Genomic DNA, 127,873 nt, shown 5'->3' on the forward strand with positions numbered 1-127,873 from the left:
GAGCTTCATCTTCTTTAGAAGACAGTTGTTGTTCAGTTGCTCAGTCATGTCCAACTCTTTGTGACCCCACAGACTGTAGCACACCAGGCTTCCCTGTCCTTCACTCTCTTCCAGAGTTTGCTCAAACTCACGTCTATTGAATCAGTGATGCCACCCAACCATCTCATTTTCTATCACCCCTCTCTCCTCCTACCCTCAATCTTTCCCAACATCAGTGTCTTTTCCAGTGAGTCGGCTGTTTGCATCAGGTATCCAAAGTATTGGAGCTTCAGCTTCAGCATCAGTCCTTCCAATGAATATCCAGGGTTGATTTTCTTTTGGATTGACTGGTTTGATCTCCTTGCTGTCCAAGGGACTCTCAAGAGTCTTTTCCAGTACCACGGTTCAAAAGCATCAGTTCTTCAGTACTCAGCCTTCTTTATGGTCCACCTCTCACATCCATACATGACTACTGGAAAAACCATAGCTTTGACTATATAGACCTTTGTTAGCAAAGTGATGTCTCTGCTTAATACACTGTCTAGATTTGTTGTAGCTTTTCTTCCAAGGAGCAAGCATCTTTTAATTTCATGGCTGCAGTCACTGTCCACAGTAATACTGGAGCCCAAGAAAATATAATCTGCCACTGTTTCCATTGTTTCCCCATCTATTTGCCATGAAGTGATAGGACTGGATGCCATGATATCAGTTTTTTTGAATGTTGAGTTTTAAGCCAGCTTTTCACTCTCCTCTTTCACCTTCATCAAGAGCTCTTAGTTCCTCTTCACTTTCTGCCATTAGGGTGGTGTCATCTGCATATCTGAGGTTGTTGATATTTCTCCTGGCAAGCTTGATTTCAGCTTGTGATTCATCCAGCCCAGCATTTCACATGATGTACTCTGCATATAAATTAAATAAGCAGGGTGACAATATACAGCCTTGACATACTCCTTTCCCAGTTGTGAACTAGTCTGTTATTCTACGTACGATTCTAGCTGTTGCTTCTTGACCTACCTACAGGTTTCTCAGGAGGCAGAGGGGAGTTTAACTAACACATTTTTCTACATAAAATCTTTTTCCCTTGTGAATGACTGTGAGAACTCCACAGGGAGCACAGTTTGAGGCCTGGCTGAGGATGAGTGAGCAGCTGAGTGGTCACTCTTGCCACTGGACCTTCCCAAAACCACCTGGGCCTTCCTTTCCAGACTGCTTTGAGATCCTTCTTCAGACCCTAGCAGGAGCTGTTGCACCTAGAAGTGGGCTGCACAGACCTCATCAGACCATAGGAAAAAGTGACCCAGACTAAAGCAAGAAAGTGGAATAGTAGATCTTTACAGGAAAAGATGCCCGGGCTTCAGTTGCCTGAGTGCAGTTTCTATAAACTTAAACATGTAAAGTCGCAGGACATTCTGAACGGGTGTTGGCTGCATTCCCACATGCCTTGAGAAAAGGAAATAGCGACATCTCTCCTTTCTTCTTCAAGCCTTGCCCACCCATTTCCACCTGGGAAAGCCAGGATTGCCGTGCCAGTCTGACTTAGGTAACTGAATACGGCTGTTTGCATGGGGGTGGGCCGGAAAACTACTGGCAGAAGAGTCCAGCTGAATCTTAATATCTGATTGTACTCACCTGTTGCCCTGGGGAAAAAAAATAAGTATCACTCTTAACAGAGGATAGAAAAACATGTCTAATGGACTGGAGCAGCCCCAGATACATGTCTCATTTCTGCACCCTTCAGAAGGGCTCACCTTGTATTTAAGCCTGTAACGTAGAGTCACTTGGAGGTTATGATGAGAGTGGGAGCCAGTGGCTGGTAGGGAGTGCCTGAATTTCTGATTCACCAGCAGGGGGCAGCGATGAGCAAGAGTTTGTAGGCTAACTTGGACTTTACTGGAAACTGAAAACACTGAGGAGGGAAACACTTTGAAGAATTGAACGTCTTGCTGTTCAGATTGGTGGGGATACAAAGCCTTGATACATTGAACTGTCTCGGTGTGAGAGCATTTTACCTGCAGAATCCCCCAAGTTGGCTGTTGTCAGATATTTGTACGGATATTTACACTGATTAAGACATACATCTGATCAATCGAACTTTCCAAAGATGACCACAGCAATATCACCCGTCCTTCCGTGATGGAACCCTACCACTCCCCTATCAGGAGGTGGAATTTATATACCTTTTTGATTCTAAGTTATTCAATATTTGTTTCAACCAATAGAATCCAGGGAAACTGATATTGCATCAGTTCTAGACATAGCTTCTAACTGGCCTAGTAGCTTCTGCCTTCTGCCTCTGGAATGCTCTCTCTTGGATCCCTTTCAGAGCTGAGCTATTGACTATATTTTCTTATTTTCCATATTCTTAATGCTTTGACATTCGCGGCCTGGATCCTAGAAATAATGTCAGGATTAGTTCATTCCTAGACCCTCCCTTATGAGTGTGATTTGATACAAAAGCCAACAAATCTGGGCTTCCCTGGTGGCTCAGACAGTGAAGTGTCTTCCTGCAATCCGGGAAATATGGATTCAACCCCTGAGTCGGGAAGATCCCCTGGAAAAGGAAATGGCAACCCATTCCGGTACTCTTGCCTGGAAAATCCCATGGACAGAGGAGCCTGGTAGGCTACAGTCCATGGGGTCACAAAGAGTTGGCCACAACTGAGTGCTTCTCTTTCTTTCTTTCTTTCCAACAAATCTAGAGCCCACACTTCCTTTATCATATTCTTGCACACTAAGCCAATATCCTCACTGCCCTAAATCATTCCAGGGCCACGTGCCAGACAATTTAGCACCACCCCATAGCCAGAAGAGAAGGCAATGGCACCCCACTCCAGTACTCTTGCCTGGCAAATCCCATGGACGGAGGAGCCTGGTGGGCTGCTGTCCATGGGGTCGCGAAGAGTCAGACACGACTGAGTGACTTCACTTTCACGTTTCACTTTCATGCATTGGATAAGGAAATGGCAACCCACTCCAGTGTTCTTACCTGGAGAATCTCAGGGGCGGCGGAGCCTGGTGGGCTGCCATCTATGGGGTCACACAGAGTCGGACACGACTGAAGCGACGCAGCAGCAGCAGCAGCAGCCATAGCCAGAGCCTACTGAGATAATATTTGAACCATCTAATCCTAAACTTACTCACTGTGCCTACCATGTCTTGCCCATACCTTCCCATGAAAACCCTAATAAAGACTCTGATCCTGCTCTCTTCTCCCCGATTTTTACCTCCTGACCAACCCCAGTGTTTCCTCATGTGGCCCTGCATGGCACACATGCCTCCTGTTTCTAGAGATCTGTGCTTGTAAACGTCTTCCTCTGTGACAGTCATTTCCATGCCTGCACGTCTCACCATACCTGATGAAAACAAACCCTGGGTACACCTTTCACTTATTCATTTATGTCTGTGCTGAGTCTTCATTGCTGCCCTCCGGCTTTTCTCTAGTTGCAGCAAGGGCTGCTCTCTAGCTGTGGTGTGCAGGCTTCTCATTTCAGAGGCTTCTCTTGTCGCAGAGCGCAGGCCCTAGGGTGTGCAGGCTTCCGCAGCTGCAGCACACGGCTCAGTAGTTGCGGCACACGGGCTTAGTTGCTCTGCAGCACGTGGAATCTTCTAAGACCAGGGATTGAACCCAGGTCCCCTGCATTGGCAGGCGGATTCCTAACCACTGGACCACGAGGGGAGTCCCCACCTTTTAACAAAGATTTGTTTATTTATTTGGCTGCATTGGGTCTTAGTTGCGGCACACAGGACATTCCGTTGTGATACACTAATTCTTTAGCTGTGACGCACAGGCTCGGTAGTTCTAGCTCTGGCTTAGTTGCTCTGTGGCATGTGGAATCTTAGTTCCCCTACCAGGGATCATACCTGAATCCCCTGCATTGTAAGGTGGATTCTTAACCATTGATCCACCAGGGAAGTCCCCTGGGTACACTTTAGAACAGCCACCATGCTATGAGATGTCCAGGCCACACAGAGAGGCCACAGGGAGATGTGATAATCAGTAGCCCTACTTGAGCTCCCTAACAACATTTTGCATCAGCTGCCAACCACATGAGTAAACCCTCCTGAACATTCCACACAAAAAACCACACAGCTCCAATGAACATCTGACTACAACTGCATGAGACATGTCCACTGAGCCCCACTGAGCTAAGCCAAATCAACCCATAGAGTAATAAATTAGTAGTAAATCACTCTGTTCAGGGGAGTGGGGTGTCTTGATACACAGCAGTAGATGCCCAGAACGTGCCTGATGTTCTTTCACTGAAGGAGTAGTTCCCATTGCATTAAGTTCCCATGAATGGTTCTGTGGCCCCTTGCAACTCAAAGCTTGAGGACCATCTGGAAGCTTGTTACAAACACAAAATTTCAGCCCCATCTCAAATTTTCCCCAGCCGGAGTTTGCATTTTAACAAGTACTGCTGATGAGTTGAGTGCGCATTAAAGCTTAAGAAGTACTGCTGAAAGACTTCCCTGGTGGTCCAGTGGTTGAGAATCTGCCTTTCCATGCAGAGAACAAGGGTCCTATCCCAGGCCAGGGAACTAAGATCCCACATACTGTGGGGCAACAAAGCCCGTATACCACAACCAAGACCCAGCACAGCCATAAGCAAATAAGTAAATAAAGCACTGCTAAAAAAAACATTAGCTATACTCTGCCCACCTCCTCTTGGATCCTTAATTGCCCTTGGATTAATGGAGTTACTCTGTCTGTATATGCAGATAGCCCAAAGAGTCTGGGAGTTGATGTCCTGTAGGGTTGCCCATCCAATGACCAGCTAGCAGTATGAAAGCCCAGCTCTGTTGCCTGAAGGTAGAACAAAACTATAAGATGTCATTTTCTCCAGAGCCAGCAGGATCAGTCTAGGACTGGGACTTTGCCTGAGATTTCACTCTTGCCTCACCTCTTCCCCTTCCCTGTGCTCTTGCCCGGCTCCTTCTCCAGCTCTCCTGGGAGCTCTTCCTTAATGCATGTCTTGCATGTGACCCGTCAGCTCAGGGTCTGCAACAGGCTCGTCACATGAGAACATTCTGACCAACCAGAACATGGCAGCGCCCTGTCCTAGACACACAGGTGGTGGTTACTGGCTAACACATTAGAACAGACAGGACTGGGTGGGATAAAAGCGCTGGGGAGGAGAAGACGACAACAAGTAGACACTGGGTTGCCAAAAGTTCCTTCAGGTTTTCCTGGACTCTCTCATGGAAACACCCAAACAAACTTTTTGACCAACCCAATACAACTTTTTTGAAGAGTTTTGCTATCATAGGGAACTAAACAATGATAGAGGAATTGGAGAGAAATGAAAGTTGTGTTAATTATATTGCCGTATAACCCATAACTTCAAAACATAGCAAGTTAACAAACATTTATGATCTCACACCGTTTCTGAGGAATTTCTCAAAGTGGTCCTGGCCAGTCAAGACTGCAGCCCCAATGGAAGGCTTGGTGAGGGCTGGAAGACCTGAATCTCAACTCATTTATGTGGCTTCAGTTCCTCTCCACTTGGGCCTCTCCGTAGGTTGCTCATTACAGAGCTTCCCCAGTAGTGCATAAAGAGACAGTATTTGCAAGTATGTAGGCAGGAATTGGAAAGGACATACCAGTAACAGTTGGTAAAAAAGAAAAAAACACCTTACCTCTTGGGAATGGGATTGAGGACTGAAGAGCACAGGACTGTGGGGATGATGAACATAGACTTCCATTTTGTATATTTCCGAATTCCTTCTGTAATTTTAAAACATTAAAGGAGAAAGTTTAGATGGACGGTCAGTAGTTGGTAACTAATAAAACTAAGTCCACTGCAAAAATTATCTATGAGAAGCTTAAATGACAAACAGAAAATTTGAGTTGGGTCATAAAACAATATGTGGGTGATAAACACATGTGACTGATTTTAGAGGCTTGTATCTGTCCCATGTAGAATTTCTGGGAGCAGGTTTTGAGTTCTTGACTCCAGGCCTGATGGAAGTTCCTACCTCCACTGAGAAAACCCAGAGTATCCTGAAAATGAAAGTGAAAGTCATTCAGTCGTGTCCTACTCTTTGCGACCCAATGGACTATACAGTCCATGGAACTCTCCAGGCCAGAATACTGGAGTGGGTGGCCGTTTCCTTCTCCAGAGGATCTTACTGACCCAGGAATCAAACCGGGGTCTTCTGCATTACAGGTGGACTCTTTACGGTCTGATCTTCATAAATACCTCATATCCAAACATCTCCTGCTACCTATGGCATGGGTTACCATTTGCCCTGGATGTAGGGCCCTGACTACTCTGCTGCTGCTAAGTCGCTTCAGTCATGTCCGACTCTGTGCGACCCCATAGACAGCAGCCCACCAGGCTCCCCCATCCCTGGGATTCTCTAGGCAAGAATACTGGAGTGGGTTGCCATTTCTTTCTCCAATGCATGAAAGTGAAAAGTCAAAGTGAAGTCGCTCAGTCGTGTCCGACTCTTAGCGACCCCATGGACTGCAGCCTACCAGGCTCCTCCATCCATGGGATTTTCCAGGCAAGAGTACTGGAGTGGGGTGCCAGTAGCAGGCACAATACCTGAAACAATCCAGTCTCGAATTTTGGGCTCAGCCCCTAAGAGTAAAGACGGGTAAATAGCCTAGTCTCTGCTCCAGAAATGCTCCTGCCCTCTGGCCCTGTCAGAGCAGAGAAGTAGCCACATTCCCTGAGTTCAAGGGGCTAAAAAAGCCATCTTGAGCCTGACCCTCATCCCAACAATGTGGGGAGAGGCCTAGGAGAGGTCCTGGTTGTGTCAAAGGCAACACCACACTCTCAGCGTGGTCCTTGACTTGGAAGCCCCTCTCCAGGCTTAACACTCAAGGCCCTTCCTCATACACCGATGTAGGGTGACTCGGGGAGAAGTAGGAGCTATGCAGGCTCATGGAAATGATGGGGCCTTGGATATTTGCACCTATGTCAGGACAATGACAGAACAGATGACTGGGAGGCCTGAAATGAGAGCTGCATAACCTAGGGGAAAGCTCACTCAGAGACTGAAAAAGACAGCAAGGTAGGATTCAAGCAAGAGTGGCTCCTACCCGGAGTCCCTTGACTTTCTGAGTAATGTGGTCCATGGACCAGCGCCTGTCCACAGTCTGTTACTGATTCTTGATGGGTACACACAGAAACCAAGAGTAATTTCATGTCTGTTGAATCTGTAAAAATTCAGCCTTGTATTTTGTATGAATTTTTTTTTATTTCATTTTTCTAGTGATTTATTTTTATTGGATTTTTTACAAAAGAATTGGTCTGGATTGGATTGGAAAATTAAAAAGCAATCCTGTACCACAGAAAGTTTGCAAAGCCCTGTTTTAGAAGTTCCCACACATCACAAATAATACACTAAAAATAAATGGATTAAGGAGCACTTGGAATCTGGTGCTCAACGGGGGCAGAGCACAGCCTGCAGGTAACACAGTTCGGGCCCCAGGAAACACCACTTTCCTCTGCCCTAGACACAAAGAGCAGCCATGTCTGAATGTCACAGAGGTTTCAGGGCTGTGCTTCTGCAACATCGGAGACAGACACTACTTCAGAATAAGAGGAAGATTTGAGTGGCAGAAGCACTTAAGTAAGAAAAAAAAAAAGACAAATTAATTAACTTGTCAAATCCTTTTTCTCAGATAGCATGAATGTAGCAGTTTCTTGCAGGATGGAGCACCGTTTCCCAGGAGGGCCATGCGTCCATTTTCATGCTTCATTCTGTGCTCCAGTTTGTGGTCCAGTGGGTACTCATGAATCAGTGTGGTTTACAGTTTCACATGGCGGCTGAGGAACATTTTGCACTAATCGCACTTTATTTTACCTTTAAAACAGTATATATGTTAAGTATAGATACAGGACACTAATTCTTCCTATCACTGCATGAACCTAGATATTCCTTTAAGAGACAGTAAAATTTACAGTGTAAGAGGTAAAATTTTATATTGTGAAATTAAAAGATTTTATGACATTTTCTGCAATAATATAGTTTATCTTAACTTTGTTAAAATATTTAAACAGATTTGTACATGTTTCACTTGCAAATTTAAATATGGTTTTTAGGGTACTCCTGTGGCTAAGATTCCACATTCTCAATGCAGGGGACCCAGGTTCCATCCCTGGTCAGGGAACTAGGTCCCACATGTTGCAGCTAAGACCCAGAGCAACCAAAGAAATAAATTTTAAAAAAATAAGTAAATGTGGTTTTTAAGATTCTGATGACAATCTCACTTATTATTGAAACTTTCTCCAAATTGAAATGAATTTTTAAATTTATCTAAGAATTTCATTGATTCAAAAAAGATAGTCTAATTTGTCATCATTTTCAATAGAGCATAAATTGTGCAAAAATCTTGCACAATGGTGATTAAGTAATTTTGCAAAAAAGGAAGAAAGTAAAATAAAGTTAATGAAAAGTTTGTTGTTGTTTATTTGATAAGTCCTGATGGACTTTTTGAGACCCCATGAACTGTAGCCCACCAGGCTCCTCTGTCCATGGGATTTCCCAGGCAAGAATAGCGAAATGGATTGCCATTTCCTTCTCCAAATCTTCCCAACCCAGGGATCAAACCAGTGTCTCCTGCATTGGCAGGCAGATTCTTTACTGCTGAGCCACACAATAATTTATGATTTATGTAGATCTTGATTTTATTACTTATCTAAACATCACCAGCCAGTCATATCCCTATTTGGACACAGAATATCCAAATATGTGCAAAAATAAATTCTGTAATCTTCACTGGCTTGCCAACTTTCATTTACATAAAAACCCTAGTGTTATACTGTAACTAATTTTTCTGTCTTATGAAGGTATATTTTTCAAGATAGGAGGATAAAATATTTTTATCTAATAGTTGATTGGCTTGGCTTATAATTTTAAATATTTACCCATGTATCACGTGGGTCTCCATTTAGTATAGAGACCTGCTTAGAGTTGTCTTCCTGAGCTAAGCCACGGCTGCCCAGCAATCAAATGGAGGTTAGTGAGCTTGGTTCACACTTTAATTCCCTTAAGGGAGAGAGCATCAGGTGAATGGAGATGTGACTTGAATGCAAACATCTGAAGGGAAACATAGCTTTTAGATAACAATTATTTGCAATTGGTCCCTTGTCTCATTTATTCTTCAGGTAGTAGAGATTGTTACCTGACTTTGACTTTAAAAAGCCACTGTAGGCGTGACTGACATTGGATATCCATAAGAACCACCTCTGTGATCCTCCTTTGTGGGTGTCCCTTCTTTGATCCTGCAGAGACAGGATCTGAACCCTGCTGAGATAGGATGCCACTGTCCTAGATGGTCACTGGTCCAAGCCCTGCTCTGGAATCCAAGCTGCTGGTTAAGGACGAGAGGAAATGGGCTTTCGATCATCCCCAACTGTCCACCCTCCCCCACACTGGAGGTGAAGACCTCCTATGGACTGAAAGATCACAGTTTACCCTGAGGCCTCTGGACTGTGAACCCTGAGGGAAAGCACTATCATTTATACCACTTCTCTGCTGAAAGGCATTTGCTTCAGGGGGCAGGTGTATGTGTTTGTCCGCACACACAGGCACCATGCATGCACCTCTCCGATCAATGCTGCAATAAACACCCTTGTACATGGGCCCTTAGGTGGAGACTTTCATTTCTCTGGAATAGATTCCCTGGAGTGGGACTGCTAGGTCAAAGGGCATATGTATTTTTAATTTCAATGGATTTTTCCTGATTGATTTCCAAGAAGGTTGTAATAATTTACATCTTCACCAGCAATGATTAAGTGCACACTTTTCCCCCATATGCAATAGATATAGAAGCTCTTTTTAATTTTGCCAGCCCAAAGGGTACAAATTGGTAATCTTATTACTACTTTTACATTCCCCAGAATTGTAATGAATTTAAGCATTTTTCCATATAGTTGAATAATTTTCTTCTCTGACTTGCATTTGCATCATTTCATTTATTTCTCCATTGGGTTGTCTTATCAACGGGTAAGAGTGCTTTACACATTACAGCTTTGACTATCACCTGCATTACAAATATTTTTTCCAAATCGAATGCTTATTCTTGACATTGCTTGTGGTATCTTTCACCATAAAAACGATTTTTTAAATATCTATATGCAAAAATAGCTATCTTTTTTATCCCCTAGATTTCCAACCTTAGTTGGGAAGGTCTTCTAACCCTAAGTTTATACGAGGCCTCCTTGCCAAAAATTTTATTGAAGTATAACATACATATGAAATAGCACACATATTTTTGTGGATCCATAAAATCTCACAAGTAAAAACATTCATGGAACGAAGGACCCAGCTCAAGGAACAGAACATTCCCAGCAGCCTAGAAGCTCTTTCATGTCTCCTTCCAGTCATCACCCTCCCTAAAGGTTAACCTCTACCTTGACTTCTAAAATCATAGGTTAGAGTCAAAATTTGCTTAAATGAATCATCCATATGTATTCTTTTGTGTCTAGTTTCTTTAAGTCACCACTGTTTTTATAAGATTCATTCATGTAGCCCACTCGTTCTTGTTCCTATGCAGTATTCATAATACTGAATACTGAATATATATATGAATATTATGTATATTCATATATATATAAATATGCCACACTGTATTTATCTGTCTTACTTTTGAGTTGCTTCCAGCTTGCAGCCTTTACAAACAGTGCTGCTATGAATGTTCTTATGTTTGCATTTCTGTTGGATATTTACCCAAGAATGTAATTTCAGGAGAACAGGATATGTGTACATCCAGCCTTTGTAGGTATTGCCAGTTTTCCGAAGTAGTCGTACCAATCACCCCGCAGCAGTAATGTGAGAGATGTCTTAGTTGTTCTATATCCTCCCCGGAACTTGGCATCATCCGACTTTTTCATGAGGCAGGTGCACGCTAGTGTTGTTCTGTGGTTTGTCTTGCCAGACTCCCAGTATTTTCTCTTTTACATTTTAAGCCCTTAATTCAGCTGGAGTTTTATTTCTGTATATGATAAGATAGAAGTCCACTCTGACTCTGTTTCAGACACATAGCCAGATGTGCTAGACTAAATAATATATATTTTTGCCCTGCTGTTTTGAGGTGTAAGTAGACATCTGCCAGGTGGAGTGAGGTTGGGGAGAGCACTCCACGCTGACGGGCCTGCAGGAGCAGAGGCATGAAGTGGCATGATTTGGCTAAAATTAAAAGTGTGAATAGTGGGACTTCCCGAGTGGTCCAGTGGCTAAGATTATTCCTTCATAGGGGATGCAGTTTCGATCCCTGGTCAGGAAACTAAGATTGCACCTGTTGAAGGGTGTGGCCAAAAAAATTTTTTTTAATAAATTAAAGTGTGAGCAGCAAGAGGCACAGAGGGGGAGACAGAACAGACTCTTGCAGTTCTTGCCAGAGACCACAGGCACAAGGCTGCTGCTGAATGGGTGCACAAAAGGAGGAAGGATCCCCTCCGTTTCTAATATTTGAGGACCTTTGAGATCCTCATTTTGAAAAATGTGATTATCAAAATGTCACTTTCAAGGGAGTGCTCACTGAAGTATTTATTATGATCCACGACATCTATTATTTCATTTAATCCTCACAATGACTTCACAATAGGGGTGCCATTAATCTCAACTTACAGATAAGGGCTCCCCTGCAGGAGGAAATGGCTACCCACTCCAGCATTCTTGCCTGGAAAATCCCATGGACAAAGGAGCCTGGCGGGCTACAGTCCATGGAGTTACAAAGAGTCTGACATGATTTAGCGACTGAACATGCACAGACACGCACGCATAGATGAGGGCTGGGGGCTCAGAGAAGTCAAGTGGCCTACCCTCAGTCACACAGCTAGCAAGAGCTGAGGCTGGAACCCAGGTCTATCTCCTTCCTGAGTTCCTATCTCTTCCATATACACTGTTGGCACTGTCCATGGACAGTGACTTGAACTTCCAGCTGCTTTCCAAATAATGGAGCATATGATGAAGCAGAGATTTAGAGTCACTCCTTCAAGCCCCTGCAAACAGCCCCTGTTGGTGGCTATTTCCTCTTCCCCAGTCACACCGACAGGTTGATTTCTTGGGAAACCGAGTTGCTGTTCCAGACAGCAATGGCCACTTCAACTGAAAGGCAAGCAAACTCAGACTGAGGTGGCTGCTCCGGGCTCCTGGGGAAGTTTATGAGTCCACAGAGAGACAGGAGCATATCCCAGGAGAACAGAGTGTGGTGATGGAGACAGAGAACACGAAGTTGCCTCTGTCCTCCGCCCTTTTCCCATTTCCAGTTCTAGGTAACAGAAGGCCCAGCTGTTCTTTTTTTTTTTTTTTCCCAACTGGGAGAGTTCTCTACTCCCTGCAATAACTGCCCCCCACCTCTGTAACCTGCATGACCTCTGTTCTCCACTGCCGGGGAAACGTGGACAGTCACTGACAGGAACACGTTTGTGCTCAGACACGTATCAGACACGGACACGTGCAGGTGACACGCAAACTCCACGCTGACACAGCAAGGCCCAACCCCCACTTACACAGAAACTGCCTCCTGGAATAGGAGATCCCAGAGAATCAATCTAGCTCAAGGGTTTTCAAATTATGCCAGGTGAATTATTCTGCAGAAAGAAGTCACACAAATAATGAAGCAATTTCCCACCAAAGGGAAGATGTTTAACTGCTAGAGATAACTGTAGAAAAGTGCACTGAAATTATGAGGTGTCATTTTCCTCTATCAGATTGCGAAGATTTAAAAGTTTGATAATATCCAGTGTTGGTGGGGGTGTAAAGATAGGTTATTTGGGAGAAAAAAAAAAAGATTACAATTTCTGGGACAGGTTACTTGGCAATATATGTCAAAACGTTAAATGTAGCTAACCTTAAACCCAGTGATTCCACTCAAAATTTACCTTCAGTTCAGTTCAGTTCAGTCGCTCAGTCATGTCTGACTCTTTGCGACCCCATGAATTGCAGCACCCCAGGCCTCCCTGTCCATCACCAACTCCCAGAGTTCACTCAAACTCACGTCCATTGAGTCGGTAATGCCATCCAGCCATCTCATCCTCTGTCATCCCCTTCTCCTCCTGCCCCCAATCTCTCCTGGCATCAGGGTCTTTTCCAGTGAGTCAACTCTTCACATGAGGTGGCCAAAGTACTGGAGTTTCAGCTTTAGCATCAGTCCTTCCAATGAACACCCAGGACTGATCTCCTTTAGAATGGACTTGTTGGATCTCCTTGCAGTCCAAGGGACTCTCAAGAGTCTTCTCCAATACCACAGTTCAAAAGTATCAATTCTTTGGCACTCAACTTTCTTCACAGTCCAACTCTCACATCCATACATGACTACTGGAAAAACCATAGCCTTGACTAGACAGACCTTTGTTAGCAAAGTAATGTCTCTGCTTTTGAATATGCCATCTAGGTTGGTCATAACGTTCCTTCCAAGGAGTAAGCATCTTTTAATTTCATGGCTGCAATCAACATCTGCAGTGGTTTTGGAGCCCCCCAAAATAAAGTCTGACACTGTTTCCACTATTTCCCCATCTATTTCCCTTGAAGTGATGGGACCAGATACCATGATCTTCGTTTTCTGCATGTTGAGCTTTCAGCCAACTTTTTCACTCTCCTCTTTTACTTTCATCAAGAGGCTTTTTAGTTCCTCTTCACTTTCTCCCATAAGGGTGGTGTCATCTGCATATCTGAGGTTATTGATATTTCTCCTGGCAATCTTGATTCCAGCTTGTGCTTCTTCCAGCCCAACGTTTCTCATGATGTACTCTGCATATAAGTTAAATTAGGAGGGTGACAATATACAGCCTTGACGTACTCCTTTTCCTATTTGGAACCAGTCTGTTGTTCCATATGTAGATAAATATCACCGTACATAAATACTTATTAAGGAGGTTCATTATACTATTTGTTTACAAACCAGAAAATTAGAAACACCTAACAAAATCTGTTAATAAAAAACTGGTCAAATAAGGGTATCGAACTACTATATATAAAATAAATAACTAATAAGAACCTACTGTAGAGCACGGGGACCTCCACTCAATACTCTGTAATCACCTCTATGAGAAAAGAATCTTTAAAAAGTGGATTTATGTATAACTGAATCACTTTGCTGTACACCTGAAACTAACAAAACATTGTATATCAACTATACTCCAATAAAAATTAATTTTAAAAACGTTAAGGGTACACAAAACATGGAATACTACTCATGCTAAGTCGCTTCAGTCATGTCCAACTCTTTGTGACCCCATGGATTGCAGCCCGCCAGGCTTCTCTGTCCATGGAAATCTCCAGGCAAAAGTATTGAAGTGGGTTGCCATTTCCTTCTCAATATACCTCTTAATCTCCTACTATTACCTGGCCCCTCACACCTTCCCTCTCCCTACTGGTAACCATTAGTTAGTTCTCTTTATCTGAGTTTGTTTCTTTTTTGTTATATTTACTATGTTGTTTTATTTTTTAGATTCCACATAGAAGTGATAACATACAGTTTTATCTTTCACTGACTCATTTCACTAAGCATAATACCCTCCATATTCATCCATGTTGTTATAAATGGCAAAATTCATTTTTTAACTTTTTATTTTGTATTGGGGTATAACCAATTAACAATATTGTGATAGTCAAGGGGACAGCGAAGGGACTCAGCCACACATATATATGTATCCATTCTCCCCCAAACTCCCCTCCCATCCAGGCTGACACATAATACTGAGCAGAGTTCCCTATGCTATACAGTAGGACCTTGTTGGTTATCCATTTTAAATATAACATTGTGTACATGTCAATCCCAGACTCCCTATCTCTTCTCCTCATCCATCCCCTCTGACAACCATAAGTTCATTCTGTCTTTCTACTATGTAAATAAGTTCATTTGTATCATTTCTTTCTAAATTCTGCATATAAGCAATATCATATGGTATTTCCCCTTCTCTGTCTGACTTACTTTACTCAGTATGACAATCTCTAGGTTTATCCATGTTCCTGCAAATGGCATTATTTCATTCTTTTTTATGGCTGAGTAATATTCCATTGCATATATATTCCATTGGCTAAACCACATCTTTTTCATCCATTCATCTGCTTATGGACACTTGGGTTGTGTCCTTGTCTTGGCTCTTGTAAATAGTGCTGTGTGAACATCAGGGTACATGTATCTTTTCGGTTTATTGTTTCATTTTCTTTGGATATATCTCCAGAAGTGGACTTGCTGGATCATTGCAGTTCTATTTTCAGATTTTTGAGAAACTTCCCTAATGCTTTCCCACAATGTATTTTTTTAATTGAGAAAAAAAAGTAAAGTACAGAAGAACAAATTCTTTTTATCCCATTTGTATTTTTAAAAACATGTTTGTGCATGCACAGAAGGTACCCACAGGGTATATAGGAAACTGTTACAGTAGATAAGTCTGAAATTGAAAGGGGAGAGGGAGGGAGGGGAAGAGAAGGGAGGCTGATTTTTTTACCTAATAACCTTTTGTACTATTTGACATTTTTACAATGAACATGTACTAACTGTATAATAAATTATTTTAACTGAAACATTTAAAAATATATTAGGGTTTCCTGTAGGATTTCACCTAGAAAAGAGTTCCACAAAAATTCTGAAGAAACTTTGTGCCACCCAACCCTACTGTACAGTCAGGAAAAATCGTGAAAGTCTTTTGAAATGGGAGGAAAAGTACCCTATCGAATACTGAGCTAGTGTAACCTTCCAGGTTATCTGACTCTAAACTGTCATTGTCTTTGAGTCCATAAGTTATAGAAAACTGAAAGTTATACAAATGATTCTTGTCCACAGCAGCAAATGAATTTTCTCAGGTGGAGATACCATTGATTTCTCCCTACTGTGGAAAAACCAATTTTGGATCAATTAACAAATTCATTTCATTATTCTTGAGTGCCAGTATATATAACTGGTCTTTGTATTGTCACCTGAAGAGATGTTTAACACATCACTGGTTTCCTCATTAATTAATTAAAATCTCACACGTGTTCATGTTGTATATTTATGAGTTATGATTTTTCCTTCTAAACAACGATCTTTTAAGAAAGTGGAGAAAATGAGGAGGAGTTTTGCCCAAGGTTAGGTGCCTGTGGTTGCAAATATAGAACCAACCTCCAACCCTCAAGGGCTTCCCAAGTGGAGCAGTGGTAAAGAATCTGCCTGCTAAAGCAGGAGGTACAAGAGATAGCAATTTGATGCCTGGGTTGGGAAGATCCCCTGGAGGAGAAGATGGCAACCCACTCCAGTATTCTTGCCTGAAGAATCCCATGGACGGAGGAGCTTGGCAGCCCCCAGTCCATGGGGTCTCAAATTTGTCCATTTTACCTATACCATCAAGTAACCAGGATTGAAATGATGTCCGCACTGACATATATTTAACTCCGTATAGAATATCATTCATTTAGAAAATGCTTTCTCCCAAATATCCACACAATCACATATGCACAAACACTCTGTTGACATGTAAAAACTCCCACACAGAATCAAGACCCACCCATCTCTCACACACACACACACACACACACACACACACACACACACACACACACACACACACACACACACACACACCTGGGCCGGGTTCCATTCTGCCAAGCAGCTGAAGGGCTAGGACTGGAGCGTGATCCCTTCCCACAGACCCTTGACTGTGCCACGCAGAGAGAAAGAGGCTGTTCCCTCACTTATAATCATGAGCCAGAGGCAATGTGATGCTTAGGTGTTGCGATAAGGGCTCGAGTTCAAGGAGGCAGCCAAAGCCCCATCCTTAGACAGCCCAGCCTGGGAAGTGGGTCTCATCGGGACAGGACCAGGCTCCATCCGGGCGCCAAGCCCCCGAGATCTGGGGGAGTCAAGGAAGGCTGCCCTAAGGCGGTGGCCTCCGCGTTGAGGTTTGAAAACCCTGGAGCCAAGTCTTCAAGCCCAGGAGCAACTGCACGGCAGCTGCGGGACTGAGCAGGGGATGAAAAAAGCCCACGCTCCAAGCGCAGACAGACTGGGCTGAAGGCGTTTCTGTTTGTTGTGCGGAAAGCCATTGCGGGGCCTAGTCCCTGAGCCGCAAGGCTCGGGAGCCCCTCCCGGTGGCTCGCGCGGTCCCCACCCGGCGAGTTTGAGGCTCTTGCGGCGGGCTTGCGGCGGGCTTGCGGCGCCCCCTGGGGGCTCCGAGCGGCTCTCCCCCCTGGCCCGGGCCAGCCCGGAGACGTCGGCACGAGTTGAGGGGCGCTCCTAGGCTGCCCGCCAGACTGTCCGGTCCTCGGTCCCCTCCAGGCGCCAGGAGAGCTCCTGCAGGCGCGGCTCGGTTCTGATGCATCTCTGAAGGTGACCTCCACGCATCTCCATTCCCGAGAGATCCCATCCTCATTCCGCAGATGAGGAAGCCCGGATTCTAAGACACATCCACAGGCTCCAAGAGGAGTCTCTGGGACCCTGAGGCCCATCCTCTCTCGTCTTTTTCCGCCTAGGGACCCCATCCTTTGCCCTAGAGAGCCTAGATGTGACCTCAGACATGGTTTGAGTCCCTTTCTACCTGCCCTCTCTTCGCGGTTTCTTGCAGCCAGAGAGGTCACCTGAAGCATCCTTCTTGAGATGGGCTGGCAAGGCTGCAGTATGAACAACAGTGTGTGTGGAGTGGGGTTATTCTTAGCTACTGCAGAAGGAAGGTAGAGCAACTTTAATGGAGGCAAATCTGAGAACATCGTTGAAAGCGTCCTCGGAGGTAGGTGTGACTCTATCCTAAAGAGACATTTAAGAAACTGCAGATTCTGCCGTGAGAATGTTCCTCCTTCATGGTTTGTAATAGCAAAAACTTGCGAACGGTGCAACTTTCTACCAGTAGATTAGACAGCTAGTAGCCTATGCATTGGAGGAGGCAATGGCACCCCACTCCAGCACTCTTGCCTGGAGAATCCCAGGGACGGCGGAGCCTGGTGGGCTGCCGTCTATGGGGTCACACAGAGTCGGACACGACTGAAGCGACTTAGCAGCAGCAGCAGCAGCTTATGCAGCCATGAAAAGTCATATTGGATTAAAAAAATTGGTGATATCACAGTGTTCATTATATTGTTAAGGAATAAATCATTACAAAACAAAATATGTAATAAAATTCCACTTTTGTGAAGATGTATGTATCTGTGTGCACACATTATATTAAAAAGTCTGCAAAGGGCTTCCCTGGTGGCTCAGTGGTAAAGAATCCACCTGCCAAGGCAGGAGACATGGGTTGAATCCCTGGTGCGGGAAGATCCCACATGCCTCAGAGCGACTAAGCCCATGGGCCATAGCTATTGAGCCCGTGCTCTAGAGCCTGGGAGCCACAGCAAGAGAAGTCACTGCAGGGAGAAACCTGCCCACTGCAACGAAGCAGCCCCCAATCACTGCAACTGGAGAAAGCCTGAGTGCAACAACAAAGACCCAGCACAGCCAAAAATAAAGACATAGAAGTATTTTTTTTAAGTCTGCAAAGATATACAGCAAAAAACTGAACATTGATCAATGGGATTAAGGGTGATTTTTAAAGTACTCATTCTTTTCTATATTTTCTAAACGATATATACTGAATATGTATTGTTTTATAGTTTCTTTTGTAAGCAGAAAAAGTCCAGTATTCACTTACTGGAGAAAGAGCAGCCAAAAAACTTGGATAAAGGAAGTAGGAAAGAGGATTATGGGAGCCTTTCCTATGCTCATGCCAGAATAGCCACAGGAATCATGGTCACCAAGAGCAGCTCCTTCTGAAGAATGTGATAGTGATGATACATTTTCCGAAGTGTTGATTATAACACAGTTTGCAGCATGACTCAGTTTAGAGGATCATGCATTTGGCCACAGATCAGAAGCTCTGGAAGAAAAACTGCTACTGGATACCCATTCGAGTTGTACTGGATAAAGTAACTGGCCAGTGCACCAAATTCCAGAAGGTTGATGAATATGCAGTAAGTAATGTGGTTTCTTTCTTGTACCAGCTCCATGCAAATTGACCGGAGTATATAGAACAATGTTTGAGATCCAATGAAGAAGCAGAGGATTTATCTGCACCAACCTGGGCTTGTCATTCTTGGCTGTGCGTGATCAGCATGTGAAGCCGTCCTGTTGATGGACTCAGCTGTGATTGGGAGCAGGGATGACAAAGTAGGCTGTCAGAGAGGAGCAAGTCATCCAGATTCTCCCAGACAAGAAGACAACACTGAAACTACGTTGGGCTTTTTCCTTCTGAAATTTGGCAAAGTGGAATTTGCTGAAAAGTAAGCAGTTCAGTCTGTTTTTAATTTCACTTCTCAAGAAAGCCAGCTAACTTTCATCATGACTTATGAAGCTTGTATCTTTTTTGAAATTAACTTTTTCATAAACCTTAATTGAAGATATGCAGAATTTTTACATGTGAAAATAATTTTGCCAATGTATTACCCAGTATTTTTCCACTGTATCACCCAGTTTTTATTTGAAAAGTTATTCTCTATTGTTCTAAACAGTTCAGTTCAGTTCAGTTGCTCAGTCATGTCCGACTCTTTGCGACCCCATGAATTGCAGCACGCCAGGCCTCCCTGTCCATCACCAACTCCCGGAGTTCACTCAAACTCACGTCCATCGAGTCGGTGATGCCATCCAGCCATCTCATCCTCTGTCGTCCCCTTCTCCTCCTGCCCCCAATCCCTCCCAGCATCTGAGTACATAGTGCCAAAAACTGAAAAAAAAAAAAAAAATTATAGTTTCAGCATCAGGAACGGATTGTTTAAAGAAATCAGTTTGCAATAGGTTGTAATGAATTATAATGGCCCTTTAAAGATTTAGATGACCTTTTAAAGAATGGTTTAGAAGTAAATTGCTGGAAATATTAATTCATTAACAAAAAGAAAAACATAAACATGAGGGGGGATGAATTGCCTGCCCTTTTTGGGAGGTAGGGAAATAACATCCACAATGGGACCTGCAGGCCCTGCCACTGCTACTGAGGCCAGTGACCCCAAAAATTGACCACTTGGGATGTTCGCTACCCATGGCCTGGCACTAGGGTCTAAGTCTGTGGTATTAAGAAGAGCTATTGGGCTTCCCTGGTGGCTTAGTGGTAAAGAATCTGCCTGCCAATGTAGAAGATGCGAGTTTGATCCCTGATAAGGGAAGATTCCCCATGCCAAGAAGTAGCTAAGCCCATGCACCACAACTACTGAGCCTGTGCGCTACAGCCCACACACACCACAACTACTGAAGTCCACAAGCCACAGAGCCCATGTTCCACAGCAAGAGAAGCCACTGCAACGAGAAGCCTGCACACCACAACTAGAGAGTAGCCCCAGATCACTGCAACTGGAGAAAAGCTTGTGCAGCAAAGAAGAGCTGGCACAGCCAAAAATAAAAATAAAGTTATAAAAAGGAAAAAAAAAAAGAGCTACTGTTAAGGAGATAGATGCAGTCACCTTCATTCTGCCCTGCTTCCTGTTTCAGAATTTTTTTAAGAAGAGAAGGTAGTGTGTCTTTAGAAATCAGAGATTCAAATCTCAGCACCCAATGTCCACCCCACCACCACCAACTGTGGTTTGGGGCAAGTCACATAATCTGTCTCAGTTTCTCATCTGTGACATGGAGAGAACAATATTCATATTGTGCAGTTGCTGAAAGATCTGTTTTTATTCAACAAGTATTTATTGAATGCCAGGCACTATTCTAGTCACTGACTAGGACAGACAAGGTCCCTGTTTTCACAGAATTCATATTCTAATTGGATGAGATCACAATAAACAAACGAGAGAATCAGATATGAATAAGTTCTAGACATAAAGCAGAGGGAAAGGTGAGAGTCCTCCAGGCTCATGATGTTACACTGGCTGCTCAGGGAAGCTCTGTGTGAGCAGATTGTATTTGAGCAGAGAGATGAATGAAAGACTGCACCTACAGTGCAGGAGACGCAAGAGACCCAGGTTCAATCCCTGGGTCGGGAAGTTCCCCTGGAGAAGGAAGTAGCCACCCACTCCAATATTCTTGCCTGGAAAATCCCACAGAGAAGCCTGGTGGGTTACAGTCTGTGGGGTCACAAAGAGCTGGACACGGCTGAGTGACCGAGCATGCACACACACATGGATGGCAGGAAGCAACCAGGCAGGCAGAGATCCAAGGGAGAATCTGGGTGAAGGGTCCAGAGGACTCTCTGAACGATTTTCTTGTGGCTTCCCATGAATCTATAACTATTTCAAAGTAGAAAAGTTCTTTTAAAAGCAGTTAACTTATTTTTTTAAATATTCATTTATGTATTTGACTGGGTCTTAGTTGCAGCATTCAGGATCTTCCATCTTCATTGCAGCATGCGAGATCTTTAATTGTGGCATGTAAACTTTCGTTTGCAGCATGTGGGATCCAGTTTCCTGCCCAGGTATGGAACCCCCTGCATTGGGAGAGTGAAGTCTTAGCCACTGGACCACCAGGGAAGTCCCCAAAGCAATTGACTATTGATACACACTACAGTCTGCATGCTAAGTCGCTTCAGTCGTGTCTGACTGTGCAACCCTGTGGACTGTAGCCTATCAGGTTCCTCTGTCCATGGGATTCTCTAGGCAAGAATGCTGGAGTGGGTGGCCATGCCCTCCTCCAGAGGATCCTCCCGACCCAGGGATCCAACCTGCATCTCTTAGGTCTCCTACAGTGGCAGGCAGGTTCTTTACCACTAGCCCCACCCACTATTGATACACACTAGCACATACTGTATGGTTTTATTTATATAAAATTCTGGAAAGTATAAACTGACCAATAGCAACAGAAAGTATGTCATCAGTTGCCTGGGTACAGAGTAGGAAGCAGGGATGTCTGGGCAGGAAGGGATGAGAGGGTGGACATGAGGAATCCTTCAGGGTGATGGATATGCTTATTATCTGAGTTGTAATGATGGTTTGGGATGTGTATACAGGGTAAACTTATTAAATTGTATACTCTATTGTGAAGTTTATTGTATGCTAATTTTATCTCAATGAAGGTACTACAAATCTTAAGCACCTAGAAGTAAATCATGCTAAAAATATGCAAAGCTTCTACACATAAAAGTTTACATTATGCAAAACATTTAAGTAGGTCTAAATAAATAAATGGACATATTGTAGTCTTAGGAAATACAACTCAATACTGAAAAGATGTCAATCCTCCCCAAATGAAACTGATGAAAATCTTAACTGTTTTCTTGGTTTTGTTTTGTTGTTGTTGTTGTTGACAAGTCAATTTGAAAATGTATTCAGGAATTAAAAGAAGGCCAAGGATAGCCAAGCTGCTCTTGCAAACTAAGGTTAAAAAATTTACATTCTCATATCAAAATAGTGAGGTGCTGGTATGAGGATAAATGAATAGACCAATGGAGCAGAATAAAGGGCCTCAAAACAGATCCACGTATATGCAGATAATTGATACTGGACAAAAGTGGGAATGCAGAGTTGTTGAGAAATGACCAATAAAAGGCACTGTGCCAATTGGGTATCTATAAAAATTCCCGCCACAAAATACGCAAATCAATTTCAAAGTGGATTTAACATATAAACATGAAACATAAAAACTTACACCTCTGAAAAGGAGAATAGGTGAATATTTATTTTCATGACCTTAAGTAAGGAAATATTTTGAAAAACAGTAACAAAAAGTACCAATGACAAAGGAGAAGGCAACAATAAAAAGGAAGAAACTATTAACTACAGTAAAATTAAGAACTTTATTCACTAAGGATATTATGAAGAGACTGAAAAGACAAGCGACAGGGGTGGAGGAAAAGATATTCACAACTAATAGATGAAACCTTGTCAAAACCACAGTAAGACACCACTGCACATCCGATAAAATGGCAAATTTTTAAGAGTCTATTGTTATGTATTTCAAGAGAAACTCATATGCTGCCAGTGGGAGGGTAAACTGATGGACCGCTTGGAAAGATGTCTTATATTATCTAGTAAAGTTGAGGAGGACAAGGGTTAGCATATGACTCAGAAATTTCACTTTTAGTGTATACCCTACTGGAGAATCTGTATATGTATATCAGAAGTGTGTGCAGAGCAGTATTATACATAATAGGAAAACACTGAGAAAATTACAAATGTCCTACACACAGTAAAGTTGATAAATGAACTGTCATATTTTCATTCAGTGGAATATTGCATAGGTGCTGAGCAGCTAAAAATTAGAAAAGGTCACTGTACAGTGATCTGTGCAGAGATGCCAGTCGTCCTTAAAGTGAGAGAGTGGCAGTCCAGGAGGCCTGAGAAGAAAATTAAACACAGTTCTCAAGAACCAATCAGAGCAATGGCAGGGAGTGCTTGGGCACGTGTCAACCTGTAGCAGATGTGTGGTAGGCTCTTTTAGGATAACTCTACCGCCCACAACCATTTGGTAACGTAGGAATTATTTTGTAGGTAAAGAAACTGAGGAACAGAAAAGTTAAATGACTTGCCTGAGGTCACACAGACAGTGGATGGCAGAAGTGGAGTTTTAAAACCAAGCATCAGGGACTTCCCTGCTGGCTCAGTGGTTAAGACTCCTCACTTCTAATGCAGCACCCATGGGATCAATCCCTGGTCTGAGATCTAAGATCGCCCACATGCCACGTAATTTGGCCAAAAACAAACAACAACTGGAAAAAAAAAAAAAAAGAAAAACAAAACACAGGCATCAAGCCCCACAATCTCTCCATTTAAGTAGAAACTGGTGGTTGCCTGGCAACAAGCATTCACGGCCTCTCCTTTCTTTCAGAGCCCTGATTTGATTCTTTCAAAGCCATCATGATTTTGTCGTCATGGACTCCCGCCTTTCTGCTGTCCCCTAGGGATGGCAGAGCAAAAGACAGAGCAAGTCTGGGACCCTGACGACTGGATAGCAGAGGTGTCCTGCCAGATCAGTTTCCGCTTCCTTTCATTTATTTTTTTTCTTTATTTTAGTTTGGAAAACAACACTCGAAGGCAGAATGCTTCAAGAACCGTTGAGGTTCTTGAATTAAGAAGGAAATGCAGTTTAAAGGCACAGTTTCCATTTCCTTCCAAACATATGCTGCAAGGGTGTCAGAACCCAAATCAGAACTATAGCATATACTACATGATGCTTGACAGGGCTGGCGGACACGGCCTGCAGAGGAACAGCAAGCAGGAGGGCCTGTACACACACAAAGGCTGCACAGGCAGTGTTTGTCTATTTTTAAAAGTATTTATATATGTATTTGGCTGTGTTGGGTCTTAGTTGAGGCACACGGGATCTTCACTGCCGTGTGAGGGCTTTCTAGTTGTGGCGCATGGGGTGGGTAACTGCAGCACAGGGGCCTCGTTGCCCCACGGCATGTGGAATCTTAGTTCCCCGACCAGGGATCAAACCCGAGCCCCCTGCATTGGAAAGCAGATTCTTAACCCCTAGACCACCAGGGAAGTGCCCAGGCAGCGTGATGGCAGTATTCCAGGGAGTTTGCCCTGTGAAGCTCTTGGGTCCCCGCCAGACAGAAGCACTGCACCTCCCGCTTCCCCCTGCTCAGCACTCTCTCCGAGCAATTCATCCTGAAGTGTAAACGTAGGACCACTGCACCGTTACATCCCCACACGCTAAGAAGCTCCCAATCCATGCAGCAAGGTTTGGTCACTGGCAAGGAACCAGCACACCTCTCTTCACTGCTTTGCTGCCATCGTTCTTGTCACCCAGCTCCTGTGCCTCCAAGGGCGCCGCGCCCCATGCAGCAGCCCAGCCTCTGTTTTGCTGGTTTCCTCCTGATGCACCTTAGGGAGGAGGATGTCAGGATGTCTGACAGCCTGAGAGCTCTGGCTCCAGACACAAAGCCTGCTCTTTTCAGATCCCAGGACCCTTTATTTCTTCTTTTTTGTCTCCTAGGAGTTTTCTCTAACCGTCAAAGCTGTGCTCTGATGCTGGCCTTTGGGTGTGACCTGTGTTGGGCGATGTCCCCGGTAACAGCAAAGGCCTTGACACAGTATGGACTTCAGCGAGCACCTTGGATCAAACCCTAGAGGCTTGAAATGATGGGAAAAGTGGGTTATCCCAGCTTTCATGAGGCCTGTTTGGTCCTACTTTAGTTTCTATTCCAAATGTGGGAAAAAACTTGCTTCTTAAAACCTTTCAGGTCACATGGGTTGTGTGCTGGCTGGTGGTTATGTCACAGCTAAGGACTGTGCATGTGTTAGTTGCTCAGTCGTGTTCAACTCTTTGCAACCCCATGGACTGCAGTCCTCCAGGCCCCTCTGTCCATGGGATTCTCCAGGCAAGAACACTGGAGTGGGTAGTCATTCCCTTCTCCAGGGGATCTTCCCAACCCAGGGATCAAACCAGGTCTCCCACATTGTAGGCAGAGTCTTTACCCTCTGAGCCATCAAGGAAGACCTTGCCTTAAGCTAATTTGGGGCTGACAGGACTCTGCTAACTCCGTATATAAATATGGGATCTGCTCCTTGGCCTTCCAGGTCAGGGTCTTGGGTGGGACACCTGTAGCCTCCATCTGCCTCCAAATTTTCTGAAATAAAGTTGCTTTTTGCTCTCACTTCAAGGTCCTCAGAAAGATAACCAATAACAAAGGCCATGTCTGGAAGCAATTTGGGTTGGGGGAGGGGTGCCTTGAGGCTTGTACAGTCCTTTTCTATTTGTTCAGAACTGGGCAGCCCCACCTATCCACTTAGGGCTGTTTTGTATAACTGCCCCCAGAAATCTAACTTCAAGAAAAACAATTGGCTTGTAAAGCATTCCAGAGTCATTAAACAGATCGATGATCAAAATCTGAAATGACTATTGCTCACTAATGAAATCTTTCAAGAGGAACTGTAGTGCCAAGAACACTGAATGCCTGCCCCTGAGCCCTTAGTGAGGAGTAGAAGGAATCAAGGCCCCTGTGACTGGTATGAGACCAGAAGCCCCAACAAGCTCCACCATGACGGGCAACGCTCACTCATATTCTGCAATTCCTGCAGCTCCTGCCTCTAATTCTCAGTTAGAATTAGATGAGCACCATGTCCAACCCCATCACCACCCACAATGCAAACTGACACTGAACCACCAACCAATAGGAGCACAGAGCATCTATCTCTAGCTTGCTGCAGTTGCCCACAGAGTACTAGCAACCTGTTAGGACTTTTTTTTTTAGCTGCACCTTGTGGAAGGTGGGATCTTAGTTCTCCAATCAGGGATCCAATCCAAGGCCCCTGCATCGTGAAGCTCAGAGTCTTAACCACTGAACCGCCAAGGAAGTCCCCTTTGGACTTTTACAGGAGAAATCAACTTCCGTTTTGTTCAAGCTGCTGTTGTTTGTTACCAGCCTGGGTTCTTGAACTCTTTAATCTACAGAAATTAATAAGAGGCCAGACAAGAAATCCAGGCAAGGCTTTACTGGAACTCATGATGTAGCACAAGGCAGTGAAAACAAGTAACAGATGTCTTTGCTGGCTCTCTAAGGGAGGACGAGTGAGCTGGTCCCTTAAGGGGGGTAAGGGTAAGGGTGGACTGGTGGGTCTGGTTGGAAGGTTGGCTCAGGTGGTTTGCCCACCCTCTTTGTGGTGCTATGTGCAGTGATCACATTCAGTACTCTGGTTTGGCTCCCAGCACCTCAGAAGTGGCAGCTGGCAAAGGGGAGGAGAATGGGAGAGGGTTGGATTGGGAGTCTGGGATTAGCAGATGCAAACTGGTGTATATAGGATGGATAAACAACAAGGTCCTAAAGTATAGCACAGGGAACTATACTCAATACCCTGACGTAAGCCGTAATGGAAAAGAATATGAAAAAGAATGTACATATTATGTATGTACAACTGAGTCCCTTTGCTGTGTATGAGTAATTAATCCAGCACTGTAATTCAACTACACTTCAGTTTAAAAAAAGGTGGTGAGGGGCGGTGCTTCCCTGGTGGTTCAGCCGGTAAAGAATCTGTCTACAATATAGAAGACCTGGATTCAATCCCTGGGTAGGGAAGATCCCCTGGAGAAGCGAATGGCTACCCACTCCAGTATTCTTGCCTGGGAAATGCCATGGACAAGAGGAGCCTGGCAGGCTACAATTCATGACACCACTGAGCAACTAACACTTTCAATAAAAAATGTTTTAAAAAATTAATTAAATTTAAAACAAGAAGTGGCGGTTGTTTCAGCCTTTTTGTATCTTATAGTTCATAATTTGCCTGACTTCCCCCCATGTATGCAGTTATTTTTAGTCCCTCACAGTTTCTTTGTATTCTGTTTCTCCAGGAGGAGGGGAGGAGACATTTCCCAGATTCCAGCCTGTCTCAGCTTTGCCTCTGTGAGTAAACCTCAAATTCTAGTATGAAATATTTGAAAGTTGCTAATAGAGTAGATCTTAAAAGCCCTACAAGAAAAAAAAAAGAAAATTGTTATGTAGGTAATAAATGTTCACTAAACTTTTTGTGGTAATCATTGCACAAAATGTATGTGTAGTACACCTTAAACTTGTACAATGTTATATGCCAATTATATCTCAATAAAACTAGAGGGGGAAAAGTTCTGGCAGGCCTAGGAAAAAGCAGAAGAATTCAGTACAAAGTGCTGGCAGCTTAGCAAGTCTCCTGGGAGCCAGAAGGGAAGGCCCCAGGTGGCTTTCTCTTTACATCACTTTTCCTCTTCCTCTAAGCTGGTTTGCTCCATGGTCTTCCCACAGTTCAGCTTCCTCAGCTCCACACCCCCCCCCCGCCCCCGCCCCCACCACCCCCAGCCTAAAACTCCACCTTCGGAATATATTTAACTGGCCCTATCTAACCTTCAACATTACGTGACCTTGCAGGTCCACAACCCAAACCAACTAGCTAGACTCTCGACTATTGGCTCAAATTCTCAGTGGAGAGATGTGCTCTCTGGCCAGTCAGTGAATTCACTGCTTTTGAATTACGTACTGGTTCAGTCACTTACAGGGTGGTAGGAAAACCTGCTCATTGGGGGTCCTGTGGGGGAGCAGTTTCTCTGGGAACTAACTGGCATGTCTCCCTGAGGTGAGAGAAGGGGCAGGTAACTCTAGTGAAGACAGCTTCACACAGATCTCACTGGCTCCTCTCTTTTCTGTAATAGCCCAGATCGCTTCCTGTGTGAACATCTCCTTTGAAAGGGATGTTATGGTCAGGTGGGCTGGGTGGGGTGAGACAGGGAGGGTAGATGACCAGGATGGGGAAATGCTGGGGGAAATGAAGCCAAATGCCCAAGATCAAAGCTAGAGAAATAAAGAACCACTGCCAAGTCCAAAGGTCAGGAGCAGAGTGGAAAATCGGACGCAGAGCCAAGGTCAGGAGCCAGCAGAACTGGAAAAATGGAATCCATCCAGGAGCAAGACCAGGCCTGGCAAGACTACTGCTGAGAATGAGCTGGCAGCAAGCCTAGCTTCACTGACTCTCAACCGAGGCTCACACACAGAAGAGTCATAGTGAAGACAGGGTCTGCTGGGTTTAAGTCATGTTACCAAGGGTGAAGAGGAGAACCCAGGGTTTCTTAACGCAGGTCCAGAACCCCTTGTGTTGTACACAAGATTGTGTGCATTTGTGCATGTTCTGAGGTTGTTAAAGAGAACAGCGCCCCCAAAGGGTTATTTTAAGGTTCGAAGCTGATCATCCAGCGAGGACAATCCCTGCGGACTCCCCTCAGTCTCGGCAAACGCCCTCAAGCAGCTGCAGGTCTCGGTCACCCTCCAAAGGCACAGAATCCCCCTGCCACTCGTGTCCGCAAGGGCTCACAAGCAGCGCTGCTGCCATCGTATTCCTCCGGGGAGCGCCAAGCCCCGGGTCTGAAAGAGGGTGAGTTTAGCTAACAATGGAGGATGGACAGACGGGCAGAGGGACCGATTAAAACAGGGGGAGTGTGATTTGTGCCCCTCTGAGGAACTGCGGGTTCAGCTCAAATGGGAACACCGACAGGCTCAAAGACTGACATGAGGTTTACCCGCTTCTTCAAAATCGGTCTGGTTTATCCTACTAGGAAAACAAACGGATCCTTGCCTCTCTATTTTTGGGTACGGATGGAGTTCTGGGAAAAGGTACAGCGCCCGGACAGGCATTATGGCCTTTGTCCAACCTCCCTCAGAGACTCAAAACCGCGCGCGCCCCCAAGAGCTAAGATTCCGACCAAGGAAGAGGAGTCTCCGCCCCTCTCCACCGCCCCGCCGCGCCCCGCCCAGCCGAGGGACCACGACGCGCCGGCGTGACGTGGCGCGCGAGTCTGCGTCGGCGCGTGCTGAGCCCGGAAGAGGCGCGGGCCGGGCCAGGAGGTGTTCTCCGCCGCTTCCACGCCTCTGTCTCCATGGCGCTGTGGCGCGGCTCCGCGTACGCTGGCTTCCTGGCGCTCGCGGTGGGCTGCGTCTTCCTGCTGGAGCCGCAGCTGCCGGGGTCGGCCCTGCGCTCGCTGTGGAGTTCGCTGCAGCTGGGGCCCGCGCCCGCGCCCCCAGGAGCCGGCTCCCCTGAGGGCCGGCTGGCAGCCGCCTGGGACGCGCTCATCGTGCGGCCGGCCCGGCGTTGGCGCCGCGTGGCCGTGGGGTGAGTGCCTGCGGGGCCCGCCTCTCTGGGTGTCTCCAGGAGGTGCGGGCGCTCTGGGCCTCTGGGGGCCGCCTTGGCGGAGGTCAGACGGCTTGGGAGCTGGGAGGTAGAGCCGGCGTGGAAACAGGTTCCTAGAGGTCCCCCGGAGGGCCCTTGGTGCTGGTGTCCACACTACCTGCCTGGCTGGAAGCGTCGCACGTCTGGGACGAGCCCCATTTGTCGCTGCTACCGGGACTCACCAGACTGCTTTTTCCTCTCTGCTGGCCCCTGCACCTTCCTCTTCTCTGTAGGACCAACCCCTGCTAAGTCGCTTCAGTCGTGTCCGACTCTGTGACCCCATAGACGGCAGCCCAGCAGGCTGCCCCGTCCCTGGGATTCTCCAGGCAAGAACACTGGAGTGGGTTACCATTTCCTTCTCCAATGCATGAAAGTGAAAAGTGAAAGTGAAGTCGCTCAGTCCTGTCCGACTCTTAGCGACCCCATGGACTGCAGCCTACCAGAGTCCTCCGTCCATGGGATTTTCCAGGCAAGAGTACTGGAGTGGGGTGCCATTGCCTTCTCCGGGACCAGCCCCTAGAACCAGCCTAATAGCCTCTTGGAAATCCCGCTCAGCCTGACTCGGTAAAGTTCAAGTCGCTTTTATTCCAATCTCTGCTCTTCTGGCCGTTACTCCTTTGCAGTCAGAAATGCTTGGTCTTTCCATTTCAGTGGCACCCTCTTGCTTCTGAACTACTTGAAGGTGTGGTCGCTGTCTTTAGCTGCTGAGTTTCTTTCTTCATGCCTTGTTTTCGCTTCCTTAATGCCACAGTCTGGAGACCACCACTCTACTGAAACTTCTCTCTCAAAGCTTATCTAAGCCTTGTGGGTTTTCATAATCAGCTTCCACTTTTAGTCTTCACTGTCAGCTCTCTGCAGCCTTCCACACATTAAGCATGCCTTCTCCTTGAAACTCTTTTCTTCCCCAGATTTCAGTGACATTGCAATTTTAGGATTCTCCCAAATCACAGTGCCTCCTTTCTATATATTCTCGTCTTGCTTGTAAGTAAATTATTCCCTCTACGAATTTTAGTTCTTGTCTAAGTTCAACTTGAATATCTTGCCACAAAAGCAGATCTTCTACCAAGTACGCTACTAGTTCTGTGAGTATTGGGACCACAAAGGGTAAGGTAAAGCAGAGTTATCATGAAGATTAAATTATCTTTGTTATTTAGCATAGTGTCGGCTTTAAAGAGCAGACAGCTAATGTTAGGTAGTACTTATATATATGTTAACATTTTTATTGTTTCTTCATGTGTATCTTCTTTTAACTCTTCTTTCAAGTTCAGGCACTTTCACCTGTATCCTTATCAGCTTAATTGTCCTCCCTGGTTTTGTGAGTTTTCAGTCAATTCGTGGGCTTTCCAGGTGGTACAGTGGTAAAGAATCTGCCTACTAATGCAGGAAATGCAAGAGACAGTTTCTTGCATTGCAAAATGCAATGGGTTTGATCCCTGGGTTGGGTAGATCCCCTGGAGCTATTCTTGCTTGGCAAATCCCATGGACAGAGGAACCTGGTGGGCTACAGTCCATGGGATTGCAAAGAGTCAGACATTACTGAGCACATGCTTTCAATAAATATTCATTAACTACATGGTATGCGGCAGGTCCATGCTAAGTTCTAAGAATCCGGGGATGGATGAAGCAAGGTCCCAGCCTCATTTTTTGGAAACAAATATGTTCATTATTGCATTAGTTCACTCAGGCTGCCGTAACAGAGGACCTCAGACTGGGGGCTTAAACAGCAAAAATTTATTTTCTCACAGTTCTCCAGGCTGATAATCCAAGAGGAAGTCCTCTCTTTCAGGCTTGCAAATGGCTGCCTTCTCACCGTGTACTCACATGGCCTTTATTCATGAGCACTTCCGGTGTCTCTTCCTCTTCTTAAGCTGACAGTAGTCCTATGGATAATGGCTGCATACATGCGTACTCAGTCACCTCTGACTCTTTGTGACCCCAGGGGCTGTAGCTCACCAGTCTCCTCTGTCCAGGCAAGAAGACTGACTTGCCATTTCCTGCTCCAAGGCATCTTCCCAACCCAGGGATCGAACCCTCACCTCCTTTGTCTCCAGCTCTGGCAGGCAGGTTTTTTTTTTTTTTTAAACCACTGCACCACCTGGGAATCCTGGATAATGGCCTCATTTAACCTCAATTACTTCCTTAAATAGTCCCTATCTCCACATATGGTCACATTTGTGGTCAGGGCTTCAATATGAATGGGGTAGGGTGGGGGAGAGGGACATAATGCTGTCCATAACAATTTTTAAAAAGTGCTTTCTTGTGTCCCAGAGAATAACTAGTAATTCTTCCCAGGATGAGGTTTCAAGAGAAGCTCCATCTACAAGCTGACAATCCATTTACTATTGCTACATCACACATTACCCCACAACTTAGCTTAAACCAATGGTCATTTTATTCCATGATTCTGAGGTTCAGTTGGGCTCGGCTAAGCGATTCTTATTTGGGGTTCCGTGCAGTTTCAGGCAGATGATGGCTGGGTCTGGGATCATCTCAAGGTGTTGATTGTTGTCGTCAGCTGTGACCTAAGTCGTGGTTTTACCTGAACACATACAGGTGGTTTCTCTTTGTAACTGTTTAGCTTTCTCACCGCAGGATGACTGGATTAGGGGAAGGAATTCCCCAAGAGGACCGGGCAGTAGCGTTAATGCCTTTTATGACCTAACCTTAAAAGCACACAGTGTCACTTCTCCCATAGGCTCAGGTCCAAATGGTTTTGAGGAGACGGGACAGAGAACACACCTGGGAGGGAGGGACGTCAGCGTCTCATTGTAAAATGAACACGTAGGACGGGACATCTTGTGGCCACCTCGGAAAATATATTCTGCTACAGTGACTTGCATGGCTCAGGCCTTGGAGAGAAAAAAATTTATCCACAAGAAGGCTGGGGAATCAGCCCACCTGGGAAGAGAGAACCAAATGTGAAAAGATATTTGGCTTGTTTGGCAATAGCAGGTTGGTCCTGTGTTTAGGGCAAGGACTTTATGATAGATGTCGAGCTGAATCTGAAAGGGGCCTTATGTGTCAGTGTGAGTGATGGGAAAACCATAAAAGTTTATAAGCAGGTACAGTCCATGGAGTCGCAAAGAGCTGGACACAACTGAGCATGAATGGGCGTGCACACACACAAATGATGCTGAGTCCTTTTCACAGACTTAACTGGAGGAATGGAAAATTTGAGAGTGGTTCTGACCTATTTGACTGCTTCACGTTATTTTTGTGGGTAACAGACTAATAAAGAGGAAAGTCTTGAGACCCTGACACTAGCTACAAAGCCATAGAGCTTTATCTTGTTTGGCATTGCGCTAAACAGGTGAGATTTGACAAGAGATTAGATGTGGTAGAGTAAATAGAGGCAGTTCCAAATGACACGTTCTTAGTATTGGGGATATTATAACTTTGTGTAGGCAGACACATATATTGTCAAGCTTTCCTAGTGGCTTAGTGGTAAAGAACCCACTTGCAATGCAGGAGATGTGGGTTCAGTCCCTGGAGAAGGAAATGACAGCCCACTCCAGTATACTGGGCTGGGAAATCCCGTGGACAGCAGAGCCTGGCGGGCTACAGTCCGTGGGGTCGCACAAGAGTCAGACACAGCTTAGCATATATACTGATTTGCCCATGATCTCACAGCTGTCAAGTGCCAGAGGTGCAGCTTAAACCTGTTTGTGGCTCTATGTGCCACATTGTTGCCATGAAGAGAGATTAAGAAAGGAACCAGTATGTGGTGAAAGGTAACCAGTTTGGTTTCAGAGGGGAGAAATGTGCATGCCTATAGGATTATAGAGGAAGCTGAGCCCTCAGCTGCTGACAGCTAGAGGCTGTAGTTGAGGAGCATGGTCGCAGTTTGGAGACTCCAGCACCTAGGTTGAGGCCAGAGGCTAGACAGCGTCACCCAGGAAGAGAACAAGAAGGGAAGGTAAATGGCAGGGGTGGGGGAGGGGTGGGCACTGCCAAGTAAGGGCCTGATGGGAAAGGACCAGAGAAATAAAGGACCATCAAGAAGATGGTCAATGGCAAGCCCACAGCCACATTTTTCTAAAATGTATGCTGCCTCCTCTGCTTCAGAATCGGGCTCTGGTCCTAAGACTTGGGTGCATGATGAATCCCTCATTTTAGCACTCATTCTCCCTCACCTGCTGCACTCTGACCTTTGAAACCTGCCTTGCTCTTCTTGGACCATGTTCAGACTCTCCTAACTGGATCACCATTCCTGTTGTGTCCAGGCACAAGGTTAATCCCTTATTCTGTGTCTTTGCTTGTGCATGCTCGTTGTGGCTTTCAATATCAGATAAATCTGGGTTTGAATGTGGGCTCCTCCAGTCATGACCTTGGAATGTTAGTTAGCCCCCAGCCTTACTCTTCTCAGCTGAAAGCAGTGATGACTACTTCCTGTCTTAGAATGTTTTGCAGATTGGTGTGGTCTGTCTGAAAATGCCTGCCTTCTCTGCCCAGAGCATCATCCGGGGTGTGGCCCAAGGACTACTGATCCTGCCCTCTTGGGTTTCTCTTCTCTGTGGTTGTGTATCTTGGAGCGATTATGATTAGCTTTCATACTATCTCAGGCATAGTGTGAAAGCTGAAAAGAACCTTAGGAAACGTTTTACAGATGATAAAACAGAAAGGAGGTGATAAGAACCACGGTCCTTGTCTTTAAGGAATTTACAGGCTAGAAGAAACTAACCCTCTTTCCCACCCCAACCCCAAATCTCTGATAATATGCCTGGCAGCCCTGGCTCCCCGCGCCCTCTGCTAGCACAGCCACTTGTGTAGGCATTCAGCGTCTATTACCTCATTTTACCTTCCAGTCGTTTTATCTGTGTCTGTGTTTTCTCAAAACCCACATTGTAATCTTTGATACATTTCTGTGAAATTCTGCGTGTCAAATGAACATAATTTTGTCTTCTGGTTTTTTTGCTCCACCCTGACCACCCCCCACATGCACTTCTTTTCCCTATAAGTAGTATGCTTGTTTACATTTTAGTATGCTGTTGAATTGATGTAAGTGCAGAGAAAGATTCCTGTTCTGTTTGAAGTATTATAAAATATAACTAGGAAGCAGAGGTAAAAGTACTTTGTTTGGTATCTGGCACGCAGTAGGGTACAGTGATTTTATTTTAATAGCTACCAAGTAAGTTTTTTCCTAAGATTTTCCTCTTTAGTATTCATGGCGTGATTAGGTGGGGGATGGAAAATGTTCCTGTGGTAGTTATATTGTTTAAACTCAAAATTAGTTCGGTTGGGTTTCGTTTTGTGCTGCAAAATGTGCTAAATAAACAGTGTTCTTTTTGGTTTTGTTTTTTGTAACTGGAACTTTCTCCATTCTCATCTTTAAGAAATTAAATTACTTAAGTTCTCAGCAGAACTAGATTCGGAAGTGATGTGTTTATTGACATCTATTTTGAAGTCGTTATTTCCAAATATGGGTACATCCCTTGGTATCTGAACCTTTGCTGTGCAGACTCAGGACCCAAATCCATTTAGATACATTTATTTTAGGTAGGACTGCTTCATGGAAATAATGTCCCACACTATCCAAACTTTCACTGTGTGAACATTGGAAGCCTTCTGGAGTCTGAGAGCCAGGGATACCTGTATTCCTTTTAAGCTTCTACCCTTCAGACATCTAATGTGACGTCCAGCAGAAATAAAGGACACTCCGTGTGAGGTGCCATGGAGACCAGTTTACAAGGTGTGTGGCTCGCATCATGTAAGGCTGTGAAAGGAATATGTTGTGTGAGAGCCTGCCACGTGCGGTCAGTGTGTTTATGTGCTTTGTATGGTAGGTAGACTCACTCTTAGGTTATGCTTTCCCAGTTGACCAGAGTAATTATGTATGTTTGACTTCAAAAGAATAAGACCATTTGAGTATTTAAATGCTGTATGGTAGGCAAAAACCTTTTCAAAAATGTGGGATTCATAGAAGAGTTAATAATAGAATCTTAATGAGAATGTAGTCAGTTTTGTGTTGTGAGGAGGGCTGTGTCTCTTCCAGCCCTTGTAAACCTCCCTTGAGTGATGTAAATAATATCTAACCCACATGAGGACCTTTTAAGAATTATTTGTTCAGTTCTAAAAGTAATGTATGCTTATCAATATTAAAAATACATCTAATGAAAAATAAAATTCCTCTCCCTTCCTGCAGTCTCTTTCCTCATCTTTATAGCTGGCCACCATTAACGATTTGGTGATCAAGAGATTTTTAAAGGAGACTAGAAGGGAGACATTGTGGTTATATATTATACACCAGAGTCCGATCTATTGGGCCTTCTTGATTGATGAATTTACCTTCTGTTTTCATGAAAAGTGAAAATGAAGTCACTCAGTTGTGTCCGACTCTTTGTGACCCCATGGACTGTGTAGCCTGTCAGGCTCCTCCGTCCATGGGATTTTCCAGGCAAGAATACTGGAGTGGGCTGCCATTTCCTTCTCCAGGGGACCTTCCCGACCCAGACTCTACCATCTGAGCTACCAGGGAAGCACACAACTTCTGGTTTCATAACTACTTGGAACTAATGTGGAAGGGAAGCCTCCCTTGTCACCCAAAGCCTTTTCATTTGGCCATCCAACCCCACTGGCCGGGATGGCAGAGGCAGGAATAAAGGTGCCCGGGGACCTCATCTACCTGCCCAAAGTATTTGGAACTTCTTTTTTAAGAATTGGCTTTTGGAAAACACACACACACACACACACACACACACACAAAACACTGAAAAGGTAAGCCACAACTTCTCCATGCATGCATGGGAGAGGTAGGGCCAGACAACCTTATGTGTATTTTATTAGTCTATATGCCTTAACCAGGTGATACCACACTGACTGCTTACTAGTCTTTAAAGTTCATGATGAACACCTGCCAAGTGTTGAGTTGTTACACGGCTGCAGGTGCACTTGTCTTTAAGCCATCACTCAGCTCTCAGTTTCACCTGGAAGTAGTCAGTGTATCTTACCACCATCCTCAGCTGTCTTTTGAGGGAGGGTGGCTTTTGACCAAAACTTTTACTTTGCTTACTCTGTAGCAAGCAGTGTTCCTAAACATGTATTATCTTACTTGATCTTCACAACGGCCCTGTGAGTTAAAAACTCATATTACACGATTTTAGAGAGGAGGAAACTGAAGACAAAGAGATTAAAGTGACTTGCCCAGGTCACACAGCCAGGGTGAATCCAGGCAGTTTGGCTCTGCCATCATTTTCTCAGAAATGGTATATTTGTGTTATGATACTTTGTTCTGAAATGCTGAGCACCTGTCTTCTCTCTTTGTAATGAGTGTAAAAGTTTACCAAACTATTGCCAGGAGTCCTGTGTAAAAGTTTACCAAGCTATTGCCAGGATAAGACATACATGTCCAGATAAAGTAATCCTCCTTCCACCATATGCTATTTGCCTTCCAGGCCAGGTTTCAGATCCACTACCTCCGTTTCCCTGTTTGAGCACAGGCCTCTGAAACATTTCCCTGGTGTTAAATGCAGAGCTGTTGCCCCAGTGCTTCTGCTTGTCTCTCACCATCTCTTCCTTCCTTCCTTCCAGCGTCAATGCATGTGTAGACGTAGTGCTGTCAGGGGTGAAGCTCTTGCAGGCGCTTGGCTTGAGTCCTGGGAATGGGAAAGATCACAGCGAGCTGCATTCAAGGAATGATCTAGAAGAAGCCTTCGTTCACTTCATGGGGAAGGGAGCAGCTGCTGAACGCTTCTTCAGTGATAAGGAAACTTTCCATGACATCGCCCAGGTTGCATCAGAGTTCCCAGAAGCCCAGGTCTGTCTACCAGTGGTAAATTAAGATAGGGTGGGAAAAGATACTTTGTATGGTTTCTAGAAGCAACCAAGCAACTCTTCTCCAGTTCGCCCATAGAGGGTGATTGTTGGCAATACAGTTTTATAGAGTTTTTCTCTTTTTGGAAAAGTGTGTATCTGACCTTCCTTTAACTCCGCTGTTGGTAGTCATTTCAATTCAGCCAACATTAATGAGGCCTACTTACTAAAATTTTAGTCCTGAGTTACCCATGAGATTGCTCTTCTTTCCTGTTACTCAGGTTTAAAGTAGGAAAATGTCTACTCCAGAGTTGTTTGGGTACTGCTTGGCTGATACCATGCAGTAATATTAATATGGCTCAGTTCTTCCTGAACCAAAAAAGGCCAAACCCACAGAGAAATAGTGACAGTGTCACTCCTCCTTTTCCCATATTGTAACAGTCAAAAATGTCTCCCAGCATGTCAGATGTTTCCAGGGTCAGGCAGAGAAGAGATGCAAAATCACCCTGATTGAGAACCTCTGGCCTAGTTTGGTGGCTCTCTGACCTGAATGCGCATCAGAGTCATGTGGAAGGTATTGAAACACACATTCCTGGGCTGCCCTTCCAGAGTTCTGATTAGTACTTGTGGGGTGGTTCCAGGAATTTACCCTTACAGCAAGTTTCCTGGTTATGTTGATGCTATTCTAAACACCTTGTTCTGAGAACCATTTGTCTACAGGGTAAAGACTGGCAGAGATAGAACTTAGGAGTCTCCTTATCCACCTGGTGGTCACGAACAAGGCTCTGGAGCCTGCATGGTCCAGACACTTCTTCAAGGCTCACACACCTCTTAAGGGCAGGATTTTGTTGTTTAAGCATCTCTTTTACGCCCACTGCATCTCATGAGCATCTCATCCCCAATTTTTACCTGAAATCTTCTCTTACCCATCACCCCAGTCTGGGTGTATTTCTCACTTGGGGAGCTCTTTAAGTTTTTTTTATTCTTTGGAAGCCACCCATTTGAACATTAGCAGTGGGCACAGGTATTTCCCAGCTGAGTTTCTCAAGGAGACAGCAAGCTGTTAAAACCTCAATTAGTCATTTTGGTAGCTGAGTTTGGTAGTGAGATTCTGATCTTTTTTTTTCCTTTCTGTACACACAGCATGGCTTGTGGGATCTCAGTTCCCCAATGGAATCCTAATCACTGGACTACCAGGGAACTCCCAAGATTCTGTCTTTTATGAAATAGTCTTGAAAGTTCTAACAAGATGGCAAATCTACTGCTTAAAAGTCTTAAAGATTGTAGTAACTAAAACACCAGTTTGCTTTCTGTTCTAGTCTCTTTGGCCTTTTGTTTCATAATGCAAATATTTTTTCTACAGAAATTTTATCTATCTTTTACATCATCAAAATTATTCTTAACATTGTAAAACCTAAAATGTGTTGTTTATCTTCCACTAGTCTGACGCTTCATTTGGTACTTTGTCAAACTCCCTTAAACTATAAGGCAGATGGACTGATAAACAGCAGTTAATAATAACTATTATATGAAAACTCTAAAATCCATTACATGGAATCTTAATGTTTCCCCTGGGATTTTTAGTAAATTCTTCTAGCCATCAGAGTTAAATAAAAAACTAAGGTTAACATGTTAAAAGGCCAGATTTCAGCCTGTATATCACAAAGTTTCAAATTTATCTCTAGAAAGCCATACTGTCCCATCTGAATCCAGTGATCCATCAGCACAAAACTTGGCTGGACTAAAAGTGTTGTTGAGCATCTAGAATTGGGTTGTTTAGTCTGTGCCTGTACGTGGGGCTAGGGACTAGAGAGGTAAGGTGATAGCATTCAGTCCTTCCAGACAGGGCTGTTGATGCAGTTTCTCAGCTGACGTAGTAGAGCATCGGCTTTATTTCCTATTTGTCAGGTTTCCAGAGCATGTGAATCCATCCTTAAAACAAAGGAATACGAGAATTCTCTGCTCTTCTCCTTTAGTCCTCAGCTGAGAGATGTGGTGTGTCTTCTTTTAGAACCCATTTCCTTTCCTGATGCATCAATGTGTGTTTCTTCCTTTCTCAAAATCTGGCAGCAGTTACTGAGCAGTTGCTGTAAGAAGACAGTCCTTGCCCTGAAGAAGCTAGACATGTCCCCAGATGACACTAGCGCAAGAGGACAAGGGCTGTAGTGGAGGTCTGTTCTGAGTCTAGAGGTGGCAAGTAGCAAAGGATCCGCAGTCCTCTCTGGAAGGAGGATTGTGGAGATGGAGGTGACCATGGGGAAAGGGCAACAGAAAGCAGTGCAGAAGAGGTGACGTTACAGCTGATACTTGAAAAGTGATCCCTGACCAGTGAGTGAGAAATGGAGGCATCCTGGTCAAAGCAGCAGCATGTGCTTAAAGGCATAGACACAGAGAGGAAGGCAGACTTGGAGAGCTGTAGACAGGTAGAAGCAGAAAGGAAAGCAGGGGGCAGATAAAGACCCGTGTACTCCACTTAGAGTTGGATTTTAAAACTGATTGAAGAAGATACATGTGTCCCAGTGTTCATAGCAGCATTATTTATAGTAGCCAGGATAAGGAAGCAACCTTAAGTGTCCATCAGCAGATAAAGATGTGTGTGCGCACGTGCATGCATGTAATGGAATATCACTCAGCCGTGGAAAAAAATGAAAGTGTGCCATTGTAGCAACATGAATGGACTGGGAGGGTATTATGCTTAGTGAAATAGTGTCCGAGAAGGACACATACTATATGATATCACTTAGACATGTGGAATCTAAAAAATACAACAAACTAGTGAATGTAACAAGAAACAGACTCACAGATAAAGAGCGCAAACTAGTAGTTATCAGTGAGGAGAGGAAAAGGGGGAAGGGGCAATATAGGGGTAGGGGATTAGGAGGTACAAACTGTTAGGTATAAAATAAGCTAGGGATATATTGCACAATATGGGGAATATAGAAAATATTTCATAATAACTATAAATGGGATATAACTTTGAAAAGGTGTGAATCACTACATTGTACCATTGTAACATATATCAAATATAAGGGAAAAAAATTGAGAGTTGGATTTTAGATCATTGTAGTATCAAACGATTTTTGGGAGGAGACTGACATAGTTGTACACTCATTTTAGAAGGATCACAGTGCAGAAGATAAAGTCTGTCCATACTTGTATTTCCTTTTGTTTCATTTATCTGTTCTGGCTGCCTGGAAGCTCAAAGCCAAGGTTGATCTACAGTTAAGGCAATTATACTGTTTTCCAAAGGTAGCAATTTGTTTTGTTTTTTTCACCTTTCCTTATAATTCATTGTCTCCTCATCTGTGGAGTTAATGTTTTTATTAACCCCGTCTGTGTGTACTTGTTGTAAGGTCACCTCAAATTTTTGGGGGGGAAAATGGAGTATAATTAAATCAAAACATTATTAAGCTTGAGTAGCATAGTTATGCTAAAAAACTGCCTAATAACCTTGAACTGTTTTACAGCACTATGTAGGAGGAAATGCAGCTTTAATTGGACAGAAGTTTGCAGCCAACTCCGATTTAAAGGTAAGTCAGATTCCCAGATTAAAACCTATATCCTTCACTAGTATTTCAGTAATTTTAGGGGCAATACTGAGTACCTGTCCATTCCTTGATTCAGCTTGCCTGGGATTCTCATTAGGAATATAGTCATCGAAGGAGAGCAGTGCTGGCTAATGATTCCTGAGTGTTTGCTACGTGTCTAATGTTGTCTCCAGTGTGTGATGTAGATTACCTCATTTAATCCCTGCAATAACCTATAGGGTCATAGATACTGTTGTTGGTACTGTTATTGTCATGCTTTCTGTGTGAAGCTTGAGGCATAGAGAGGTTTACAGCTAGAACAATTGTACTAAACAAATAGAACAGTTGTAACCTCAGACCCCAGAGTCCATGTCCTCGAGTACCTTACCAGGTAGTCATTAAGAGCATGTGGGGGCTCTGGAGTCAGTGCCTGAGGCTGGGGATTGTGCAGTGATGAGAGAAGACTTAGTTGGCTGATTCTTGAGGCTGGATCCAGAATGTTAAAAACAAAGGCCACTGGATGGGGGTTGTTAGGGTCGTGTCTTCAAGTCTTATATCATTTGGTTTAAGTAGAAGTAAAATCACTGCTATTTTCAAAATAGCTTCTGAGTAAGAAGTTCTTTTTTTTGCTGCAAGTGGAATAGGTCCGAGAGGGAAAGCCAACAAGGAGGTTATTGCTGTTGTCTTGTAAAAGCAATCATTTTGCAGCAAGACCACAGCACTAACCTCCTTGCTGGCTTTGGCTCGAGTAGCCAGAAGAGGAGAAACATGTCTGTCTAAAGCCTAGTGGAATCACTTGGTGATAGACCATATGTAGGGACAAAGAAGGTAAGTTTAACGGAGATGGTTCTGAAGTAAATGAACCTGAGAAGTGCAGAATAGATGTGACTACTGACGATGGAGAGAGGAAACCATCAACAGTTCCTAGGGGTGCAGAATCAAAAGTGCAGAGGCGGACCCAGAAACACAGATAAATGATCAACAGTTTGAGGGGACAAAATTCATATGGACCCACAGCGTACACCGAGAGATGGATGTGCTTAGATATAGAGAGCATATTAAAGTGTGGGCATTCACATTTTTATAAGGATTAAAGTTTTAATAAGAGATTACAGTGGGAAATTTTTTTGAGTCACTATCTTTATAGATAGTAATGAACTCTCAGACAAAGAATATTTGAAGTTCCAGAGTTGATCTTTAGAAGTATTGCCAGCTAATGGATGGAAAAGAAGATCAATCATAAGCTCATTGGAGAGAACCCAGGCCCTTTGTATCAGAATCCTGGGCATTTGTTTGGGTCCCTAGAAGAATGCCCTCTTGACCCTGAGAAGTAATTTAATTCTGTCCCTGGAAGTTCTAGGTTAGATGTTCCTTTCAGTATTTCCTCCTCTGAGACCAGTATTTGCTGTTGGTCATTGGAGAAGCTGGGCCTGAGACCAGTCCAATTGGAAAGTATTCTGGTAAGAAAAAGGGGAAGGGAAAAAAAAAAAAAAGAGTCTAACCTTAGTAAAAGATTGAGGAGAAGAAAAGGGTATCTGTTACTCCTTCATCAGATTGTTAGGATCTTCACAATAATCTGATGAATTTAGGTATTACCATCCTTTTAAAGAAAGGAGGTCCAGAGAGGTTAAGTAATGTGCCCAGGGTCACCCAGCTGATGGTGGGTGATAAAACAATAAAGCCAGGATTCAAACACCAGGCTCTGCCTTGACCTCACCACCCTATACTGCTGTCTCAGATTCAATTTAACTTGCTGAAATGCCTCTCAACATGACCAAGTGATATCTAAAAACAACCACAGATTAAGGAGAAGGAAATGGCAACCCACTCCAGTATTCTTGCCTAGAGAATTCCGTGGACAGAGGAGCCTGGTGGGCTGCTGTCCATGGGGTCACACAGAGTCAGACACGACAGACGCAACTTAGTATGCATACCTGCAACGGAGAAGGAAATGGCAACCCACTCCAGTGTTCTTGCCTAGAGAATCCCAGGGACGGGGGAGCCTGGCGGGCTGCTGTCCATGGGGTCACACAGAGTCAGACACGACGGACGCGACTTAGTATGCATATGTGCAATGGAGAAGGAAATGGCAACCCACTCCAGTGTTCTTGCCTAGAGAATTCTGTGGACAGAGGAGCCTGGTAGGCTGCTGTCCATGGGGTCACACAGAGTCAGACACGACAGACGCGACTTAGTATGCATATGTGCAATGGAGAAGGAAATGGCAACCCACTCCAGTGTTCTTGCCTAGAGAATCCCAGGGACAGAGGAGTCTAGTGGGCTGCCGTCTATGGGGTTGCACAGTCAGACATGACTGAAGCGACTTAGCAGCAGCAGCAGCATTTTCCATAGGTAATAATAATCATTAACATTTTCATAGTTCTTACTGTTTCCCAGGCACTGTCTTAAGTGCTTTACTTTACATTAACCTATTTGATCCTCAAAAAGCCCTTGAGGGAGGTCTATTATTATCCCCATTTTGTAGATAGGAAAAATGAGGCATGAAGAAGTTAAAGCTGTTCAAGGCCACATACATAGTAAGGAGTGGAGCTAAAGTTTGAACCCAAGTAGTCTAGCTCCAGAGTCCATGCTGTTTCCAAGCAAACCAGGGTCTCAGAAATAGACCCTGGTGAATATAATAAAGGCAGATGTTATGGAATGGTGAAATAGAAGCCGGATAACAGAAGAGAGCAGTGTCTTTATGAAATATATTCTGGAATTTAGCCAAGAAGGAGATGTTCGATCTTGGCAGATGCTGCTTCTGCATCTGTTGAGATGATTGTGTGGTTTTTGCTTTTTACTTTGGTAAATGGTAATTACCCTGATTTTTCAAACGTCAAACGAACCATGTATCCCAGAATAAACCTCACTTGCTTCTGATGTAGTACCCTTTTTATATATTGTTGGATTCAGTTTACTTACATTTTGTTTAAAATTTTTACATCAATTTCCCTGGGGGATATTAATCTGTATTTTTCTTTTCTCATATGTCTGTCTGATTTTAATATTAGGGTAATACTGACCTAATAGAATGAATTGGGGAGTATTTCGATTTTTTTAAAAAAGTATTTGTGTGGAATTCACCAGTGAAGCCCTCCAGGCATAAAGTTTTTCCTCTGTTTGGTTTTTAGTGTTTTATTTTTCCATTTCACTTTGTTGTTGTTTTGGGGAGGGGAGATTAAAAAAATTTATTGGAGTATAGTTTGTTTGCAATGTGGTGTTAGTTTCAGGTGTACAACAAAGTATATCAGTTATACATATATTCACTATTTTTTTGAATTCTTTTCCCATGTAGAGGCCTGAAGTTTTTGATATGGGAAGGTGTTTAATGATTTGATAAAAAGAAATTCAGATTATCTACTTCTTGAGTGTGCTTTAGTAGTTTTGTTTCTCAGGAAATGTGTCCATTTCATCTAAATTGTTGAATTTATTGACTTGAAGTTAATCATAATGTTCCTTTACTCCTTTAAGTCTGTGGAATCTGTAGTGATGTTCTGTCTTTCCTGATACTGGTAATTTATATCTTTTTCTTTTTCCTTTTCCTTGATAAGTTTGGCTATTGGTTTATCAATTTTATTGATCTTTCCAATAAATAGCTTTCAGTTTCATTAATTTTTTTTCTATATTTTTTTTCTTTTCTATTTCATTGGTTTCTATTTGTTTTTAATTTCGCTTTCATTTTCTAGTTTCTTAAATTCGTGGCTAAGGTCACTGATTTGAGAGCTTCCTTTGTTTTCTGATGCAGGGTGTTTAGTGCTGAAAGAGTGAAAAGTGAAGTCGCTCAGTCGTGTCCAACTCTTTGCGACCCCATGGACTGTAGCCTACCAGGCTCCTCCCTCCATAGGATTCTCCAGGCAAGAGTACTGGAGTGGGTTGCCATTTAACGTCCCCCTCAGTACTATCCCCCAGATTTTGATTCTTTGTTTTTATTTTCATCCAATCTAGATGCTTTCTGATTTCCCTTTGATTTCTTGAGGTGAGGTATTTAATAGCCTATCTTGTGGAATACTTAGAAGTGTTATTTAGTTTCTAAATATTGAGAGGGTTTCCACATGTCTTTATATTATTGATTTCTATTTTAATTCCATTGTGATCAGAGAATATGCTTTTCTGATTCCTGTTAAATTTATGGAGACTTTTATGACCTTGCCGATAGTGTATCTTGGTGAGCACTTGGGTGGAGTGTTCTATCAATGTCAGTCAGGCCAAGTTGATTGTTTTCAAGTCTTCTAGAGTCTTCTGATTTTCAGTCTGCTTGATTTATCTACTATTGAGAGAGAGATTGACATCTTCTACAATAATTATAGACTTGTCTGTTTCCTTTGAAGTTCTGTAACTTTTTGGTTCATGTGTTTTTAAGCCCCTTTTTAGATGCATAACTGTTAAGAATTGTTTCATCCCTTCATGGACTGACTTTTTTTAATCATTACCAGGGATAAAGAAAATAATTTGATAATATTCTTTGCTCTGTAATCAATTTTGATTAAAATAGCCTTTCCAATTTCGATTAGTGTCATCATGATATATCTTTTCCCATTCGTCTGCTTTTAACCTATTTGTGTCTGTATATTTAGAATGTGTGTCTTGTAAGGCAGCATACAGTTGAGGCTTGATTTTTAATGCACTCTGACATTGCTTAGCTTTTTTTTTCGGCTGCGCTAGGTCTTCGTTGCTGTGCTCGGGCCTTCTCTAGTTGCTGCAGGGAGGGGCTGCTCTCGCAGTGCACAGGCTTCTCTTATTGCAGGCTTCTCTTACTGCAGAGCAACGGCTCCAGGCCACGTGGGCTCGTTAGTTGTGGTGCATAGGCTTAGTGGTCCCTCAGCAAGTGGAATCTTCCCACCAGGGATCAAACCCATGTCCTCTGCATTGGCAGGCAGATTCTTAACCACTGGACCATCAGGGAAGTCCTTCCTGTCTTTTAATTGGGGTATTTAGACCACTTTCATTTAGCGTCATTGTTGTTGTATCAGGTTAAATTTAAATCTCACAGCTTGCTTCTTGTCTCTTAGCGGTTGATGGGATTAATGATGCACCTTTTTAGGTTATCACAGTCTGCTTTCAACTGAAACTATTAAACCACCAGATGGAATGTAAGAACTTTACAGTAGTGTGCCTTCATTTCTCCCCTCCAGTCTTTATACTGTTGTTGGCATATTTGTTACTTCTAGACAGACTGTATATCTCACACTATGCTGTTAATACTTTTCTTCAAATAGTTAATTATCTTTTAAAGACAGTTAAATAATAAAAAGATCTTATGTACTTAGAGTACCATTCCTGGCGTTCTTTGTTTAGATTAGTATTTCCGTCTGGTATTTTCCTTCTGCCTGAAGGATTTCCTTCAATAGTTCTTGTAGTACAGGTCTGCTAGCGGTTAATTCTTTCGGATTCTGTATATCTCATTGTTGCTCAGTCAGTAAGTCCTGCCTGAATCTTTATGACTCCACGGACTGCAGCACCCGGGCTTCCCTGTCCTTCACCATCTCCTGGAGTTTGCTCAGACTCATGCCCATTGAGTTGGTGATGCCACCCAATCATCTCATCCTCTGTCGTCCCCTTCTTCTCCTGCCCTCAGTCTTTCCCAGCATCAGGTAGCCAAAGTATCGGCGATTCAGCATCAGTGCTTCCAATGAATAGTCAGGATTGATTTCCTTAGAATTAACTGGTTTGATTTCCTTGGTGTCCAAGGGACTCTCAAGCGTATTCTCCAAGCATCAATTCTTCAGCACTCTGCTTTTTCTTTATGGTCCAACTCTCACATCTGTACATGACTACTAGAAAACCATAGCTTTGACTGTATGGACCTTTGTCAGCAAAGTGATGTCTCTGCTTTTTAATACACTGTCTAGGTTGGTCATAGCTTTTCTTCCAAGGAGCAAACGTCTTTTAATTTCATGGCTGCAGTCACCATCCACATTGATTTTGGAGCCCAAGAATATGAAATCGGACAGTGTTTCTACTTTTGCCCCATCTATTTTCAATGAAGTGATAGGACCAGATGTCATGGTCATAGTTTTCTGAATGTTGAGTTTTAAGCCAACTTTTTCACTCTCCTCTTTCACCTTCATCAAGAGGCTCTTTAGTTCCTCTTTGCTTTCTGCCATAGGGGTGGTGTCATCTGCATATCTGAGGTTATTGATATTTCTCCCAGCTTCTTGGTTCCTGCTTGTGATTCTTCCAGTCCAGCGTTTCTCATGATGTACTCTACAGAGATGTTAAATAAGCAGGGTGACAATATACAGCCTTCACGTCTTCCTTTCCCAATTTTGAACCAGTCCGTCATTCCATGTCTGGTTCTAACTGTTGCTTCTTGACCTGAATACAGATTTCTTAGAAGGCAGGGAAGGTGGTCTGGTATTCCCATCTCTTTAAGAATTTTCCACAGTTTATTGTGATCCACACAGTCAAAGCCTTTAGAGTAGTCCACAAGGCAGACATTTATTTGAAATTCTTTTGCTTTTTCTATGATCCAACGGACGCTGACAATTTGATCTCTGTTTCCTGTGCCTTTTCTGAATCTGGCTTGTACGTTTGGAATTTCTTGCTCCACCCACTGTTGAAGCCTAGCTTGAAGGATTTTGAGCATTACTTTGCTAGCATGTGAAATGAGCACAATTGTATGGTAGTTTGAACATTCTTTGGCATTGCATTTCTTCGGGATTGGAATGAAAACTGACTTTTTCTGGTCCTGTGGCCACTGCTGAGTTTTCTAAATCTGCTGGCATATTGAGTGTAGCACTTGAACAGCATCATTTTAGGATTTGAAATAGCTAATCTGAAATTTTGTCACCTCCACTAGCTTTGTTCATAGTGATGCTTCCTAAGGCCCATTTGACTTCACACTCCAGAATGTTTGGCTCTCAGTGAATGACCACACCATTGTGGTTATCCGGGTTGTTAAGATCTTTTTTGTGTATTCTTGCCACCTCTTATTAATACCTTCTGGTTCTGTTAGGTCCTTGCCATTTCTGTCCTTTATTGTACCCATCTTCTCAAAGAGTCGGACACGACTGAGCAACTGAACTGAACTGAACTTGCATGAAATGTTCCCTTGGTATCTCTAATTTTCTTGAAGAGAGCACTAGTCTTTCTCATTCTATTGTTTTCCTCAATTTCTTTGCATTGTTCACTTAAGGCTTTCTATTTTTTTATTATTTTTATTTTTACTTTTTTTGCTTTACAATACTGTATTGGTTTTGCCATACATTGACATGAGTCAGCCATGGGTGTACATGAGTTCCCAATCCTGAACCCCCCTCCCACCGCCCACCCCATATCATCTCTCTGGATCATCCCCGTGCACCAGCCCCAAGCATCCTGTATCCTATATCGAACATAGACTGGCGATTCGTTTCTTACATGATAGTACACATGTTTCTCCTTGCTCTTCTCTGGAACTCTGCATTCAGATGGGTGTATCTTTCTGTTTCTCCTTTTCCTTTCACTTTTCTTCTTTCCTCAGCTGTTTGTAAGGCCTCCTCGTACAACCATTTTGCCTTCCTTGCATTTCTTTTTCTGTGGGATGGTTTCGGTTTCCACCTCCTGTATAGTGTTATGAACCTCCGTCCATAGTTCTTCAGACACTCTATCTACCAGATCTGATCCCTTGAATCTATTTGTCACCTCCACTGTATAATCATACGGGATTTGATTTAGGTCATACCTGAATCGTCTAGTGGTTTTGCCTACTTTCTTCAATTTAAGTCTGAATTTTGCAATAAGGAGCTGATGATCTGAGTCACAGTCAGCTCCAGGTCTTGTTTTTACTGACTGTATAGAGATTCTTCATCTTCAACTGTAAAGAATAAAATCAGTCTGATTTTGGTACTGACCATCTATACCTCTGAAAACTCCTTTGGGCTCATTTGTACAGAGGGATTTGTAGGGCTTACCCAGTTTTTTTCTACTGTCCTTTGTGGCCCAGTGCCCAAATGTTCTGAAAACTGTTGTTTCATGTATTTTATCTGTTTTGTTGTGATTGTTTCAGGCAGGAGGGCAAGTCTGGCCCTTGTTGTCTCACCTTGGAAGCTGAAATTCTAGCCAAGAATTAGAGAAAATAAATAAAATTACAGGGGTGAGACTTTTCAGATTTGGCAAACAGCAGACATGTGTCAAGGAGAGGGAGATGTATTTTTGCCCACTAGCTGGGATTTCTTAGATACATGAAAATGCCTCTGTACAAACAAGTGATTAATTAGCAAGTAAAAATACTCTTGGAAGCTTCTGGTGGGGCATATTAAACCTGCACTGGTGACGATCATCTCTGAGGACTTGCCTATGATTCCTGGTCCAAGCCTTCATGCCTCAGTGGTTTTGAGTCTGTCCTGGTCATGAGTGGGCCCAGAGCTGGCATGGCAGAAACAGCAGAAGGTGTGAAATGGCTTCTAGAAGGAACTGCCAGGAAGAGGCCCAGGTTGGAGTTGAAGAAAATGCTTTTTAAAAGTTGCAGCATACCTCCCCCCAAACTTAATGAACTGAAGCACTCTTTAATTCTTCTGCTGAGAAGTCAGTCCTGTTCACAAGGCAGCCTGACCCCACAAGTTAGGTCACTGGTTGATTAGAGTCTTGTGACCCTGAGGTTCTTTTCTGTACTGTGTAAAAGTCAACCAGTTGCTTTTGTCTGGCAGCTTTGAGCAGACAGCACCCTGTATCTCTTTGCTTACACAGGATGTGAGTCAGTAAAGAAAAGAAAGTGAGGTACAGTGCATCTTAGTCTTCTCAGGCTGCCCTGATGACAAAATGCTGTAGACCAGGTGGCTTGAACAACAGAAATTTGTCTTCTCACAGTTCTGGAGGCTGGACAGCCCCAGGATCACAGTTGCAGCAGGGTCCGGTTCCTGGTGAGAGTTCTCTCCAGCCTGCAGACTGCTGCCTGCCTGTGTGTCCTCACAGGGCCTTTCTTTAATGGATGTAGTGGAGAAAGAGCAATCTCTTGCTCTCTCCCCCTTTCCTTCTAAGGCCACCAGTCCGATTGGATTAGGAACCCACCCTTATGGCCTCATTTACGTCCTGAAAACCCTTTCCAGTATCATCGACAGTCAGACCTTGACATGGAAACCAAGGGGGTGGGGGTAGGGGTGGGGAACAAACATTCAGCCCCTAACAGAGTGCCTGGGATTCAACAGACGCACGAGTGCCTGTGTAACACACGTGGGTGCTTGACAAGGGTCTTTTGTCAGCTTCTCATTTCTGGGTACTTGGTGTCCATACCCTCCAGGCCTGCACCCTGGTAGGAGCTCTTCAGTCCATACCTCCAAACCAAAAGCTTTCAGAATTGGATTTGGAGTCCAGTGTTTTTTGTTGAAACAAATGAAAGTGCTGGATGTACCTTACTGAACAGATTTCATGGGAAAGGGGGCAGATCTCCTGATAGACTTCATATTGCTTGTCTCCAGGTTCTTCTTTGTGGTCCAGTTGGTCCAAAGCTGCATGAGCTTCTTGATGACAATGTATTTGTCCCACCAGAGTCATTGCAGGAAGTGGATGAGTTCCACCTCATTTTAGAGTATCAAGCAGGTAAGAGGAAATGAGTAAGTAATGGCATAAGCCTGGTCAGAAGGCTGTGTGTTGTCAGGTGGGGGTGTGAATGTGCTAGAAATGTTTCTTTGTAAATTGGCAGGGCCCTGTTCTTGCCTTACCACAGGTTTCCTGGTCCCTGGTCCTACAGAGCTGATATAGGCCCTTGTCTCAAGGGAGAATAATGGAGAGTATTACAACACTGAATAAAGTTCCCAGGTCCTCAAGTATGATTGATCTGAACCCAAGAGAAATCAGGCAGTAGGAGAGCAGGCACCTTAAATGAAAATGTGTGAGACACATGTATATAAAGTTTTACTTCATTACGAAGAAAAGAGAAGGGCAGGTAAACATCTCTGAGCTCTGTGCTGGGTTCTGCCCTCGGCCTTGCTGGCCAGCTGTTCCAAGCTGCTCAGGATTAATTCCAGGCCTCTGGCAAACTTCCTTTGAAGGATTTTCCTTTCCTTTGGGTGCATTAGTGGAAGTGTTTTATATTTAACTACACATACTATTTCCCATTATATAATGTTGCAAGATTTATAATTCCAAATTCACCCCATCCTACCCCTACTAGATTTTATGTGTTAAACAGAACACAGATCTGATTTCTGAGAGATCCTAAATACCTGAATGTATTTTAATTGCTTGAGTCCATGTACTTGCTGTTGTGTCTTTCCTGTGCATAGAACTCTTGAATTTCTGATTCACATTATTAACTCAAGTTAAAGATTTAAGCATCTAAATAGACTAATTGGTACCTTAAAGCAGTACTTACTTAATAAGCATTAGTGAAGTACTTCCAAGTCTGACGCTTAAGAAACCCTTACCTACTAGAGTAATTGACTTTAAGAAATAAAATATAGTGCATCTTAAAAATTACACCTTCCTACAAGTACAAAAAGAGAATTGTTTCTGTTTCTCTTTTGGATGCTTACTGGAATCGAGGGGGTTAGGAAGGGCAGAGTCGGAAAATTAGAGCCGGAATGTTGGACTGGGCAGTTCCCGTCTGCACAGCTTTTGAGTTTCTCTCCGTTTTCATGGGCGAGCAGAGTAATGGTTTTCAGTGCCTGAAGGCAGTGGTGAGCAGTGAACTGCTTCAGCGAAAGGCATGAGTCAGTCTGCTGACTAGAAGGGTCTAGAGCAGAAGCTGTGCCTTCGGGGCGCCACTGCCGCTGCTGCTAGTTCCACGCCTGTCTCATGTTCGCTTTGTTGGTGCTCCCTTCAGAGCTTGTGGTCCCTGTTCCAGTCATTTTCCCTGGTGATGGCAGGGTGGAGAGAACTACCACCAAGCCTTCGGTGTATTTGACAGCTGTGCCTTGTATGTGCTAAAGAAGACAGCACAGCTTATCTTGAAGAGGTTGTTTCCATCCTTGGGTTTACAAGCTTCCCACTTTCGTTTTTCTTTTCCATGCCTTATTTCTTAGTACTAAGCAGTGGCCTTCCAGTCAGCTCAGTGTGAAGTTACATTTTCATCAGCCTCTGGAGGAAACCTAGTCTCGTGGCAGCAGCCCTCAGGTCAGCTCTCTTAACATAAATCCATCCCCAGCGTCTCTAACCTAGATGGATAAATTCCCAGACGGGATTTGTCAACATTTGTCCCTTCTCTCTTACCAGCCCTCCTCAGAGAAGCTTATTTTCAGGCTTTGGGCAGTGAGTCACTGCATTGGTTTTGCTGACTTACTGGCTGAAGGGCAGGATCATAAACTGAGAAAAGGGATCACTTAAGGAAATAAATTCAAAACTTAGAAAAGAAGGGCACGGGCTTTTATCACAGGCTCACCCTGTCTGCGTCTCAGTCATTTTGCTTCTCGAGCCACTCCATCCGTCCTGAGGAAACTTCCAGCAGTCAGCTCTCCACTCCCCTCCTTGTCTTTGCCTTGCGGAAGCATGTTTATTTTTGCCTCCCTCTCATTTCTGCTGAGGAAATCAGTTTGTTTTGAATGCTGTGTGGCTCTTCTCTCCTGGGTTAAGTTAGAGCATGCTCCTGCACAGTTTCAGTCTGAGTAGCAGTTCCAGGTCTTGTCCTGCGGAGGATACCCATGTTGCATGTTTTTACCATTGTAAAACAGAATCTTGTACAGAATCTTGTTGGTTGGGAAACTGTTGGTTTAGAATGCATACCCCATATCGCTTGTCATGGGGACCTGAGTCACTGGTCTGTCCTCTTCCTCACTGTTCTTTGCTGATTCGGTCTTGTGGCTGAACGCCAGGTGTGGTGTGAGGCAGTAGAAGTGTGTTGGTAAAAGAAGACATGGGCCCTTTCCTCAGCCCACACATCACTACAGGAGGACTCTTGAATAAATGATGGCACAATCACGTGCCAAGTCCTCTAATACAGCAGTGGCCTGGGGGAGAAGGTACTGGAATTGAGTCTGCTCAGAGGTGACAGTTCAGTGAGGCCCCCCTGCATTGGGTCTTCAGAGATGAAGCAGGGGGGAATGCTGCCATCAGCTCTGTGGATCACCATGGGGCATTTTCTTTGGACAAATAAGATATGGGCGAGGAGTTAAGAAAGGAATGTGGTGTTTTAACAAATATAACCATTATATCAGGTTTTAGGAAATTGGTGCTGTTTTCTTTCCTGCTTTCATAGATTTTTTATACATATGTCCCACATATAAAATGTTTTTCAGAGGAATGGATTCAGTAAAGCTGAATTCAGAGTAAGGGGAGGATGGCTGCCACTCCCCCCTTCAAAAAAAAAAAAACACAGAGGCCCAGCGGAGGCAGGAAGGAAGTGGGGCGCTGACCCAGAGGACAGATCAGCCTGCAGCGTACAGGGACCCTCTGCCAGGGTTAGTCTGCCTTGGGAAAAACTTTCTGAAGGAATAGCCAGTAAATGATGAAACCAGTGAAAAACTAGGCTTCATCATATGGACTTGAGTTTTGTAAATGGGACAGATGTTTCACGTGGAAGGAAAGCTGTGTACACTCGGGTCATAAATAATGCCAGTTTCTGGCAGCACCCCAGGCTGGGGGTGACTGCTTCCACCTGGTGCTCAGGCGGACATGGCCTCTAAGGAATCGCCTAGGCAGCCCTTAGGCTGAGTTTTGAGATTTTCAAGACTTTAAGGAGAGGAATGTGGGATCCGCATGGTATGGCGCAGAGTGGGCTTAGGAAAACCTCTTGCCTCCACACCGCCCCCTCCCTTAGGACTCAGGCACTAGCACCCTCCCCTCGAGTGCTTGGCAGCTGTGTGTATGTGTAGGGGGGTGTCTTAACTGGTACTTCACCACCTAACTGCACATCAGGATCTACAGGGGGCTACCATCTGCACATTAAAAACTAGGTTCTGACTAGGCCGACGCTGAGAGGCACTCCTGAAGCTGCAGAGACTCCCAGCTACCCCTGCCCAGGACCCAGCTGGGGAGGCTCTGGCCTCCTCCTGCTTGGATCAGATTAGTGAACACTGAGTGGGCAGTCTCTGCAGGGGGCCGTGACTGGGCTGTGGGAGTCAAAGACACACAGTGTTGAGTGGGGATGTGGCCCAAAGATGAGTAATGATACAGGTTTGAACACTAGATAAAACAGTAGAAAACTCAAAGCAAAGTGACAGATCCTCAGACCTTGTAAAGGAAAACCACTGGATCCTCAAAGCAGCGGGAGCACATCGTGGGCTGAGCAGTCAGCAACCATTTAGGGAGGAAATAAGGCGTGAACTCAGTCTTTATTCCTTGTTACAGTCATTATTCCACAGCAGCTTGCTCACAGGCTAGAGCAGCCATTTACTCTTAGCTTCCAGATCAAATGCCCAGAAGCCACCAGTGGGCAGCAGGGCTGGGGGGTGGGGTGTGGTCAGCCTGGCTCTTGGAATTCCAGCCTGCTCAGGTCCCAACGAAACGACAGGTGCTAGGCCGCTCCCGTGAGGTGGAAGTTGCTTCAGGAAAGGCAGCCTGGCCTGCATGAAGGCCCACACGGAGTGCTGCACACTGGTGTTTGGGAATCATGCTCTGGGTGGGGAGGGACCTGGGCTCCTGGGTATGAGAGCTGAGGGGGCCAGAGAACTTTCCTGGGACTCCAGGGGCATGACCCTGCCAGCCCTTGACAAAGGCACACAGCACCCATACTGTGTTTTTGTGGGGTTGGGGTTTCTGGTGCATTGCCAACCACTGTCCTGGCCAGGGCACCGTGCTCCCCTTAGGCCATGGCAGCTGGGGTTCACTCAACCAGAGGCCCGCCTGCCCCGAGCCAAGGCTCCAGTGAGGCCCTGCCTTCCCCACACAGCTCGGAGACTCAAAGCCTCTTCCTTTTCTTCCCATTGTGTTGACTGGGCTTTTCTAGGGGAGGAGTGGGACCAGTTAAAAGCTCCCCATGCCAACCGGTTCATCTTCTCCCACGACCTCTCCAACGGGGCCATGAATATGCTGGAGGTGTTTGTGTCTAGCCTGGAGGAGTTTCAGCCAGACCTGGTGGTCCTCTCTGGATTGCACATGATGGAGGGACAGAGCAAGGAGTTCCAGAGGAAGAGGCTCTTGGAGGTAACGGTGGCACTGCTACAGAATTTCACAGATCGCAGCTCGTGTCTTCCTTCGGATTCCCGCCTCTCTGGGCCTCTGCAGCCTGCACCGCCTTGCCCTAGGTCCCAGCCTCCCAGGATGGGCCGTGGTAGCCAGGAAGCCTGCCTCCCACTCTAGCAAGGCGCCTCCCAGTGTTCTTTCAGGCGCAGGCGGCAGCTTGAGTAGGACAGGTCAGAACATCATCTTGCCTGAGCCTCTGCTTCCTGTGCTAAACCAAACATGGCTGCAGGCTGCAGTGTTTATGGTCTGTGTCCTTCATGTTTTCCGTATCATCTCATTCACATCAGCGTGTTGCAGGTTCACACAGCAGTTGAAGCCAATTGCTCAGTTTAGGTCCCCAGGAAGAGGCTGGCTTTGTGACTGTTCGGGGAGGTTCCCCATGTGCTCCAAGTCCTTAACCCCAGCGCCTCCCTGCAGAGCCTAGTTGTCCCTGTTGGGCAAAGCCTCCCTTGTCCACAGAGAGTGTGGTCGCCCACGTAGCCAGGAGCTCTCATGAGGATGCACTGCCTCTTGGACCCATCCTTCCCTCTTGCCTGACTCCTTGTTTCTGATGGCAGTGCTCTCCTCTTGTCTCTGCAGGTCGTGACCTCCATTTCTGACATCCCTACGGGTGTTCCAGTTCACCTGGAGCTGGCCAGCATGACCAACAAGGAGCTTATGAGCAGCATTGTGCACCAGGTAACCCACGGGAGTACTCGGGGCTCAGTGTGCTGTGGGAGCCATCTCACCCAGACCTGGTCCACGAGATCCAAGTCAGGAGCCAGGACTGCCCTGGAGCAGGATCTCCTGCTAAGTTAGGAAGACCGCAGAGTTACTGATGGGTTCATGGGGCAGGGTTATTGATGGGTTTGTTTAGTTCAGTTTAGCCAACTAAGCTAAAAGGTCATGTCTGACTCTTTGTGACCCATGGACTGCAGCACACCAGGCTTCCTTCTCCATCACCAACTCTCGGAGCTTGCTCAAACTCATGTCGATCGAGTCGGTGATGCCATCCAGCCATCTCATCCTCTGTCATCTCCTTCTCCTCCTGCCTTCAATCTTTCCCAGCATCAGGGTCTTTTCCAAGGACTCAGTTCTTCACATCAGGTGGCCAAAGTATTGGAGCTTCAGGATCAATCCTTACAGTGAGTATTCAGGACTGATTTCCTTTAGGATGGACTGGTTTGATCTTGCAGTCCAAGGGACTCTCAAGAGTCTTCTCCAACACCACAGTTCAAAAACATCAATTCTTTAGCACTCAGCTCTCTTTATAGTCCAACTCCCACATCCATACATGACTACTGGAAAAGCCATAGCTTTGACTAGACAGTACCTTTGTTGGCAAAGTAATGTCTCTGCTTTTTAATATGCTATCTAGGTTGGTCATAGCTTTTCTTTGAAGGAGCAAGCATCTTTTAATTACATAGCTGCAGTCACCATCTGCAGTGATTTTGGAGCCCAAAAAAATAAAGTCTGTCACTGTTTTCATTGTTTCCCTATTTATTTGCCATGAAGTGATGGGACCAGATGCCATGATCTTATTTTTTTGAATGTTGAGTTTTAAGCCAGCTTTTTCACTCTCCTTTTTCACTTTCATCAAGAGGCTCTTAAGTTCCTCTTTGTTTTCTGCCATAAGGGTGGTGTCATCTGCATATCTGAGGTTATTGATATTTCTTCCAGCAGTCTTGATCCCAGCTTGTGCTTCATCCAGCCCAGCATTTCACTTGATGTATTCTACATAGAAGTTAAATAAGCAGGGTGACAATATACATCCTTGACGTACTTCTTTCCCAATTTGGAACCAATCTATTGTTCCATATTTGAAATAGCTCAACTGGAATTCCATCACCTCCACTAGCTTTGTTCATAATGATGCTTTCTGAGGCCCACTTGACTTCACATTCCAGGATGTCTGGCTCTAGGTGAGTGATCACACCATCATGTTTATCTGGGTCCTTAACATCTTTTTTGTATAGTTCTTTTGTGTATTCTTGCCACCTCTTCTTAATATCTTCTGCTTCTGTTAGGTCCATACTGTTTCTGTCCTTTATTGTGCCTATCTTTGCATGAAATAGTCCCTTGGTATTTCTGATTTTCTTGAAGAGATCTCTAGTCTTTCCCTTTCTATTGTTTTCCTCTATTTCTTTGCATTGATTACTTAAAAAGGCTTTCTTATCTCTCCTTGCTATTCTTTGGAACTCTCCATTCAGATGGGTATATCTTTCCTTTTCTTTGCCTTTCGCTTCTCTCCTTTTCACAGCTATTTGTAAGGCCTCTTCAGACAACCATTTTGCCTTTCTGTGTTTCTTTTTCTTGGGGGTGGTTTTGATCACAGCCTCCTGTACAATGTCATGAACCTCTGCCCATAGTTCTTCAGGCACTCTGTCAGATCTAATCCCTTGAATCTGTCGCTTCTGCTGTATAATCATAAGGAATTTGATTTAGGTCATACCTGAATGGTCTGGTGGTTTTGGCTACTTTCTTCAATTTAAGTCTGAATTTGGCAATTAGGAGTTCATGATCTAAGCCATAGTCAGCTTCCAGTCTTGTTTTTGCTGACTGTATAGAGCTTCTCCATCTTTGGCTGCAAAAAATATAATCAGTCTGATTTTGATATGTTTCACGGGGCGTGTTACCAATGGGTTCGTAGTGTGTGTTTCTCCTTCTAGCATGGGGAGGTTGGAAGTGAATGCCCTTTGCAGTGGAACCCAAAGGAGAAAACCAAAAACCCAACTCCGGTGCTTTCAGTTGAACTTCAGGAAGCTTAGAGAAAGGAAATTCGGGGGACACTTCACTCCCTCGCCATCAGGCCCCCAGGTGTTCAGCCTTTGGACTAACAATGATCAGATAAATCCAAGAGTGGGATGCTTGAGAGCACAGATTTTGAAAACCAGGATCGGAATGCCCACTTTGCCTGCCACTCTCCAGCCCTGTGAACTTAGGCAGGTTAGTTAACCTCTTGTTTTTTAACTTCTTTCATGGGTAATATATGGTTCAAAAGTAACAAAATATTAAAAGATGCACAGTGAAATCTCCCTCCCTCCTGCCCTTGTACGCACTGTTAGTAACCTCCTTACGAGTTTTGTCTCATCCCTCCAGATTCATTGTGTGCATATATAAGCAAATGGGGAAGAGCCTTATAATCTCGTCCCTCTTTATCCCAAAAGATAGCATAGCATACTGCATAGACTGCATAGACACTTTGCTTTTTTCCACTGGATGCATTTTGGGGATTTTTTCTCCGTCATCACGTGGAGAGTCATCAGTCTCCCTGCTGCCACGTGCGTAGAAGCAGCGGTGGTGCACACAGGGTCTTTAATGCCAGCCGGAGCCGAGGGTTTGGCTCACTGCCCTTTTCTGCTCCTACAGTGCTGCCGTGAGTAACCTTTTACATGAGTTTAATTGGACCCATGACCAGGTACATGTGGATGATACATTCTCAGAAGTTGAAGTGCTAGATTGGGGCATAAAAAGCATTTGTCAGTTTGATCCTGCAAAGTTGGTATCCATGAGCACAGCACAGGTTTACTTCTGCTTCTTTACAGTGCTCTTTTCCTCATATCTTTGCCGCTGAAATGTGATTTTTAAATGTGCTTTCTCGTGAGTCTAACCTGTGAATGGTGTTTAGGGCAGTTGTAGGCTCGCAGCAGGAGTGAGCAGGATGTAGAGTTCCCACTTAGCTCCCCCACCCCCAGCACCCCCATCCGCAGGTGGGACGTTTGTCACGGTCAGTGACCCAACACTGACAAGTCGTCGTCATGCAGAGTCCACAGTTTACACTAGGGTTCACGCCTGGTGCTTTTCAGTATGATTTTTATTCATGTATTTCTCTTCTTGAGGTTATTTTTTCACTTCTTTAAAAAGCCATCTTTGTTTCATTTTCTACATAACTATCTACCTAACCTTTCTAAGCTTCAGTCCCCTTATTTGTAAGGTGGAGGCAACCCCTTCTTCCTTCAGAGCGTTACAGCAAGAAGTGAGTGAAATAGAGCCGTTAGGTTGGCATCTGACACGGCAAACAGAAGTGCTGTTACATTAGCACCCCTGGTTTTTATATAAATACACACAGGGCTCATATCTCTTGCACAAACATTCACTTTATTTAGGTCCCTGCTCTAAGGAAGGAAGTGCTAAGTAAGAAAGATCGTGAGGTGGACATCGTGGTTCCCCTCAAGATAGAAGACCTGGCTCCTGTTCGGTGCTGTTTTCCACAGTGTTACTGTCGCCTAACAGTCTTCCTAACCCACACCTGTTCAAAAAACTTAGATCTGACACGAGGCACTCTCCTTGCAACCCTGGCTGTGGGGTGGGCTCTTCTTTGTGTGGGTATAACGCCTGCTGATGTTGGGGAACTGAGAGTCAGGCCCCATCAGTGATGAGAGGCTCTGCTGTGTGTGCTGAGGCAGAGACTGGGCACTGCGGAAAGGAATCCAGAGTGCACACACTCTGCTTTGTCCTCCGGCGTGTAACAGGAGGCTGGCTCTAACACAGCATCACTGCACCTTCCCAGTTACTGTGCTTGATATTGCGAGTGGAGATAGTTAGATGTGTGAGAGCCAAGATAGTGACCTTGATCTGTCACTTAGTGACCTCAGGGGCAGGGAGTCCTCTGGGAAGGAAGAAAGATGGCCCTGCCTTCCCTCCCTGACTTTTGTCACTGGCCGTGTCCTAGGAGGTTAGGAGCTAGGTGTCCATCAGAAAGAGACCCCCATTTTGTTTCTGTTAGCAGGTCTTTCCGGCCGTGACTTCCCTGGGGCTGAATGAACAGGAGCTGTTATTTCTCAGCCAGTCGGCATCTGGACCTCACTCTTCTCTTTCTTCCTGGAATGGTGTTCCTGATGTGGGCGTGGTCAGCGACATCCTCTTTTGGATCTTGAAGGAACATGGGAAAAGTGAAAGCAGAGCCTCGGACCTCAGCAGGATCCATTTCCACACGCTGGCCTACCATATCCTAGCGACTGTGGACGGACACTGGGCCAACCAGCTGGCTGCCGTGGCTGCAGGAGCCCGCGTGGCTGGGACACAGGCCTGCGCGACGGAGACCATAGACACCCGCCGCGTATCTCTGAAGGCACCCCACGAGTTCACGACCTCCCGTTTGGAGGCCGGCTCCAGGGTTGTGTTAAACCCAAATGAGCCAGTGGTCGAATGGCACAGGGAGGGCGTGTCCTTCCACTTCACACCAGTGTTGGTGTGTAAAGATCCTGTTCGAACTGTGGGCCTTGGAGATGCCATCTCAGCCGAAGGACTCTTCTATTCAGAAGTACACCCTCACTCGTAGGAAGGTTGTTGGGGTCATTTTTCTGATGAAGGAAAACTAGCCAACCTAAAAATGACAGGAATTCAGTGGTCTGGGAAATAGGATCGAGAGTGTCAAAAACCATTTCTGTTGATCAAACTGAAAGACAGCCAAAGAAACAACAGCAGATTAAACTGTACCAGATACATTCCAGCCTTTTGACAATTACACAGAAACATTTCAGGTTTTAATTGCAATTCAGCTATCTACTAACAAGACTGGATTTTTGTTCTCGTTTATTTTTATGTTGTGTGTTACAGGGCTAAAAACTTGATTCTCCAACCCTTTTCAGGTATTTTAGGCCAGACTCCTTGCCCATGAGAGCATGTTGGTTGGAGAAAGCACTCCCTTCTTGCCCACCTCAGATGCGCATGCTCACTCACCCGTTCTCCCCGTCTCTGAAAGCCCAGTGTGAGTTCTTGCATTCTCTCAGCTCAGCACCCATGACAGGATCATAATTTCCATTCAGTGTTATAATGACAATATTCAACGAATACGCCTCAGTTTTCTGCTCCCAAATTAAGACAGAGCCACAGGTAAGGACAAAATAGCCCTCCTGTGCTTCAGAGACACAGCAGAGGCTGGGTGCCCCATGGAGCCCTTGAGGGGGCCAGTCACTCTGCAGTTAGGGGCCTGGCTGGCCTGCAGGGTGGCGCTGTGAGCCAGAGGGCTGCACCTTCCTGCCCTGGCTCCTTAACTGCAGACTGGCTGGTCAGAGGCTGCTGTGCCTGGGCCCACCCTCTTTGCCCAGCTCTGGACATGATTTCTATAGCAGAAGACTGATCTGTGTTCATTCTGATCCTTGAAGGAATTTTACTTTTACAACTGGAATCTGCTTCTGGGTGTATAATAGATCATGTATGTTTTACAGTGATACATCACATCTGTTAAAGAGTTTCACCTCCTAAGAGCCCCAGGATCATAAATAAATTTGTCATATTATGTATTTATTTTTATAAATCGAGACTTCAGCGTGCTTTTAAATATATTAAAAACGATTTACATTTCCGGAATCCTAAGTCTGTCTGTGATTGATTTCATTTCTACCATGATTCTGGAGCCAGCTAAAATGTAAATCATTTTGATCTTGACTTGTGACTTACGTGTTCCTCCGCTGTTGAGGTGTTTGACTATCTTGTCTTCCCCATTGCATTGAGTCTGAGCTATAGGTCTGTCCTCTGGTTTAAAGTGACATACTAGTCTCAAGCAGTCAAGCCAATATGACCCAGTAATTTGAAAATGTGTGTGAAGAGCCTTCTCGATTTGTTCAGAGAGCACTGGGAACACGTGTCAACTAGTGGCAGGCCTTCTTGGGTCAGGGGTGATCATTCACACTGGGCTCACAGCAGCAGCTTCTGGAATCTCAAAGCCACCTCACGTTCTCAATTTATGATCTTTCCTCCTGGTTTGGCTGAGAAGGAACAGCTTGATTACTCCTTTGAAGACAAGGCTAGAGAACTATGCAGACTGAAATTCAAAGCCAAGTAGCTTATTAAGGGACTCTCTGGCTGCTACCTCATCAGTCTGCCTTGAAGCTCAATTAAAAATAAGTTAGCAGTCTTCTGTTTTTATTAGAAAAGCTTAAGTGAGAAGAAATTTCTGTTTTCCCAAGAAAAGTCAGAATAACTCATCATTTATGTTCTAACCCTAAGCAGCAATGTTCTCTGTGTGATCCTTTTCTTACAGGCAGCCCTTGTCCTTAGTACATTCTCAACAAGTTCTCCAGTTCTCACTGGTGATGTCAGGAAGATGATCAGGAGGTGTGGACAGCAGTGTTTTCCAAAAGGTGGGTTTTGAACTATTAATCATCACTAAATCAACTTGGTTATAAAGTATCAAAATGCATCATACATTACAGGAATAATTCTTTTAAGTATTGTTCATAAAACTATATTCCTGAGTGTGTGTGTGCAGGTATGAGTGTACATGCATCCTTCTGTGAACGTCCTACCATCCTACAAGCACATTAAGCTTTGGGAGGAAGGTTAACTGGTCTCCGTCACGGAGGACGGTCAGACGATGCTGCGGTGAGTTGGAAGGGCTGGAGAGACTGAAGAGGTGGTGCTGCTGGCCCCATGGCTGTGAGCTATATTTTACAAAGGCTTCCATGTATGATTTTATATGAAGAAGAATAGTTTGAAAATCCCCTGGAGTAGAAAGGATGCCTGGTGAAAAGGATCCTTCCTAAAAACTTCTAGCACTCTTTGCATTCCCTTAAAACTGATTTAATGTTCAGGGAAAGCTGCAGCACACAGAACACTGTCTGGAGACATAAAAATTCAGCCAAAACTCAGTAATATTTACTGTGCAGATGCAGATTCAGTTTCCATGCTCTTACTCTGTCAAGTTTGAGTGGGGCAGAGGTAGTTATTCATCAGCAGAAGAAATCTGGATTCTTTGCAGGGCTTGAGATGGCAGGTGTCATATGATACTGGTACCTTTCCTGAGCTTCATCTTTCCTCATCTGTAAAATGAGACTTGTAATGGTCCTTACCCTGGTAGTGTTTTTAATTAAAAAGGAATGCCAAGCAAAATATTAGCACAATATGTGGCACACATTTAAAAGTTGGGTAATTGTCAATTACAACTGAGCAGGCCATTTCCTGGGTCTCTTTAAAAATAATTGAAAGTCACTGAAACGCTACCATAGCGATCATTTAACATTTTTTAATCTTTTTTTAGGTAAAGATTTTCATTCAAACAATGAAACTGTAGAAGTTTCAAGTCCACTTGGTAAGTTTTGGGAAATCTATATACATACCTAACCCGAGTGCCTGTCCAGATACAGAACGTTCCCATCACCCACATCGTTCTGTCAGGCCACTTCCAGGATAGCATCAGCCTCAGCCCTGACCCCCGAAGCACACATCATCATCTTTTTCATCATAAATTGTTTTGTCTGTTCTGGAACTTTTTATAAATGGAAACATACAATATTTATATTTTTGTATAAAGCTTTTTTTTTTAATGTTTCGTGACTTTGACTTATTAATTTTTATTGAAGAATAGTTGATTTACAATGTTGTGTTAGTTTCAGGTGTACCGCAAACTGATTGTTATAAATGTATATAAATATGTAGTGTGTTTTTTTTTAACATTTTCTTCCATTATAGGTTATTACAAGATACTAAGTATAGTAACCTGGGCCATATAGTAGGTCCTTGTTGGTGATTTATATATAGTAGTATATATATTTTAATCCCAAACTGCCTATTTTATCTCCCCCCCTTTCCCTTTGGTAACCATAATTTTGTTTTCTTATGTCTGGGAGTCTCTGTTTTGTAAGTAAGTTCATGTGCATCATTTTTTAGATTCCACAATAAGCAATCTATTTGTCTTCCTCCCTCTGGCTTACTTCACTCAGTATATTACTCTAGGTCCATTCATGTTGCTTCAAATGGCGTTATTTCGTTCTATTTCATGGCTGAGTAATATTCGTGTGTGTGTGTGTGTGTGTGTGTGTCTGTGTGTGTCTGTGTGTGTGTGCGCGCGTGTGTGTGTGTACACACCACCTCTTTATCCATTCATCTGTGGATGGACATTTAGGTTGCTCACATGTCCTGGCTGTTGTAAATAGCACTTCAGTGAACACTGGGGTGCATGTATCTTTTCAAGTTATATTCTTCTCCGGATATATGCTCAGGAGTGGCATTGCAGCATCGTATGGTAAGGAACATCCATCAGTTAAGTTCAGTCACTCAGTTGTGTCCAACTCTTTGCAACCCCATGGACTGCAGCACGTTAGGCCTCCCTGTCCATCACCAACTCCCAGAGTTCACTCAAACTCATGTCCATTGAGTCAGTGGTGCCATCCAACCACCTCATCCTCTCACGTCTCCTTCTCCCGCCTTCAATCTTTCTCAGCATCAGTGTCTTTTCAGATGAGTCAGTACTTCGCATCAGGTGGCCAGAGTATTGGAGTTTCAGCTTCAGCATCAGTCCTTCAAATGAATATTCAGGACTGATCTCCTTTAGGGTGGACTGGTTGGATCTCCTTGCAGTCCAACAGACTCTCAAGACTCCCCCAACATCACAGTTCAAAAGCATCAATTCTTCGGCACTCAGCTTTCTTTATAGTCCAACTCTTACACCCATACATGACTACTGGAAAAAACATAGCCTTGACTAGACAGACCTTTGTCAGCAAAGTAATGTCTCTGTTTTTTAATATGCTGTCTAGGTTAGTCATAGCTTTTCTTCCAAGGAGCAAGCGTCTTTTAATTTCATGGCTGCAGTTCACCATCTACAGTGATTTTGGAGCCCAAAAAAATAAAGTCTGACACTGTCCACTGTTTCCCCATCTATTTACCATGAAGTGATGGGACCAGATGCTGTGATCTTCGTTTGCTGAATGTTGAGTTTTAAGCCAACTTTTTCACTCTTCTCTTTCACTTTCATCAAGAGGCTCTTTCGTTTTTCTTCACTTTCTGCCATAAGGGTGGTGTCATCTGCATATCTGAGGTGATTGATATTTCTCCTGGCAATCTTGATTCCAGCTTGTGTTTCATCCAGCCCAGCGTTTCTCATGATGTACTCTGCATAGAAGTTAAATAAGCAGGGTGACAATATACAACCTAGACGTACTCTTTTTCCTATTTGGAAACAGTCTGTTGTTCCATGTCCAGTTCTAACTAACTGTTGCTTCCTGACCTGCATACAGGTGTCTCAAGAGGCAGGTCAGGTGGTCTGGTATTCCCATCTCTTGAAGAATTTTTCAGTTTACTGTGATCCACACAGTCAAAGGCTTTGGCATAGTCAATAAAGCAGAAATAGATGTTTTTCTGGAATTCTCTTGCTTTTTCCATAATCCAGCAGATGTTGGCAATTTGATCTCTGGTTCCTCTGTCTTTTCTAAAACCAGCTTGAACATCTGGAAGTTCATGGTTCACGTATTGCTGAAGCCTGGCTTGGAGAATTTTGAGCATTACTTTACTAGTGTGTGAGATGAGTGCAATTGTGTGGTAGTTTGAGCATTCTTTGGCATTGCCTTTCTTTGGGATTGGAATGAAAGCTAACCTTTTCCAGTCCTGTGGCCACTGCTGAATTTTCCAAATTTGCTGGCATATTGAGTGCATCCTATTAACAGCATTATCTTTTAGAATTTGAAATAGCTCAACTGGAATTCCATCACCTCCACTAGCTTTGTTCATAGTGATGCTTTCTAAGGCCCACTTGACTTCACATTCCAGGATGTCTGGCTCTAGGTAAGTGATCCCACCATCATGATTATCTTGGTTGTGAAGATCTTTTCTGTACAGTTCTTCTGTGTATTCTTGCCACCTCTTCTTAATATCTTCCACTTCTATTAGGTCCCTACCATTTCTGTCCTTTATTGAGCCCATCTTTGCATGAAATGTTCCCTTGGTATCTCTAATTTTCTTGAAGAGATCTCGAGTCTTTCCCATTCTGTTGTTTTCCTGTTTCTTTGCATTGATCACTGAAGAAGGCTTTCTTATCTCTCCTTGCTATTCTTTCGAACTCTGCATTCAGATGCTTATATCTTTCCTTTTCTCCTTTGCTTTCCACTTCTCTTCTTTTCACAGCTATTTGTAAGGCCTCCCCAGACAGCCATTTTGCTTTTTTGCATTTCTTTTCCATGGGGTTGGTCTTGATCCCTGTCTCCTGTACAATGTCACGAACCTCCGTCCTTAGTTCATCAGGCACTCTGTCTATCAGATCTAGATCCTTAAATCTATTTCTCACTCCCACTGTATAATCATAAGGGATTAGATTTACATCATACCTGAATGGTCTAGTGGTTTTCCCCACTTTGTTCAATTTAAGTCTGAATTTGGCAATAAGGAGTTCATGATCTGAGCCACAGTCAGCTCCTGGTCTTGTTTTTGCTGACTGTATAGAGTTTCTTCATCTTTGGCTGCAAAGAATATAATCAATCTGATTTTTGTGTTGACCATCTGGTGATGTCCATGTGTAGAGTCATCTCTTGTATTGTTGGAAGAGGGTGTTTGCTATGACCAGTGTGTTCTCTTGGCAAAACTCTATTAACCTTTGCCCTGCTTCATTCCGTATTCCAAGGCCAAATGTGCCTATTACCCCAGGTGTTTCTTGACTTCCTACTTTTGCATTCCAGTCCCCTATAATGAAAAGGACATCTTTTTTGGGTGTTAGTTCTAAAAGGTCTTGTAGGTCTTCATAGAACCGTTCAACTTCAGCTTCTTCAGCGTTACTGGCTGGGGCATAGGCTTGGATTACTGTGATGTTGGTTTGCCTTGGAAATGAACAGAGATCATTCTTTTGTTTTTGAGTTTGCATCCAAGTACTGCATTTCAGACTCTCTTGTTGACTATGATGGCTACTCCATTTCTTCTAAGGGATTCCTGCCCGCAGTAGTAGATATAATGGTCATCTGAGTTAATTCCAGTCCATTTTAGTTCGCTTATTCCTAGGATGTCGACATTCACTCTTGCCATCTCCTGTTTGACCACTTCCAATTTGCCTTGATTCATGGACCTAACATTCCAGGTTCCTATGCAATATTGCTCTTTACAACATCAGACCTTGCTTCTATCACCAGTCACATCCACAGCTGGGTATTGTTTTTCCCTTCATTCTTTCTGGAGTTATTTCTCCACTGATCTCCAGAAGCATATCGGGCACCTAATGACCTGGGGAGTTTCTCTTTCAGTATCCTGTCATTTTGCCTTTTCATACTATTCATGGGGTTCTCAAGGCAAGAATACTGAAGTGGTTTGCCATTCCCTTCTCCAGTGGGCACTGTCAGACCTCTCCACCATGACCTGCCCGTCTTGGGTGGCCCTACATGGCACGGCTTAGTTTCATTGAGTTAGACAAGGCTGTGGTCCGTGTGATCAGATTGGCTAGTTTTCTGTGAGTATGGTTTTAGTGTGTCTGCCCTCTGATGCCCTTTCACAACACCTACTGTCTTACTTGGGTTTCTCTTACCTTGGATGTGGGGTACTCTTCACGGCCGCTCCAGCAAAGTGCAGCTGCTGCTCCTTACCCTGGACATGGGGTTGCTCCTCTCGGCCCTCCTGCACCCACGCAGCTACCACTCCTTGGACGTGGGGTTGCCCTTCTCTGCCACCGCCCCTGACCTTGGGCATGGGGTAGCTCATCTCGGCCACCGCCCCAACCTTGGATGTGGGGTTTCTCCTCATGGCCACCCCTCATGACCTTGAATGTGGAGTAGCTCCTCTCGGTCCTGCTGTGCCCACGCAGCCAACACTCCTTGGACGTGGGGTTGTTCCTTTCTGCCACCGCCCCTGACCTTGGGCGTGGGGTAGCTCCTCTTGGCCGCCGCCCAACCTTGGGCAAGGGGTAGCTCCTCTTGGCCACGCTTCTGTGCAGTCCGTCATAGCCGGCGCTGTTAAGCCGGCCCCAGCTCTGCTTCGGGAAGCGGGCATAGGGAGGGAGGCAGGCGGGCCCTCCACTCGTCTTGGGGGCTTTTCAGCTCCTGCATGCTCTGGAGGGGGGCAGATGAGGTTGCCAAGGGTGTCTTGGTCAGGCTTATCTGGGCCCCTGGGAAACGCACATGCCATTAACCCCCCCACAGAGCCGCCAGAACTTACACAGGACTGGGGAAACAGACTTTTGGAGGGCACAAACGGGACCTGGTATGAACCAGGATCAGGAGAAAGGAGCAGTTACCCCAGTGACGAGAGACTGACCCAGACTTGCCCATGAGTATCCAGGAGTCTCTGGTGGAGGCGTGGGTCAGTGGTGGCTTGCTGCAGGATTGGGGGCACTGAGTGTAGCAGTCTGTGCATGGGACCTTTTGAAGGAGGTCACTATTATCTTCATTACCTCCAGCGTGAAGGTAGGTAGTTTGGCCCCACCCATCAACAGAAAATTGGATTAAAGATTTTCTGAGCATGGCCCCACCCATCAGAACACCCACTTTCCCCTGAGTCAGTCTCTCCCATCAGGAAGCTTCCATAAGCCTTCTTATCCTTCTCCATCAGAGGGCAGACAGACTGAAAACCACAATCACAGAAAACCAATCTGGTCACATGGACCACAGCCTTGTCTACCCCAATGAAACTTATGAGCCATGCCATGTAGGGCCACCAGAGATGGACGGGTCATGGTAGAGAGTTCTGACAAAACGTGGTCCGCTGGAGAAAGGGAATGGCAAACCACTTCAGTGTTCTTGCCTTGAGAACCCCATGAACAGCATGAAAAGGAACCTCCATACAGTTCTCCATAGTGGCTCCACCAGTTTGCATTCCCACCAACAGTGTGGAAGGGTTCCGTTACTTGTAGACTTTTTGATATTATACTATTCTGACTGGTGTGAGTTGATACCTCATTTTAGTTTTTGATTTGCATTTCTCTTAATTAGTGATGTTGAGAATCTTTTCATGTGCCTTTTGGCCGTCTGTTCATCTTTGGAGAAATGTCTATTTAGGTCTTCTGCCTATTTTTTAGATTTTTTAAAAAATATCGAGCTGTTGGTATATTCTGGAAATTAATCCCTTGTTGGCTGCATTGTCTGCAAATACTTTCTCCCATTCTTTGTCTTCTTATGGTTTCCTTTGCTGTGCAAAAGCCATTAAGTTTAATTAGGTCGTGTTTATTTCCATTACTTTAGAGATAGATCCAAAAAGGTCTTGCTACAATTTATCAGTGTTCTGCTTATGTTTTCCTCTAGAAATTTTATAGTATTCAGTCCTACGTATAGGTCTTCAGTCCATTTTGAGTTTTATTTTTGTATAACCATGTTAGAGAATGTTTTCATTCTTTCACATGTAGCTGTCCAGTTTTCTCAGCACCATTTGAAGAGAATGCCGTCTCTATTGTATATTCTTGCCTCCTTTGTTATTAATTGGCCATAAGTGCATGGGTTTCTTTCTTTGCTTTCTATCCTATTCCATTGATCTAGATTTGTTTTTGTGCCAGTACCATAGTTTTAATTACCATAGCTGTATAAAGCTCTTCTCATTCAGAGATTATGTCATATGTAGTTTGTTGCTTTTTATGGCTACATAGTATTGTGAATACTTTTATGAATGTTATCAAGTCTGTGTGGACATTTTTCTTTCTAGGGTAAAAAATCATTTTTACTTTTGAGTAAAAATTCTACTCCATTGGAGTAGAATTGCTGGGATAGATATATATTATGGGATGGGTACAGACCTTCCTCCAAAGTAGATGGACCATTTTACACTCCCACCAATGATGGATGACTATTCTGTTTGCTTCTTGTTCTTGCCAACATTTGGAGGTGTGTTTAGCCATTTTGATGTGTACCTGATGTGTCCCTAGTGGTACTTCATTGTGGTTTCACTTTGCACTTCCCTGATGATAGACAATGGGCACGTTTTCACATGCTTACTGGCCATTCATATGTGGTCAGTATATATGGCCATGTATCTTGGTGAGGTATCCAAATTTTTTGCCTGTTTTTTTTTTCTTTCCAGTTGGGTTGTGTATGTTGTTATTTGGGTTATTCTTGGGTTGGCCATAACATCTTACAGGAAAACTCGAACTTTTTCACCAACCCAATAGTTTTCATCACTGAGTTGGAGTTTTGTTTTTGTTTTTTTTTTTTAATATTTTCTGGGTATAAGCCCTTTGTCAGATGTATTTTGTGAATCTATTCTTCTAGAATATATTCTCAATCTGTAGATCTTTGTTTTCTTTATGGTGTAATGGGAAGTTCTTAATCCTGTCTTCTAAAAATTTTTGTAAGATTGGATTTAATAGAATCCACTGGTGACATCATCTGAGCCAGGAGTTTGCTTAAAGAGTAGCTTTTGATTTATAGATTCAATTTCTTTGATAGGCCTTAAGGCTTTACATTTCATCTTGTTTCAGTTTTGATCTGTTGCATCCAAGTAGCCAGTTTTATTGTCATTGTAACATTCCTTTCTCTTTTTCATGTCTTGTAGTCTCTTTATGCTGCTATCCCTTCTTCCATTCTTGATTTGGTAATTTGTCTCTTTTTTATCAGTTTAGCTAGGGATTTGTCAACTTTCTGCCATATGCATTTTTTTGTAAAACTTTTGGCTTTTTAGATTTTTCTTTAATAATTCCTGAAATGGGTTTATTTTGCTGTGTTTTTAGCTTGAGGTAGAAACCTTTATGAACAATTTCATTTGCTACGATGGAAGCATTTACAGCTGTAAATTTCCTTGTAAGCATAGTTCCTAGCTGAACTCTGCAAATTTTGTTTTCATTATTCGGTTCAAACTATTTTCTACTTTCTCTTTAATTTCTTCCTTATGAGTCATTTCAAGCATATGTTTAATTTCCACATATGTTGTTTTCTGTAATAGATATGTTCCTTTTAATTTCTAATGTAATTACACTGTGTATTGAGAACATATTCTGTAAATTACAATCTATTGACTTGAGACTTATTTTATGGCCCAGCATTTGGTCTGTCTTGCTTAGCGTACTGTGTGTACTTGAGCAAAGAATGTATTTTCTACAGTTACTGCTTATAGTGTTTAATTAGGTCAAGCTGGCCAATATGTTCTTTTACACTTCTTGTCTATTAAATGCTAAAAGAAAAATTGCTAACATGCAAGTATATGGATTTAATTCTGTCACTTTTTACTCAATGTATTGTGAAGTAACGTTAGGTACATACATGTTTATGATTGTTTTTCTACTGAACTTTTTATCATTATGAAATGCCCCTATTTCTAGTAACACCTCTGACTTTGAACTCTACTTTATCTGACATTAATATAGTATGAGGTTTTTTATCATTCTCTGCTTTTTAACTGTTTAGCCCAGTTACATTTTTAAGTCTAGTTACATTTTATTGATATGACTGGATTGACAGTTTGCTATTTGTTTTCTCTTTGTTCTGTCTTTTTCCCCCTTCTCTACTGTCTTTTGAGCTATGCTGCTTTCAAATGGCTGCTCTAAGGATTGTAATATACAGTGTTAACTTTTTACAAACTATTTAGAATTAGTTTTGTATCATCTCATGTAAAATATAAAAATCTTTATATATATTAAGCCTCATATATAATAATTTTTATTTGGAACAGTTAGGTATTTTTTAAAAATTAAACTTTACCTACTGGTTACTATTTGTTGTCTGTGGGAGGACTGGTCCATTGTGAGCCACTCTACTATCAGACAATGGTGATTTTTTTCCTTAAGAACAAAATAATCATTGTAATCATACACTCCAGACTTCTACTTTGTTTTGTACTAACATTATTCAGTAAGAAGGGCACTTTTCCCATTGCTAGTTCGTTCTTGCCTCTAATCTGAGCCATCTAAAACCATGTCTATATCTGTGTATGTAGCCTCATTTTTCTGTGATGACATGAGTAGCAACCATACTAGAAATCAGAATCGCTCCTTTCTTAACAGAGAGAGAAACTAGAAATCCAGAAGCCCCAAGACTGGGCAGATACAAGGTTCTTCCAGAAACATTTTATTGTGATCCCTTACACATTAGTAACAACTTTTCCCAAAGGGATGATACATAATCTTTATTCTGAAAAGGATATATAGATAATGTATTACTAGCATCTGGTCAGTGGTATCACTGAATGTCTAAAACCTCCTCACTTAAGAAGCTCCTCCTTTTTTTTTCCCCAATCCTTGGTGCTGATACCAGACCAGCCCTTTCTCTCTTTTCATACTGACATGATCTGGCTCTGCACTCTGACCTCGCTCCAGAACAAGCTATAGGGACGTTTTCTGGATTCTTCTGGGCAAGTGCAGCTGAGATACTCAATAGACTGGGCCACAATTTAAAAAGCTTTTTTTTCATCTTATAAATTTCTACTATTAGAACTGGATTATTAATTCAAGATTTGTGGTTGCCTTGGTGGCCAATATACCTACCACACAGCCCAAGAATCACCTCAGCTAGCCAAGACTCTGTCATGACGGCAGAGGTCTGTCCCAGACTGTTCTTCCACAAAGGGCTCAGGCAGCAGGAGGTAAGTCCTTTCCCAGCTCATGGGGCAGCCAGGGGGTGTGAAGGGTTCTGGCTCCTGGTGATCATCATAACACGTTCTCGTACGTGCCAGCCGCCATGCTGCCTGTGTCATGGGACCTTTCCTAATCTGGTGGGTCCTCGCCAAAGCAAGCCCAGCTCCGGGGTCATCCTACACCTACTTTTCCCTGGTTTGTGCTGATGCTTCCGTAGGTTGTGCTTCCACAGTGGGCTCTGGCTCCAGAGGAAGGGATGGTGGCTTTGTGAGCTGGGATGTTCCTCCAGCACCTAGTAACAAAACAAACAGCTTGAATTCTCAAGTGCCCTGGTTCCAGAAGAAATCAAAAAGCAGTTACAGTTACGATTTTCCTTCTTGAAGCTTATTTTCTGGGATTAGTAGAACTGTGGCCTATCTGTGCAGCTGTGAAGGAAGACCATAACTGGATAAAGTTAAGTCAGGTGTGCCTTTAGTGACCTTATAAAAGAAATCATTCATTACCTGTGCCATGCTGACTTGTGATAAGGCAGTGAAAATTAAACTGAGACTACATAACAAAGGGTACCATAATGTATTTCTAAACCTGCATATCATGAACACCCAGTATCTTGACCATCCAACTAAGCCTGCCAATAGCTGGGAACTTTTACACAAATGGCCTTAAGAAAATAAGTGACGATTTGGACACCCTTGGGCTTTTTTCCCCTTCTAAGCAGCACTACACTGGACGTGTTATGAGTCTGAAAAGCGCAAGCCTCACTCAAAGCTGTAATCTCTTTGTAGGCACACGTGGCTGTTCCCATGGGTCTCCAGAGCTGTGTGTAGCTTCCTACCTGAGGAGAGCTTCCTGTATGCGGCTGCTGAAGACATTGCCTGTCCTAGGGCTTGATTAGAGCCCAGAGGCTGCTGGAAACAGGCAGCTTTACTGGTTGAAGCAGTCTGCTGCTTTGATTTGGGATCTTTAACTGGTTTAGTCCAGACCAGTGCCTCCCCGACCTGTAGAGCAGCTCCCAGCTTCTGGGCTACCTCCACCATCTTGTGTCCATGTGGAAAGGAAGCAAAAAAAAGTCACAGGTATGACACGCAGAGACAAGCCTCATCTGAGGCCTTTAGCAGGCAGGCAGGGTTAGCTGACATAGTGTCTGCTACCATTTGAGGGAGGAAGTACTGATTGCAAAGAAATGGTTCTTAAACAGCAGAGAACACACTGTCTTGAGTGGATGGCATGGAAATTCTTTAAAGGCTCTAAAAACCCAACAATTTCAGTTTGGTGCTTTAATGGACTAAATTCCTGCCTTTTCTATGTGAGGAGAAGTGGGAGGAAGCTACAAAGAGACACAGATCTCAACTCAAATGAGTTGTATTACCAATAATAGATGCAACTCAGTAAGCATGAATTTCCTCTTACTATTTTCTTTTAAGAAAACTTTTTTCTCAAGCTGTCCTTAATTTAAGAATTCATGCTGCTAGGAACATCAAAGCCAAAACAGGCGTAAACATACATTATATCTGGATTATTTGGGCTTGATTCAGAAGTCTCCTGACAGCTTGCTTAATGACTCCTGGATTTAAGACTTACCTCCGGATCAAATTCCAGAGAGCTACTATACTTGAGTAGGTTGACTTTCTTCTCCATCTCCTGATACTGAGCCAGGGCGTCCCTCTTCTCGCCCTGGTTATACAGCAGCACAGCATAGTTCAGGTTTACTAAAGGGTTACACCTGCACAGACAGACAGAGACTCTATGGAGCTGGGGCTTTGCAACAAATGGTCATTTAGAATAGATCCTTATCATTATGCAGAAACAGAACTAGTTCAACAGCAAGGTCTCGCAGAGCCAGTGCCAGGTCCTGCTGAGCCCTTGTGCTCAGGAGCCACGTCCTTCCACACACAGACCTGCTGTGCACAAAGGCACCTAGCTGCCTCGGGCAACACCGGGGCCCTGGCGCCACCTCATGGCTTTGGAGAGTCTAGCCCCCTGACACCATCCTCAGCAGGGCAGCTTACTTATCAAGGCGGACTGCTTCTTCATAGGCTCTCTTGGCATTCTCTGTATCCTCCAGATTGGTCAGAGCCACTGCAACAGAGAGAGTGGATGCTATGGCTGAAGAGCCAAGCATGAAAACACAGGAAATGTTTCCAGACTGCAGTTCATTTGGCCCCACTCTTACTGCACCCTCTCAACTCCTAGCACCACCTTCTGCTCAGCCACTCAGCTTGGATTCCTCGTGTCATCTACAGTCCCCTCTCCAGTTAATCCATTGCCAGGTTCCATGAATTTCTTTTTTTTAGTGTCTTTGGTGACACTGCCCTGGCTTTAGTCGTGTCAGGCTTTCCATTTTGTTCCCTGGGGACACTGTCCCACCTGCCTCCATCTACTTGCCACAGTGCTGCCAGGATCTCCCTAACAGATCTGACCGCGTCACTGTCCTACTCAAGAATCCTCACTGTTTTAGCAACAGAACACTCTCCCTTTTTTAATCAGTATTTTCTGGAAGCTTGATCTATAAACCAGACAATAACAGAGCTGCCTGGAAGCCCTGCCCACTCCACCTGCCCCACAACCATGCATCTACTTCCCCCAGACACTAGAGATCCAGGAATACAGCTGGGAAGCAGACCCTCTCAGCTCGAGTATGGCCCCTGTGCTGCACTCCCAGCCCTCCATGCGGACCCCAGAGCACCTCTCCTGACCTACCTCCCACTGTGCTCGCTCCGCCACGTGACCGCCACTGCCTGCTGGGTGCAGCCTGCACTTTCACGGCTGTACGGCTTTCCTCGGGCTTCTCAGCCATTCTGTGCCACTGAACTGCAGTTTATCTTTCAAAACTCAGTGTGAAGACCATCTCTACTCTGTTACAGAATTGCTGCTTATGCCCTACAGTACAGTAATTTGCTTACAATCCTGTATCCCTTTATGACTGGGCTATCTTTTTTTCAGACAGACCCCAAATAACCACCACTCGATTTACTTATATAGAACCCCACAGTAATGACCAGAAAAAAAAAACACCTGAAGACTGTCAGTGAGAACATGGAAACTGCTCTTAAACATGTAGTAAATTTAGTATAAGGAGAAATAGCCCCCAGAAAGAATAGTCAGTACTTTTGTATTACACTAACAATAAAAGACTAATTATATAATGACAGCAAAACCAAGTTAACATTCACTGATTATCTAATCATGTAATCCTCTCATCAACCCTATGAGATACAGCTAATAGTAAGTACTAGAGGCAGGATCTTAACACCTGATGATACCTAAAGCCTACTATCTTAACACTGGATAACTAAGAACATGGTTTGATTCTATATATGAACTGTCAAGCCGAGGGAATACCACTGTTAAAAGATGGACTACATATGAACCTTGTTTAATCTCTGAGTGAAATTCCACTAAGTGAGAAGCAGCCAGGCGCTTTGTCATCTTTCTGTTTCATATTTCTTCAGACTCTAGGACAGTCATCCAGATACCTATGGGATCTGCAAGGGAATGGCTTCTGTGGGATATTTAACTACTGGCCTGCCATCATTCTAATTCCATTTTCCCTCACTACAGACTGCAAAGGGCTGCTCTACATAAATGTCTCTTACCAGCCAAGAGCATGTACAGCTCCCCCATCTTCGGCTGGAAGTTGATGGCTGCGCTGAGGAAATGGAAAGCGGATGCATACTGCTGCATAGTCAAGTGGACAAGGCCCAAATTATAGAGAATCTTCCAATCTAAAGGTGCCAGGTAGTTGGCTCGTTTCAGGCAGCTGATGGCCTGGAGGAGGGAGGGGGCGCTTGGTGAGGGGCTGGGGCGAGCTCAGCAGACCCAGTAACTATGAATGCAAACCAGAAAGAGGAGGAGACACTCACTGCCACATATTTCTTCTTGCCAAAGAAGCACATTCCGATGTTGTTCCAGAGTGGAGGGCTTTCTGTAACAGCACACGCTACAACTTTGTATTTGGTGAGGGCAACATCAAAGTCCCCATGGGTCTGCATCATGCTGCCTGCTGCCAAGATGGCCTGAAAACATGGAAAGTTCATGATGTAGTCATTCCCAAAAGGCCGTCGGAGTGAAGCAGCCTTCCTGAGTCTAGATACTCAGTAGGCCCGTCAACACTGGTGGGACGGAAAAGCATCTTCCAGGGACCTATCCATCCACAGCTGCTGGGACAAACGCTCAAGAGGAACACTCTCACGCCCCACACTGTGGCCCTTTGCCGTAATAAAGAAAAGTCTCTGACTTTACCTCGCTCTTTTGTTTCCTACTTGTAGCCGGGAAGTCACTACCTTAGAATATCAGGGCCCTTTAAGTAAAAACCACCTTTAACCCTGCAGCCCCTACTTGGTAGACACCAAATGCTCTAGACAACTCAAGTGCACCTGTCACTGGCCTCTAAAAATGCAGCTCCTTCTGCCACAGGGCAGATGGTGAGTCAGCTTTAGACTTCCTCAGTCCAACTCTCCATGTCTCTCAGTCAGGCCAATATGACTTCCAAGAAAGGACTGGGTCTGCACCCGTAACAACAAGCCTGTTCTGCTGCAGCTCCCTCAGTGACTCATCCACATGATGACCTTCTCATCCCCAAAGTCATAACTGGACAAGAGTTGTAGTCTCAGGTTCCTCAGGAATCTGAAGGTCATTTCAGCATGTGGAGGCGCTGCTATTTCCTAAGTAACACATACAACTTCACCACCACTGCAGTTCTGCTGTCTGTGTGAGTTACAGGCCCATTATGACAAATGTGCTCTTTAGAAGATGAGCAGCAGAGCCCTGACAATTTACAATATTTTCAAATAAGAGCCACATTTACTTAATACTTTTCTAAGAAAAAAGTACTTTCTTGGGTATTTGAAGTGCATTCTAGGGCCAGATCACCTCTAGGAGCAGTGGGACCACCTGTGTGTGAAGACTCTGAGGCTTGACAGCCAGCAATACCTTGTAGTTGGTAGGGTCGTAAGTCAGTGTGTTTCCAAGATGTTCAAATGCCTTCTGGTAAATACCGAGCTTGGGAAAAAGCAAACCAGAGAATTACATCGGGGGAGATGGCGTTAGGGAGTCTGGCCAACCATACCCTCAACAGATACACCCTGACTTTTCTGGGTTCTTCTGACAAAAGCCACAGATACCAAATTTTTAAAAAGGAAAACTAAGGGCCCCACATTTCTTTTCCCTCCTACGTCATTGATTTATCCCCTAATAAGGTCAAAGTAGCTATCTGCCAGGAACCATCTCTGGCACACTGGTGCTGCCACACACTAAGGACTCTTGGCAGGAAACAGGCTGGTGAGCCTTCTCTCCCCTGGGGCCAACCTCCCAAGCCAAAGCCCAGGAAGGCCCAGGGCTAAGCTCCTTAGAGAAAAATGAAACAAGGAACCAGAGAGGCAGAGCTGGGGGCAGGATTTTTATTCTAGACAATGCTTTGCCTTCTCTAACCCTAACCTGGCTGGGAAGAAGGAACAAGAGAAACGGCCTTTGCCCCAAAGCCCTAATACCACCACAGTACTTCCACCACAAAATGCCAATCTCCCTGACCACAAGTTGTTTTTCATAGATGTTCTTTCTTTGGTTGGGTAAGAACTAGGCTCAAACAGGTGTATTTGCTTCTGATTTGCATGCTGAAAATTAAGTTCATTCCTTTAGCAGACAAAGGGTATCAAGTGCAGAGTAAAGTTTATGTGCTTCTTATGACCTTTAGTAAATTGTGTTCAAGTGAAAATGCAGGAAAACCACAACACACAAAAGTATCTTTTTCTTTTTTGGCTGCGTGGCTTGCAGGATCTTAGTTCCCTGACCAGGGACTGAACCTGTGTCCCCTGCAGTAAAAGCATGGAATCCTAATCACCAGACCACCAGGGAAGTCCCCAAAAGCATTTCTAACATCAGTGCATAGATAAGCAAAGCCCCCTTACCTGTAGGTAGAGTAATCCTAAAGTTGTAAGAAGTTCCGTATTTTCCGGTGAGAACCTGCGACATAAGAGATGCTCAGAGGGAAACACGATGCGTATGAGTGATACTGACACGCGCAGTAACCGCACTGCCCGCTCCCGTAAGAACTCTCAAAGGATTTGGGAATTTCCTTCAAGAGTACGTCAACCCGGCTATAGGGAGGACTGCTCAACAAGACAGAAATGGGACTTAGAACCTAGACTCCTTCCTCAGGACCTTTTCTTACAGCCAAATTCCTCAGAACCTATGGACTATTTTGTGCTCATGTCTTAATTACACTAATAGAGTTCAAGAATAATGCTCTATAAACCACGTCAGTCTAGAACACACACGACTTTAGCTGCTTCCCTCCTGTGAGATTTTCTGTTGTTCTCACTGCACTCACAATGCCAGCCAGCATAATTATTTCCTGGGTGATTTAGGGTCCCAAGGCCCCTGATGCTCTGCTCTCCACATTAAACAAAAAGTCACACTAAACAGCCAAACTAAAGAAGAAAGACACATACCAGCTCTAGCAAAGAACTGGCCCTTGGCTTTGTGGAGTAAACACTGGCTTACGTAAAAGACTATCTCCCTTTCCAGTCCCTCACCGGCATCTGTCTTTGTCACAAAACAAAAGCAACACTGAGCTGAGATGATCTGACTACAGGATCATTAGACAGTTTCAACAGTGAAAACGGCAAAAGGTGAAGAACATCTCCTGCTTCTAAGAAATGAGGTAGGGTGCAGGTTACCTATGGGGAGACCAGAGTCACAGGGACAAAGCCTCTGCCTGGTGAAGCCTGAGCTGGCCAGACAGAGCTTACTCAGTTCAACTAAGTATTTGCTCTTCACTTTCTGCCATAAATTCCCATTCTGATCACTTTCCTCTCCCTAACTAAGTAGATAATTTCTGTGATTCTAGTGGCATCCTTCCCCCCACCAAAACAGACTACTCTCTCTGAAGCTGTGGGCCATAAGCAATGGTTTCTATCATCTCAGTAAGGCTCCAAATGCTCAGCTGTCCTCCAAAGTCTCATTTGAGGATTTCAGTGACATAAGTCCTTAGCCAGACACAGGAAGAATGTGTGAGCTAATGTAATTAATGTGAGCTAAGCTCAAAGAGCCAGTTTCTTGAATGCAGGGGTCAAGGGTCAAGGCTTCCACTCAGCACCACAAAGATTCAACATATGGCTACGTGGGCTTCTACCTACTTGTCCCTGTAAACGTAGCCTCTTGATGACAAGTCTTTCTTACAGCCTAACAAAACAAAGGATTTTTTATGTCTTTTTGGATATAAAATATGAAAAAAATTCCAGAAGGAGCATTGTTGTGACTAATGTAACTAGAAAAGTTACTATCATGGTAGAAGACAACAGTAATTAACAACAGAAATCTAAATTTAGTCCAAAGTCTTGTTATCAGGAATAATAGACTTTGTGGCCTTGAACCACAGATGACGCATTCTATCAAGTGACCAAACAAATGAGACAAAGGCATTTTGTTATAGCTATCCCACTTAAACAAGACAAGATCTAGACAGAAAAGATAAGATTCCCTAAAAAAGAGAAACAGAATACCACACTGGGAATGCCAGTCAGTTCCATTATCAACAGGGATTAGGCAACCACCTATGGAATGATCGCTTAACAGAGGAGGAACCTGGATCCCTGACTAACCTTGTGGAGCAGAGAGCTGCGCAGGACTGGCCACGCCGACAGGTGAGAAAGAAACCTAAGTTGTCCTTATTTAAGGCACTGGGGGCTCTAAACTTTAGCTTAACTAACATTCACTCTAACTCACAGAACTCACACAGTGTGTAACCAGTCACACATGTCCTCTCTCAGGCATAGGAGATCACGTCTGCTCCCATTTTTGTTTACTTTCTCGTTGCTCTAAAGGAACCAACACACTTACTCCACTGCTTTCTTGTAGATTTCAATGGCCTTGTCCAAGTCTCCCTTCAGCAAGAAGATCTTGCCCAGCATTATGTACGTCAGATCATGTCTGTTAAGATGTAGGGCATTGTGCAACTGGTCTTGTGCCTAACAAGATTGACAGAGTAAAGAGAACCAAATCACCACCAGGAAAGGACAATGACTCTGTACGGCTAATGTAAAGAAAGAGCTCCTCCTCTACTCAAGTAGGAACGCCACATTTCAGCAAATGTCCCACCACCCAAAAAACTAAAACATACCCAAACTGTGCTCTCATAGGACAGCTGGAAACATGAAATGTCTGCCTCTACTGCCACTTGGGGGGCTTGTACAAGAGGATTAACCTTTTTCAGTGTTTTCTGCTTTTTGATATCCATTCCCATGACTCATATTCTATATGTCAAGAGGGATATCATGGTACATAGAGAGTACTACCCCAAACTTGACCTCAGTTGCACCGCTGAACAACTGCACACCCTTCTCCAGGGGGTACCTCATTTTCCTCACCAATAATTGGATAAATGAATGAATGTTTATTTATTCATTCAGTAGATATCGAGTGCCTATTGCTCTAGGTACTAGTATACCAAAGCTAACAGAAAACTCCTCGCTCTGTTAGAGCTTATCTTGCAGATGATGATAAACGCCATTTAGTCCTTCACTGATTCAACAAGTATTTATATAAATGCCAGCTACTGTATTTTCTTAGCCTGTTAGCTTTACAGTAAAATCTAAATATAATTCTCCTTCTCCTCAGTTCAGGTCTGACCAAAAACCAAATCCAGCTCTCTCTTGGCTCAGAATAATCCCATGAATAGATATGTACTTAGGAGAAGGCAATGGCACCCCACTCCAGTACTCTTGCCATGGAGAAGCCTGGTAGGCTGCAGTCCATGGAGTCCCTAGGAGTCGGACATGACTGAGAGACTTCACTTTCACTTTTCACTTTCATGCATTGGAAAAGGAAATGGCAACCCACTCCAGTATTCTTACCTGGAGAATCCCAGGGACTGGGGAGCCCGGTGGGCTGCTGTCTATGGGGTCGCACAGAGTCGGACACGACTGAAGCGACTTAGCAGCAGCAGCAGGTATGTACTTGCTTAAAATTTCTCTGAAGAGAAAAAGCTCCTAACCAAGTACATAACACTGAAGAGCCATCTGCCCAGAAAACCTAATCAACTAAGTATGTATATTTTATTTGTACAGATACAGGTATTATTTGTTTTTATATGTCTCAGAAGAGCAAAAGTTACTCTCACACCTCAACTGCTGATGTACAGTTGTTTTAAGAATCCCGAGGGATTGATTAGATTGCTTCAGTTTACAAATTAACATTAATTGTTAATTGTACATATTAAACATTATCAAATTAATATCAACTAATTCAGGTTCTCAGTCCTGTCAGCACTGGAGAAAAGAAAATAAAACTTCAGTCACTAAATGGGAGAATTATGAAGGAAACTAACCAACCCCACTTTCATTAACTTTTAGAGTTCTCAATAATTTGGTCTACTTCTCAGTTAAGATATATACATTTTTTCCCTTTATCTGAGTACCAGAATAAGCTCAACAGTTTTATCTGATCATAAGAGTCTTGGGCACCACAGTCTAACACAATGAAATATAAAAATCTCACGTGGAAAATAACCTTAAAAACTCTCACGTCAAACTACTTAAGATTAAAAATTCATTTCCAATGACCTGAAAACTGAAATGTAAGATAGCTCACTTGGCCATAATTACTTTTAAGACTTATAGACCCACTTTTTTATATTTAAATTTTATTGGACATTTGTGTTTCTATTCTGGACAATTAAACTAAGGTGTGGAAAATAAGATAAGAAGAAACGGATGAGATTGCCATTTCCTCTGTTTCTAGAATTTGTCACTTTCTTGTTAAAAGCAGGGGAAAAAAAACAGACGAATAGTGACAAATGAGAATAAAAATGGGGGTAAATGTATATGAAACTTTCATTTTTTACTTCTAACAGTCTCTGCAAGCAGTAGGAATAATATAAAATGATCCATGGGACCTGTATAAAAAGTGTACCCTCAGTGAAATCCCCAGACAACTGCTCACCCACCACCACCACCATTTCTACAGATTACCTTGTCAAACTGTTTCAGATAAATGTAGCAAACTCCTAGGTTATGACAGATTTCCTACACACAAAAGAAAAGAAAAGAAGTGTAAATTCCACAGTAATTATTAGAGTGTGAACAGGCATCTAGAGATTATTGCTGCTTGACAAAGTTTAAGCTTGAAAATATGCACTATGGTTAGTTTTTTACTTGAATCTTCTTCAGATTATAAGATAAAAGCAGAATAAACCGGTGATCTTCCTGGGCCTATGTAGTACCTTTGGGTGCATACCCAGCCCATTCCTGTACCTTTTTTCCTCTTAGAGCTGCTCATGGAACAAACCCTTTGTGCCCTCTTCTCAGAAGAAACTACCACAGTCCCTTCTCCAGCTCTAAGGAGGAGTGTGGGTGTGGGTGTCAGACTTCTTTTCACAGGAATCTAGGAATTCACTCACTAGGTGGTATGAACTTGGAGGCTGACAGTGCCATCTGGAGGCTACTACAATGGAATACAGATAAGTGAAAAATGAAAGTCTTAGTCGCTCAGTCATATATGACTCTTTGTGACCCCACAGACAGTAGCACACCAGGCTCCTCTCTTCAGGGGATTTTCCAGGCAATAATACTAGAGTAGTAGCCATTCCCTTCTCCAGGGGAACTTCCCTACCCAAGGATCAAATCCAGGTTTCCTGCATGGTCCTGTGCTGCAGGCTTCTGCAGACTGGTTCCAATTACAGATACATAATTGGATATGTAATTGGGGCTTATCTACAGAAGTCTGCAGCACAGGTCAGCAAACTACAACCAATGGGACAAATCCACTCTCTGCCCCTTTTTGTAAATAAAGCTGTACAGAACACAGCCACAACCACTTGTTATGTATCCTCTATGATTCTTTCATAGAACTTCAGAGTTAAGTAATTGCAACAAAGACCATATAAAGCCGCAAAGCTTAAAATATGTACTAACCTGACCTTTACCTCCCCCACCAAAAAAAAGGCCAACCTCTGATCTACAGAAAGAAAAAAACAGCAGAAATGCAGAGAAGCTAACTTGGTTGCTGACAGCTTTCCAGTTCTAGTTCACTGCAAGATCAATCTGTATTTCCTGACCTTGTGTTCTATAGAATCTCTACAACTCCCTTATATTAAATCATTTTTATTTAACGCAGCTTTAAAGAAAGGAAAAGGCAAACAGTAAGGGAAACAGTAAGGACCATCTTGTTAGTAGTGAGGAAGTGCAGAAGCACATGCAGACCCAGGAGTGTCCCTCTCTGAAGAAGTATGAACCTTCAAGGACTCAGAGACAACTGTTTAATGTTTTCCAAGTTGCCTAAAATAACAACAACAAAATAGCAATCAGTGATCCTATGCCAGATGTTTTTCATATATATTACTTTAATTTTCCCAGCAAATCTGAAACATAAGTATAACAATTATGATTTTAGGGATAAGGAAATCGAAGCTCAGAGAAATTAAGCAGTTTGCTTAATACAGAAAGCATCAGCACAGGGATTTTTTTTTTTTCTTAGTTCTAAATCTTAAAGAATTTCAAGAACATGGAAGCAACCTAAATGTCCATCAACAGAGAAATGGATAAAGAAGATATGGTCATATATACAGTAGAATATTACTCAGCCATAAAAAATGAAAATGTACCATCTGCAGAGACTTGGATATACCTAAAGACAGTCATTCAGAGTAAAGCAAGTCAGAAAGAGAAATATACATATACTGTATAATATCACTTATATGTGAAATCTAGAAAGATGACACAGATGAGCTTATCTGCAAAGCAGAAACAGAGACACAGACGTACCAAACAAACGTATGGATACCAAGGAGGGGAGGGGCAGGGATGAACTGGGAGATTGGGAGTGACATATATACACTACTATAAAAAACAGATAGCTAATGAGGACCTCCTGTACAGCACAGGGAACTCTACTCAATGCTATCTGGTGACCTAAATGGGAAAGAAATTCAAGGAAGAATCTGAATGGCTGATTCACTTTGCTGTACATCAGAAAATAACACTGTAAAGCAACTATACTCCAATAAAAATAAAGTAAGATCGTGATGACCATTGCACAACTCTGTGAATATATTAAAAAACAATGAATCATCTACTTTTAATAGGTGAATTGCATGGTATTTGAATTATATTTCAATAAAGCTGATAAAAAGAAAGAAAAGGATTTCCCCAGTGGTCCAGTGGCTAAGAATCAGCCTGACAATGTAGAGGACACTGGTTCAAACCCTGGTCCAGGAAAATTCCACATGCTGTGGAACAACTAAGCCCATGCGCCACGACTACGGAGCCTGCACTCGAGAGCCTCCTGAGCCACGACTACGGAGCCTGCACTCGAGAGCCTCCCGAGCCACGACTACTGAGCCCACACGTCTACAGCCTGTGCTCTGCAACAAGAAGCCATCACAGGGAGAAGCCTGCACACACAATGAAGAGTAGCCCCTCCTCACTGCAACTAGAGAAAGCCTGAGCACAGCAGCAAAGACGCAGTGCAGTCAAAATAAAATAATAAATGTTTAAAAAAAAAAAAAAGAAATGGTCTCAGACTGCTAAGAAGGGACTATTTTTAAGAGGGAAAAACAAAAAGAATTTCAACATATATATATATATATGTAGAGAATCACCATGTCCTCATTGTCTTGCTCCAACAACCATCCAATCCATACCCCCACATCCATCCCACTACTTCTGTGAGCAAATACCAGATAATATAACATTTTATCCACAAATATTTCAGTATGTATTTTTTTATTTTTTATTATTTATATATTTATTTTTGGCTGTGCTGGGTCTTCACTATTGCACATGCTTTTCCTCTAGTTGTGGTGAGTGAGGGCTACTCTTTGTTGCACAGCCTACTCATTATGGTGGCTCCTCCTGTTACGGAGCACGGGCTCTAGGGCGCGCAGGCATGCGAGGCTTCAGTGGTTGTGGTCCCCAGGCTGCAGAGCACAGGCTCACTAGCTGTGGTGCACGAGCTTAGTTGCTTCTTGGCATGTGGGATCTTCCCAGACCAGGACTTGAACCCATGTCTCCTGCATTGGCAGGCGCACGCTTTACCACTGAGCCACCAGGGAAGTCCCTCAGTATGTATTTCCAAAGGATAAGATCTCTCTCTTATAAAATCTACCCACAATACCATTATCATACTTGGGAAAAAAAAATTAGTTACTGCTTAATATCTGATATTGAATCATGTTCAATTTCTGATAAATGACTCACAATACAATAAATTTTTCTTAAATCACAACCCAAAATATGTCCACACTTTGCCAAGCAGTGGGATTTGAACTCAGGCCTGTCTCTAAAAGTAGGGCTGTAATTCTCCTCTCTCCAACTCCACAAGTACATTCCAGTTCATCACCCTTTAAGAATGTACACACGGAGCTGGAGAGAGGAGAAATATAGCTTACTTGTCCTTTAACGTCCTGGAAGGTAACTAATGCCCCTACCCTTTTGAAAATATTTGCTGTAGTTATTACTTGGCAAAACAACAGCAATATGCCTTAAACAAACTTGACAGCCAAGGAAATTTTTGAAATTTGAAAAGAAAACTAGAACAAATCGAGTCAAGTTCTGTTTTTCATGGGGGGAGAGGATGCAGCAGACATCCTGCAAGGGCAAGTGATACCGGGGAACAATTACAGGCCTAAGTGAGGAATTCTGGATTCTAGACCTGAATTCTGCTCCATTCCTGCCATTACCTCACTGTGTGTCCTTCAGCAAGTCACTCCACCTCCAAAAGCCTCAGCTTCCTCATCTAAAAGTACAGGAAATCCTCCCTACTTAACAGCTGCTCCAAAAGTCCAATGAGATTATGGCAAGAGGAATTATTCTCCTGCTGCAGCTAGACTGTGGAATACCCTGATGAGTCCAAGAAAGTAAAGCTACAGGTTTTCTACAGGCCACAGGCACTCGTGAAGCATCAGGGCAGAGAATGGATGTTTGAGAAATGACCACCTCTACTGGCACCAATGGACTTGTTATCCCAGATGAGTAATACCAAATGAGCTCTTTCAACCAACTGGACATAAACATCCTCCCTTTTCCCCCCAGCCCGTCCCTGAGCTCACCTGTCTCACTTCCTCTCTATCTCCCTCTATGGACTCATTTTCTCTTCAGTTCAGCCCTTCAAACTGTTTTTTCCAAGGTTCCATCCTCAGCTCACTGCAGAGTGATCTCATCCAATTTCATGGTTTTAATCATCACCTTTGTGTTGACTCCAAAACATGTATCTCTATCCCAGAACACTTGAGCTTCAGATTTCTATATACAGCCATGTATTGGATACATCTCAATTTAGATATCCTACCAGAAGCTACAATACATCATGTCCATAATCTTCTGAAAATAGGATTTAATTCTAATTTGTTATCACCACCCTCTCCCCTAACTTGCTTCTCTTCTTTCCTTATTTCCTATTTCCTTATTTCATGGTTGATTGTCCCATAAACCACCAATCCATCTTTGCATCTGCAGCCCAGTGCCTGGCACACAGCATTCACTCACTTGTTGAAAAAAGTGACTAAATGAACAAAAGAGTAACTCACTTTTCCTTTATCTGTAGCTTTACTTTGGCCTTTGGCTATAAAATACTCAATGGCACAAAGACTTAAACATCTCAGTCTTCAGATCTGCAGAAAAGTGACTGACAAACACATCTGAAAAATAATAGGGCCATAAGAACTGCAGGGAAAACCCATGCTAGCTCTTTCTACTAATCAATCTAATCCTTTACCCTTTGATATCTCTAAGAATCTCCTTCACTCTTAGATGTATCTTTCTAAGAATCACAGTTATTTTGAAAAAACCATCAACATGAAAAAGAACCAAAATAAAGAGAGGAAGAAAAAGACAACTGTGGAAAGCAGAAGAGAACTTCAAAGGGTCAGAGACATGAAGAGGTAACTGTAAGAAAAGACAAAGTTCTTGAAAATTAAAAATATAATTACCAAAATAAAAAATAGTGAATATGAATATAGCTAAAAACAAAAATGATTTGGAAGATATGACTGAGGAAATATCTCTGAATGTACAGCAAAGACAAGGATATGGAAAATATGAGAGGCAAGTTAGAAGACAATGAGAATAGATGTGGAACACGTGTAATAGAGTGGAAAACAGTGTGGCCAACGCTGCTAGTTATCTCCCTGATGTTCACCATCTCTGATTACCTTACTAACAGAAATCTAACTACATTTAGAGTGACGATGTGTCCAACTTAAAAACTATATTTCCCAGTCTTCTTTACAAAACAGGTAGTCGATATAATGTATGTGGAAGTCTGTTGAGGGTTTCTGGGAAAGTCATACTTTCTCGATAAAGGTTATGTCTTTTTCTCTTTGTTGCCTCCTCTTTCTCCCTACTAGAATAATGATGTGGTGTTAGAGCTGTAGCAGCCATCTTGCAGCCATGAAGAAAAAGTCTCAGTGTTGTCAAATCAATGTCAGTAACCACTTACCTGGGCTTCTTGTTACATAAGAAAAAAATAAACTCATAATTTGTGAAGTCAGTGTTTAATGTTTTGTTGCAGTTACACACAATCCCTAAATGATACAGACAATGGAGAGAAAAAACAATCAAAGAACTACTCAAAAAAAAAAAAAAAAAACACCTCTCTATCCAAAGGCAAGGGTCTTCAAAGTGAAAGAGCCAGTTAGTTGAATGCAAGAGAAAAGAAACACATCATGACAACTATTACTGGTATTTCAGAACTCTAATAATAAACAGAAAATCCTCAAAGGTTCTAGACAAGAGTGGGGTTATCAACAAGAATCAGACTAGTAACAGACTACTCATCACCAATACTTATAGCAAGAAAGCTTGGCAGCACTGTCTGCTGAGTTATGAGGAAACCTAACTTTTGATCTTATACCTAGGCCAAATCATCAATCAAGTGTGAGGATAAAATAAAGACAGTTTTGGCATGTAATAACTCAGTAATAAATATAAATGATAGCCCATATGATAAATGAAACCATCAGCTTGTTACTAATAACGAAGAACAAAGTTCCCTACTTACCCAGTCTTTCTGATTAAGTTTAGCTGCTTCATTATATACTTCAATGGCAGCTTTATGTTTTCCCAAAAGAAATCTGGGGAAGAAACACATTTTCTGTAATTATTAACATAAAGCTTTTTATAAAAACCAACCCCACTAGTCCCACATTTGACTCATGTTCCAGCCAGCAGAGAATTTTGGAAGCCTCTTCCCTATGATTGGCTTGTGTGGGTTTAGCCAGTGAGACTCTTATATACCGACAGCAGAATCTCTTGGTAGAGACAGAGCTGGTAGCTGTTCCAAGGCCTTGGTCCCATTCTATACCAATTTTAGTGAAAGTGTTAGTTGCTCAGTCGTGTCCAACTCTGCAACCCCATGGACTATAGCTTGCCCAGCTCCTCTGTCCATGGAATTCTCCAGGCAGGAATCCTGGAGTTGGTAGCCATTCCCTTCTCCACGGCATCTTCCTGACCCAGGGATTGAACCCAGGTCTCCTGTATCTCCTGCATTGCAGGTGGATTGTTTACCATCTGAGCCACCGGGGAAGCCCCAATTTTAATGAAAGTCTTGTGTAATTTATTTTCCCCAATGTACAATAAATGTAGACCAAGAAACAAGCCAAATTAACTCCACATTAAACAAGAATTGCCACAATTTTTCATCATCATGTATTAGGGATATGCCCTTCTCTTCCAAACTAAGTCTCTTTCCTTGATACTAATTCTGGAGACACAGGGGAAAATCAGCCTCTGTGCAAAGACAGCGCAGGTATCGATGACACTGCAGGTTAGAAAGTGCGGGTGGGAACTCCGCAGATCACACTCTACTACTCTGGAGTAGTAAAGCTATTAGTACCTAAAAGCTTATAAAGATTCTAGAGAGTGCCAGAATCCAGGAGCCTTCAGAGGCTTAACAAACACTATAAAACACAATAAACACTTAACAAACACTACAAAACTACTGTGTGTATAGTATTATGCTAAGTATTGGAACAGTAAACAAGAAAAATTCCATGGGTTGGCAATACGATTAGGGTACTTGAAGCACAAAATGTTACTATTTGAGAAATACTATCAGTGCTCTCCTATCAAACTAGAATATGCAGTGTTGGAAATACTCAGTTGCTTTATACTGGTTATCTCATTTTCTCAAATTTCAAAATTAATCCTCGCTCTTCAAAGTGAATTTGTTACATTTCTCTTTAAGCAAGCCCCAGCCAGAGAATGCACTTCACATTATTCTCCACTAGTGCCCTGAGGCCTCCAGGCTGCCAATACTCACAAAGATCTGGCCACCTGCTTGAGGTTATCAGCACACTGAGGGCTGAGAAAAGCACACATCTGAAAGAGTCTTAGGGATTCTTGGATATTTCCTTCCAAGCGAAATATCAAAGCTGCCAAGAGAGAGAAAACACAGAAAATAAAATCATGTTCTAAGAATGGAGCCTGGCATGTGAAAAATTGGAGAAACAGGGAAGCAGGAAATCTTATCAAAGAAACCCCTTGGATAACTGTGTCTTAAAATACAATCAGATATGACTTCAGATGGATTGAAACAAGCAGCAAAGTTGGTGATGAGCTGAAACCCTTTTTTAAGGTATCTGGGACCTACCTGTTTCTCCACTTCCAGCTTCTGACAGGCAGATAATCGGGTGCCTTGTAATTATTCCAGAAACTCTTCACTGTAAGAACATTCTTATAGCTCCTATCAGATGCTCTATTAATCACGGTAATTCCAACTTCACCTGACAGTTTTCAGAGAGTACACCCAAATGGGGCAAGTGCAATAAAAAACCCAAGTCCAACAAGGAGATGCTGGCAAAGAATGCAGTAATATTTCAGAGTTGGTTCTCAGTCTAGCAACCAATCAGAATCAATCATTTTTCCTAGGCCTAAGTTTTCAGAAGATTTACATGCTTAAGTAGTATGAGGCACTGTAAGTCTGGAACTGGTGATATTGGGAATAAATAAGCATTATTTTGCCACAATGTCCTAGATATGTTAATGTATTACCAATTACATCAGAAAATTGCATATTAATCTGAAGACTACAAATGCAGAGTGGGAAACAAAACGATTCATTTACAAATCAAAGTCAGAAAGTTCCTGGTGCCCAAGTAGCAACCAAGAATGCTACTTGGGCACTACAGAGTAAAATTCCAATCAATCCCTCTAATCCCTATATTATTCAGTCCCTATAATATTTGACTTCTGATGACTTCCATTTATTCTCTGCTTTGTCCTGTATACCTCTAGGCTTCTTCCCTTCATCCTGACTCCCGTACAAAAAACCCTCAAGCTTTTTCTCACCTCTTCTAGCTTGACTACAAAGAATTCTTGAAAAGCCTCTTCTGGGCCCAACACTGCTGCAGGAGGCAGCAACCCTAACAACAATTCTGAAAAACACTAGCCAGAAACTAGAATAGGGGTGAAGGACAGTAGCAAGCTTTTTAACAGAACTAGTCACTTCTGAGGTCAAATCCAGCACAGTAATTACATTCTGATTTCAAAAAAACAGTAATACTAAGCAAGAGATTTGTGGAACATTTACTTGAATTTAAGTATTTCATAAGTTGTTCTTTTTCCAGAATCTAGGCAGAGTGTGCATTTCTCTAGCAAGAAGAGAAGAAATATATGTCTCACCTTGGACGTAGATAGCATATTCACATAACCCGTGAGTCTCCTGAAGCTGTTCTTTGATAACAGCCTGAAAAACAAACAATACTTCTGAGTAGTGGTTACATGTCTTCAAGTGTTTTTAAGTAAAGGAAGACATGGACACCTGTCTGCTGTCACCTTGTTTGATCTATACGTTGAGCACATCATGAGAAATGCCAGGCTGGACAAGTTACAAGCTGGAATCAAGATAGGTGGGAGAAACATCAAAAACCTCAGATATGCAAACGGTACCACCCGGATGGCAGAGAGAGAGGGGGAACTGGAAGGCCTCTTGATGAGGGTGAAGGGGGAGAGTGGAAGAGCCGGCTTAAAACTAAATATTGAAAAAATTAAGATCATGGCATCCAGCCCCTTTACTTTCTGGCAGATGCAGGTGGGGAAAGGTGGAAATAGTGACAGATTTCCTCTTCTAGGGCTCTAAGATCACTGTGGATGGTGACTGCAACCACGAAATCAGAGGACATTTGCTTCTTGGCAGGAAAGCTATGACAAACCTAAACACTGTGTTGAAAAGCAGAGACACTGCTCTGCCGACAAAGGCCCAAGCAGTCAAGGCTGTGGTCTTCCCAGTGGTCACATACAGTTATGAGAGGTGGACCGTAAAGAAGGCAGAGCGCCAAAGAGTTGATGCCTTCACGCTGTCGTGCTGGAGAGGACTCCTGAGAGTCCCTTGGACAGCAAAATCAAACCAGTCAATCTTAAGGGAAATCAGCTCTGAATATTCACTGGAAGGACAGACGCTGAGGCTGAGACTCCAGTATTTTGGTCATCTAATGCGAACAGCCAACACACGGGAGAGGTCCCTGATGCTGGGAAGGACTGAGGGTGGAGGGAGAAGAGGGCGTCGGAGGATGGGATGACTGGATGGCATCACCGATGCAATGGACATGAACTTGAGCAAACTTTGGGAGATAGTGATGGACAGAGAAGGCTGGCATGTCGCAATCCACAGGATCACAAAGAGTCAGACATGACTGGGCAACTGAACAACAAGACATGGACAAGGAGTATATGTAAGGAATCAAGAGACCAGGGAAAAAGGAGAAGCAATAGGTATGGAAGGAAGCAGGTAAATTTGGCTACAGAAAAGTTGAATTTGAAATGTCTGTGAAGCATTCAGTATGCATCAGACTGATCCAGCAATCAGGAAGAAGTGTGCAGAACAAGCAGAGAAAGTCAAGGACAGTACACAGGGACAGCCCTAATTCTTAAGAAACAAGCAAAGGAAGAGAAGCCGAAAGAAAGGAAACAGAAGAAGTGGTCAGTAAAAGAAAGGGGAAATAAGGATAGTATCACAGAAGGAAAAAATCTTTCCGAATCCATACTGGAACAAAACATTGCTAGTTCTTTGCACTGCTGTGGGTACAAATGGGACAGGTACAAAAACCACAACCTTAAAAGCATTACAAAGCTCTGAATGCCAAAAAAAGACAATACCAAGGATATATTTTGCATGATGATACTATTCTCTACCAGAAAGTATGCAACATGTATACTGTCACCAAAGATACAGTTTAGAGAAAAGAAAATACACATGGTTTTAAAATGTACAAAGGATCAAGCTCACCACAAGAATTATGAAATACAAGTGAAACACCATTTTTCACCTATCCAGAGATCAAAAAGGTAAACACTATGCTGATTTGAATATATGCTCTCTACCATAAGACCAACAAGTCCCAGAGAGCAGTGGCTCCTTCAGCCTGGTCTTGAAATGAGAAGACACATGGAGCACACTGGAACCTGATCCACAGACTGTGGTTAGACCCCACCAACCTAGAGCCAATCTGAAGGCCTAGGAGTAATAAATAAGGCCACTGACATTTTGAGGTTGTTTGTTAAGCAGCATTATCACAGCAAAAGCTAACTGATACACAAAATGTGAAGAAACAAGATTTCACACATTATTAAAATAATGGGTTATTACCTGCCATACAAACTGAGTGACAGACACACATGCTTAATCAAAGCCTGCCTCTCATGTTCTCTATCACCACAGCCTCTCACCTTGCATGCTTCATAATCCTTCTGGATATAATAGAGATGTATCAACCAGTTCTGCTTCTCCAAAATAGGAAACTCCGAAGCTGGGTTGCATATTTTGACAAAACAAACAAACAGTCATTGTTAGGTTTTCTCCTTGAGCATTGTCCTCATGTCTAAACTAACCAAAAGGAGACTGTAATATCATGTTAAATTCTTCATGCTGCTGACCATTTTTAACCAAAGTGTATTAAAAATGTGTGGATTATTACATTAAGAGATACCTGTCCTACTGGTACAAATTTAATATATATTCCTGTACAGTTTGTGTGGTTCATAATATCAGTTTCTCAACTGATAACTTGCCTGAAGGGAAAAACAGAATCATTCTTTCCCTCTTTTCCTTTCTCTCTCCCGGGTTTTGGAAGGTGAATAAAATGACTTTCCAAAAGATATTTCAGGAGTGTTACTAACAAAATATATATAACATAGTTAATATCACATACAGATCAGAGGACCAAAAATAGCTAAACACAGTCTTAGCAATAGCTCAAATGTGAAACATTATACTGTTGCCCAGTAATGAGAAGTCAACAAGGAGAAAAACATTTCAGACACTGAAAATGATTCACGACAGAGAAACTATGAGTTACTATTCCTTTGAATTCAATTAAAATATAGGTAAAAATTCATTAAGAAGTTAACTTTTCTATGGTAAAAAGGAAGACAGTTATTCACACCAACCTCAGAACAGTGGAGACCTCAATGAAGAAGGAAGAATGAATTAGAAATCAATAAAAAGGAGAATTAAACTCTTTGATGCTTTAGCTATCAAAAAAATTAAAAGCTCTAAAATATATACAGCTAAATGTTTTTATTTATTAAATCTGGCCTGTAAGCACATGGGTATTTGTTATTTTTTATGCATTTTAATACATGATTGAGGTATTCCCTGATTATTTTAATGGTCACTTTTCTCTTTTTGGCCGCACCACACCACATATGGGATCTTAGTTCCAAGACTAAGGATGAACCCTGTGCCCCCTGCAGTGCAGAGTGAACCACTGGACCACCGGGGAAGTTCTGGTGTTCCCTTATTTTTCAAACTGTAAAAGAAAGGGCACACCAGGGGAAGAAAGGGAAATGATTTGTAATCACTCTGTTCCAAAACCTTAGGCAATATAACAACAAAAAACCCAAGACTTACATGTGTATAATATTAATATGATGGGAAGGAAAAAAAGCTTACTGTGACCCAGAATTAACATTGAAAGTGAAAGTCATTCAGTCACATCTGACTCTTTGTGACCCCATGGACCATACAGTCCATGGAATTCTCCAGGCCAGAACACTGGAGTGGGTAGCCTTTTCCTTCTCCAAGGGATCTTCCCAACCCAGGGATCGAACCCAGGTCTCCCACACTGCAGGCAGATTCTTTACCAGCTGAGCCACAATTAAGAATGCTTTTTTCTTTTCCAACAGGAAATAACAATGGAGTTTATAAAGTGAAATTGTGACAGAAATATGGATATAATTTTATAAATAAGAAGAAAGAAAAAAGATTAAATGTTAAGCAACGTAACTCTTCATCTTCCAATTACCCACATTCTCTGACTGGGACCACCCTTCTTCTAGTCAGCAGGGCTTATGTGAGACTCTTCAAAGACTTTTTTTTCCTTCCTTCTCTTCCCCTGAGCCCCAACAATCATCAGATATTATCCATTCCTGTTCTGCCTAACTAACCATTTCCAAAGTTAAACTTCCTACAAAAGACCACACAAATCATCAAGCTTAAAGGCAGATTTGAGTGGGTATGCATGCAATCTTAAAGCAAGTCTCAACTGTATGACCTACCTCACTGTTACCTACCCCTTTTCTAAAGGAAAGGAGACACTGAATCCTTTGAGTTTATAATATCACTATCACTGCTTCTATAGCCTAATGAAAATTATAAAATGCAAATTTGAATCTTTCTTATTATTAAAATCTTGGACTTCCTGGGTAGCGCTAATGATAAAGAACCTGCCTGCCAATGCAGGAGACATAAGAGATGCAGGGTCAATCCCTGGGTTGGGAAGATCCCCTGGAGAAGGGCATGGCAACCCACTCCAGTATTCTTACCTGGAGAATGCCATGGACAGAGGACTCTGGTAGGCTACAGTCCAAAGGTTCGCAAAGAGTTGGACATGACTGAAACGACTTAGCACACAAGCACAATATTATTAAAATCTTATAATAAAAGATGAACTATTTTTTATGTTCCATGGGTGAAGAATGGGAGAAAAGAAAAGTTCAATTTGTAAGCTATCTCAAGGGCCCAGAGGCTCATGAAATGGAGTAGGAATTAGAAGAAGGGAAAGCACCACCAAATTCAAGTGCCTAACAGTCATTTCACACTCTTGATGATATTGTTTAAAAGTTAAAAGAACTCTAAGTTCACCAAAGACTGTACAAATCATTATAGTACCACATATTGTCCTATTACTGTGTAATCTTGGAAAACTTAGTTTCCTCATCTATAAAAAACTCATTCATTCAGCAAATATTCACTGAGTACCAACCACATGCCAGGCACTGTTCTAGGCAATGAGGATACAAAAGTGAACAAAACTGATTATAAGCTTCCAGGGAGCTTGTAATCAGGGCAGAGCTGGGGGCTGGTAAGAGAGTGCTAGCAGAAGGGACAGATGATAATAAGATACCTATTATTTGTGACATTTTCCTCAAACTTAAATAGAAGGATCAGGGGATAAAATATCCCCACAGAGTTGTGAGGACTGAATGACAATAAATATAGAGATTCGAGTACTGTCTGGTACACAGTAAGCCCTAAAGAAGTGCTAGCTGTTGATGTTATTTTTATCATCATTATCATTAGTCAGTTTTGAAGATGAGGAAATTCTAGATACCATAGAAATCCCTATGAATCCTGAATTTAGTTAGAATTTTACCTGTAAATGTGTAAGCTGAATTTCTTGTACTCCAGATCATTGCTCAGTCAAATTCCCCCTACAAACAGGGATACTGGTTCATATATGCTTTAGCAAGTATTAGATTTACCTACTTGATAGATCCTAAAAACAGTAAGACACTTAAGTGCAAAGTAGAGCCTCCTCCTGTATTTTATAGCAGAGCAAGGTAGTCATCTCCCATGCTACACTAAATTTAGGAGTCTATATTACCATGGAGGTCAGGTAACCAGCTGATAATGACACAGCAAGTCTTTCAGCTGTTTGTAAAAAAGATCTCACTCAGCACACTGCCCCCTCCCATTTTTTATCAAGACAAGGTAAAGCCTGACTGTAAAAAGACCTGATTCACATCCTTATCTCCCACATGGCTCTCCACCATCACCAAGGCAGTGGCAGCGGAAGGCTGGTGACCTGGCAACAATACTCCCTTACCCTTCTCTTCTCCTGTTCCCATTCCACTCTTTTGTGACGGCTCTTTCTTTCCTCCTCTTAAGAATGCACCAGACACATCTCAAACAATTCCATAACCAAACAAACATGACATCACAAAAATTCTTCCCTGCAATTTGCCCTATCGTATTTTTATTCTCATAAAAATAACCAAAATTCAAAACTTTACATTAAATTGATAATGGTAGTGAATAGCATCCTGGATATACAAATGTTGTTGTTTAGTCACTAAGTCGTGTCCGACTCTTTTCGACCCCATGGACAGCAGCATACCAGGATTCCCTGTCCTTCACTATCTCTTGGGAGTTTGCTCAAACTCATGTACATCGAGTTGATGATGCTATCCAACCATTTCATCCTCTGTTGCCCCCTGCTCCTTCTGCCCTCGATCTTTCCCAGCATCTGGGATAATGAGCAGAAAATTACTGTGCTTTGAATTTTTAATTAAAAAATTTTCTACAATGACTAAGGCTTTTGTAAGTACATTATAAATGAACGCTTCTTTGGTAACAGATCTCATTAAGGAGAAGACACGTAGCACATAGGATTTTTACATGTAGAAGTCCAATCTTCAATCAGTAACGGACTTCTGTGGGACTTAGAGCAAGTAATTTAAGTATCTGGGCCTCCATTTTTCCCCCCATAATTTTCACTGGGGAAAATTATGAAAAATCTGCAAGTGGTTATTCAACAAGTTAATTTCCTCATGTTAAAATAGGAACTATAATACTTTTCTACCTCAGTATATTACTGGGGATATCAAAAGAAATAACAAATCCTGAAATATGGAAGACATTTTTGTGATATCAATTTGAGCTCTGTATCAGACAGAGTCTAATGAGGAAACAGAAACTACTTGAGGATTTAAAACAAAAGGGCTTCAATGCTGCGAACAGGTGAGGGAAGAAATGAGAACCAATAGGGAAGAGTGATGCAAATCAGAGGTTAGCATGGGAGCAAGTCACTGCCACCTCTGGACTGAGGGAAAAACATAGGGAATGTATTGCTACCGGTACCTAAGGCTGAGGTTACCTGGAAGAAGCTCAAAGCATATGGCCTGACTGGCAGAAGCAACAAGAGACGCTTCAGAAACAACGCTACTCCTCCAACTTCCCAAAGCAGAGAGAAAGAAGGGAAAGCCCTGTCTTCTCCTTCCTCCCACCTTCCAATCTCCTGCCAGTTCCCCTCACTTGCTAATCCAGCCAGAAACTGTGCTGACACCAGAGCCTAGGAAGGAATGAAGCCCGGAAGGGTCTGCTCCTCACAATACTCAGCAGAGAAGGGAAGGGTGAGGAATGGAGGATCTGAGGGCAAACAGCTCCAGGATCAGCAGAAATGCCACCTCTGCTCAGGAATATAAACGATGATGAAGGAGGCAGAAACTAGACTGACTCAGCAGTCACCTGAGGATACGTGCTAGAAGATAGCTTTATAAAAAAATATTCAACTACTACCTTTCCAACAGGTTTGCCTCTCATGAACTTAAAATGGGATGAGGAAGAAAGGAAAAATTCATATAACAGATTATGGTTTTACTACATACCCTGTGTGCATGTGTGCTGAGCCGTGTCCGAATCTTTTTGATCCCATGGACTATAAACCTCCAGGCTCCTCTGTCCATGGAATTTTACAGGCAATACTGGAATGGCTTGCCATTTCCTCCTCCATGGGATCCTCCCAATCCAGGGATCGAATCTGCATCTGCTGCAATGCGCGTGGATTCTTGACCACTGCACCACTGAGGAGGCCCTTACTACACACCCTAGATTATTTTAAACTATCTTACTTTCTAAAATCAAAACTTAATTCCCCATATTTATATATGATATTTTATATATTTATATGGTTTACTTATATCTACAATAATATGAACATTAATTTATATATATATATAGCACAAAGTGTTTTCTCCTTGTTATTCCATTGAATATTCCCATGAGCCTAGTGAGTCATACAATTTTGGGACTATTCACAAATGAGGAAATTAAGATTCCAGAGGTTAAGTGATTTGCCTATATTCAAGAGCTTATTAATGGAAGAGGCAGGGCTATATCGAGGCCTCCAAATTACTCATTTAACCACACCAAGTTTCTGTCCCAACTGTAAAGAACTTTCCAATTTTATACATTTTAAAACTGGAAAGTCCTTTATAATTGGGATGAAACTTGGTGTAGTTAAATGAGTAACTTAGCAACACAACATTAATAATGATATCAAAGTTTTCCTATTATCAAAAAAAAGCAGAACAGGACTTTTGACATATTATGGTAGCAAGATTTTCAATTAAAAAAAAGTTAAAACAACCATACATACATATAGTAAAAATAAAACTGAAAGGACAGAGAGAATATTAAAGACTCTGTCCATCCCCCCTCCTCGCTAGAAACTGTTATTTTCTAAGGAATCTCTATGCATAATTAAGCATATGGGAAAGTGTACACATACACAAAGGGGATTATATTAAATGTATTTGGAAACTTTGCTCATATCTACTGAACTTAAGTACATCCTTCCCAGTGACCCAGCAATCCTGCTACTAAGTGTACATAAGTACAAATCCTGCTACATAAGTGTACCCAAAAAAACATACCCTTTAAGGATGGCATTATGCATAACATCTCAAAATGAAAGTATCCCAAATGTTCATTCCAAGTAAAATGAATAAACTGGGGTATCACCCCATAATGCAATACTATGTTATAATGGAAAAAAACAGCCATTATTGCATGGAACAAGATACATGAATACCACAAAGATAATTTTGAGCAAGGAAGTCAGATACTGAAACCTATGCACTGAATGATTCCATCCACTTTTATCAAGTTCACAAGTAGGTAAAACCCTGTCTACAAGGTAGAAGTTAAATACCTAAGTGACCATCTTTGAAAGGAGTAGTTAATGACTGGTAGGAGGTATGAGGGAGGCCTCTAAGATGTTGATGATGTTCTATAATTTAATCAAGATGGTGAGTACAAGGACTTCCTTGGTGGCACAGTGGATAAGAATCCGCCTGGCAATACAGAGGACACAGATTCGAGCCCTAGTCCAGGAAAATTCCACATGCGGTGGAGCAACTAAGTCTGTGTGCTCTAACTATTGAGCCCGCTCACCCTAGAGCCGGAGCTCCCCAATAAGAGAAATCATTGCAATGAGAAGCCCACACACCACAAGGAAGAACAGCTCCCCTCAACCAGAGAAAGCCTGCACAAAGCAATGAAGATCCAGTGCAGCCAAAAATAAAATAATGAATTAAAAATAAATACATACATTCGTTTTATGTTTGAAAAAAAGATGGTGAGTACATGGATATGTTCACTTTGTAAAAATGTATTAAGCTATATAATTATAACATGTACTTTTCTGTATATATGGCATATGTTAATAAAAGTGTCAAGAATCAAATTAAACACCCCCACAACCAAAAACATTAATTTCTGCAATATCAATGTAGAAGAGGTGGGGGCACACAACTCAGTCTGAGGGTAAGGGTCATAACCTCCTAGACAAGACACAAAAAGCATTAACTATAAAGGAAAAAAATTAATAAATCACCCTCATCAAAATTAAAACTTCTGATCAAAAAAGGAGTCAAAAATGGCAGTGGCTAAAAGACAAAGAAAGCGAAAAGCCTCTGAAAATGGAACAATGGAACAAAAGAAAATCCATGGACCAGAGTGAGAACTTCAGGTGAAACAAACACACCCACTTCTTGGCTAGCCCAATTTGCATAGAGCAGGCTCAGCAGGGAGAAGACAAAATGAATAAAAAGACAAAGCAAGACAGATTGAGGCCTCTCCTTTGGAGTCGGCCCACTCTCACACCTCGAGGGTGTACTATCCTTTGCTTGCCAAATAAAACTCTTGAGCTGTAACCAAGCTGTTAAAAAAAAAAAAAATTGATCATCAAAAGATGCACTGCTATATGACTTCATGACAAGAAGTTCAAGCACAGACAGACAAAATTTACTTTCAGGGACGGAAATCAGAACAATGGTTCCCTCTAGGGAACTGAAGGAAGGACTGATTGGGAAGGGGCTGGAAGAAACTTTCTGGGTGATAAAAATATTTAACTCGTCCTACACTGGTGCCCCACTCTAGCACTCTCGCCTGGAGAATCCCATGGACGGAGGGGCCTGGTAGGCTGCAGTCCATGGGGTCACTAAGAGTCGGACTGAGCGACGACTGAGCGACTTCCCTTTCACTTTTCACTTCCATGCACTGGAGAAGGAAATGGCGACCCACTCCAGTACTCTCGCCTGGCAAATCCCATGGACGGAGGGGCCTGGTGGGCTGCAGTCCATGGGGTCGCTAAGAGTCGGACTGAGCGACGACTGAGCGACTTCCCTTTCACTTTTCACTTCCATGCACTGGAGAAGGAAATGGCGACCCACTCCAGTGTTCTTGCCTGGAGAATCCCAGGGACGGGGGAGCCTGGTGGGCTGCTGTCTATGCGGTCACACAGAGTCGGACACGACTGAAGCGACTTAGCAGCAGCAGCAGGTGATGACTACATGTTATTTGTCAAAATTCAAAAACTGGGCACTTAAAATTTATAGATTTTACTATCATTGGGGAAAAATAAAAGATGTATATACTACCTTTTAAATGAAAAGTTAACACTATTCCTCAAAAACATCAAATAAAATTACGTCATCAAGTGGAGCCAGCAATTCCACTTCAGACTATATACCCGAAAGAGCTGAAATCAGGGAGCCCCTTTCTACAGTGGTGCCAAAATGATTCCAAGGAAGTTAAAGCCACATTGCGATGAGGCCCTGAATAGCAGTGAGGTGGGCAGTCAGCCACTAATTGGGCACGTTCATCTTCATCTACTGGCCTCACCCTACACCACAATGAGGGGACATTCAGTCACAGAGGCTAGATCAATGTTCTCATTAAAACAGCTAACAGAAATGCTGAACACTTCTGGAAGGGCCAGTTTGCAAAGGCTCCAGCCTTGTCAACATGGAAGCCTCATCTGCAATGTGGGGGCTGATGGATCTGCCCTACCAGGAAGTCCTGCCCCTCCATCATTGCTCTCCAGTTAAGAAGTGGAAGGCAAATAAAAAAGAACAAGGGGAGTCCAACGACAACATGAGCTTTTTGACTATATCTCTTATGTAACATATTCAATAAAAAGCTGAAGTCCTAGAAAAAACAAAAAAAACGTAGGTACTCAAACGTATTTATTTATACATCAACATTCATGGCAGTGATACTGACAATAGTGAAAAGGCAGAAACAACTCTTAAGTCCATCAACAGATAACTGGATATACAAAATATTTACTGTATGTACAAACAACAGAGTATCATTTAGCCTTAAAAAGTAATGAAATCTATTCAACATGCTATAACACAGATGAACCTTGAAAATATGCTAAGTGAAATAAGTCAGAAACAACAGGATAAATGTTGCATAATTCTGCATATATGAATGCAATATTGAGAATATGCAAATTCACAGACACAGTATTGGGTTGGCTTGAAAAGTTCATTTGGTTTTCTTCTGTATGATGGCTCTAGCTGCACTCAGTTGTCTTTAACGTCATTCAAAACAATTTTGTTAGATTCTACTGTGACAACTGTCATATCAGCATGCATTTTTTTAAAATTTATCAAAATTGGTCAATTTTTCTGTAGCCACTTTAATACTAAAGATGGAAGAAGAAAGCCAACATTTTTGGCATATTATGCTTTATTATTTTAAGAAAGGTAAAAACACAACTAAAACGCAAAAAAAAAAAAAGGTTTGTGCAGCATATGTAGAAGATGCTATGACTAAATCAAACGTGTCAAAATGGTTTGCAAAGTTTCATGCTGTAGATTTCTCGATAGATGATGCTCAGTTGGGTATACCAATTGAAGTTGATAGTGATCAAATCAAGACATTGAGAACAACCATATTTTTACCATGTAGGAGATAGCTGACACACTCAAAATATCCATGTCAAGCAATGAAAATCATTTGCAGCAACTTGGTTATGTTAATCACTTTGATGCTTGGGTTCCCCATAAGTTAAGTGAAAAAAACCTTGACTATATTTCCATTTGTGATTCTCTACTTAAACATAATAGAAACTTTTACATTTTTAAAATGAATACTTTTAAAAATGAATATTTTTAAAATGAATGGGTTGCCATCTCCTTCTCCAGGGGAATCTTCCCAACCCAGGGATTGAACCCAGGTCTCCCACATTGCAGGCAGATGCTTTAACTTCTGAGCCACCAGGGAATTCCCAAAACGAATATGACAATCAACAAAAAGTGGATACTGTACAATAACGTGGAATGGAAGATATCGTGGGGCAAGCGCTATCAACCACCAACTACCAAACCAAAGGCTAGTCTTCATCCAAAGAAGGTGATATGTTGTATGGTGGAACTGGAAGCGAGTCCTCTATTTATAAGCTCCTTCTGGAAAACCAAATGATGAATTCCAACAAGTACTGCTCCCAGTTAGACCAAATAAAGGCAGCACATGATGAAAAGTCTCCAGAATTAATTACTAGAAAATGCATAATCTTCCATCAGGATAAAGCAAGACTGTATGTTTCTTTGATGACCAGGCAAAAACTGTCATGTCTTGGCTGAGAAGCTCTGAATCATCCACCATATTCACCAGGCATTGCACCTTTGGATTTCTATTTATTTTGGTCTTTACAGAAGTTTCTCAATGGAAAAAATTTCAATTCCCTGGAAGACTGTAAAAGGTACCTGGAACAGTTCTTTGCTCAAAAAGATAAAAAGTTTTGGGAAGATGAAATTATGAAGTTGCCTGAAAAATGGCAGAAGGTAGTAGAACAAAACAGTGAATACGCTGTCTAATAAAGTTCTCGGAGAAAATGAAAAATGTAAAAACCAGAGGAACTTTTTGGCCAAACCAATAGAATAGAGGATACCAGGGGCTAGAGGTGAGGGGAAATGGAGAGTTTATATTTACTGGTTAAGATAATTTGTTTGGGATGCTAAAAAAGTTTTGAAAACAGATGACAGTGATGGTTGCACAACATGGTGAATGCCACTGATGCCACTGCACTGTACTTTTAAATGATTAAAGAAGCAAATTTTATGTGTGCTTTGCGACAATTTCTTAAAACTTCATTTATTAAAAAATACTTTAAAAGCAAACCGCAAGCTGAGACCAAGTTTCTCACCTAGTAAATAGATTGTCTCAGATTGTAAATTAAATTCATCCTAGCCTATGCGGCCACTCCAAAATGGGTAAGGTCTTCAGTGAAGACTCCTTTAAGGAAGGAAATAAGCCCATGAAGTAAATCAATTAACTCACCTCAACTGAAAGCCAGAAAAAAGTTTTCTTAGTTATCTGAGGTCATATCATGGGAGGAAAACAAAGAAGATATAAGTAGCCCCATGTAGGATATTTTTTCTCAGAACCATCAAGTAGTTCTGTAAACAATTCCAAATAAGTTGCTTGTTCTTGAAAAAGTCTTAATATATTTAGACAAGAATCCCAAATAAAAAGTTGTTTATCCCTTCCAGTGAGCTGGCACTCACTACCCTTAAGACTGGAGTCAAGCTAGGATATTGGCCTCTCAAGCTGAGGAGGGGAGGGTGTGGGAGACAACATCCAAACTCAGACTCAGAACTTCTCAGTTAAAATGCCATGGCTGCTGCTTGTTCAAATAAAGTCTCTCTGCCTGTTCATTCAACTTATGTGTGAAGTCCCCATGTTAAACTTACCAACTTCCTACAGTCTACCTTCTACTGAAGTATCATACTCTTTAACTACAGCAGTGGCTCTCAATCAGGAGCAATTTTGCACCCTAGGGAACATCTGGCAATATCTGGAGACATTTCTGGTTGTCACAACTGGGTGCTACTGACATCTAATAAGTAGAGATGAAGAATACAATTACCATCTTGCAATATACAGGACAGCTCCCCCAACAAACAATTTATCTTGACCAAAAAGTCAATAGTACCAAGATTGAGAAAATCTAAACTAGAGATTAAAAAGATATTTAGGATTTTTTTAATTTTATTGAAGTATGTGTGTGTGCTCGGTCATGTCTGACTCTTTGCAACCCCATGGACTGTAGCCCGCCAGGCTCCTCTGTCCATGGAATTTTCCAGGCAAGAATACTGGAGTGGGTTGCCAGTTCCTACTCCAAGGGATCTTCCTGACCTGGGGATCAAATACATTTATCTTGCATCTCCTGCACTGGCAGGCAGATTCTTTACCACTGTGCCATCAGGAAAACCTCTTATTGAAGTATAGTTGATTTCCAGTGTTAATTTCTGCTATACAGCAAAGTGACTCATCTATATCTATCTATTCTTTTCATATTCTTTTCCATAATGGTTTATCATGTGAAACCTCAGTGAAAGTCGCTCAGTTATGTCCAACTCTTTGCAACCCCACAGACTACACAGTCCATGGAATTCTCCAGGCCAGAATACTGGAGTGGGTAGCCATTCCCTTCTCCAGGGAATCTTTCCAACCCGGGGATTGAACCCAGGTCTCCCACAATGCAGGCGGATTCTTTACCAGCTGAGCCACCAAGGAAGCATGCTCACAGACACAGAGAACAGACTTGTGGTTGCCAAGGGGCAGAGAAGTGAGGGAGGGAAGTATTGGGAATCTGGAACTAGCAGATGCAAACTACTATTCTCAGGATGGATAGACAAGGTTCTACTGAATAGCACAGGGAACTAAATCAATATACTATGATAAACCTTTATCACGATTCTGAACACAGTACTATGATTTTGTTCATACTAGATTTTCAATATACTATAATATATACTGCTTCATATACTAAATACATACTATTTCATATACTCTGTTACATGCTATTTCAACAAAATACTAGATTTTCAATATACTATGGTAAACCTCTATCATAGTATACTGAATCTAGTTCCCTGTGCTATACAGTAGAGCCTTGGTGTCTATCCCTCCTATATATCGTAGTTTGAAGTGAAGTCGCTCAGTTGTATCTGACTCTTTGCAACCCCACTGACTGTAGCCCACCAGGCTCCTCCATCCGTGGAATTTTCCAGGCAAGAGTACTGGAGTGGGTTGCCATTTCCTTCTTCAGGGGATCTTCCTGACCCAGGGATCAAACCCGGGTCTCCTGCATTGCAGGCAGACGCTCTACCGTCTGAGCCACCAGGGAAGCTCATGTCGTAGTTTGCATCTGCTTATTCCTACTCCCAATACTTCCCTCCCTCACTTCCCTGCCCCTTGGCAACCCCAAGTCTGTTCTCTGTGTCTGTGAGTGCGCTTCTGTTTCACAGATACATCAATTTGTGCCATATTTTAGATTTCGCATGTATGATATCATATGGTGTTAGTCTTTCTCTTCCTGACTTTGTTTAGTATGACAATCTCTAGGTCCACCCATGTTGCTGCATTATCTCATTCTTTTTAATGGTTGGTAATTTTCTGTGTGTACACACACACATATATATGTACACACACACACACACCATCTTCTTCATTCAGTCATCTGTCAGTAACATTTAGGTTCATTACATGTCTTCGCTTGGTAAATAGTGCTGCTATGAACACAGGGAAGCATGTATCTTTTTGAATTAAGAGTTTTGTCTCTGTATATGCCCAGGAATGGAACTGCTTGATTATATGGTAACTCCAATTTTAGTTATTTGAAGAACCTCCATACTGTTTTCCATAGTGGCTGCACCAATTTACATTCCCACCAACAATGTAAGAGGGCTCCCTTTCCTCCACATTCCCTCCAGGATTTACAATTTGTAGCCTTTTTAATGATGAAGACTCTGATCAATGTGAGGCAGTACCTCATAGTTTTGATTTGCATTTCTCTAATAATTAGTAATTAGGAGCATCTTTACATGTGCCTGCTGGCCATCTGTGAGACATCTAAAGATTGCACAGTGAAATATGGAAGCTTTCTGTTCAAAATACTACCCTGATTTTTAATTTGTCAAAGTTCACTAATCCTTAGGGCTGATTTTTTCCTGTTTTCTTTATACTTCCCTATGTTTTTCAAATTTCTATAAGCTTATGCTGATTTTCTCATTAGAAATTAAGACACTTACTCCTTGGAAGAAAAGTTATGATCAACCTACACAGCAATATTAAAAAGCAGAGACATCACTTTGCTAACAAAGGTCATCTAGACAAGGCTATGGTTTTTCCAGTAGTCATGTATGGATGTGAGAGTTGGACTATAAAGAAAGCTGAGAGGCGAAGAATTGATGCTTTTGTACTGTGGTGTTGGAAAAGACTCTCGAGAGTCCCTTTGGCTGCAAGGAATTCCAACCAGTCCACCCTAAAGGGGATCAGTCCTGGGAGTTCATTGGAAGGATTAATGTTGAAGCTGAACGCCAATACTTTGGCCACCTGATGTGAAGAGCTGACTCACTGGAAAAGACCCTGATGCTGGGAAAGACTGAGGGCAGGAGGAGAAGGGGACGACAGAGGATGAGATGGTTGGACGGCATCATCGACTCAATGGACATGGGTTTGGGTGGATTCTGGGAGTTGGTGATGGACAGGGAGGCCTGGCGTGCTGCGGTTCACGGGGTTACAAAGAGTCGGACATGACTGGGCAACTGAACTAAACTGAACTATATTTATATATGAATTGCACCCCTGACACTGTGCAATACAGTGGTATTGCAAATGTGTAAAATGGTTGCCCAAAGGCAAAGCAACCTTAGCTAATTAACAGAAAGATCCAAATCAACAGATTTTATCTTCCAGACATTTCACTTGGCCCTGTTCACATACCTGGAATATTCTATTTAGTCCTAAAAATGCTCTACTTCCAAGATGGCCAACAAATTTCACTATAGAGCCAAAGCAATAATGGCAAAAGAGTTCTAAACTCTCACATGGAAAGAGTTGAAACTGGAAATGTTTAACCTTCAAAAGGATGGACCTAGGGAATACACACTGCACTTTAATTATTTGCTTATATTCCCTATGCCCTGAAGACTGTCAATTCCCTGAGGGCAGAATCCATGCCCTATTTATCTGTGCATTCCAAATACTTGGACCCTGCTAAGTACTCACATGTATGAGGGGTTCAAGAACAGGAAAAACTAAACTTTAATACCAGAAACCAGAAAGTGGTTGCTCTGCACTGGGGAAGGGAGGAAGAACTGACTGGAAAGGGCACTATGGCACTGCTTAATTTTATAGCATACTTGTCAGATATGTCCCTTTTCCAATAGCTATAAACTTTTCATCTCATTAGCCTGAATTGGGCATGGGCCAATTCTTGATTGGTGTATATTAATTACAATTTTCCTGGACTGGAAGTCAACTGAATCACACAGCATGACCCTGGAGGAAGTATGAAAAGAATAATGGAGGGATGATTACAATATCCACAAGTCCCAAATCACCCTACTGATTAAATGAACAGATATCACAGCAAGAAGATTCTCATGTCCAGAAATGGTGTTTAAAATATTAGCAATGGGGACTTCCCTGGTGGTCCAGTGGCTAAGATTCCTTGCTCCCAAATGCAGGGGCCCTTTGATCCCTGGTCAGGGAACTGGATCCCACATGCCAGATCCTGCATGCCACAACTAAGACCCAGTGCAGCCAAATAAATACATACAAATATTAAAAAAAAAAAAAGCAATGATGTTAGACATTGGCAGAATTCATCTAAATTTCACAAATAATCTACATCGTAGATGTACTGTTCTTTCAGTGAAAGCTGTTCCCCCGCCCCCCCAAAAAAGACAAAACCCTTTGAAAATAGATTCCTGAAAGTTAATTTTTCCAACAATTTGTTCAAAGAATAACAGAAATGCCCCAAGTAAACACTTTATTCACAAAATAAAAACTCTTAGCAAACAACAGGAGAACGCATGCTGCAAAACGGCACATAGCCTAGTGACTATAACTTGGGCATGCAAACAAGAGCAACACACAAGGCCCTGGGCAACTCACACCCCTTCCATGTTTCCTCATCTAGCAGATAATAAATAAATGAACAAACAATAAAACAGATGGTCTCTCCTGCTGAACAAAAAGTTCAGGTATTTTCTAAGGCCTTGGAAGTTGATAAGACGCCCAGTCTTTTAGAACTGGGTGCACATGGAAGAACATCCAGTAGAGTCACTGACAAACTTGATGCAAACCCTCCTAAGACCTCCTAGGTTAACAAATGAAGAAATCTTATTCCTCTGTATAATACGTACCTCTATTGAATTTTATTTTTTTAATTAATTAATTTTTTGCTGTACCTCACAGCACCTTACTTAGATGAGGGATCTAACCTGGGCCCCCGGCAGTGAGAGCACTGAGTCCTCACCAAGTTAGGCTTCCCAGACTTTTTATAAAACCTCACACTTATTCAACACACATATACATGAGATTATCTGAGGCCTGATCTATACTATAGGAACTTTATAGTGGTTTTTCCACAAGCAGAAAGTTAGTACACATTTATATATTAAAATAAAACCCCATTCAATATACTTTTAGGTAAAATCAATCCCCTAATATCTAACAACTTCACAAAATGAAAGCTAGATATGGCAGAATAGAAAAATCAAATCTGTGCAAATATACAGACGCAATGAAATTATATACAGACCTTTTTTCAGCACGGGTTTTTGAGATTCAGCAGACACAGGAAGCTGAGTTCTCTGAAATGAAGAAGCCTATGTTAAAGTATCGCCACAAATCTTGCTAGCTTAAAGAAGCATTCAAATACAAATCATCAGCTCTCCAATCATGCAAGCAATCTATTAACTGCATAAAAGTACAAAGAATTATTTTGAATATGGTTTGAAAACCAAATGTCAAGTTGTACTTTTGCTGTCCCAACTATTAATAATGCATATTTATTATATATACTTACAATGTGCATTTACTATATAGAACTGTAATGCATGATATAAAGTATACAAATAAATATGCTATGTTCTTAGACATAAATATTAGTATTACACTTAATGCTATACTGCTTTGCACCCAAACCAAAAAAGTGACAATAAGAGGAAGCTTATAAGGTCATCTACACAGAGATGGTCTAGCACGCAATTCTAGGATGGAATATTTTTTAAAAGCCATTATTTAATATCATAGACACACTATTTTATACTATAACTTGGCATAAAATCTTCAAATGAATTTTTTTTTTTTAATCTGGCTCCCATGTTGTGTCTAAGAAGCTTCCCAGGTGGCACCAGTGGTAAAGAACCTGCCTGCCAATGCAGGGTATAAGTAAGAGATGCAGACTCAGTGTGGGTCAGGAAGAATCCCTGCAGGAGGGCATGGCCACCCACTCCAGTATTCTTGCCTCGAGAATCCCATGGACAGAGGAGCCTGGCAGGCTGCAGTCCAGAGGGTCGCACAGAGTTGGACAGGACTGAAACGACTTAGCATGCATGCATGTTGTACATAAGCAAAAATGATGGCTGAAAATTTCCAGAAGTAATGAGACATGCTAATCTTTAGATTCTGGATTCTCAACCAATTCTAACCAAGTTAAATGAAAATAAATCCACACTTAGATACATCATAGGACCTCAGCAGTGACAATAAGTTCTTAAAACCAGCCAAAGGAAAAAAACGTATCACCAGATTATCTGCAACAAAACGACAATTAGACTGACAGGTGACTTCTCAACAATTAAAAATAGAAGATAATATCATTGACATTCTAAGAATAATTAGAATTAGTACCTTACCCAAGAGTAAAGTACTAAGTAAAGTGAATATTAACCTAGACATGAGATCAGAAAACTATGGCTCACAGGTCAAATCCAGCCTATGTTTATATGGCTTGCAAGCTAAGAATGACTTATACATTTTTCATATTAAAAAATTTTTTTAATATTTTAAAACACATGAAAATTATATAAAATTCAAACTTCAGTGTCTACAACCAAAATGTTATCAAAACAGTTACACTCACATGTTTACATATTGCCTATGAATGATCTCCACTCTAAGTGTATACCTGTCTTACTTGTGACAGAGAATATATGGCCCATGAAGCTCAAAATATTTACAACTGGCCCCCTAAAAAACAGTTTGTCAACTCCCAATCTGAACTTTTACACCAATCAAAACTAACATTCAAGAACAATGGCAAAATTTAAAAGTCTTTCAGACAAAATTTGAGTTTTTATAATTTCTAAATAAACTTTTAATAAACATACATTAGGAAAAAGGAAAATAATCTCAGAGAAAGGAGCGGAACAACTAAAGGAACTGGTAAAATAAAGTATAAGCATCTACTTACTGAATAAAACAAACAAAAAGTATAATTTGTGGGGCTGAACTGAGATATACAAAAACTAAAACACTGAACAATGGCATAACTGGCAGAAAGCAATGGGTAATAAAACATTTGATGATCCCTCTATTATTCAGATTTAAATATGAACTTTAGGTTAAATATATATTATTTTAAAAATTTGAATACTCTCTTAAGGAAGATGAAAGTCAGAATAGGAGAAAAAAATGAAATTCTCTAGTTAAAGACAGATTGCCAGAATTGTTTTTTTTTTGAATCTAGATATATGCTATTTTGTGTAACAAAACATCTAAAACAAAAGGGCAAAGGAAAACAAAGTAAAAGGGAGAATAGATACACCAAAAATACAGAGGCAAAAAGGAAAAGTACCAATATTAACATTTAGACAAAACAGACTTCAAGAAAAAAGCTTCATCAGGAAAATGAAAACAAAACAGATTGAAAACTAATACGGAAAGGGCAAATTTTAAAGCCTTTAAAAAAATACATAGGGTAGGGAAGTCTTCAACAAGATATAAAAGCACAAACCAATTAAGACAAGACATAAACATTCAACTACATTGCAATTAATAACTTCTGGGGACTTCTCTGGTAGTCCAGTGGTTAGGACTTGGTTATTTCAGTGCTGTGGCCTCAGGTTCAACCCGTCAGGGAACTAAATAAGACCCCCTGAGCTGCGCAGCACAACCAAAACTAATAACTTCTGTTCCAAAAAGGAAGCAAAGACTGAAGACTGAGGGAAGATATATGCAATACAAAACAAAGCTAAAAAGACAAGTAACAGGCAGTAACTCTAAGTATTACAAGTCAGTAAGAAAAACAAATATTGAGGTAGAAAACTGAATAAAACACAAGACCTAGGCACTGCAGAGAAAAGGAAATGAAGACAACCAACAACACTAATTACGAATCAGGGAAATGTAAATTACTATCATTTAAGATTTCATATCCACCATGTTGGCAAAATTTAAAGCTGTAACTATAACAACGATGTGAGCAATGGGAACTGGTGGTAGAAGCATAAATAGCTACAATCATCTAAAAATTTCCCATAAGCTATAAAGTTAAAGATGTATGTAGCCCATAAACCAGCAATCAATCCATTTCTAGGAATACTCTGGGGGAAACTCTTAGATCAGGAGACATATACAAAAGTATTCATAGCCAGGTCTGAGATACTAATAAATTTTGCACCCTTAGTACTTCAGTTGCCTTACCCTAGTCCTAGCCCTATTCACAGCAACATTTTTTTTCTTTTAATTAAAAACCAGAAGGGAAAACAAAACAAAACAAAACATTAAACTCAAGGAAACACAAAGTAAAATAAAGTCCTTGCCAGGTGTTATAGGATAAATATGGTCTAAGGATCTAATGTATAACATGGTGACTATATTTAATAACACTGTACTGAATAACTGAAATTTGCCAAGAGAATAGAATTTAACTGTCCTCATACACGAAACAGGTGATGGGTGTGTTAATTAACTCAATGAGAATCCCTTCACTGTGTGTGTGTGTGTGTATATATATGAAATCATCACATTGTATAAATACATAACAATTTTATTTGTCAATTATACCTCAATAAAGGTGGAAAAAAATCAGAAATAACCCAAATCTCTATCTAATGGAATGGACAAGTAGCATTTCCCTATAAGAATATACCTCATAGCTTTAAAAAATGAAAAAACATTAATTAAAAAAATCAATATATTGTTTAAGGATATTAAGTATAATAAAAGCTATACTGAAAACCAAAGAATAACATAACATTAAGGAACAAGTTCATTTCTGATTTAAAAAAAGAGGAAAATGCAGCAGGAAAGAGACATTTAGGCAAGTTTGTTTTTAATGACTCATTTCTTAACATGTGAAGTGTTAAGTTTTCATTATAGAGTTGACATTTAAACAACAAGGGTTTGAATTCTGAGGGTCCACTTATATAAAGATTTTTTCAATAGTAAAAATATTAAATTTAACATTTAAATTTCTGTATAATTTATATATTAAATACTTAATATTTATATATATTGAATATTTATAGTCAAAATATTGAGTATATTTCAGTAGTAAAAACATAAACATATCCCAAGACTGGTTAAGTCTACAGACGCAAGGGAGCTAGGGATAGACAGGGCCACTGTAAATTAGACTTAGATTTTCAACTGTGCAGAGAATAAGTGCCCCTAATCCCCATGGTATTCAAAGATCAACAACACTGTTCTTTAAAACTTTTAATAACCTTTTATTCTTTCCTAACAACCAAAAAAAACCTCAAAATAAAAAAGAATTTATAATTTGTTCTTTGAGTTATTTTATTATCTTGATAGAACAAACACAGAAAACTTAACTAATAAACGAAACAATCTATTTTTAAATGGGCAAAAGACTTGTAGAGACACTTAAAAAAGATATGGATGAATAAGCACATAAAAAAGTATTCAATATCATTATTCATTAGGGAAATACAGATTAAAATCACAATAACCACTACTACACATCCACTAGATGAGCTAAATTCTAAAAGGTTGACAATACCAAGTGTTAACAAGGATGTGAAAAAACTGAATTCCTCATACACTCACTGCTCATAGAAATGTTAAGTAGTATAGTTTAGCCACTTAAGGAAACAGTTTTAGGTTTTGTTTCTTTTTAAAGCATAAGCTTACCATATAACATAGCAATTACTCTCCTACAGAAATGAAAACACAGGCATGCAAAGATTTGTATGCCAATAATCACAGTGTTATTATTCAAATAGCCCAAAACAGGAAACAATCTAAATATCCATCAATTCTGCTTAGAAATAAAAAGTTACAAACTTTTACCGTTACATACAATATGAATGCACCTCAAAATACATGCTAAGTGATTCCATTACTTGAAATTGTAGAAAAAGCAAAACTGTGCAGACAGAAAGCAGATTAGCCATGTGCTGGCGTTAGGAGTACACTTGTAGTTAGGTCTTAAGGGAACTTTCTTGAGTGATGGACATAAGTGAATGGTAGTGACAGCTGCGCAACTATATAAATTTACTAAAACTGATAAAACTGTACACTTAAAATAGATAAATGTTATGGTATGTGTATTATACCTCAACAAAGCTGGCTCAGTTCAGTTCAGTTCAGTCGCTCAGTCGTGTCCGACTCTGCGACCCGATGAATTGCAGCACGCCAGGCTTCCCCCGTCCATCACCATCTCCCGGACTTCACTCAGACTCACGCCCATCGAGTCAGTGATGCCATCCAGCCATCTCATCCTCTGTCGTCCCCTTCTCCTCCTGCCCTCAATCTTTCCCAGCATTAGGGTCTCTTCAAATGAGTCAGCTCTTAGCATGAGGTGGCCAAAGTATTGGAGTTTCAGCTTCGACATCAGTCCTTCCAAAGAACACCCAGGGCTGATCTCCTTCAGGATGGACTGGTTGGATCTCCTTGCAGTCCAAGGGACTCTCAAGAGTCTTCTCCAACACCACAGTTCAAAAGCATCAATTCTTCAGCACTCAGCCTTCTTCACAGTCCAACTCTCACATCCATACATGACCACTGGAAAAACCATAGCCTTGACTAGACGAACCTCAGTCGGCAAAGTAATGTCTCTGCTTTTGAATATACTATCTAGGTTGGTCATAACTTTTCTTCCAAGGAGTAAGCGTCCTTTAATTTCATGGCTGCAGTCACCATCTGCAGTGATTTTGGAGCCCAAAAAAATCCAAAATTTTTTTTATCTAACTGGAATTTTTTTAACTTTGGGGAACATATTAATTAGAGAGTCTTAAATGGTCAGAAAGCACTTTCATGAGTCAGCAGTGCTTCTTTCTGCACAAAGTAGAATTAAAATAAATTACAATTTTTTGAGGAGTCTCTTTCTCAAAAGATAGTCCAGGACATTCTGCAATACAAAGGATTCTCTTAGCCCACTCAATCTCATTCATAACTGGGAGATATATATAGTAAGTTCCTTACTTTTTTTTGGTTCTTCCTTCATCTTTAAGTAGCTCTATGATTATTTATTCATCTAACATTCATGTTAGTGATATAGGCTATCACTTGATATATGCTAGGCACTATATTTGAGCAAGTAGTAGCAAGTAGTAATTCTTGCTTTCTGTTCTGAAAGGTTTAATCTTGTAATTTACAGGAAGAATGATGGGTATTTACACAAATATACCAAAAAAAAAAAACCAGTAATTAGGGAGTTATAAAAATGTTTTTAAATATAAAGCAAGGAAACCAGAGTTATTCACTTGTTTTGTTAAGCTCTCTAAACTATTATATATTCTTAAATAAGACAGAAATATCAGTCCCCAGTTCTCCTAAGGAACAAGTAATAATCCTTAGCAGTTTCGGTAGTATATTAGAATTTCTGTGTGTCCCACACTGGACTAGTTATACTTCATTTTGCTGAGATGTCTCCTAGCCTCAAGGTCTTTGCTGCAGAATTCTTAGATTTTTCCTTAAAAATGTGTTCAAAATTCTGAATTTTAAGTCTTTTCATCTTCTTTCCTCCTCTATAAACGCGTATCTACAAATCTACATGTTTTTCCTTTGCATCACAAAATTAACCACACAAGATGGCTGGATAGCATCACTGACTTGATGGACATGAGTCTGAGTGAACTCTGGGAGTTGGTGATGGACAGGGAGGCCTGGCGTGCTGCGATTCATGGGGTCACAAAGAGTCGGACACGACTGAGCGACTGAGCTGAACTGAATATATCCCTGTTAAGAACAGGCCCAACATGGAGTCATGTTTGTTTGCTAAGCCCCAAGCCACCAAATCAAAACTTAGTTTCAGCTCTCCCAAAAATGGAATCTTAAACCGATCAGGAGTCCTCTGATCAGCACTGGTTATATACTATAACTGACACACCTCTGCCATCCCCTGAAGGAAAGTCCACCTTGCCATAACCAACCCTCTTTTTGTCTATAACTTCCTTGTTCCTGCTTCCTTTTGCCTATGAAAGTATTTTATTTTGTACAGCTCCTCAGAGCTCCTTTCTGTCTCCTAGATTGGATGCTATATCACTGAATAAACCAAATATAATTTTTTAAATTTACTCTGAATTTTCTTAAACACCCCACTCCACAACTAGTTTTTACTTAAATATACACCACAGAAACCCCTCCACATCGACATATATAGTTCGGACATTCTTTTTAATGGCTGCATAATATTCCTCGGTATGGGAATATCAGACGTCATCCATTACCCTGCTGCTGCTGCTGCTGCTGCTGCTAAGTCGCTTCAGTCGTGTCCTACTCTGTGCGATCCCATAGACGGCAGCCCACCAGGCTCCCCCCTCCCTGGGATTCTCCAGCCAAGAACACGAGTGGGTTGCCATTTCCTTCTCCAATGCATGAAAGTGAAAAGTGAAAGTGAAGTTGCTCAGTAGTGTCCGACTCTTAGCGACCCCATGGACTGCAGCCCACCAGGCCCCTCCGTCCATGGGATTTTGGAATTCACTCTGTTTCCAGCTTTTGGCCACTATAAACAGTACTGCAAGGAATACCAGTGGACCAGGTGCTTATGGTTTGATTTTATTTCAATATGATACAGGTGGAAGTGGCATGGCTAGGTCCTTTTAATTCTATTACAAGGTGCCATATAACTTCCAAAAAGGATAGAAATTCAAATTTCCATTCAGCCCTAACCTGAAAGATAAGTTATTATAAATTTAACACTGCTGGCAATAAATTTGATAATAATGAAAATGATTAACTTGCAGCCAAAGTGCTAAATCATATCAAAATAAACCATTCTCTTTAATACACTACCAGGGATTCAAACACATACACAGTGCTATACATAAAATAGATAAGCAACAAGGATTTACTGTATAGTATGAGGAATTACAGGCTTCCCTGGTAACTGCAGCCATGAAATTAAAAGGCGCTTACTCGTTGGAAGAAAAGTTATGACCAACCTAGATAGCATATTCAAAAGCAGAGACATTACTTTGCCAACTAAGGTTCGTCTAGTCAAGGCTATGGTTTTTCCAGTGGTCATGTATGGATGTGAGAGTTGGACTGTGAAGTAGGCTGAGTGCCGAAGAATTGATGCTTTTGAACTGTGGTGTTGGAGAAGACTCTTGAGAGTCCCTTGGACTGCAAGGAGATCCAACCAGTCCATTCTGAAGGAGATCAGCCCTGGGATTTCTTTGGAAGGAATGATGCTAAAGCTGAAACTCCAGTACTTTGGCCACCACATGTGCAGAGTTGACTCACTGGAAAAGACTCTGATGCTGGGAGGGATTGGGGGCAGGAGGAGAAGGGGACGACAGAGGATGAGATGGCTGGATGGCATCACTGACTCGATGGGCCTGAGTCTGAGTGAACTCCGGGAGTTGGCGACGGATGGGGAGGCCTGGCGTGCTGTGATTCATGGGGTCGCAAAGAGTCGGACATGACTGAGCAACTGAACTGAACTGAGGGATTCAAAAGCATAGGACAATTCTGCCATCACACTCATATTCTGTTCACCTGCAATGAGCACTGAAGAATAAGCTATATTTGCAGCAATGTCATGTTGCTCTTTATACCTTACACTTAAGATTATGCAGCTTAAGTATCTTGTTTTCAATGTCTAAATTCTAAGAACATTAATAACGCTTTTAATTTTGTTTTTAATTCGTAGCTTAATAAATTGCTTTGGGCCTCATGGTCTGTATACAGAGTTTTCTCATTATACTAAAATAATGTGATTTCTCTGAAGACAGACTAGAAAACAGACAGGCATTACTGGCCGTGCTCCTCAGCAGCCAAAACTAAGGTATAAACAGTCTGTCAAAGACTACTATTTTGCCTCCTATATGTTTAAAAAGGACAATAAATTCCGAGTGGGGTGGCAAAAAAGTTGGACACGACTTAGCCACTAAAACAACAACAAATAAGTCATTTTAACAAATCCACAAAACACGCTTGGGAATTTAACATTAAAACAAGGGAAACAAAGCTTCACATTTGGAACTCTATAGAAATTAGAGCCAATTGTGAATTTACGCCTCCAAAATAACTACTACTGGGTCATCCTGAATTCAACTGAGTTACTCTGTATTAGCAGTTCTGTGGCGGAGAAGGCAATGGGACCCCACTCCAGTACTCTTGCCTGGAAAATCCCATGGACGGAGGAGCCTGGTGGGCTGCAGTCCAAGGGGTCGCTAAGAGTCGGACACGACTGAGCGACTTCACTTTCACTTTTCATTTTCATACATTGGAGAAGGAAATGGCAACCCACTCCAGTGTTCTTGCCTGGAGAATCCCAGGGACGGGGAGCCTGATGGGCTGCCGTCTATGGGCTCGCACAGAGTAGGACACGACTGAAGTGACTTAGCAGCAGCAGCAGCAGCAGTTCTGTGGAATTTAGTCAACGCTTAACTCAGACCAGTTGAATTCCTATATTTGCCAAACCACGGTCCCGACCCACACGCAGAAGAAAGCTTTCAGGATTTGTCTCACTGCCTAATCCAGAGATAAACAGAAACTGTCTTTGCACAGGTGAGAGTGCTTCCTTCCCTAACCTCGTAAGACAGAAGGCATGGGGAGAGTAAAAAAGCCTTTTCTGATGAAAACCTCCCTTCTCTGTCCAGAGCACCCCAAGAGCAACCCCAGTCCTAGCACAGGCCCAGAGCTGGAAAGCTCTCAGCCGGAATCCAGGCCGAGCAGTTCCCCGGAACCCGACCGCGTCACCCCGCCCGACCCGAGGTGTTCCGGCCCAGCCCCGCATTTCTCCAGCGGCCCCTACATGGGACACAGGCCACCCGCCTACCCGCCTCTCCGCTCTGCTCCGCCCGGCCCGACCCGGCCCAACCCCAACCCCGGCCGGAAGCCCACACACGAAACAGAATCTCGAAGCTCACCGCGGACAGTTTCTCTTCAGCCATCTTAGCTCCGCCCACCGCTGAGAGGCCGGAAGTTGCCGGTTTCCCAGACGACCAGGCAAACGGAACTCGGAGGACTGGGGAAGAGGGGAGGGGCCTGAACAGGGAAAGAAGTAGATCGGCGAGCGGAAGGGTTTGCCTGGGAGGTTGAGGATCTTCCACACTGTCGGAACGGGTCGAGTGCTTTCGTGCGGTCCACTTGGCTCTGAAGGAGCCGGTGAGGGAATGCGCAGCCAGCCGTCGCCTTCTTTCCGGCCAGCCCCTACTGCCTCACGCCCTTGTGTGGGCGTTCCTTGAGAAACCCCCGACAGCGCTGGGTACAGCCACTCCTGGCCCTGCCCAGCTTTGACGCCACCCAGCGTTTATTTCAAGCCGCCTCCTGGGAGTCCCGGCTCCCAAGCCCAAACCCTACAGACCCTATGGCTGAGAACTTCATTTTCGCCTTACATAAAAATTGGTAGTTTTCTTGGCTGTCTTTATCCAGCTAAGGTATTACCCGCCTCGTCAGCCTCCCACTTCTGTTTACGCTAGAGGTTGCAAATCCTGCCGGTGGGCTGTATTTGAATGCGGTCTTGTATTGATCGGAAACTTAAAAATTAGGAGATCTCTTAAGAAAGCCAGAAATCTAGCCTCGGAGTAAATAAAGATCCGACAATAGGTGTGCAGTCCTGCTTGATGGTAAAACAGGTCTGAAAATTGGCTGCTACCCTAGGTAGCATTCGTTCACCGTTCTGCCACAGGTCTGGCTTCCCGGCACACTTGGCCGTTTTCCATTACCTTTCTAGCCCCTGGTGTGGTGAATTAAATGCTTCGTCTTTCCACGGGGTGATTGTGAACATACGTGGGCTGTGGAGTTAAACATGAGTTCTAAATTTGACTACTGCTTAACATGAGCCAGTAATTTCTTTGAGCTTCATTCATTCCAGTACCAAGAGCTATGTGATGAGCAAAATACAGGGGATCCCTGACCTTAGAGCACTAGTCTCCAACCTTTTTGACACCAAGAATCTGTTTCATAAGAACACAATTTTTTCCACACAACCAGTGTAGGGGGGATGGTTTGGGGATGATTAGAGAGCATTACATTTATTGTGTACTTCACTTCAATTATTACATCAGCTGTACCGTAGATTATCAGACATTAGATCCCAGAGGTTGGGGACCCCTGCCTTAGAGTGTAGTGAGGAAGTCACACATTAAATAATAACATAAACAAAGTTTATGAAGAAACAGTTCACTAAAGAAGAAATACAAATGCGTCTTAAACATATGAAAATATAACTTTGCAAGGAAGAGAAAACATGCAAATTAAAGGTTCCAAGAGATACTTTCTACCCCTTACATTGGCAGAGAACAAAATTTTCACTGAGTTATGAGTAAACATGCATTCTTCCTCTGCAGCTAGAGAGAATGTGAATTGTTACAGCCTCCGTTGACAGCAGTTTGGGAATTATTTCCCAAATTAAAAATGCACATAACCTTTAATTTCTTTAATTCTAGGAATATATACTATAGGTATAAATGTGGGAAATGGCCTTAAATACAAAGTTATTCAATGCAGCATTGTTTCTAATAACCAAAGCATGAAAACAACCTAAATGCCTAATAATTGAGGTTAAAGAAATTATGATGTGCCCATACCATATGGTACATGAAAAATAAACTATTTACACAGTGATATAAAAGATTGCCACAATATATTAGTAACAGATAAAAACAAAGTGTGGAAAAATGTACATAAGATCTGTGTTAATAAAAGAGAAGGCAAAAATAAAGAGGAATATTATGTACATCATTGCTTATATACTCAAAATATCTCTGAAAGGATATTCAAAATGCTAAAACTAAGTACTTGTAAGGAGGAGAAATCGGTAGCAGAGACAGGGAAGGGAAGAGACTTTATACCCTGTTACTATTTAAATTTTACATGAAATGGATATTCCAATAATAGAGAAAATTAAAGGAACAACATAAGGGACTTCCATCATGGTCCAGTAGTTAAGACTGCGCTGCCAATGCAGGGGACACAGGTTCGATGCCTGGTTGAGGAATTGAGATCCTATGTGTAGTGTAGCAGTGCAGCGCAGCCAAAAGATAAAACCTAAAACAGCAACGTAACTGTATAATTAGAATTGGGATAAATGCTGAGGAGAAACAGTGAAAGTAAATAACAGGGAGATCCATTGTAGACTTGTTTAGACAGGGAAGTTTCCCTGGGTAAGATACGTTTAAAATGAAACCTAAAGGATAAGGCATTAACTTGGGGAAGAGGGATGAGGAAGTGGGTAGGCCAGGAAAGAATTCTAAGGCAAAGGAAAAGCTTGTGCAAAGGCCCTGAGGATGGAAGAAGCTTGGCCAGTTTGTAGCACAGGAAGACCAGCACAGATGGAAAGAGGAAGGGGGAGGAGTTGGTTCCAATCGGTGGAGAGGTAGGAAAGACCTAATTTCACGGCTGCAGTCACCTCCGCAGTGATTTTGGAGCCCAAGAAAAAATCTGTCACTGCTTCCACTTTTTCCCCTTCGATTTGCCATGAAGAAATGGGACTGGATACCATGATCTTAGTTTTTTGAATGTTGATTTCAAGCCAGCTTTTTCACTCTCCTCTTTCACCCGCATCAAGAGGCTTTTTAGATCCTCTTCACTTTCTGCCATTCAAGTGTTATCATCTACACATCTGAGGTTGTTGATAGTTCTCCCAGCAACCATGATCCCAGCTTATGATTCATCCAGCCTGGCATTTCACCTGATGTATTATGCATATATCTGCACTGAACTGAGATTATGCATATAAGTTAAACAAGTAGGGTGACAATATACTTTGGCCACCTGATACAAAGAGCCAAGTCATTGGAAAAGACCCTGATGCTGAGAAATATTGAAGGCAAAAGGAGAAGGGGTCAGCAGAGGATGAGATGGTTAGATAGCATCACCGACTCAATGGACATGAATTTAAGCAAACTCTGGGAAACAGTGGAGGACAGAGGAGTCTGCCATGCTGCAGTCCATGGGGTCACAAAGAGCTGGACACAACTTAGTCATGACCTACTCAGCGACTGAACAACAGGAGAGACTGGTGGTGCAGATCCACAGGGGTCATGGGAGGGATTTCATTCTAAGGACATTGGGAAGGCACTAGAGAGTTTTGAGCAATGAGTGATATAGTCAGAATTAACATTTGATGAGTTTATATGTTAACGAGTAGAGAATGAATTGAGAGGAGAACAAGAATTGATCATCTAGAGGTGACTAAAGGATACTGCAAAAGAAAGAAAAGAGTTCACCTAGACTGGAGTGATGGGAAAAAGAAATGGAGAAAAGGTAAACGCATTATGAAGAATTTTACGAGGCAAAACGAATTTCCTATGGTGAAGAATTGGATATGTGGGAATCAGGGAAAGGGATATAGATGTCTCAGAAAGATGACTGCATTCCTAACTTTCAAAGCAATGGCGTGCACAGCACAATTACTGACATGGGGAGCCTCAGGGAAAATGTGCAAAACCCATAAGCACACCCCCCAACATATAAAATCTCCCCGAAAGGGGCCCTGTGAGAAGTAAATAACTTTTTTGTGTGACTTTGTTATTAAGTAAGGAGAAGTCATTATTACATGTTTAAGAATCTCTTCTTTGACCCCAGAGATTAGAAGAGCACTTTCTGTGCAAGGGCCTTTTTCATGAGAAAGAATGTTGGTTTCTCAAATGTCAATAACTAAATCTAATGTGCTAATTAGATAGATAATTAGAAAAATTTCAAAACGGGTAACATTTTCAAGGGAAGATCCCAGAGTCACATAGACAATGCTTCTTATGTAACATGAAAGTCTTCATTTCCCTTAGAAAACCATCCTTGGATGTAATCTTGTTTACCAGGATCATTCAAGTCATACAGATGGGTAAGGCATTACAAACAAAATGAAATTTTTCTTTTTTTTTCCCATGATAGAGTTGATGAGGCAAGAGAAGAATCAGGCATCAATAACTTTTTAACATCCCCAATATATGTATAAAAGAGTTGCAATTGAGTTTCTACATTTTACATAGTTCGATATGTGGGGTCTACAAACCAACTTTGTTCTGATACTACCTGCCAGGCAACTCTCCAGCACCTCATACCTCTTTCGCAGTATTCAATCTTCTCCAAACCCATACCACTAACTTCAGCATGGGGAACACCTTGAAGTAATCTGAAGCTCCAGGAGCTTCTTGAAGCATTTTAAACATGCCACTCCTGGTATTTCCCTGGTAGTCAGGTGGTTAGGACTCTGCACTTCCAACACAGGAGGTGTAGGTTTGATCTCTGGTTGGGGAACTAGGGTCTGGCATGCAGTACAGAGTGGCAAGAAACAAGTATACTATGCAGCTTGTAAAGAACTATAAGATGGTGAAACAGTTAAATGGGGAAAAAAAAGCAAAATGTAGAAGATACAGTGTGGTTCTATGTGCGTTTAAACAAGTGGGAGGCAGGGGGAACTTCTGTGGAAGCTCAGTGGTTTGACTCCGAGCATCCACTGCAGGGGGGGCAGGTTCTATCCCTGATCAGGGAAGTGAGATTCCACATGCCGTGTGGTGCAGCCAAAATTTAAAAAGGGGAGGGATATGCATACTTTTTGAAAATGTAATTTTGAGAAAATTATCACATGAAACTGGTAATGATGTTTGTCTCTGCAGAGGGTGTAGAGAGGACTATAACGGAAAGGTAATTCCCTTTTCATTGTTCACCATTCTGTAAAATTTAGCTTTTTATTATCCATGTAGTTTTAATTTTAAAAACTATTTTAAAAATATGTGGATGAAACCATTTTTTAAAGCTCCCATTCCTGGATTTCACTCATTTGGATGTAGAAAACCACAAGAGCCAAAGGCTAGATTAGCTTGAAAATCAAACATATTTTTAATTCATCAGAGAGCTGAGGACATAAATCTAACTGAACCAACCTCCAGAAAGCGCTAAGTCCTTCATAGGAGGAGATACATGGCTGCTTATATTCCTATGCCAGGAAGATAAATCCATCATTGGGGAATAAAGAGAAGGCAGTTGAATTTAACAAAAAAGGTAACCGTCCCGTTGAGGCTGGCATGACAATAGAATCTAGAGGACTCAAATTCACAGAGAGAGCTGCACCCACCTACCAATCTTACTTCTTGGATCTTAAAAAAAAAGTATAGGGAGGTAGTAGACCAAAAGTGGGACAGGGCATGTATAGTAGAAGAGTTGAGAGAGATCGCTCCTTCCCTTGAGGTAAGTGGAGGCTTTCCCAAGTGCAAGATGCTCATAAAATGAGGGGGCAACGCAGGAATGCTAAGAAATCCACCAGAGATACTCTCGAAGGCTAAGAGGGAGACAGGAGGCAGGAGAGCTGAGACCCAACCCCCAGGCAATGCAGGTACTCCTCTGGAAAAGACAAAGGGTGGGGCACACAGTAAAACTGAGAGGATTTCACTGGTGGTCCTGTGGTTAAGAATCTGTCTACCAATGCAGGGGACACAGCTTTGAACCCTGGTCCGAGAAGATTCCAAGTGCCATGGGGCAACCAAACCGTGTGCCGAAACTACTGACCCCACCGTTAGAGCCCGCGCTCTGCAACAAAAGAAGCAACCCCAATAAGAAGCCTGTACACCACAATTAGAGAGTAGCCCCTGCCTACCTAAACTAGAGAAAAGCCTGCATATAGCAAAGAAGACCCAGTGCAGCTAAAAATAATCAACTAAAAGAAAACAAACAAAAAAGAACTGAGAGAAATACCTTCCCAGCCACCTATCCCACTGACCACATTAGCGGCCGGTTTATCTACAATTCCCACTAGCAAGGAAAGATCACGCGCTTTTCCAAAAGCTGACACCTTAGCTATGAAGCAAAGTCAGATCTCTGGGATCTTGCCCATGCCCAAAACCTATTTTCAGTAGGCCCTACTAAAGGGAAAGTTCTGATTCTGCGTTCAAAATATTTGAAGCTAATGGTGAGCTGAATCAAGCTAAAGCTGCAAGAGCCCAGGTCTAGTTCAAATAAACATTAGATTGACTGAGTCACTACTCAAGTGGCTGAAAGAAAAACGGGCATGCCCCACTTTAAAGGTAAGTCATACTTACTTCAGTCTCTCCTGTTTTGTATACAAAATGCACTGCATATAATCAAACACCGACAGGTGCAAAAGCAAGAAAGTAAGATCCATGGTAACACAGAAAAGTTCACGAGCAGCAGAATGAGAAATGACCCAGATGTTGAATTATCAGTTGGGATCTTTAAAAGTAACTCTGGCTAAAAGCAAAATGCTGAAGGAAAAAAAAAAAAAAATCTAGTGGAGGCCAACATGTCAGAATCCATAGATAGGATTTTTGAAATAACTGTGATGAAAATGCTTTAAAAAGTCTAGTGGAAAATGTGGACAATACACGTGAAAAATGAAAAAGCAGAAACATGGTAACTAAACAAATATAATGAAATGCTAAAAGTACTGTATCAGAAATAAAGATTTCATCAGATGGGTTTAACAGAAAAGCATCAGGAAACCCGATGACAGCTAAAAACAAAAAGGGAAAAGAATTGAGGGGAAACCACCTGAGATCTGCAGGATAAAATCAAATAACCTAATATACATGTAACTGGACTCCCAGAAGGAGAGGATAGGTGAGGGAGTATGAAACAAAAGAAATAACTGAAGAGCTAACAGCCACAAGAAAATACCCATTATTAATGGAAGACATCAATACAGATTCAACAGGTTCAGTAAACCCCATACAAAGAAAAACATACCTAGACGTATAACCAACCTGCTGAAAACCAAAGATGAAAAGCAGATAAAACCATCAAAGGGAAAAACACAGTATAGACAGGCAAATACATAAAAATGATGGACAACTTCTCACCAGAAACAAATGAGAACTGAGGACAAATTTAAAGAACTGAAAACAGAAATAAAAGGTCAACAAAGAATTCTGTATTCAGCTAAAGAACCTTCAAAAATAAATGTAAAGTATAATCTCTGACAGGTAAAAGCCAAGAGAATTCATCTCTAGAAAAGCTGCAATGGAACAAATGTTGAAATGAAGTTTTTCAGATTAAAGGGAATTTATACCGACTCAATGCACAGGAGTTTGAGCAAACTCAACGAGGTAGTAAAGGACAGAGAAACCTGGCACACTGGAGTCCATGGGGTCGCAGAGTCAGACACGACTTAAGTGACAGAACAATACCAGACAGAACATTAGACTTGCTGGAAAATATGGAAAGCAGTATTAATGAAGTATTGTGAGGAATAAAGTATTCTGTGGGGAACAGAATAGAGAGTCTAGAAATAACTAACACATATGGTAAACTGATTTTCAACCAAGACGCTAAGTCAATCTAATGGGTGAAGGAAAATCTTTCTTAACAAATGTTGCTGGAACAACTGGCTATCTATGTTGAAATAAACATGTTCTGTACAAATAATCTGAGACAGATCATATACCTAAATGTAAAACTCCATACCATAAATGTAAAACCTGAAACCAGTGAAATGGATTACAGGTAGACATAACCCAAACCATAAAACTTCCAGAAGAAAACACATTCTCTTTGAGCTTGGGGGGTCATAAAATCACAAAAGAAAAACTTGAGAAGGTAGACTTTATGAAAATAAAAACTTCTGCTCATCAAAAGATGCCAGTAAGAAAGCGAACAAACCATAATCTACAAAAAAGAAAAAAATCACAGCACATACATCCATCAAAGAACGTGTGTCCAGATTTCACAGAATAACCACAATAAAAAGACAATTCAGCTCTAAAATGGGAAACACATGAAAGGTATTTCATTAAAGAATGGAAGATATACAATTGCAAACTAAGCATATGAAAAGTGTTCAATGCCACTAATTATCAGGGAAATGCAATATAAATTAAAACCAGAGTTCTTTCACACCAAGATAATATTAAAAAAACAGACAACAGTAAATGCTGACAAACATGTGAAGCAACTGGAACTCATACATCACTGATGAGAGCCTAAAATGATAAACTACTTTGGAAAACAGGAAGGCAGCTTCTTAAAAACTTGTCATATGACTCGGCAATTTTCTATGGTTAGGTATTTATCCAAGAGAATAAAAATGTGTCCACAAAACAAAAAAATATAACTTAAGAATATACATAGCAGCCTTATTCATAATTGCCCCAAATGAAACAGCCTAAAAGCAGAATGGATAAACAAACTGGTACATTTTAGAATGAAATTCTACCCAGCAATAAAGAATAATTTAACAATACATACAATATGGAGAAGTCTTTAGAGCATTTTAAGTGAAAGAATAGAGATGCAAGAGTATATATGATTCACTTACATAAAGTCCAAAAGTGGCAAAACAAATCTGTAGTTAGAAAAATCAGCAAATGACCACTGGAGTAAAGGGGAGTAGGGATCATTTTAAAGATGCACAAGAGAACTTTCTGGGTTAATGCTAACATTCTGTATCCTCTTTGAGGAGGGTTACCTCACAGATGTATACAACTGTTGAAACAATAATGTGAACACTCAACTGCACATTTTATAGTAAATTCATTTCTACAGATCAACTTAAACTAAAGGTGGGTTAAGGACACCTACTCTAAGAGCATCTGTTCCCAACCCTTTACCGACCTGGTTTGTCCTCCTCAGTGCAATCTTTGGGCTCTCATCTGTTCGGGGCTAGGCCCTCGATTATAGCATTTATCTTCAAGGGCACACAATTCAGTGCACCTACAAAGTAGCATTTGTAATCTGTGAAGCAATTTTGTGGAACCAACAATTTATTGCCATTGGTTAGTGAACAACCATTTGACTATTTTAAGGCACTGATGTGTAGTAATGTGATTTTAACATGAATAGGTGCTGTAACACATAACTTACCCTATTGCAAGGTAGTTAAAACAATGGAATAAAAATCTTTCAAAGGCATGTAGGACACTATTACTCTTCATTATACCCACTCTCTGATATTTGCTGTCATGACCTCTGCAATACTCTGAAGCAGTCACATGATTTGGGGATACAAATTTATTTCCTATTCAAAGCAGGTAGAGATGCAGATGATGCTTCCTCCTTTGTTAAAAACACTTTAGTATTTGCCCTAGTTATGGAGAAACAAACCACAAGTCAGGATCATACGGTAGGAATTTATTAACAAGCAAACAAGTCTGTTCATATTAGGAAGACCAGTCGGTTAGGTTATAAATGACTCGAGAGCAGGTGCAACAACTTACAATTGTAAAGCATTCTATTAGAATGTTTACTGCCAAGTAGATCTACAAGAGGTAATCATTCCTAAATTCTGGTAATCATTTTATGCGGCACTCCCTGAGAAAAGGACGTGACCTACACAGGTGGGAGTACACAGAGGAGTCTCCTACAAGAGGAAGTCAGGAAACTCAGGAAGTAGTGATGTTTTCAGATAGAGTTCCTCAGAAAACTTGAGACCGTGTGTTTTCTTCCTCATTCCTTAGGAACCCCATTTGGCCAACTGATTCCAGAGAATCAGATCCTGATTCACAATTCTAAGACATTGTCATTGGACATGCACTGAAGTAGTTTCTCGGGCACTGCTTTGGTGTTAAGCATACAAAAAACAATTTTAACCATCAGAAAGAAATCTAAAATCTATAGAAGTTTTCAGCCTAGACAGCTTTCCAGACAATCAACTATCTACCATAGAGATTTCTCTATAATCACCTTTCAAATTCCCACTCTGAAAGAAACTTGAATATTTCATGGCCAAAAGCAGGCAGCTTGAAAAGTAAATACCAAACTTTTAGATAGGTGGAATCCTGAGGAGGGA

The 127,873-nt window shown here is 42.3% G+C and overlaps 2 protein-coding genes and 1 long non-coding RNA gene across 8 annotated transcripts; 2 read left to right on the top strand and 1 right to left on the bottom strand.

Moving 5' to 3' along the window:
* On the top strand, nt 29,065–61,049 carry ADPGK (ADP dependent glucokinase). Of its 2 annotated transcripts, none has more exons than XM_018054679.1 (7): nt 29,065–29,385; nt 36,970–37,195; nt 40,659–40,721; nt 50,114–50,234; nt 54,517–54,713; nt 55,332–55,430; nt 59,461–61,049. In XM_018054679.1, exons 1-7 carry the CDS (start codon nt 29,153–29,155, stop codon nt 60,010–60,012), a joined length of 1,491 nt encoding a protein of 496 aa, XP_017910168.1. In that variant the 5' UTR covers nt 29,065–29,152; the 3' UTR covers nt 60,013–61,049. The 2 variants fall into 2 exon arrangements, with proteins under 2 accessions (XP_017910168.1, XP_017910167.1); XM_018054678.1 differs by having other exon boundaries at nt 29,073–29,385; nt 59,458–61,049.
* On the bottom strand, nt 71,394–118,230 carry BBS4 (Bardet-Biedl syndrome 4). Of its 5 annotated transcripts, none has more exons than XM_005685183.3 (17): nt 118,062–118,144; nt 108,536–108,587; nt 92,574–92,653; nt 90,531–90,594; nt 89,170–89,281; nt 87,910–87,982; nt 81,885–81,938; nt 79,756–79,883; nt 77,823–77,877; nt 76,849–76,917; nt 75,780–75,932; nt 75,513–75,684; nt 74,617–74,727; nt 73,926–73,995; nt 73,498–73,639; nt 72,752–72,953; nt 71,394–72,208 (listed from the first exon to the last, which is right to left on the bottom strand). In XM_005685183.3, exons 1-17 carry the CDS (start codon nt 118,083–118,085, stop codon nt 72,099–72,101), a joined length of 1,671 nt encoding a protein of 556 aa, XP_005685240.2. In that variant the 5' UTR covers nt 118,086–118,144; the 3' UTR covers nt 71,394–72,098. The 5 variants fall into 5 exon arrangements, with proteins under 5 accessions (XP_005685240.2, XP_017910166.1, XP_005685244.2 ...); XM_018054677.1 differs by lacking the exon at nt 74,617–74,727 and adding an exon at nt 95,501–95,558 and having other exon boundaries at nt 118,062–118,129; XM_005685187.3 differs by lacking the exon at nt 108,536–108,587 and having other exon boundaries at nt 118,062–118,075.
* LOC106502515 lies at nt 72,215–76,160 on the top strand. Its single transcript, XR_001296137.2, has 2 exons — nt 72,215–72,992; nt 75,478–76,160. It is a non-coding gene; the product is annotated as an uncharacterized LOC106502515 (long non-coding RNA).

This window comes from Capra hircus, chromosome 10 (assembly GCF_001704415.2).
Source record: "Capra hircus breed San Clemente chromosome 10, ASM170441v1, whole genome shotgun sequence".
In the NCBI taxonomy this organism is placed as follows: Eukaryota; Metazoa; Chordata; class Mammalia; order Artiodactyla; family Bovidae; genus Capra; species Capra hircus.

Coding starts and splice junctions, on each gene's coding strand:
- ADPGK (XM_018054678.1), top strand. CDS start 29,153: ATGGCGCTGTGGCGCGGCTCCGCGTACGCTGGCTTCCTGGCGCTCGCG. Junction 37,196..40,658: donor CAGAGTTCCCAGAAGCCCAG/GTCTGTCTACCA, acceptor ACTGTTTTACAG/CACTATGTAGGAGGAAATGC. Junction 40,722..50,113: donor CAGCCAACTCCGATTTAAAG/GTAAGTCAGATT, acceptor GCTTGTCTCCAG/GTTCTTCTTTGTGGTCCAGT.
- BBS4 (XM_005685183.3), bottom strand. CDS start 118,085: ATGGCTGAAGAGAAACTGTCCGCG. Junction 92,654..108,535: donor AAAACCCGTGCTGAAAAAAG/GTCTGTATATAA, acceptor TATGCAACCCAG/CTTCGGAGTTTCCTATTTTG. Junction 79,884..81,884: donor ATCTGAAACAGTTTGACAAG/GTAATCTGTAGA, acceptor CAATCTTGTTAG/GCACAAGACCAGTTGCACAA.